A 144,179-nucleotide genomic window follows, 5' to 3' on the forward strand; every position below is an offset into this window, starting at 1 on the left:
AGTAGATCGGATAATAACAGCGTGCATGGCAGTAGATCAGATAATAACAGCGTGCATGGCAGTACATCGGATAATAACAGCGTGCATGGCAGTAGATCGGATAATGACAGCAGGCTCGGCAGTAGAACGGATAATGACATCGTGCATGGCAGTAGATGGAATCATGACAGCGTGCATGGCAGTAGATCAGATAATGACAGCGTACATGGCAGTAGATCAGATAATGACAGCATGTATGGCAGTATATCAGATAATGACAGCGTGTATGTCAGTAGATCAGATTATGACAGCATGCATGGCAGTATATCAGATAATGACAGCGTGTATGGCAGTAGATCAGATAATGACAGCGTGCATGGCAGTAAATCAGATAATGACAGCGTCCATGGCAGTAGATCGGATAATGAGAGTGAGCATGGCAGTAGATCAGATAATGACAGCGTGCTTGGCAGTAGATCAGATAATGACAGCGTGCATGGCAGTAGATCAGATAATGACAGCTTTCATGTCAGTTTATATAATAATGAGGGCGTGCATGGCAGTAGATCGGATAAGGAGAGCGCGCATGGCAGTAGATCAGATGATGACAGCGTTCATGGCAGTATATCAGATAATGAGAGCGTGCATGGCAGTAGACCGGATAATGACAGCGTACTTGGCAGTAGATCAGATAATGACAGCGTGCATGGCAGTAGATCGGATAATGAGAGCGTGTATGGCAGTAGATCGGATAAGGAGAGCGCACATGGCAGTAGATCAGTTAATACCAGCGTTCATGGCAGTATATCTGATAATGAGAGCGTGCATGGCAGTAGATCATATAATGAAAGCGTGCATAGCAGTAGATCAGATAATGAGAGCGTGCATGGCAGTAGATCAGATAATGACAGTGTGCATGGCAGTAGATCAGATAATGACAGCGTGCTTGGCAGTAGATCAGATAATGACAGCGTGCTTGGCAGTAGATCAGATAATGACAGCGTGCATGGCAGTAGATCGGATAATGACAGTATGCATGGCAGTATATCGGATAATGAGAGCGTGAATTGCAGTAGATCGGATAATGACAGCGTTCATGGCTGTAGATCGCATAATAACAGCGTGCATGGCAGTAGATCAGATAATAACAGCGTGCATGGCAGTACATCAGATAATAACAGCGTGCATGGCAGTAGATCGACTAATGACAGCAGGCTCGTCAGTAGAACGGATAATGACATCGTGCATGGCAGTAGATGGAATCACGACAGCGTGCATGGCAGTAGATCAGATAATGACAGCGTACATGGCAGTAGATCAGATAATGACAGCATGTATGGCAGTATATCAGATAATGACAGCGTGTATGTCAGTAGGTCAGATTATGACAGCATGCATGGCAGTATATCAGATAATGACAGCGTGTATGGCAGTAGATCAGATAATGACAGCGTGCATGGCAGTAGATCGGATTATGACAGCGTGCATGGCAGCAGATCAGATAATGACAGCGTGCATGGCAGTACATCAGATAATGACAGCGTGTATGGCAGTAGATCAGATAATGACTACGTACATGGCAGTAGATCTGATAATGACAGCGTGCATAGCAGTAGATCAGATAATGACAGCGTGCATGGCAGTAGATCGGATAATGAAAGCGTGCATGGCAGTAGACCGAATAATGAGAGCGTCCATGGCAGTAGATCAGATACTGACAGCGTCCATGGCAGTAGATCGGATTATGACAGCCTGCATGGCAGCAGATCAGATAATGACAGCGTGCATGGCAGTACATCAGATAATGACAGCGTGTATGGCAGTAGATCAGATAATGACTACGTACATGGCAGTAGATCTGATAATGACAGCGTGCATGGCAGTAGATCAGATAATGACAGCGTGCATGGCAGTAGATCGGATAATGAGAGCATGCATGGCAGTAGACCGGATAATGAGAGCGTACATGGCAGTAGATCAGATAATGACAGCGTGCTTGGCAGTAGATCAGATAATGACAGCGTCCATGGCAGTAGATTTGATAATGACAGTGTGCATGGCAGTAGATCAGATAATGAGAACGTGCATGGCAGTACATCGGATAATGACAGCGTGTATGGCAGTAGATTAGATTATGACAACGTACAAGGCAGTAGATCTGGTAATGACAGCGTGCATGGCAGTAGATCGGATAATGACAGCGTGCATGGCAGTAGATCAGATATTGACAGCGTGCATGGCAGTAGATCAGATAATGACAGCGTTCATGGCAGTATATCATATAATGAGAACGTGCATGGCAGTAGATCGGATAATGACAGTATGCATGGCAGTATATCGGATAATGAGAGCGTGAATGGCAGTAGATCGGATAATGACAGCGTTCATGGCAGTAGATCGGATAATAACAGCGTGCATGGCAATAGATCAGATAATAACAGCGTGCATGGCAGTACATCGGATAATAACAGCGTGCATGGCAGTAGATCGGATAATGACAGCAGGCTCGGCAGTAGAACGGATAATGACATCGTGCATGGCAGTAGATGGAATCATGACAGCGTGCATGGAAGTAGATCAGATAATGACAGCGTACATGGCAGTAGATCAGATAATGACAGCATGTATGGCAGTATATCAGATAATGACAGCGTGTATGTCAGTAGGTCAGATTATGACAGCATGCATGGCAGTATATCAGATAATGACAGCGTGTATGGCAGTAGATCAGATAATGATAGCGTGCATGGCAGTAGATCAGATAATGACAGCGTCCATGGCAGTAGATCGGATAATGAGAGCGTGCATGGCAGTAGATCAGATAATGACAGCGTGCATGGCAGTAGATCGGATAATGACAGCGTGCATGGCAGTAGATCAGATAATGACAGCGTGCATGGCAGTAGATCAGATAATGACAGCATACATGGCAGTAGATCGGATAATGAGAGCGTGCATGGCAGTAAGTAGATCAGATAATGACAGCGTGCAGGGCAGTAGATCGGATTATGACAGCGTGCTTGGCAGTACATCGGATAATGACAGCGTGTCTGGCAGTAGATCAGATAATGACTACGCACATGGCAGTAGATCTGATAATGACAGTGTGCATGGCAGTAGATCGGATAATGATAGCGTGCATGGCAGTAGATCGGATAATGACAGCGTGCATGGAATGTAGATCGGATAATGACAGCGTGCATGGCAGTGGATCGAATAATGACAGCGTGTATGGCAGTAGATCAGATAATGACAGCGTACACGGCAGTTGATCAGATAATGACAGCGTGTATGGCAATAGATCAGATAATGACAGCGTGCATGGCATTAAATCAGATAATGACAGCGTGCATTGCAGTAGATCGGATAATGAGAGCGTGCATGGCAGTAGATCAGATAATGACAGCGTACACGGCAGTAGATCAGATAATGACAGCGTGTATGGCATTAGATCAGATAATGACAGCGTGTATGTTAGTAGGTCAGATTATGACAGCGTGCATAGCAGTAGATTAGATAATGTCAGCGTGTATTGCAGTAGATCAGATAATGACAGCGTGCATGGCAGTAGATCAGATAATGACAGCGTACATGGCAGTAGATCGGATAATGAGAGCATGCATGGTAGTAAGTAGATTAGATAATGACAGCGTGCATGGCAGTAGATCGGATTATGACAGCGTGCTTGGCAGTACATCGGATAATGACAGCGTGTCTGGCAGTAGATCAGATAATGACTACGCACATGGCAGTAGATCTGATAATGACAGCCTGCATGGCAGTAGATCGGATAATGAGAGCGTGCATGGCAGTAGACCGGATAATGAGTGCGTGCTTGGCAGTAGATCAGATAATGACAGCGTGCATGGCAGTAGGTCGGATAATGAGAGCGTGCATGGCAGTAGATCTGATAAGGAGAGCGGGCATGGCAGTAGATCAGATAATGACAGCTTTCATGGCAGTATATCAGATAATGAGGGCGTGCATGGCAGTAGATCGGATAAGGAGAGCGCGCATGGCAGTAGATCAGATAATGACAGCGTTCATGGCAGTATATCAGATAATGAGAGCGTGCATGGCAGTAGACCGGATAATGAGAGCGTGCTTGGCAGTAGATCAGATAATGACAGCGTGCATGGCAGTAGATCGGATAATGAGAGCGTGTATGGCAGTAGATCGGATAAGGAGAACGCACATGGCAGTAGATAAGATAATGCCAGCGTTCATGGCAGTATATCAGATAATGAGAGCGTGCATGGCAGTAGATCATATAATGAAAGCGTGCATAGCAGTAGATCAGATAATGAGAGCGTACATGGCAGTAGATCAGATGATGACAGCGTGCATGGCAGTAGATCAGATAATAACAGCGTGCTTGGCAGTAGATCAGATAATGACAGCGTGCTTGACAGTAGATCAGATAATGACAGCGTGCATGGCAGTAGATCGGATAATAACAGCGTGCATGGCAGTAGATCAGATAATAACAGCGTGCATGGCAGTACATCGGATAATAACAGCGTGCATGGCAGTAGATCGGATAATGACAGCAGGCTCGGCAGTAGAACGGATAATGACATCGTGCATGGCAGTAGATGGAATCATGACAGCGTGCATGGCAGTAGATCAGATAATGACAGCGTACATGGCAGTAGATCAGATAATGACAGCATGTATGGCAGTAGATCAGATTATGACAGCATGCATGGCAGTATATCAGATAATGACAGCGTGTATGTCAGTAGATCAGATTATGACAGCATGCATGGCAGTATATCAGATAATGACAGCGTGTATGGCAGTAGATCAGATAATGACAGCGTGCATGGCAGTAAATCAGATAATGACAGCGTCCATGGCAGTAGATCGGATAATGAGAGTGAGCATGGCAGTAGATCAGATAATGACAGCGTGCTTGGCAGTAGATCAGATAATGACAGCGTGCATGGCAGTAGATCAGATAATGACAGCTTTCATGTCAGTTTATATAATAATGAGGGCGTGCATGGCAGTAGATCGGATAAGGAGAGCGCGCATGGCAGTAGATCAGATGATGACAGCGTTCATGGCAGTATATCAGATAATGAGAGCGTGCATGGCAGTAGACCGGATAATGACAGCGTACTTGGCAGTAGATCAGATAATGACAGCGTGCATGGCAGTAGATCGGATAATGAGAGCGTGTATGGCAGTAGATCGGATAAGGAGAGCGCACATGGCAGTAGATCAGTTAATACCAGCGTTCATGGCAGTATATCTGATAATGAGAGCGTGCATGGCAGTAGATCATATAATGAAAGCGTGCATAGCAGTAGATCAGATAATGAGAGCGTGCATGGCAGTAGATCAGATAATGACAGCGTGCATGGCAGTAGATCAGATAATGACAGCGTGCTTGGCAGTAGATCAGATAATGACAGCGTGCTTGGCAGTAGATCAGATAATGACAGCATGCATGGCAGTAGATCGCATAATGACAGTATGCATGGCAGTATATCGGATAATGAGAGCGTGAATGGCAGTAGATCGGATAATGACAGCGTTCATGGCAGTAGATCGGATAATAACAGCGTGCATGGCAATAGATCAGATAATAACAGCGTGCATGGCAGTACATCGGATAATAACAGCGTGCATGGCAGTAGATCGGATAATGACAGCAGGCTCGGCAGTAGAACGGATAATGACATCGTGCATGGCAGTAGATGGAATCATGACAGCGTGCATGGCAGTAGATCAGATAATGACAGCGTACATGGCAGTAGATCAGATAATGACAGCATGTATGGCAGTATATCAGATAATGACAGCGTGTATGTCAGTAGGTGAGATTATGACAGCATGCATGGCAGTATATCAGATAATGACAGCGTGTATGGCAGTAGATCAGATAATGACAGCGTGCATGGCAGTAGATCGGATAATGACAGCGTGCATGGCAGTAGATCAGATAATGACAGCGTGCATGGCAGTAGATCAGATAATGACAGCATACATGGCAGTAGATCGGATAATGAGAGCGTGCATGGCAGTAAGTAGATCAGATAATGACAGCGTGCAGGGCAGTAGATCGGATTATGACAGCGTGCTTGGCAGTACATCGGATAATGACAGCGTGTCTGGCAGTAGATCAGATAATGACTACGCACATGGCAGTAGATCTGATAATGACAGTGTGCATGGCAGTAGATCGGATAATGAGAGCGTGCATGGCAGTAGACCGGATAATGAGTGCGTGCTTGGCAGTACATCGGATAATAACAGCGTGCATGGCAGTAGATCGGATAATGACAGTGAGCTCGGCAGGAGAATGGATAATGACATCGTGCATGGCAGTAGATCGAATCATGACAGCGTGCATGGCAGTAGATCAGATAATGACAGCGTACATGGCAGTAGATCAGATAATGACAGCGTGTATGGCAGTATATCAGATAATGACAGCGTGTCTGGCAGTAGATCAGATAATGACTACGCACATGGCAGTAGATCTGATAATGACAGCCTGCATGGCAGTAGATCGGATAATGAGAGCGTGCATGGCAGTAGACCGGATAATGAGTGCGTGCTTGGCAGTAGATCAGATAATGACAGCGTGCATGGCAGTAGGTCGGATAATGAGAGCGTGCATGGCAGTAGATCTGATAAGGAGAGCGGGCATGGCAGTAGATCAGATAATGACAGCTTTCATGGCAGTATATCAGATAATGAGGGAGTGCATGGCAGTAGATCGGATAAGGAGAGTGCGCATGGCAGTAGATCAGATAATGACAGCGTTCATGGCAGTATATCAGATAATGAGAGTGTGCATGGCAGTAGACCGGATAATGAGAGCGTGCTTGGCAGTAGATCAGATAATGACAGCGTGCATGGCAGTAGATCGGATAATGAGAGCGTGTATGGCAGTAGATCGGATAAGGAGAACGCGCATGGCAGTAGATCAGATAATGCCAGTGTTCATGGCAGTATATCAGATAATGAGAGCGTGCATGGCAGTAGATCATATAATGAAAGCGTGCATAGCAGTAGATCAGATAATGAGAGCGTGCATGGCAGTAGATCAGATAATGACAGCGTGCATGGCAGTAGATCAGATAATGACAGCGTGCTTGGCAGTAGATCAGATAATGACAGCGTGCTTGACAGTAGATCAGATAATGACAGCGTGCATGGCAGTAGATCGGATAATAACAGCGTGCATGGCAGTAGATCAGATAATAACAGCGTGCATGGCAGTACATCGGATAATAACAGCGTGCATGGCAGTAGATCGGATAATGACAGCAGGCTCGGCAGTAGAACGGATAATGACATCGTGCATGGCAGTAGATGGAATCATGACAGCGTGCATGGCAGTAGATCAGATAATGACAGCGTACATGGCAGTAGATCAGATAATGAGATCATCTATGGCAGTATATCAGATAATGACAGCGTGTATGTCAGTAGGTCAGATTATGACAGCATGCATGGCAGTATATCAGATAATGACAGCGTGCATGGCAGTAGATCAGATAATGACAGCGTCCATGGCAGTAGATCGGATAATGAGAGCGTGCATGGCAGTAGATCAGATAATGACAGCGTGCTTGGCAGTAGATCAGATAATGACAGCGTGCATGGCAGTAGATCAGATAATGACAGCTTTCATGGCAGTTTATAAGATAATGAGGGCGTGCATGGCAGTAGATCGGATAAGGAGAGCGCGCATGGCAGTAGATCAGATAATGACAGCGTTCATGGCAGTATATCAGATAATGAGAGCGTGTATGGCAGTAGACCGGATAATGACAGCGTGCTTGGCAGTAGATCAGATAATGACAGCGTGCATGGCAGTAGATCGGATAATGAGAGCGTGTATGGCAGTAGATCGGATAAGGAGAGCGCGCATGGCAGTAGATCATATAATGCCAGCGTTCATGGCAGTATATCTGATACTGAGAGCGTGCATGGCAGTAGATCATATAATGAAAGCGTGCATTGCAGTAGATCAGATAATGAGAGCGTGCATGGCAGTAGATCAGATAATGACAGCGTGCATGGCAGTAGATCAGATAATGACAGCGTGCTTGCCAGGAGATCAGATAATGACAGCGTGCTTGGCAGTAGATCAGATAATGACAGCGTGCATGGCAGTAGATCGGATAATGACAGTATGCATGGCAGTATATCGGATAATGAGAGCGTGAATGGCAGTAGATCGGATAATGACAGCGTTCATGGCAGTAGATCGCATAATAACAGCGTGCATGGCAGTAGATCAGATAATAACAGCGTGCATGGCAGTACATCGGATAATAACAGCGTGCATGGCAGTAGATCGACTAATGACAGCAGGCTCGGCAGTAGAACGGATAATGACATCGTGCATGGCAGTAGATGGAATCACGACAGCGTGCATGGCAGTAGATCAGATAATGACAGCGTACATGGCAGTAGATCAGATAATGACAGCATGTATGGCAGTATATCAGATAATGACAGCGTGTATGTCAGTAGGTCAGATTATGACAGCATGCATGGCAGTATATCAGATAATGACAGCGTGTATGGCAGTAGATCAGATAATGACAGCGTGCATGGCAGTAGATCAGATAATGACAGCGTCCATGGCAGTAGATCGGATAATGAGAGCGTGCATGGCAGTAGATCAGATAATGACAGCGTGCATAGCAGTAGATCGGATAATGACATCGTGCATGGCAGTGGATCGAATAATGACAGCGTGCATGGCAGTAGATCAGATAATGACAGCGTACACGGCAGTAGATCAGATAATGACAGCGTGTATGGCAATAGATCAGATAATGACAGCGTGCATGGCATTAAATCAGATAATGACAGCGTGCATGGCAGTAGATCGGATAATGAGAGCGTGCACGGCAGTAGATCAGATAATGACAGCGTGCATGGCAGTAGATCGGATAATGAGAGCGAGTATGGCAGTAGATCGGATAATGACAGCGTGCATAGCAGTAGATCGAATAATGACAGCGTGCATGGCAGTAGATCAGATAATGACAGCGTGCATAGCAGTAGATCATATAATGACAGCGTACATGGCAGTAGATTAGATTATGACAGCGTGTATGGCAGTAGATCGGATTATGACAGCGTGCATGGCAGTAGATCGGATAATGAGAGCGTGCATGGCAGTTGATCAGATAATGACAGCGTGCATGGCAGTAGATCAGATAATGACAGCGTGCATGGCAGTAGATCAGATAATGACAGCGTACATGGCAGTAGATCAGATAATGAGAGCGTGCATGGCAGTAGATCAGATAATGACAGCGTGCATGGCAGTAGATCAGATAATGACAGCGTGCATGGCAGTACATTGGATAATGACAGCGTGTATGGCAGCAGATCAGATAATGACAGCGTACATGGCAGTAGATCTGATAATGACAGCGTGCATGGCAGTAGATCGGATAATGAGAGCGTGCATGGCAGTAAATCAGATAATGAGTGCGTGCATGGTAGTAGATCGGATAATGAGAGCGTGCATGGCAGTAGATCGGATAATGACATCGTGCATGGCAGTAGACCTGATAATGAGAGCGTGCATGGCAGTAGATCAGATAATGATGGCATGCATGGCAGTAGATCAGATAATGAGAGCGTGCATGGCAGTAGATCGGATAATGACAGCGTGCATGGCAGTAGATCAGATAATGACAACGTGCATGGCAGTAGATCGGATAGTGACTGCGTGCATGGCAGTAATTTAGATAATGACAGCGTGCTTGGCAGTAGATCAGATAATGACAGCGTGTATGGCAGTAGACCAGATAATGACAGCGTGCATTTCAGTAGATCGGATAATGAGAGCGTGCACGGCAGTAGATCAGATAATGACAGCGTGCGTGGCAGTAGATCGGATAATGAGAGAGTGCATGGCAGTAGATCGGATAATGTGAGCGTGTATGGCAGTAGATCAGATAATGACAGCATGCATGGCAGTAGATCGGATAATGAGAGCGTGCATGGCAGTAGATCGGATAATGAGAGCGTGTATGGCAGTAGATCAGGTAATGACAGTGTGCATGGCAGTATATCAGATAATGACTGCGTGCATGGCAGTAGATAATAATAATAATAATTATTAATTAATAATAATAATAATAATTATTATTAATAATAATAATAATAATAATAATAATAATAATAATAATAATAATAATAATAATAATAATAATAATAATAATAATAATAATAATAATAATAATTGTATAAAATCTATAATTGTTTTACGATAGACAAGATTTAGAAAAATAATGAGATGCTAATTGACAGATTTATTTCAAAGCAACACACCATGACTGATACCACGTGGTGAACGCTGACATCACAGCTGAAAACCGAGAGAAGATTCGCACATAAGAAGCCATAAATACATGCCGGTAGGCTGGTTGGCGATCCCTGGGAGGGGTACATATAACTTGCCTCATGGGGGCGGTGCCCCTGAAATGAGTCTCGTTTTGGGGATTTTAGGTATACGTATCGGTCTTATTTCTGGTCAAGATAGGTATAAATATCGGTAATATTTCTCCGAATTGGTATACTTATGGGTCCGTACATGAGCGAATATCTCCACCTCAGATCCTGGCCTCAGATCCATATATACATCAACCCGGAAATTAAACAAGGCAATCAACATTTAATTCTTGTGAATTGACTCTCTAATGGAGACGCTCTTCTAATAGAGAAAATACGGTAACTGTTTTATTTGGTACAAACAGTGATGACAGATTTTTATTCCAATCAGTGGCGGTATGAACTGCCTGTTAAGTATGAACAAAATCATCTGGCCAAAACAATCACGGAAAGGTTAAAAAGCCGTTACTCAGTGAAAAGTTACCCCAAATTTGAGGTCAAATTCTCGGTAATGAAAAAAGACATCAAAAAAACAAATAGTAACTTTGTGCCCACACTCAAGCTGAGTAGAATGAGCTATGTCCGAGTTTGTAATCCTAGAATTGTAGGGTGAGATATATTTGGCGCGAATGTATTTAGAAAATCAGTTTTTTGGCTGTTTTTGGCTGCTTGTACCTACTAACTATAGCGAAGGTGTGCCCTGCCTGCCATGTTTGAGCGGCGAAATCGGCCAAGCCAAAATAAATCACAGAAGAATTAATACGTGAAAACACTGGAAATCACACACAGACTCACACACACACACACAAGTGATTTTAAGGACAATCATAGCGGAGCGAATCGCCAATACAGTTTTCTTGATTGTAACACAAGTTGCTGGTTCACTAAGAAAGTGGTGTTACGCCCTCTACCGATGGAAAATTATCTAAAATACTTTTCATCGACGTACAAGAATGTCGTATTCATTTTGTTGTATTTCTATTTTTCAATCATATTGGTAAATGTATTTTATTTTCTGTTGATATAAGTCGCAAGTGTCATCCATTGGATTGTAATATACAATACTAAAGGTCATATTTATAAATGAATATACCTCATTCATAATTCAATCGTTATTTTTTGTTTTCGTAAACTCAAATTAACGGGGCATGAATTGTCACTTCATGTTTACTGGATTCGTAATAACTCTTATCCGGGTATCAACGTATAATCGAAATCATGTATTTTATATTTTTGTCTCAAGTTTAAATTTCTAATTCACTTTATTACCTAAAGAATTGGGATTATAGTATATGATTCTTAATGTTTGTATACAAACAAACACCAATATGATTATAAACTAAAATTATGTTTTTACATATCTTAATATAAAGAAAACTAGTATTAATATTTTAAATCGAGTAGTGTGACGTGCACAGTTCGTCGAGGGTCGGCAAGGAGTATTTTCCAATTTCCAATTTTGATTCTTAAACAGTTATCAAAAATATTATAAAAGGTAATTAGGAATTTGCTTTATCTGCAAAGTGTAAAAAACTATTTTTTTCACTGTAAATGGAATTTTTCATTTTATTTCCTGTAAACACATAGAATACCGTGTTTAGTTCCTGAAACATGTACCAGCTACCCCCACCCCTTGCCCCCCTCTTCGTTCTAAAAAAAGCTTTCAAAAACTGTGGTGATTTAGCAAAACAAGTTTCTTCTGGTTGGATTGCGGAACGCTACCACTTTCAAGTTCATGGCAACAATTAAGTTTTTAACCATCGTTGAATTATACTATCACAATGTATATACTAGTATGTATCTATCTATGAAACCAAACCAAGCATGGGTTTTATTGAAAGGGTTGCCAAGACACAAACGAATAATATCAATCCTGAGATTTGTATTAACATGGAATCATGGGGCCAGCCGTATGTACAACCACTGTCTTGGACTACAATATTCCACTCTGTGCCATGGACCGTTTTGCTTATGAATTTTCATGAAATAGCCATGGATTGAGATTATTTTATTATTACATTTCAACGATATTTCATTTAAACGTTTACAGAAGTTTTCGTGACGCGTAATTTCAAGAACACAGTTGTGAAGACAGTCTACTGTCTGGAAATCGGGCGTGAAAATAATAGTACCAACAAATTAATGTCAATAACTGTTCAGCACAATCACACGGAACTTGAAGTAAACAGGTACTACCCGACGAACATCCACAATAGCTGCCGATCACGTGACCCGGAGTTACCATAGAGCGCTGGCTTTTACAACGTCATGTGATAAACAAAATAGCACGAGCAACAACAAACCTCACCGCGGCATATTTACTGGCTATGGGCTTTCTTTTCTAGGCTACCGCTATTACATGTCACTTCTGCGACAATCTCGCATATGAGTTTCCTGGTTTCGATCCAACGTTGACGGATGATAACAGGGCGACCACACTGTGACTGACATTGCCATGACGGAACGATCGACGACGGCGCTGCCCCATATTTTACGGGAATATAAAGCGGAGTACAACCAAGCCGCTGACTGTAGGTAAGACTGCTAGTATTTTTTTCACAATGACAATGGTCTTTTCCTTTTTACACATACTCGCTGTAAACCTGCATAACCTCTCGTTGGTAAATTGGCTACTCATATTGTTTCTGTAGCCTGACTGCCCTCTGTCAGCGATGTAATTACGTTCTTGTATTCATGTTGTTGAACAATAGTATTTCTAGTTTTATTAATTGAACAACATGTAAGGGCGATTTGTTTCAAACTCAGGTCGCTATTTGTGGTGTGATACATTGTTCACTCTTCGTCGGTATTGTGCATCACTATGTGGCGGCATTTTAATACTGAAGTGTATTGTGTTAGCGTCGGTAAACCATACCTCAATGGGTAAACCAATTTAAAAATAAAATGTTACAATTTTGTTGTCATTCATTTTGCTACATTTTGACAGCTTCTATAATAACCACTTAATTTCGCCGATAATTACGTAATTATTATGCTCTGATCATCGCTTTTCAAAAGTGTGATTCTCCGCTTTCATGTAAAAAACGGAATTTTCCTACATGGAAAAAACCCTGGAGCGTTCCCGAGTAATTTTGAAAATTTCCGAATACTGTCACATACACATAGTCGATAAAGGAGATGATTCGTAACGGCTAATGTTACACTGGCAGGCAGCGAGTAACTTAACAGGTGAAACCCTATCGGTAACCCTCCCCGTGCCGACGACTTTGTCTCATCTGGATTGTCACAATTAATCTTTATGTCTTTATTGTTTTATATTATAAACAAACCAATACTAATATTTGGCGCTGTCGGTAATACTACAGCCAATCAATGACTTGTTGTTGTACGCTTTCCCCTATCCAAAATGGCCGCTGTTTATTTCCGTGAAAAAAAACGAAATAAAAACAGTACACTGAACGAAGAGTGCGGGGCAGTAGTCCCAACGAGTATATTTGGCAATCCTGCAGGCATTAATTTTATTGGTTAATCAATTTTATGTCATTATGTTTCTCACTAAATAGTTTTGTTAACAGCAATTACAGAAACTAAAAATAAAAGTAGTGTTGCTTACATACTTAATATTTACGCTGTTCCAAATACATATTGATAAGCAAACTCACAATGCAACAAATGCAATCCCTTCATCTTTATAAATATTACGAAATCGCACAATTCAAATTAAACCAAGAGTTTTTTTTTGGCCAAATGAACAGAATTGCAACATTTTGAAATGATTTTTTGCATACTGTGTTGATTGGTTGGTTGGATTCAACTGCTATTGAAATTTATAAATATTTATAAAGATGAAGGAAATACCTTTCTTGCACCAAGAGTACTTGATATAGTATGGTTCACATTGATGATAACACTACCCTATACCCTGAATTTATATAACAAACTCATCAGGAATATTTTACATTAACAATTCATTGTCATTTATAATTTGGAGGATTCAGTGTGTCATTTTCTGGTGAACATTCTACATGTAACTGAAATACAAACATCAAAGTGCTTACCACATTGTAAATTTTTATATTCACTATATACACAATGTATAAGGCTATATTCACTATATACACAATGTATAAGGCTATATTCACTATGTACACAATGTATAAGGCTATATTCACTATATACACAATGTATAAGGCTATATTCACTATATACACAATGTATAAGGCTATATTCACTATATACACAATGTATAAGGCTATATTCACTATATACACAATGTATAAGGCTATATTCACTATATACACAATGTATAAGGCTATATTCACTATATACACAATGTATAAGGCTATATTCACTATATACACAATGTATAAGGCTATATTCACTATGTACACAATGTATAAGGCTATATTCACTATATACACAATGTATAAGTCTATATTCACTATGTACACAATGTATAAGGCTATATTCACTATATACACAATGTATAAGGCTATACTCACTATATACACAATGTATAAGGCTATATTCACTATGTACACAATGTATAAGGCTATATTCACTATATACACAATGTATAAGGCTATACTCACTATATACACAATGTATAAGGCTATATTCACTATGTACACAATGTATAAGGCTATATTCACTATATACACAATGTATAAGGCTATATTCACTATGTACACAATGTATAAGGCTATATTCACTATATACACAATGTATAAGGCTATATTCACTATATACACAATGTATAAGGCTATATTCACTATATACACAATGTATATGGCTATATTCACTATATACACAATGTATAAGGCTATATTCACTATATACACAATGTATAAGGCTATATTCACTATATACACAAGGTATAAGGCTATATTCACTATATACACAATGTATAAGGCTATATTCACTATATACACAATGTATAAGGCTATACTCACTATATACACAATGTATAAGGCTATATTCACTATATACACAATGTATAAGGCTATATTCACTATATACACAATGTATATGGCTATATTCACTATATACACAATGTATAAGGCTATATTCACTATATACACAATGTATAAGGCTATATTCACTATATACACAAGGTATAAGGCTATATTCACTATATACACAATGTATAAGGCTATATTCACTTTATACACAATGTATAAGGCTATATTCACTATATACACAATGTATAAGGCTATATTCACTATGTACACAATGTATAAGGCTATATTCACTATATACACAATGTATACGGCTATATTCACTATATACACAATGTATAAGGCTATATTCACTATATACACAATGTATAAGGCTATATTCACTATATACACAATGTATATGGCTATATTCACTATATACACAATGTATAAGGCTATATTCACTATATACACAATGTATAAGGCTATATTCACTATATACACAATGTATAAGGCTATATTCACTATATACACAATGTATAAGGCTATATTCACTATGTACACAATGTATAAGGCTATATTCACTATATACACAATGTATAAGGCTATATTCACTATGTACACAATGTATAAGGCTATATTCACTATATACACAAGGTATAAGGCTATATTCACTATGTACACAATGTATAAGGCTATATTCACTATATACACAATGTATAAGGCTATATTCACTATATACACAATGTATAAGGCTATATTCACTATGTACACAATGTATAAGGCTATATTCACTATATACACAATGTATAAGGCTATATTCACTATATACACAATGTATAAGGCTATATTCACTATATACACAATGTATAAGGCTATATTCACTATATACACAATGTATAAGGCTATATTCACTATGTACACAATGTATAAGGCTATATTCACTATGTACACAATGTATAAGGCTATATTCACTATATACACAATGTATAAGGCTATATTCACTATGTACACAATGTATAAGTCTATATTCACTATGTACACAATGTATAAGGCTATATTCACTATGTACACAATGTATAAGTCTATATTCACTGTGTACACAATGTATAAGGCTATATTCACTATATACACAATGTATAAGGCTATATTCACTATATACACAATGTATAAGGCTATATTCACTATATACACAATGTATAAGGCTATATTCACTATATACACAATGTATAAGGCTATATTCACTATATACACAATGTATAAGGCTATATTCACTATGTACACAATGTATAAGGCTATATTCACTATATACACAATGTATATGGCTATATTCACTATATACACAATGTATAAGGCTATATTCACTATGTACACAATGTATAAGTCGATATTCACTATATACACAATGTATAAGGCTATATTCACTATATACACAATGTATAAGGCTATATTCACTATATACACAATGTATATGGCTATATTCACTATATACACAATGTATAAGGCTATATTCACTATGTACACAATGTATAAGTCTATATTCACTATATACACAATGTATAAGGCTATATTCACTATATACACAATGTATAAGGCTATATTCACTATATACACAATGTATAAGGCTATATTCACTATATACACAATGTATAAGGCTATATTCACTATATACACAATGTATAAGGCTATATTCACTATGTACACAATGTATAAGGCTATATTCACTATATACACAATGTATATGGCTATATTCACTATGTACACAATGTATAAGGCTATACTCATTATATACACAATGTATAAGGCTATATTCACTATATACACAATGTATATGGCTATATTCACTATATACACAATGTATAAGGCTATATTCACTATATACACAATGTGTAAGGCTATATTCACTATATACACAATGTATAAGGCTATATTCACTATATACACAATGTATAAGGCTATATTCACTATATACACAATGTATAAGGCTATATTCACTATATACACAATGTATAAGGCTATATTCACTATATACACAATGTATAAGGCTATATTCACTATGTACACAATGTATAAGGCTATATTCACTATATACACAATGTATATGGCTATATTCACTATATACACAATGTATAAGGCTATATTCACTATATACACAATGTATAAGGCTATATTCACTATGTACACAATGTATAAGGCTATACTCACTATATACACAATGTATAAGGCTATATTCACTATGTACACAATGTATAAGGCTATATTCACTATATACACAATGTATAAGTCGATATTCACTATATACACAATGTATAAGGCTATATTCACTATATACACAATGTATAAGGCTATATTCACTATGTCTTGAAAAAATGGACAGTTTGTGTTTTATTATCTAATTAACATGTATATATTGCCCATTATAGTTTCTATAATTTTGCATTGATAAATTTTACACATTGTTTTTATAATAAATTCTTTGGCTTCAGCCTAATAGGGCATAACACTTTTTACTTAATGTTAAATATTTCATTTTGTTTCTATACAAAGTAAAACTTTGTTTTACAATATAAGAATTATGTGTTTATTTATTTCATTATATGTATTATATTTCATCATATTGATTTTAAGATTTCATTTTGTTTTGAATTCCAGATTTATCCACTATTATAAAATTTATGAATTTAAGACATAATATTGTGATTTTTGTAGAAGTAGGTTAAGGTCATCTGTGATTCACTGAGAGCAGTTAGTCATCGTAAATGATGCATAGAAATAAACATTGCAGATTTCTGACAAATTAACACCTTTGATTTTTTTTAAAAGACTCTTTGATATAACGTTTAATCACATAAATTGACTGTTTTACAATACTGCCACATGTTAAAATTACCATATTTCACACATAAATGTACATACATAGATGCATTCATACACACTTACGCACATTCACAGCCAACTGAATAACACTGAAACTAAATTAATTAGTCCCCGTTCGGAGGCAGTCCGAAAACAGGGACTTATGGATTGACCTCTGTGTGTCCATGCGTCTGTATATGCCTGGACCAATTACATTCAAACTTCACACATATATCATACATGATATTATACATATGCATATAATTTGTTTCACGACCTGATTCAAGATGGCCAAATGGCAGCCATTTTTGTACTGAAAAATCATCAAAATCAAGCATTTCTCGGCTGATTACAGATGGATTTTGTTCAAACTTGATATGTACATTGGACATTATGAAACCTTGATGCACATCATATTGTTTTTTAGATAAGATTCAAAATGGCTGACTGATGGTCATTTTGTTTTAATGAATGTGGTTCTGTGCCATATCTCTGACTTGCTTTGACTGATTATATTCAAATTTTAAATATTCATTATACATCATGTCATAGATATACAGATATATTGGTTTGACGATCCTATTAAAAATGGCAGAATGATGGCCATTTTGTGCTCAAAAATCATCAAAAATCAAGCATTTTTGACATTCCGGAACTTGATCCCAGTCGTGTATGGATGGAATTGGTTCTAACTAATGTATTGTTAATTCCTCACTATCTAATGGTGTTTTCCCATCAAAGTTAAAAGAAGCTATAGTGTTACCATTGTAAAAAAAACAGGGCCTTGACTTGGCATACAGTAACTATCGACCGGTATCAAATGTTTCATTTGTCTCAAAAATAATTAAAAAAGCTGTTTCTATTCAAGTACTGTCGCATACTAGGAAGAACTCACTGGAGGAAAAATTCCAGTCAGCATTTAAAAAGTTTGACAGTACAGAGACTGCCTTACTCAAAGTACAAAATGATGAATTAATGTCCATGGACAGCCAAAATCTTTGTGTTTTAGCACTTTTAGATTTGAGTGCAGCATTTGACACTGTTGATACCCGGTAGTCAGATTTTATTAGAACGACTTGAACAATGTATTTCGGAATATGTTAAAATATGGTGTTCCTCATGGGTCGGTGCTCGGACCGCTTTTGTTTAGCATGTATACTTTTCCACTTGGTTGTATTATAAAACATCATGGTCTATCATATTACCTCTATGCTGATTATACCCAGTTATACATATCATTTTAATCAAACTCAGTATATGATTGTGACATAGCTATAGCTAATCTTAAAGGGGAACCGATACTATAAATAAGAGTCAAGATGGCCACCGTATTAGTAGTTAAGCTGAACCAAGCCGCTCACATCGTGGCGAGAGCTCCGTGAAATGTGCCATTTACGATGTTTAGAGATCAAGCTGTGATTCCAAATACATATCCATGGGGGCATGAATATGTACGCTAGCGATTACACTCATCTGCTTGGGCTTTTGATGTATAAATGTTATTTTCGGTCGAAACGTGCAGCGACCAGCGAAAATCACGAGATTAAAATGGTGGCTAATGTATGCAAAATGCCTGTCAATCACGGTTTGAGTAAACGAAAATGTAGATCCCCTAAATGTTTATTCAATCCACAAAGCTTGTTGATTTACAAACAGCATTATCGTTAAGTAGTTTGTCTATGGTCAAACCACTGGGACATGCGATGTAAAGCAGTAATGTGAATAGCATTAGGTCACGGCCTCTCGGATATCCATTGCAATATATAACTGTAGAAGTAGAAATCATTCGCGTGGTTTTAATTTTGCGATGAGTCCAAAAGCGCGAAATTGAAACCATGCAAAAATTTCCTGTTGGAATGTAAACACAATACCCAAGTCAAAATCATAGGTCCGCTGAGCCTATGGGATGGGTTTCTGTCTTGCGTCTGTCGTCTGTCTGTCGATTTTTGGTGTGTGGATGCCTTGATTATAGTTAAATAAAATAAACATGAAAAAGTGTCAGTTATTATGTAATTATTTCAAATTGTTCATTTAATGACCACCTCTGATGTACCCATGATCTGTCCCTACCTAGCACAATTTATTTTTCCATGATGCTTTGCAAGTTTTTTCTAGCAAGGAGGTCGCCATTTTTCCTTATTATCGTGTTTTGAGATTTCGACAGAAACTTTGACAAATTGGCTGATTAAGTTTCGTTACCAACACTTTCTATGCCGAGATGAGACTATGTTCTCAATACAACATTGATGTCATGGGTACAGGTCGATCACCCAGTGACGAATTGGCCTAACAATTGACGGTGAATGCGCTCAACAGCTACGGTACGATCTATGTCGGAACACAACGTGTTATGATTTACGTTAATGTATCTGAGCTTGTTGCCGGTGGTTATCACGAATGATAGGTCATAATTTATATAGTATTATAGTATTTGCAGAAGTTACTGTTGGTTTTTATTAATCACCGGTATGTCCAGCTTGCACAGCTATTCGGTAAATGTATACGTAGAATACGCTCCACTGGGAAAGAAATACAAATTGTTATAGATGATGGAGTCAGTAGGTTGTTTTTACTGTATTTTAATCGACAGATTTAGACCCTGTCCCAAAGCACGGAATAATCGCAGTTGCTGACAGCATGGACCGTATACTTCGATCGTATATATTTACGTTGCCTTCATTTCTCTTTTGTGATATTTTGTTATCAAAATGTTCATATTGACTCCCGTGTGCGAAGCACAAAAGGGAGTCTTTGCAGTTACCCTGTCTGTATGTCTGTATGTCTGTATGTCTGTATGTATGTATGTATGTCACTTTTTTTGTTCCACCGTTATCTCAAGAACCACTAATCAAATTTTGGTGAAACTTGGTACATAGATGCTCTGGGATAATGCGCAGAGTTGATTAGGTTTTGGTAAAAATCTATGAATATTAATTACCTAATTTGCATGATAATTAGCTGATTTTTAGCTCTTCCAAGACTGTTCCACTGATATCTGAAGAACCACTCATTGGATTTCAATGAAACTTGGCACATGGATGCTCTGAACTAATGCGCAGATTTGATTAGTTTTGGGTAAAAATTAATATTATTAATTACCTAATTTACATAATGATTAATCAATTTTCGCTTTTTCCACTGATATCTCAAGTACTAATCATAACATTTCAATAAAACTTGGTACATAGATGTCATATGACACAGCACAGACCTGGTAGTGTTTAGGGTAATATCAGTACATATTAATTACCTAATTTGCATAATTAATTAATTTTCAGCTTTTGATATTTCGAGTAGTAATGATCACATATCAATGAAACTTGGTACATAGTTACTTGAGGACTGTGCAGAGACCTAATTAGTTTTTGGGTAAATATTTGTGCATATTAATCACCTTATTAGCATAATTAGTTAATTTTCAGCTTTTCATTTGATATCTCAAGTACTAATCATCACATTTCAATGAGACTTGCGACATTTTCTAGGACTATGCAGAGACCTGATTAATTTTGGAATAAATAATTGTGCCTATTAATTACCTAATTTGCATAATTAGTTAATTTTTTGCTGTTCTATGGCTGTTGCACTGATGTCTACAAACCACTCATTGGATTTCAATGAAACTTTTAAAGAGTACCCATCACATTTCATGAACCTAGGACTATACACCATATTAGTTTTTGGTAAATATGTATGCTTCTTAATCACTTAATTAACATAATTAATTAATACTGATATCTCAAGTATTGATCATCACATTTGAATAAAACTTGGTACATAAATGCTCTAGGACAATAGACAGCCTGATTAATTTTGGGTTAAAATCTGTTCATATTAACTCTCTAATTAGCATAATAATTAATATTTTTTGGGTTCTAATCACATTTCAATGAAACTTGGTACATTGTGCAGACCTTATTAGTTTTACACTTAAATCTGTTCATATCAGTTACCAGATTTACATAATTAGTTTTCAGCTATTCCATCAATATCTCAAGTACAAGTAATTTTGAATTAATTTTTACTGTGTCTTCAATACTCTCAGCACACGGGAGTTCTTTCTAAGCTTTCTTTGATTTTTTTTGTGATTAAATAAATCCAAACAGAGCATTATAAAATACAAATGTTTGAGTGGTTGATACAATCGAGTCAACAGGCGTGTTACATGTACCATGCGTTATTATTGATCTTACGGCGAGGATAAAATCAGGCAACACGAGAAATCGTCAACTCGTTTGTAATGTTGCAGACACGTAATGGAGGGAATTTCGGCAGCAAGCAATATGTTGAGACCCATGCATTTATCCATAAATAGTAGTATTTCATGCATATTTATGTGTAATTTGTTGTCAATACATCATGTGGTTCATCATGGCTGTTTTACTCAATGTCGTTTGAACTCTAAGGCAGTATAGTATCTGTGAAAAATGTAAATAACCGTAACAGAAAATTGATATTTCTTTTATTGTTTATTCCACATAATACCACCAATTATAGTCATGTTCTTGAGTTGGCAACTATAACTACTCATCAGAAAAAAAAATGCAGGAAATGACAATGAGCTTTGGAAGAAGAATTCAACTTGATGTTTGAGATAACTAATCACCAAATTAAGTTAATTGTTATAATATAATATCCATACACTATACATGATATCTATAAATTAGTTATTGTAGGGAATAAAACAAATGTATTTATGTACATGTCCTTTATCTTGCTCCACTCACACTGATAAACACTTCCACTCCCAGGTTGGCTGGCCTGGTACTGCCACGCCCACTTTTACATTCTCAGACCAAGCTCCTTCCATCAATATTAGTTTGTGGAGAAACACTGCAGTCAAAACCTATACATTTATTGTACTTGAACACGCACAACAGAAACAGTATTTTTCTATTTTCTTATCTTATGCCACTGTCAAGCAAAGCTTACAGTATTGCTGACTGTCCGTTGCTATCAACTTCTGAATAAAATGATAAATGATATAGCTTTGAAACTTTCCAGAACATTAATTCGATAGTTGAAGGACCTCAGGTGCTTCATTTCTTGACGATATCTTTATTTAGATATTTTCAGCAGCCTTCAAAGTTTGATTTTTTTCCTGGTGGCCATTGGCAACCAAGTTTGAATTTCTGGTGTCCAACTGGAAAATTTAGTAGCCAAGTACAAAATTGTCATATTTGCTTATTTCATAAAGACACTTATAGCAGCTTTCTAATTTTAAATTTAAGTTACAGACTGCTTGTTATTTTACGACTGGAAATAACACCAATATTTTTTTCTTTTGATGCTGCTTTTCGTATATACCAGATATATGTCAAGAAAATTGAATCGAGTGTGTGTGTATTTATACCCGGTATTCTATTTTTGGATTCTCATTTTGGCCCTGAAAAGGGCTGTTTTGTTGCTGGTGTCAGAGACATAGACTCATTTGCATTGTAGGCTTACTCATGGCACATGAAGACTGCTCTGTATTTGTTTGAAATTCAATTGCTATGTTATATTTAAACAAGCAAATTGTAATCGTTCTTAAGATGTTTATATCAGTTGTTGTTTTGTGGGATTAGCAGTACAGGGGGAAAGATAAGCATTCATTTACTCAGGGGCAGAGTTAATTACCCATGAGCACTTGAAGCAATCCAAGAGATTGAGCACTTCCCCTTCAAGGATTGTGTCAGTGAACTGAAAGATTTGATGTACTGTAATAAGCTAAAACTAAATCCTGAGAAAACAGATTTTTTAGTTTTTGGCATGCCTCAGCAAATTAAGAAATTAAATTTGATTTTCCTCAAAGTAGATAATACTTTAATTTCTATCAGGAATAATAGTTGCGTTCACGCACAGCTCCTTAGCACGGGCTAAGAGGTCAAATTCCTTAGCCCATGCTAAGAAAACGTGCGTGAACGCTTAGCACGGGCTAAGGAATGCTAAGTACGGGTTAAATCTGATCCGAATTTAAGACGCGGTCTAGACCTTAGCACGGGCTAACGAAGTATGCGCGAACGCTTAGCCCAGGGCTAAGCGCCCTCTGCGGCGACCTTTGGGTGTGAAAATTGTCCCATGTTCAAATAACGATACTATTCCACCAGTCATTACTCCGCGCTCACTTCCACACTAATCGGGTCACTGTAGTAGAGCGTACAGCAGCTCCAATCGTAGACAAAATAAATTTGGTTCGCTGTCTACGACATGCATTAATAAAACGCTGTATTCTGTTACGCCCATTGTATACTGTTTATGTGCATCCAAATAAGTGGTCCGTCTTCTCTCGCGTTCCTGTGCACGTCGCTTCAAAATTAGAACGAATCATGCCAGCAGCAGAAATAGAACCTCGCGCATGTCATCCATTTTTCGTTTGTAAATAGCGGCTTACCAAAGGTCACCAACTAATGGCAGCCCTTAGCCCATGCTAACGACTGGCCCTCCCTGTGCGTGGACGCAATTGGGTCTAGCCGAAATGCAAATATGCTAGATAAGCCTAAATCAGCTTAAATCTTAGCCCGTACTTCGTGTAACGTGAACACAACTAATGTAGGTAATCTGGGTGTGATGTTTGATAAACATTTGAATATGGCAAGTCATGAATAGTCAGGTAACAAAATCATCATTTTATCATCTGTATAGGATTTCCCAGATCAGAAAATATCTTTCAACAAAAACTACCAAGATTATTGTTCATGCTCTTGTGGAATCAAGACTTGATTACTGCAATAGTTTATTATAGGGTATAACAAATATCCAATTGTCTAAATTGCAGAGAATACAGAATGCAGCAGCTAGAATTGTTTTTTTTTGAAGAAAAGAAAATATGACCATATTACACCTGCTTTCATTTCTCTTCACTGGCTTCCAGTAAGGGATCGTATTGTATATAAATTAATGCTATTAGTATACAAAGCAATCAAAAACCAGTCCCCAAATATTTTACCAAAATGTTTCATCCACACGTGACACTTTTGTACACACTCAGTCATCTTCAAATTTATTTACTGTACCATTTACACGTTAGTAACATGTGGTGATACGGCATTTGCTGTATGCGGACCACGTTTGTGGAATGCTCTACCAAAACATGTAAAAAAAATGGAACAATATTATTAATTTTAAGGTACATTTGAAAACTTATTTGTTCAAGAAAGCATATAATTTGTAATTATTTTTTCTTTGGAATAGTTTGTAGTTTTATGTCATGCGCTGTTGATCAGTTATTACTGTAAATAGCGCAATATAAGTAAATAAATTATTATTATTATTAACTTGGTACTTACAACAGACATTATGGTTCCTGATGGATGTCATTTTGTTTGTCAGATTGGATTAAAATGACCAACTGCGTGGCAGCCATTTTGTTTTAATGAATGTGGTTCTAGTGCCATATCTTTGACATGCTTTGACTAATATTATAGTATCATGTTATAGATATACAGATGTATAATTAGTATGACAGTATGACAATCTGATTAAAAATGGCTGACCGGTGACCATTTTGTTTTAATTAATGCTGTTCCAGAGCAATGTTTCTCATTATGAACAAGTACATGTACGTGTACTATATTACTCAATAAGGGTACAAAATCAATAAAGTTATTTACTTACTTACTTACTTACTCCCGATGGCTATATTGAAGACGATTTCAGAATAAGAAATAGTAAGGACATAAATTCAAAATGCAGTGTTAATAAACTTGGTCATTACTTAATTAAATTATGTTTTGACTGTAACCTAGTAATTCTAAATGGACGAACCATTGGCAATTCCATGGGAAAACTAACCTGTCATACCCTGCAAGGTAGCAGCACTGTCGATTACGCAATAACATCAAAACATTTGTACAAAGACATTCAGTATTTTAGAATACAAAACATAACACACATTTCAGACCACAGCTCGATCTCTCTTTCACTAAAAGTAAATAATATGGCTGAACAACCTACAATAGATATTTAATAATAGATATTAATATTTGAGAAATGTAAGAAACAAATTAATAATTTTGATAATTTTACAATTAATGAACAATTTGCACTGACATAATTTTACCTCATTTCATATCACACTCGGACAATTCATTAAAACTGCCCTCGACTTAAAACGGCAACACCTCCAAAATTTTTAACCCTTAATGCATTAACGCATTATTATTGTTATTACTTTTTAACAATGGTTTCTTCCACCTTTATTATTGCTGTTAGTGGGATTTATTACTATTCATGTTTTTTTTTAAGTTTTTTTTTTTTTTTTTTTTTTTTATTTTGATTATTATTATTATTATTTTTTAAACATCACTTTGGTCTTAATGTTTTGTATTATTAGTCTAGTTTTGTTTAGTGTAAATGTAACCATTTTAATTCCTCCTGGGGAATTTTACGTGTTCAATAAAGTATAAGTATAGATAATAGATTGTAACTACAATCTACAGCCAATGCCAACAAAATATATTTGGGATAATCAGGGAAAAGATAAATTCTTGTCAACTTTACAAATGGCAAAGGATGGTGAAATTAATACATTTATCAACACAAATTACAGCTATGAAGACCCAACCAAGCCTGTCTCTGATTTTATTTTATTAGTCTCATCCATAGCTGACAAAAGCCTGAAAAAAGTAACACCAAAAAAGAAAAAAAAAATACCAAAAAGAAAAAGCAATTATGGTTTGACCAAGACTGTTGTGTTGGTCACTTAAAAAAGAGTTTAGAAATATTTCATCTCTTCTTTAGAAATATCCAAGAGATCCATATATTAGAGGCAGATTTTTCTGTATTAAAAAGGAATATAAAAAAAGAGAAATGAATTTAAAGTTTCGTAACTAAATGAACTTGAGAGTTTAAAGGGAGATTCCTTTAAATTCTGGAAATTATTACGAGATTTAGATGATGATAGAAACAGTAATGAAATACATAATTCAATAACACCAAATGAGTGGTTAAATTACTTTAATAAATTGCTAAATCCACCAACGGAAGACAATACTACTCTAAACAATAACATTAATTCTGAACTAAACGCCTTGGAGAGAGACATGGATGATAATCCAGATATTAATGGACCAATCCTGCAAAGTGAAATCATAAAAGCAATAAAGTTATTAAAATATAACAAAGCAACTGTCGAAAATAAGATTTCAAATGAATTTCTAAAATACGGCCAATCACACCTCATCAATGCCCTGCAAAAACTTTTTAATATCATTTATAATAGCAATAAATTCCCCAAATCATGGAGCTCGGGTTTGATAGTACCAATTTTTAAATCAGGAAAAAAATCAAATCCTTCAAACTATAGAGGCATAGCCCTATCAAGCTGTCTGAGGAAATTATTTACAAGTATAATTAACCAAAGAATAACATCATACCTAAAAAAAAATAATATTATTTCTAAAAAGCAATTTGGATTTAGGAGAGATTGTCGCACATCAGACAATCTCTTCATTTTAAAAACAATAATTAATAAGTACCTACATCATAACAAAAATCTAAAAGATCTTACAGGAAATGAGAACAAACAAAACCCTAAAAGACTATATGCTTGTTTGGTAGACCTTAAGAAGGCATTTGACAGTGTGTGGCATGAAGGAATGTTTTTAAAATTATTAAAATCTGGCATAACAGGCAATATTTATAACATTATAAAAGACATGTACAGTAAAGTAAACTATAAAGTCAAGGTTAATGATGGATTAACAACTGAATTCACATCACATACTGGGGTTAAACAAACTCTTTTCAATTTGTTTATTAATGACCTACCAGGAATTTTTGATGCTGCAACATGTAATCCGGGCCACCAACACTGGGAAACAGTAAAGTTGGGTGCCTCCTCTTTGCGGACGACATTGTCATCCTTTCAGAAACAAAACATGGATTACAAAAGAGCTTAGATAATCTCTCCACTTACACAAAACACTGGAAGCTGACTGTTAATACAGAGAAAACAAAAATAATGGTTTTCAATAAAAATAATCGTCTATTAGACAACAATATCTTCTTCTATGAAATTAAAGAAATTAATGTGGTTAGACACGACAACTATTTAGGGGTTGTATTAAGTTCGAATGGAAAATTTAAGGAGGCAATGAAAACATTAAAACTAAAAGGCCAAAAAGCTTTATTTAGTTTAAAAGCAAAACTTGGACATAAGGCAAATTTAAATCCACTTACAATGCAGTCCCTTTTCGATAAACTAATTAGACCCATACTAGTTTACGGAAGTGACATCTGGGGTCACGAAAGCACATACAAATCAAGTGTGGAATAAATTCACCTAAACTTTTGTCACTTTGTTTTAGGAGTCAGGAAGAACACATCAATCTTGGGTATTTATGGGGAACTGGGAAAATACCCACTTGACATATTCATCAAAAAACAATTAATTAAATACTTCAACAGAGTAATGAATACATCAAATGAATTGGTAAGGGAGGCAGCAATTATGAACAAACAATTAAACACCAAATGGTAAAGTGCCATAACTACACTGTTAACTCAAATAAACCAACCACAAATTATCGAAACAACAACTATACTGAACGACAGAGAAACCAAGAAATTAGGTTTGGAAGTTGAAAAAATATATAAACTATACTGGAAAAAGGAAATTAACATAGGGGTTGATGTTAACCAAAATAACAATAACAGAAGGAATAAACTCAGAACATACAAAAATTTCAAAAATGAATTTACTAAAAATGGAAACAGAGAGGTACACCAAACCAAAAACCGAAATAGGAAAAAGAAAATGCGAACTGTGTTCAAATAACAAAGTAGAAGATGAGTACCATTTCATGATTGAATGCCCCTTTTACGAAAAATCGCGGAAAGCACTATTTGAAGAGACTACTAAGCACATTATAAACTTAACAAATATATGAGTGACTACAACAAATTTTTAAAATTAATATATCAATAGGTTTTTTGTAATTGTAGTTTGTTGATTTTTTAAAACCATTGTCGTGCTTTAGTCAATAATTCTTGTGAAATTTGTATGTTTTAAAACCATTGTTGTCCTTTAGACAGTAATTTGTATGTTTTATATATGTGTTTTAGCAGTTAGTGTAACCATTTTAATTTCTTCTGAGGAATTTTAAGTGTTTCAATAAACCTATATTCCCACCTATAAACAAAATTATATAACTTAGATTTGATAACTAACAAGGATATTTGTCATTATTCTACAAGTAAAGTGTTTTATCTTTATGTAAGGCTTCTCGTTGTCTCTGGTCCAACATTGGCTGCACCTATCACATAGACAATCACACAATTCGTATTATAAAACCAGTTTTCCTCTATACTATTACAATAACCATACTTCCTACTTTCCTCATACTTCTATTAAATTGTAGTTATTTATAAGACTTATTTTACATTCACTTCAAAATCTCTGTGCATGAACTATTACATTTTCAAGCTGTTAATTACAATGTTGAACAAATATAATTTTGTGTCAGAATATCATTTATTACATTCTTATTACTGGTAAAAGTACTAATTTCCATAATTAACGATTTTCTCTGGCAACCATTTATCAGAGTATGAACTGATTGAGGAGCAATAATGAAATAGTGGAGAGAATGTGCAGGAAGTGAAATATTACTATGGCAACAATATAAACATTACGTAGACTCATTCTTCTTCATAGTGAATGTAAAAATATCATGGATGTATTTCAACACTAACTGTCAACAAATCATCTTAATTGAAAAAGTCTCATTGCAAGAATTTATTAGTGTATATTAATTTAATTTTAATAAAATGCAAAAAGTTAGATCTATTATGTAATTATTTCTTACTTTTAATATTTTGTTCTACCATATTTTCTCTGTTTCAAAGATTGCCATTTTTGCTAAACCCTGGTTACAATGTGTCACTACCGGTACTATGATATAGTTCATATTCAAATACAAAAGGCACCCTCGTTACCATGGTGATTTTGTAGTGGATTCTGCCTGCTATACTGTAGTATATTATTACATCTAAAATTACTCATAATAATAACAGAATTGCAATTGCTTTTAAGACTGAAAGGTGAACAGCAGTCAATATAATCTAAATTTCTCCTGTTTGATTTTGTTTATTGGATTTTATTTCAAATACTATTTGAAATATTTTCAAATTAATTATTAAAACAGAAATATTAGTATTTAACAAAAATATCGATTTAATGTGAATGAACTAGAAACGGGAAAAATCACCTGAAAGAATAATTGAGTTTATTTTGATCTGAATATATAATAGTGTTACTAGCATTGACATATTGAAATAGCACTTCTACATGTTGAATTGAACTTATTCGATATAAATGGTATTTTATACCGTTTAGGTTAGGTATGTTTTTAATCCACAGAGAAAGGTAAGTTAGTAAAGATGTGTGATATACTTTAGAAACATTGAGGGAAAATTATTTAATAAACAGTGAATAATAACCATAGCATTGTCAAATGCAAAAGCTAAATACTTAGGAACAGTTGGGTAGTTGTCATGGCAGCTGTGAAAAGTAGTGACGCCATCCATCCCCATGACAACCATGTTGATGAATTGGAAATTAACTTATTTAAATTCATCTAAATAAGGAACGCCATCTCACCTATAATACATAATGGTTTCAGCCACATTATATATATAAAATAGATTATTTTACTGCTATTGAAAAGACTGCTATCTCCACAAAGGAAAAATAAATGCTTCCTTCATTATAATGAATTCACCCAAATGGCTGAAAGCTATTGGATGATAAAAGTCATACCACTATTGACTAGGTAATGTAGGCTAGAAAGAAAGATCAATAGGTTAATAAGAAAGTAGCATTTGATGCAGAAACAATACAATAATCATCATGTATATGTAGGTCATCTTACTATGTGCTTGTAATATGAATCAGACAAAGTAATGTGTATAACATTCTATTACAATCTATGACAGATAGTAAAACATAATCTTCCCACAGAGAAACATATAATCTGCAATCTCATGATTAACGTTACTCTATTTATTTATGTGTTGCTGTATTTCTATTCTATTCTATTCTATTCTATTCTATTCTATTCTATTCTATTCTATTCTATTCTATTCTATTCTATTCCATTCTATTCTATTCTATATTCCAATCCTTAGCGCAAAAAAAACTTTAGGATCAAGACTGATAAACTAAAAATTTTCTTACACCATATTAATTCGTGAAGGGATACATACACACAAAATCAGAGTTATGCATTCACCTAAAATTGAGTAGTGGTCAGAAGAACCTATTTTTTTCTTTTATTTGCTGCATTTGATTCCCACTTGACAAGATAAAAATAAATAGACATCAGGGATTGTATTTTTTGTTTAACAAGTCCTGATGAGAAGATGAACTGAAACTTTCAATATATTCTATGTACAAATGAGACTATTCATATTTAAGTAGAGGGAATCTATAATATTGTGAGTCTGAAAATATGGCGTTAATGATAAAGATAGATATATTTGGTTACACCTATCGAAATAAGTGCATGTATATCATAATAAGTTGACCTAATATTTTAAGTTTAAATTTGACATGTTATGTTTCCACAAATCAAGTTACTCATTGGTGACTGGCTTTAAAGTGTTTAGCCTCTGACTGTGAATTACATTACTACTTTTCTGTTAAAAACCTACAATGTTAAATTCATTCACATGAGCTATTAAAGAAAAACGAACAAATTTTCATATTTTATAAGTTACATAGAGTAGTTGTTGATTTAGATACCAGTCATTCACTCAGTAAGAAATTTTTTTCAGAAAAAATATTTGATAACATGCAGAATCTATCTTGGGGGAGTGAACTGATTCATGTTAATAAAAATAATAGCATTTGTCCGAACTTTGAGATAACCATAAGTACCCATCTTCTAACTAATGATTTTTCACTACATGTACATGTACCTAAATATTGTAGTATAACTTTTTTTTACCATACTTGTAAAAAGCAATGACTTCGTTGAGCAGATAGAGTTATAGTTATATTATAGATTGTTCAAAGTCTACTTCCATTTTTTCAACTTCTAGAAAAGCATAAGTTTGATTGCTTCGACTTGGTATATGTACAAGTGTATATCTGGTGGTGGACGTCTTCCAAATTTGTTCATTTGGCAGACAAAGCCACAAGAGCTTTATATGCAATGATGACTTCTGTGCCAAAAGAAACTGACTGCAAAACAATGTTACACCTATTCAAAACATGTATAAGACCAATACTATTATATGGATCAGATGTATGGGGCTTCGAAATTCAAGAAAATAATAAATGGGACATTACACCAATCGAGAAAACCCATCTGAAATTTAGTAAAAGAATGCTTGGATTGAATAAATTTTCATCAAATCTAGCTTGTAGAGCAGAAATAGGTGAACTACCATTACTAGTAGACATCAAAATAAATCTTATAAAGTATTTGGCACGGATCAAAGAACTTCCAGAATGTAATTTAACAAAACAGGCATACCATGAACAGATAAACTGCAAACTCCCATGGATTATGTCAATTTACAAAGAGTTAAATAAGGAAGATAACACATTAGATATAAAGAATATCAATGACAAATTGAATGCAACAAAACAAAATATAAAGAGAATAGGAAACAATATTAAACAAAAATATATTGAATTCTGGAAGGAGACAATTATGGATAAACCTAAGTTGAGAACATATACTCAATTCAAAACAAACTACAACTTTGAAAGTTACTTAATTATACTGAATCTAAAACATAGAATTTCTGTCTCTAGATTCCGAACAAGTAATCACAGCCTAGCAATAGAAAAGGGTAGACATACCCAACCTAAAATTTCTTTGGAAAACAGGATTTGTAAACAATGTACTTTAGCAGACATAGAAGATGAAATGCATCTCCTCATCAAATGCCCAAAATATCACACACTGCGAATGGATATATTCTCAAATATACAGTTTCCTGATGAAACAAAAACTGACCAACAGAAATTTACATACTTAATGAAAAATTCTAACACAAATGTAATCAAACTTGTTGGAGAATTTATACACAGCTCGTTCTTAATGAGAAACGAGAAAGATACTTAACAAAAACACTAAAATCTATCATTTATTATTTGCTATAGTTATTTTGTTATTTTGTTTTTTAATATCTTACTTTTGTTGCTATAAACTGATGGAAACACTGTATTTCTAAGGATGCAATAAATTATCTTTATTATTATTATTTAAAAAGTGATAATTTCAAAAACTTTTTGAAAACAATCAGTCTGCTTTTATATTGCATATATAGAGGTATATACCTCAGATAAACTCCTCTCAGATTTGTTTGTCCCTGTTTGGATGCCGTTCAAAAATGAAGACTTATGGATTGACCTCTGTGTGTTGGTCTGTGAATGCATGTGTTCATGCATCTGTGTGTGTGTGTGTCTTTCTTAGATTATACAATCAAATTTCACACATACATCATACATAATATTATACATATTATGAAACATTATGGGACCTTGATGCATGTCATTTTGCTTTTTCAGATCAGATTCAAAATGAATGCAGTTCTAGTGCCATGTCTCTGACATGCTTGACTGATTATGTTCAAATTTGATATATTCATTATACATCATGTCACAGATATACTGAATTATTTTAAACTGATCTTGCTCATTTATGGATGGATTTCGTTCAAACTTGGTACATACGTTGAACATTGTGAGACATTGTTTTTCAGATCGGATCCAAAATGGGTGATTTGCGGCCATTTTGTTTTTATGAATTTTGTTCCAGAGCAATATCTGACATGTTTTGACTGATCATACTTTATTTATACATCATGTCGCACATATATGCACAGGTATAAGATCAGATTCAAGATGGTCAAATTGTGGCTGTTTTAATTTTTAAAAAATCATCAAAATCAAACATTTCTTCCTTTCCATTTCATTACATTTCATAATGAATGCAGTTCTTTTGCCATGTCTCTGATTGCAATTATGTTTTATAGCAACATTTTACTTCATGTGACACTAGTTAATTACTATGCATTTGTTTCAAGTTCTAATTCAAAATGGCTGACCGGTGGCCAATTTTGTTTTGCTGTTCCAGGGCAATATCTCTGAATATGGACAAGTACTCATTTGACGATCAGATACAAGATGACTGAATGACAAACATTTTAATGGTAAAAAAAATCATCATAATCAAGCATCAGCTTCCGGATCCATATCTCTGACATGTTTATGTTCAAATTGTATTACTATAAACAAATCTGTATATCTTTAATTTAATAACTAACAGGGACTATGGCATGCATGGCTTTTTTTTCACTTTAATGATTATTCTTGTTATCTTGAAAATAGCAAGTCTGATTGATTTGATATTCTGTTCTCATTATGCATCTAAAACAATGTAGCTATATCAGTTTATAGACTGTGTGTTCATGTAAAATGTAGTTTGGTAACCATGCCTTTTTATCTGAATTTTGTGAACAACAACATTAATTATGATTGTAAGGTAAAAGTAAAGGAAATGTGGTTTGAATGGTAGTAAACTACCTTAATTTTAAAATAGTACATTTACTGACCAGATCCATTTTGAGAATTGTTTATTTTTCTTAGCAACAGGTGAACACTTCAAGCCATATATAAATCAAGGCTGTATTAGAAGCAACATCAGTCAGAAATTACATTTTATTGTGCCCTGATCTACAACATTTTATTCTCTGTTGCAGCAAAAAGTCACCCAGGGAAAAAACAGTTGATAGTAAAAGTGAGTCGGTGAAACAAAGCAACTGTCATGAGAATGAAACAAAAGTGACAGCAAGAGATGAGGGCAGTAACAAAAACAAAACAAAACGTCAAAACTCGCCTTCACAAAGCATGAAATCCAGAGAAAGCTCCACTCTGAGTGATTATCAATACCATCAACAACAGGTGAGTTATTATACAATAAATAAAAACTATTTTAACAGAACCAAAATTAGCTAGCTTGGCTTGATTTTACATTTTCTAAGAGACAGTCATTGTACTATATCAGAATCATTAAAGCTAGTCATTGCATCATATCAACAATTAAAGCTAGTCATTGCACTATATCAGAACAATTAAAGCTAGTCATTGTACTACATCAGAATCATTAAAGCTAGTTATTGCACAACATCAGAATCATTAAAGCTAGTCATTGCACTATATCAGAATCATTAAAGCTAGTCATTGCACTATATCAGAATCATTAAAGCTAGTCATTGCACTATATCAGAATCATTAAAGCTAGTCATTGTACAACATCAGAATCATTAAAGCTAGTTATTGCACTATATCAGAATCATTAAAGCTAGTCATTGCACTATATCAGAATCATTAAAGCTAGTCATTGCATTATATCAACAATTAAAGCTAGTTATTGCACTATATCAGAACAATTAAAGCTAGTCATTGCACTATATCAGAATCATTAAAGCTAGTCATTGTACAACATCAGAATCATTAAAGCTAGTCATTGCACTATATCAGAATCATTAAAGCTAGTCATTGCACTATATCAGAATCATTAAGCTAGTCATTGCACTATATCAGAATCATTAAAGCTAGTCATTGCACTATATCAGAATCATTACAGCTAGTCATTGTACAACATCAGAATCATTAAAGCTAGTCATTGCACTATATCAGAATCATTAAAGCTAGTCATTGCACTATATCAGAATCATTAAAGCTAGTTTGCACTATATCAGAACAATTAAAGCTAGTCATTGTACAACATCAGAATCATTAAACCTAGTCATTGTACAACATCAGAATCATTAAAGCTAGTCATTGCACAACATCAGAATCATTAAAGCTAGTCATTGCACTATATCCAATCCATTAAAGCTAGTCATTGCACTATATTAGAATCCTTAAAGCTAGTTATTGTACAACATCAGAATCATTAAAGCTAGTCATTGTACAACATCAGAATCATTAAAGCTAGTCATTGTACAACATCAGAATCATTACAGCCAGTCATTGTACAACATCAGAATCATTAAAGCTAGTCATTGTGCAACATCAGAATCATTAAAGCTAGTCATTGCACTATATCAGAATCATTAAAGCTAGTTATTGCACTATATCAGAATCATTAATGCTAGTCATTGCACTATATCAGAATCATTAAAGCTATTTATTGCACTATATCAGAATCATTAAAGCTAGTCATTGCACTATATCAGAATCATTAAAGCTAGTTATTGCACTATATCAGAATCATTAAAGCTAGTCATTGTACAACATCAGAATCATTAAAACTAGTCATTGTACAACATCAGAATCATTAAAGCTAGTCATTGCACAACATCAGAATCATTAAAGCTAGTCATTGCACAACATCAGAATCATTAAATCTAGTCATTGCACTATATCCAATCCATTAAAGCTAGTCATTGCACTATATTAGAATCATTAAAGCTAGTTATTGTACAACATCAGAATCATTAAAGCTAGTCATTGTACAACATCAGAATCATTAAAGCTAGTCATTGTACAACATCAGAATCATTAAAGCTAGTCATTGTACAACATCAGAATCATTAAAGCTAGTCATTGCACTATATCAGAATCATTAAAGCTAGTCATTGCACTATATCAGAATTGCTAAAGCTAGTCATTGCATTATATCAGAACAATTAAAGCTAGTCATTGCACTATATCAAAACAATTAAAGCTAGTCATTGCACTATATCAGAACAATTAAAGCTAGTCATTGCACTATATCAGAATCATTAAAGCTAGTCATTGCACTATATCAGAATTGCTAAAGCTAGTCATTGCACTATATCAGACCAATTAAAGCTAGTCATTGCACTATATCAGAATCATTAAAGCTAGTCATTGTACAACATCAGAATCATTAAAGCTAGTTATTGCACAACATCAGAATCATTAAAGCTAGTCATTGCACTATATCAGAACAATTAAAGCTAGTCATTGCACTATATCAGAACAATTAAAGCTAGTCATTGTACTACATCAGAACAATTAAAGCTAGTCATTGTACTACATCAGAATCATTAAAGCTAGTTATTGCACAACATCAGAATCATTAAAGCTAGTCATTGCACTATATCAGAATCATTAAAGCTAGTCATTGCACTATATCAGAATCATTAAAGCTAGTCATTGTACAACATCAGAATCATTAAAGCTAGTTATTGCACAACATCAGAATCATTAAAGCTAGTCATTGCACTATATCAGAATCATTAAAGCTAGTCATTGCACTATATCAGAATCATTAAAGCTAGTCATTGTACAACATCAGAATCATTAAAGCTAGTTATTGCACTATATCAGAATCATTAAAGCTAGTCATTGCACTATATCAGAATCATTAAAGCTAGTCATTGCATTATATCAACAATTAAAGCTAGTTATTGCACTATATCAGAACAATTAAAGCTAGTCATTGCACTATATCAGAATCATTAAAGCTAGTCATTGTACAACATCAGAATCATTAAAGCTAGTCATTGCACTATATCAGAATCATTAAAGCTAGTCATTGCACTATATCAGAATCATTAAGCTAGTCATTGCACTATATCAGAATCATTAAAGCTAGTCATTCCACTATATCAGAATCATTAAAGCTAGTCATTGCACTATATCAGAATCACTAAAGCTAGTTATTGCATTATATCAGAACAATTAAAGATAATCATTGTACAACATCAGAATCATTAAAGCTAGTCATTGTACAACATCAGAATCATTACAGCTAGTCATTGTACAACATCAGAATCATTAAAGCTAGTCATTGCACTATATCAGAATCATTAAAGCTAGTCATTGCACTATATCAGAATCATTAAAGCTAGTTTACACTATATCAGAACAATTAAAGCTAGTCATTGTACAACATCAGAATCATTAAAGCTAGTCATTGTACAACATCAGAATCATTAAAGCTAGTCATTGCACAACATCAGAATCATTAAAGCTAGTCATTGCACTATATCCAATCCATTAAAGCTAGTCATTGCACTATATTAGAATCCTTAAAGCTAGTTATTGTACAACATCAGAATCATTAAAGCTAGTCATTGTACAACATCAGAATCATTAAAGCTAGTCATTGTACAACATCAGAATCATTACAGCCAGTCATTGTACAACATCAGAATCATTAAAGCTAGTCATTGTACAACATCAGAATCATTAAAGCTAGTCATTGCACTATATCAGAATCATTAAAGCTAGTTATTGCACTATATCAGAATCATTAATGCTAGTCATTGCACTATATCAGAATCATTAAAGCTATTTATTGCACTATATCAGAATCATTAAAGCTAGTCATTGCACTATATCAGAATCATTAAAGCTAGTTATTGCACTATATCAGAATCATTAAAGCTAGTCATTGTACAACATCAGAATCATTAAAGCTAGTCATTGTACAACATCAGAATCATTAAAGCTAGTCATTGCACAACATCAGAATCATTAAAGCTAGTCATTGCACAACATCAGAATCATTAAATCTAGTCATTGCACTATATCCAATCCATTGAAGCTAGTCATTGCACTATATTAGAATCATTAAAGCTAGTTATTGTACAACATCAGAATCATTAAAGCTAGTCATTGTACAACATCAGAATCATTAAAGCTAGTCATTGTACAACATCAGAATCATTAAAGCTAGTCATTGTACAACATCAGAATCATTAAAGCTAGTCATTGCACTATATCAGAATCATTAAAGCTAGTCATTGCACTATATCAGAATTGCTAAAGCTAGTCATTGCATTATATCAGAACAATTAAAGCTAGTCATTGCACTATATCAAAACAATTAAAGCTAGTCATTGCACTATATCAGAACAATTAAAGCTAGTCATTGCACTATATCAGAATCATTAAAGCTAGTCATTGCACTATATCAGACCAATTAAAGCTAGTCATTGCACTATATCAGACCAATTAAAGCTAGTCATTGCACTATATCAGAATCATTAAAGCTAGTCATTGTACAACATCAGAATCATTAAAGCTAGTCATTGTACAACATCAGAATCATTAAAGCTAGTCATTGCACTATATCAGAATCATTAAAGCTAGTCATTGCACTATATCAGAATCATTAAAGCTAGTTTGCACTATATCAGAACAATTAAAGCTAGTCATTGTACAACATCAGAATCATTAAAGCTAGTCATTGCACTATATCAGAATCATTAAAGCTAGTCATTGCACTATATCAGAATCATTAAAGCTAGTTTGCACTATATCAGAACAATTAAAGCTAGTCATTGTACAACATCAGAATCATTAAAGCTAGTCATTGCACATCAGAATCATTAAAGCTAGTCATTGCACTATATCTAATCCATTAAAGCTAGTCATTGCACTATATTAGAATCATTAAAGCTAGTTATTGTACAACATCAGAATCATTAAAGCTAGTCATTGTACAACATCAGAATCATTAAAGCTAGTCATTGTACCACATCAGAATCATTAAAGCTAGTCATTGTACAACATCAGAATCATTACAGCTAGTCATTGTGCAACATCAGAATCATTACAGCTAGTCATTGTACAACATTAGAATCATTAAAGCTAGTTATTGCACTATATCAGAATCATTAAAGCTAGTCATTGCACTATATCAGAATCATTAAAGCTAGTTATTGCACTATATCAGAATCATTACATCTAGTCATTGCACTATATCAGAATCATTAAAGCTGTAGTCACTGAGTGTTGAGTGGAAGGAATTGCTAGGGTTCAGTGAGAGGAAGAGGTAACTGATGGGGCTCAGTGGGAGGAAGGATAACTGATGGTGTTCAGTGGGAGGAAGAGATAAATGATGGGGCTCAGTTGGAGGAAGAGGTAACTGATGGGGTTCAGTTGGAGGAAGAGGTAACTGATGGGTTCAGTGGGGGAAAAGAGGTAACTGATGGGGTTCAGTGGAAGGAAGAGATAAATGATGGGGTTCAATGGGAGGAAGAGATAAATGATGGGGCTCAGTTGGAGGAAGAGGTAACTGATGGGGTTCAGTTGGAGGAAGAGGTAACTGATGGGTTCAGTGGGGGAAAAGAGGTAACTGATGGGGTTCAGTGGAAGGAAGAGATAAATGATGGGGTTCAATGGGAGGAAGAGATAACTGATGGGTTCAGTTGGAGGAAGAGATAACTGATGGGGTTCAGTGGGAAGAAGAGGTAACTGATAGGGTTCAGTGGGAGGAAGAGGTAGCTGGTGGGGTTCAATGGGAGGAAGAGATAATTGATGGGTTCAGTTGGAGGAAGAGATAACTGATGGGGTTCAGTGGGAGGAAGAGGTAACTGATAGGGTTCAGTGGGAGGAAGAGGTAGCTGGTGGGGTTCAGTGGGAAGAAGAGATAACTGATGGGTTCAGTGGGAAGAAGAGGTAACTGATGGGTTCAATGGGAAGAAGAGATAACTAATGGGTTCAGTGGGAAGAAGAGATAACTGATGGGTTCAGTGGGAAGAAGAGATAACTGATGGGTTCAGTGGGAAGAAGAGATAACTGATGGGTTTAGTGGGAAGAAGAGATAACTGATGGGTTCAGTGGGAAGAAGAGATAACTGATGGGTTCAGTGGGAAGAAGAGATAACTGATGGGTTCAGTGGGAAGAAGAGATAACTGATGGGGTTGATTGAATGAAAGTAACTGATTGGGTTGAGTGGAAGAACAAATCAGTTTCAGGTTCTTTACATACATCAGAAGAACTGGGTTTGATTGTGACATGTAACAGTTACCATGACTTGCTCTGTCTGACGTGAATAGCTAAATTGACCAATCAGTAACCAGCTTTCAAACAGAGTTTACACCATTGATCAATAGCTCATTCATTGTTAATTAACTGTTATTTGTCATTCACCATTCACAGTTCTTAAATGAGGAATGTGCATATGAATAGCTGTAAAACCACTCTCACTGTGAATACACTATGCCTGGCACACATAAAACTAGTTGTGTTCAATTCACATTAAACTCTGTTCCCGTTTGCTGTCAATTTAGCAACTGACACTATACATAACGGAATGCTGTCCATTTGTTTTCCTTGTGATAAAGTGTATTTCAAAAGATCACAACAGTGGCAATGAGTATACAATTATTATATGTGTACATTCCTTTGTGTAGTGCGGCGATTTTTTTTATCCCCCTCCCTCTTTCTCTTTCTTCCTCTTGTCATTTTTGTGGATGGTTGTTACTGAGTTATGCAAACACTGTCAAGTCTTTTATTCATACTGTTGAATGGTTTGCAGTGCACTGCACAAGTAATTGTGCATATATTTGCTGGATGCAACAAAATTACTTTCATTTTGAAAAACATAATTTTTGCTTCTAAAAGTTTTAACGGTTTGATGATTATCTGTCATTCATGAAGACAACACTTTTTACAAAAGTCATTGATATTTTGTGTATTACAAAAAAGCAGTGAAATTTCCACTGCAACAAATTTTTGCAGTTTTTACTGATTTGTCTCTTATTAAAATATTATGGTTTATTAAAATATAATTTGTTTAAATATTTATTTATATTGGCATTGATGATTGGTGTTTTGTTGACACTTGTTAATTAATCTCCCACAATAAAAATGAATATCAATACCTTCCTGCTTTAGATATTTCATGCAATCTAATAAACAGTACATAATGTATTTTAGGGGGTGAAGTTTCAGTGAGGGGCAGTTTGAGGGATCAATGTGTCATAAAACTGTAATAATCTTGGTTTGGACTGTGTTATTTAACCCATCCATCTAATTTGTACTGCTGTTTTCACCCCCTTTTTCAAAATGGACTCTGCCTTTCTAATTTCTTTACTGTCTTGGCCTCATTATTAAAACTGGGAGTGAATAATAGTGTATACTCATGAATATCCAACAAAAGAGTCTTTGGAAGGGACTCATTCATGATCAACCCTTATGACAGCTGCTGAGTCACAACCTAGCAACCGTTCTACATTTTTAGCTTCCTGCTTAAATAGTTATAATTTTCAACCTGGTTGTATCACATCAAGGGTCCCCCCTCTATAAGGTAGGATTGGTAGATCTATCTTGTTATTCATTCTCTGTGCTTTTCATTAAGTATTGTCACTTCATATGACCAGTGACAGTTAAGTGTTTCAAAATTTGAATATGGTACATGTGATGGCCTAAAGAATTGGTAGGTGTATGTCGACTGCACGCTATGGTATTTCACTTCAGTTGATACAGTAAAACTATACAATAATTTGTTTTGTTTGACACAGTATAATTGTGGACATAATATTAGACTGTAGTTCATTGTACATGGCGTTGTACTATTTTGTGTACACGCTTGCCTATCCACTCTCCTTCTTATTATGTGCAATACCTTGGGGTAGATTTCACCCATAGTCAACCACTTCATCCATGTTAGCTTTTGTTCAAAGGAATTCAACACTCATGACGTACATAGTACTAAGGTGTGCTGCTTTCTACTGTGAACTCCATTTTATTTTAATTTGTCACTACCAGCTGAGTCATAGCTCCACTATTTTAAGTGAAATCAGATCAGCCTTTATTACTTACTCACTACTACATTGGTTAGTTTATAAAGCAAGGCAAATTATAAATGCTTTTATTTTCCAGGAAATTTTTCATCAATATTATTTTATTATTGTGGGTTTGTGAGAGAAGAGAGCCTTGGCCTTTGGTCAGTGTGCTATAAATAGTAGTGGTTATTTCCTGGATTTTATCGTAGTTCCTTACTGTACTACTCAGCTGCTTATATTTTCATGGTCATACCATATCACTCATTCTTAGCACAGTTCTATTGGTTTCTATTGGTTTCTTTCGTTTATTAACTCTTTTGACAACAAATTAATCTTTTTTTGAATGTTTTAGTTTCTGTTTTATTTATGTCATTCATGCAAGGTTATAACTTCCTCATCCCCCCCTCTCTTCTCAATTGTATAAGTGAAATAATCCAGTGATATGTGATAGGATCATACCACTAGGTGAGAAGAGTGAGTGGGTGGAGTAGAGCATTATTGGAATGTGTGTATATTTCCCACCCATGGCCTGCGTAGTCTACCCACTCTTACATTACTAAAACTCATACGTAATCCCACTTCATTTTTGAAAGAAAGTTTTTAGAACACTCTATACAACAGTCTCATAAACAACTTGTAATTATTATTAGTTGCAGCCATTTTGACTATATCGGAAAACTTGCAGCTGATGTTAAATTATTGTTCGTAAATATGAAAAAACTCAACAATACAGTTTTCTGAAAAACAGCATTTTATAAGAAAACCAGTGACCTATTCTCTATCTTCCTTCCTTGGTTAGAATGGATTATTTTATTATTACAGGCAAAAATTAATATGAATATATGCCAAAGTATATTTCTGTATAGTGAGGTGATGATGAGGAACACTATGTTAAATCATACAGGTGTTCATAGACACACAGTACAGTTTGAAGTACACTGTTTAATTATTCATCAGAATATATTGGTTACTTATTTGAAGTTCCATTCTCACTTTGCAACTCTCTGTTAATATATATAATCAAATGTTGGGACTGTGGATGAGAATTTAGAAATTAACTGCACAATATGAATTTAAGCAACTTGATTTGTGAACAATTGACACTGAGTTAGGTGGCTTTGTTTGTCCTTGAAGGTCAATTACATTGTAGGTATGTTTGTATGAGGATTAAGACCCTCCAGTACTGTCAAACTGAAATGAGCAGGGAAGTTAGAACTGGGTTTTTTCTGTTCATACATCATTGTAACATACAAAACTGCATCTTTTTACACATTTTAGGATTTCAAATTTTCCTGGGAGTTATATTTCACATATTTGCAAAGTAAAAATGCAACATTAATAAAATTGGACATTATAAGTAACAATTTGCATTTATACATGGCTACTATAAAAACAGAAAGTAACAAATGTACCCCCTGAGAGAGATAATATTGTTCAGTTAGAGTACACACAAGTGAGCTCACTTTGCATGCATTATCACTCTACTCTATATCTATTTACATGGATATCCACTGACCTTATGATAAAACAGTGTATGGATTGTTTACATACTAATATTGACATATTTATTATTTTATGTATGTATGTCTATCTGTCTGTTAATTACATACATTTGTAATTACTGTATAATTGACTATTTGAAGCCACCTGTGGGAAGTTTGTATCAGGATGTTCTTCTTTTGTAACAAAACTTTCCATCACCATTATATTGATAAAACAGTCCTTGAGTCACATATTTTCTTCACTTTTTAAAATTCACAATTTAAGTATATATATAAGATAAGATAATTCTTTATTACAACCATGTTGAACATATATATCAAACATAATAAATTTATTATTTTGAAAAAAAAAAAATTTCATAATTGAGACTCAGTTAATATTAAAAGATACTTTTTTTAGACAAAAATTTTCCATATTTTAAAGTGTTATTTATAGTCAATAATTTAATAGTTGCTTGGCGTTGTTGTCTATACATCTTATCACAAGATAGACAAGAAGATGACTTAAATAGTTTAGGGTTGATCTGAAAATTCTTCCTTGCCAACATTCAATGATGTTTTAAACTTCAAATTTAGATTTTTCAAAAACAAATGTTTTGTAGGGCAGGGTGTTCTTATCGTTATTGTATGATGTCTTTGTAAATAGTGAACTAACTGTGTGTGTGTGTATGGCCTTGATATTTGTTAACATGTCCATTCAGAAGGTCATTTCATTCTTCTACAATTCATTTTAATGCCCTTCCTTTTTAGTGCATTTTCTACCAGTTTTTCTCTCTCAAATGAAAACGAAAGCTATTAATTCTCAGGTTACATAAGGTGACATTTTTTGGTCGTAAAGTATTTTAATTGTTGACTGCAGAGGGAATTATATCTCCTGTATCAGGCTGAATTCAAATTTGTATTGTTATGCAAAACCCTTGCCATGTTCTTTGTCTGTGTTAACAACAAAAAAGGCCGGCAATTGTCCCTTTTGGCTGCATCAAAAATGGTTGTGTTAGCCAGCGCTGGAGGGGATGATACGTTAATAGCATTTAGTGCTTTTCAATGTCTTGCTGGTGGAGCATATCGCAACATGATGGACCTGTGATCTCGGCAATTGAGGAGTTAGGAAATCCCTTCTTACGTAGAGAGATGTATTGAGGTATGTTTTAAGCTAATTATGACTGGGTAACCTGACCTTGCGGTTTGTCACATTACCCCTGGCTATGATTGACTGATATGATTGCTTTCGGTTTGTAGTGAAACATCAATTCCGTACAATAGTTCAATATTTTACTTCAAAAATATATTAAAAACCACTGGAATTAATTAGAAAATATTCAAAATTCTACCATCATTTCTGTCATTTAAATTTTTTATTTATGTCAAAATTGAACAAGTATGTGTGTCATTTATTCAGTAGAAGTTCATATTCTTATATTCTCAACAAATCATACAATATCGTTTGTTAATGGCATTGCTATAGAAAATCTTCTTGTTGAAAAACGCATTTGTGATTAGAAAACCCTGAGCAATCTACATTTCCCATCATGCACCTCACTGTACACAGTTACATGATGCCCATAAACATTGGTTGTCATGGTTACTAATTGTTGAAATAATTGACATAAAATACAGGTGCCTCCTTTGTTGGTGGTTCTGTGACTGTTACCACACACTATATATTTCATATTCCATGCAAACATACACATGTTAAATGCAAAACTGAATGCCAGACACATGTAGTCGTTTTTCCTCATGATAAATACTGATAATACATTTTATATTTGTGTATTAAAAACATTAAATTTACAATAAATAATTTTATCCTATTTACTAAGTTTAATACTATATAGTGAATGTGATGTATTTTTTTTATGGTCTTCTCTATTGGTCATCCCTTTCATCCCCTAGTTTTAATAAAAACGTCATGGCAACATGGAGTAATGAATGTTGTTTTATGGTGACCTATGACTATAAATTAAATTATTACTGATTCTTGTTCTTGCATTTTAATTTGTCAACAGCATTTTCCTAAAATAATTTTTTTGTATCTATGGATGACAAGGTAATAATTCCATTTTTGAATAGAACATACCTAAGTAAGAACCAATCTGTTAAGTGTATTGTATGAATAAATATTAAGTGGTAATTTATATTCAATGAAAATATGTTTTATTATGCTGTTTATTGTTATTTTTGTGTATCATGTTTGGATCATATATAACCTTAGCTAACCTTGTTGTTAGTGTGCAAATTGTTGCTTGTAATGACGAGGACAGACTATCAGGGAAATCCTCAACTTTCTCATCAGATTCTTGTCACTAATTACCAGTTTAATTACATTACAGTTTCTGCCAATCAAATAGGCTGATACATAACAGTACAATGACATCATCAAATACTAATAACATCACATCTTGTTAAAAGTTACTTTATTGATTGAAGAGACATTTATCAATGTCAACAATGACAGTGTTTTACACAAAACCATAATGCATTATTTTAATTTAAGCAGTGTCACAATTGTGTTTCATGATTGTAGTAATATTGTTGTCGTATCATTAGAAGTTTATTCTATTATGAAACATATATTTATTCTTATAAATCCTGTAGTGGTGTATAAAATATGTGTGTGTGCTTTGCTGATGGAGATAGTAATGAGGAATATACTTACTTTCTTACCATGTTCCAACATTTCTATTACTGACTGGCAGTGTAGTGGTTGTTGCATCAGACTTGTGACCGGTACACCCAAGTTCAAATTCTATCTGGGGTGGTATATGTTTGGTTGTCATGGTTTTATAAACTGCATATTATGTGTGGTATATGTTTGGTTGCCATTATGGTTTTAAAAACAGTTTGTATTATGTGTGGTATATGTTTGGTTGTCATGGTTTTATAAACTGCATATTATGTGTGGTATATGTTTGGTTGTCATTATGGTTTTAAAAACAGTGCATATTATGTGTGGTATATGTTTGGTTGCCATTATGGTTTTAAAAACAGTTTGTATTATGTGTGGTATATGTTTGGTTGTCATGGTTTTAAAAACAGTGCATATTATGTGTGGTATATATTTGGTTGCCATTATGGTTTTAAAAACAGTTTGTATTATGTGTGGTATATGTTTGGTTGCCATTATGGTTTTAAAAACAGTGCATATTATGTGTGATATATGTTTGGTTGTCATTATGGTTTTAAAAACAGTGCATATTATGTGTGGTATATGTTTGGTTGTCATTTTGGTTTTAAAAACAGTGCATATTATGTGTGGTATATGTTTGGTTGTCATGGTTTTAAAAACAGTGCATATTATGTGTGGTATATGTTTGGTTGTCATTATGGTTTTAAAAACAGTGCATATTATGTGTGGTATATGTTTGGTTGTCATTATGGTTTTAAAAACAGTGCATATTATGTGTGGTATATGTTTGGTTGTCATTTTGGTTTTAAAAACAGTGCATATTATGTGTGGTATATGTTTGGTTGTCATGGTTTTAAAAACAGTGCATATTATGTGTGGTATATGTTTGGTTGCCATTATGGTTTTAAAAACAGTTTGTATTATGTGTGGTATATGTTTGGTTGCCATTATGGTTTTAAAAACAGTGCATATTATGTGTGGTATATGTTTGGTTGTCATTATGGTTTTAAAAACAGTGCATATTATGTGTGGTATATGTTTGGTTGTCATTATGGTTTTAAAAACAGTGCATATTATATGTGGTATATGTTTGGTTGCCATTATGGTTTTAAAAACAGTACATATTATGTGTGGTATATGTTTGGTTGTCATTATGGTTTTAAAAACAGTGCATATTATGTGTGGTATATGTTTGGTTGCCATTACGGTTTTAAAAACAGTGCATATTATGTGTGGTATATGTTTGGTTGCCATTATGGTTTTAAAAACAGTACATATTATGTGTGGTATATGTTTGGTTGTCATTATCGTTTTAAAAACAGTGCATGTTATGTGTGGTATATGTTTGGTTGTCATTATGGTTTTAAAAACAGTACATATTATGTGTGGTATATGTTTGGTTGTCATTATCGTTTTAAAAACAGTGCATATTATGTGTGATATATGTTTGGTGTATTATGGTTTTAAAAACAGTACATATTATGTGTGGTATATGTTTAGTTGTCATTATGGTTTTAAAAACAGTGCATATTATGTGTGGTATATGTTTGGTTGCCATTACGGTTTTAAAAACAGTGCATATTATGTGTGGTATATGTTTGGTTGCCATTATGGTTTTAAAAACAGTGCATATTATGTGTGGTATATGTTTGGTTGCCATTATGGTTTGGTATATGTTTGGTTTTAAAAACAGTGCATATTATATGTGGTATATGTTTGATTGTCATTATGGTTTTAAACACAGTACATATTATGTGTGGTATATGTTTGGTTGTCATTATGGTTTTAAAAACAGTGCATATTATGTGTGGTATATGTTTGGTTGTCATGCTTTTATAAACTGCATATTATGTGTGGTATATGTTTGGTTGCCATTATGGTTTTAAAAACAGTGCATATTATGTGTGGTATATGTTTGCTTGCCATTATGGTTTTAAAAACAGTGCATATTATGTGTGGTATATGTTTGGTTGTCATTATGGTTTTAAAAACAGTGCATATTATGTGTGGTATATGTTTGGTTGTCATGGTTTTATAAACTGCATATTATGTGTGATATATGTTTGGTTGTCATTATGGTTTTAAAAACAGTGCATGTTATGTGTGGTATATGTTTGGTTGCCATTATGGTTTTAAAAACAGTTCGTATTATGTGTGGTATATGTTTGGTTGTCATTACGGTTTTAAAAACAGTACATATTACATGTATGTGTGGTATATGTTTGGTTGTCATTATGGTTTTAAAAACAGTACATATTATGTTTGGTATATGTTTGGTTGTCATTATGGTTTTAAAAACAGTGCATGTTATGTGTGGTATATGTTTGGTTGTCATGGTTTTATAAACAGTACATATTATGTTTGGTATATGTTTGGTTGCCATTATGGTTTTAAAAACAGTTCGTATTATGTGTGGTATATGTTTGGTTGTCATTACGGTTTTAAAAACAGTACATATTACATGTATGTGTGGTATATGTTTGGTTGTCATTATGGTTTTAAAAACAGTACATATTATGTTTGGTATATGTTTGGTTGCCATTATGGTTTTAAAAACAGTTCGTATTATGTGTGGTATATGTTTGGTTGTCATTACGGTTTTAAAAACAGTACATATTACATGTATGTGTGGTATATGTTTGGTTGTCATTATGGTTTTAAAAACAGTACATATTATGTGTGGTATATGTTTGGTTGTCATTATGGTTTTAAAAACAGTGCATATTATGTGTGGTATATGTTTGATTGTCATTATGGTTTTAAAAACAGTGCATATTATATGTGGTATATGTTTGATTGTCATTATGGTTTTAAAAACAGTACATATTATGTGTGGTATATGTTTGATTGTCATTATGGTTTTAAAAACAGTACATATTATGTGTGGTATATGTTTGGTTGTCATTATGGTTTTAAAAACAGTGCGTATTATGTGTGGTATATGTTTGATTGTCATTATGGTTTTAAAAACAGTACATATTATGTGTGGTATATGTTTGGTTGTCATTATGGTTTTAAAAACAGTGCATATTATGTGTGGTATATGTTTGGTTGTCATTATGGTTTTAAAAACAGTGCATATTATGTGTGGTATATGTTTGATTGTCATTATGGTTTTAAAAACAGTACATATTATGTGTGGTATATGTTTGGTTGTCATTATGGTTTTAAAAACAGTACATATTATGTGTGGTATATGTTTGGTTGTCATTATGGTTTTAAAAACAGTGCATATTATGTGTGGTATATGTTTGATTGTCATTATGGTTTTAAAAACAGTACATATTATGTTTGGTATATGTTTGGTTGTCATTATGGTTTTAAAACCAGTGCATGTTATGTGTGGTATATGTTTGGTTGTCATTATGGTTTTAAAAACAGTACATATTATGTTTGGTATATGTTTGGTTGTCATTATGGTTTTAAAACCAGTGCATGTTATGTGTGGTTTATGTTTGATTGTCATTATGGTTTTAAAAACAAGTGCATATTATGTGTGGTATATGTTTGGTTGCCATTATGGTTTTAAAAACAGTTTGTATTATGTGTGGTATATGTTTGGTTGCCATTATGGTTTTAAAAACAGTACATATTATGTGTGCTATATGTTTGGTTGCCATTATGGTTTTAAAACAGTACATATTATGTGTGGTATATGTTTGGTTGTCATTATGGTTTTAAAAACAGTGCATATTATGTGTGATATATGTTTGGTTGTCATGGTTTTATAAACTGCATATTATGTGTGGTATATGTTTGATTGTCATTATGGTTTTAAAAACAGTACATATTATGTGTGGTATATGTTTGGTTGTCATTATGGTTTTAAAAACAGTGCATATTATGTGTGGTATTTGTTTGGTTGTCATTATGGTTTTAAAAACAGTACATATTATGTTTGGTTGTCATTATGGTTTTAAAAACAGTGCATGTTATGTGTGGTATATGTTTGATTGTCATTATGGTTTTAAAAACAGTGCATATTATGTTTGGTTGTCATTATGGTTTTAAAAACAGTGCATGTTATGTGTGGTATATGTTTGGTTGTCATGGTTTTATAAACTGCATATTATGTGTGGTATATGTTTGGTTGTCATTATGGTTTTAAAAACAGTACATATTATGTGTGGTATATGTTTGGTTGTCATTATGGTTTTAAAAACAGTGCATATTATGTGTGGTATATGTTTGGTTGTCATTATGGTTTTAAAAACAGTACATATTATGTGTGGTATATGTTTGGTTGTCATGGTTTTATAAACTGCATATTATGTGTGGTATATGTTTGGTTGTCATTATGGTTTTAAAAACAGTACATATTATGTGTGGTATATGTTTGGTTGTCATTATGGTTTTAAAAACAGTGCATATTATGTGTGGTATATGTTTGGTTGTCATTATGGTTTTAAAAACAGTACATATTATGTGTGGTATATGTTTGGTTGTCATGGTTTTATAAACAGTGCATATTATGTGTGGTATATGTTTGATTGTCATTATGGTTTTAAAAACAGTGCGTATTATGTGTGGTATATGTTTGGTTGTCATTATGGTTTTAAAAACAGTGCATATTATGTGTGGTATATGTTTGGTTGTCATTATGGTTTTAAAAACAGTACATATTATGTGTGGTATATGTTTGGTTGTCATGGTTTTATAAACAGTGCATATTATGTGTGATATATGTTTGGTTGTCATTATGGTTTTAAAAACAGTACATATTATGTGTGGTATATGTTTGATTGTCATTATGGTTTTAAAAACAGTGCATATTATGTGTGATATATGTTTGGTTGTCATTATGGTTTTAAAAACAGTACATATTATGTGTGGTATATGTTTGGTTGTCATTCTGGTTTTAAAAACAGTACATATTATGTGTGGTATATGTTTGGTTGTCATTCTGGTTTTAAAAACAGTGCGTATTATGTGTGGTATATGTTTGGTTGTCATTATGGTTTTAAAAACAGTGCATATTATGTTTGGTTGTCATTATGGTTTTAAAAACAGTGCATATTATGTGTGGTATATGTTTGGTTGTCATTATGGTTTTAAAAACAGTGCATATTATGTGTGGTATATGTTTGGTTGTCATTATGGTTTTAAAAACAGTGCATATTATGTTTGGTATATGTTTGGTTGTCATTATGGTTTTAAAAACAGTGCATATTATGTGTGGTATATGTTTGGTTGTCATTATGGTTTTAAAAACAGTACATATTATGTGTGGTATATGTTTGGTTGTCATTCTGGTTTTAAAAACAGTACATATTATGTGTGGTATATGTTTGGTTGTCATTATGGTTTTAAAAACAGTGCATATTATGTGTGGTATATGTTTGGTTGTCATTATGGTTTTAAAAACAGTGCGTATTATGTGTGGTATATGTTTGGTTGTCATTATGGTTTTAAAAACAGTACATATTATGTGTGGTATATGTTTGGTTGTCATTATGGTTTTAAAAACAGTGCATATTATGTGTGATATATGTTTGGTTGTCATTCTGGTTTTAAAAACAGTGCATATTATGTGTGGTATATGTTTGGTTGTCATTCTGGTTTTAAAAACAGTGCATATTATGTGTGATATATGTTTGGTTGTCATTCTGGTTTTAAAAACAGTGCATATTATGTGTGGTATATGTTTGGTTGTCATTATGGTTTTAAAAACAGTGCATATTATGTGTGATATATGTTTGGTTGTCATTCTGGTTTTAAAAACAGTGCATATTATGTGTGGTATATGTTTGGTTGTCATTATGGTTTTAAAAACAGTACATATTATGTGTGGTATATGTTTGGTTGTCATTCTGGTTTTAAAAACAGTGCGTATTATGTGTGGTATATGTTTGATTGTCATTATGGTTTTAAAAACAGTACATATTATGTTTGGTATATGTTTGGTTGTCATTATGGTTTTAAAAACAGTGCGTATTATGTGTGGTATATGTTTGGTTGTCATTATGGTTTTAAAAACAGTGCATATTATGTGTGATATATGTTTGGTTGTCATTCTGGTTTTAAAAACAGTGCATATTATGTGTGGTATATGTTTGGTTGTCATGGTTTTAAAAACAGTACATATTATGTGTGGTATATGTTTGGTTGTCATTACGGTTTTAAAAACAGTTTGTATTATGTGTGGTATATGTTTGGTTGTCATTATGGTTTTAAAAACAGTGCATATTATGTGTGGTATATGTTTGGTTGTCATTATGGTTTTAAAAACAGTGCATATTATGTGTGGTATATGTTTGGTTGTCATTATGGTTTTAAAAACAGTGCATGTTATGTGTGGTATATGTTTGGTTGTCATGGTTTTAAAAACAGTGCATATTATGTGTGGTATATGTTTGGTTGTCATTTTGGTTTTAAAAACAGTGCATATTATGTGTGGTATATGTTTGGTTGTCATGGTTTTAAAAACAGTACATATTATGTGTGGTATATGTTTGGTTGTCATTATGGTTTTAAAAACAGTACATATTATGTGTGGTATATGTTTGGTTGTCATTATGGTTTTAAAAACAGTACATATTATGTGTGGTATATGTTTGGTTGTCATTATGGTTTTAAAAACAGTACATATTATGTGTGGTATATGTTTGGTTGTCATTATGGTTTTAAAAACAGTACATATTATGTGTGGTATATGTTTGGTTGTCATTATGGTTTTAAAAACAGTACATATTATGTGTGGTATATGTTTGGTTGTCATTATGGTTTTAAAAACAGTACATATTATGTGTGGTATATGTTTGGTTGTCATTATGGTTTTAAAAACAGTGCATATTATGTGTGGTATATGTTTGGTTGTCATTATTTGTTTTAAAAACAGTGCATGTTATGTGTGGTATATGTTTGGTTGTCATGGTTTTAAAAACAGTGCATATTATGTGTGGTATATGTTTGGTTGTCATTATGGTTTTAAAAACAGTGCATGTTATGTGTGGTATATGTTTGGTTGTCATTATGGTTTTAAAAACAGTGCGTATTATGTGTGGTATATGTTTGGTTGTCATTATGGTTTTAAAAACAGTACATATTATGTGTGGTATATGTTTGGTTGTCATTATGGTTTTAAAAACAGTACATATTATGTGTGGTATATGTTTGGTTGTCATTATGGTTTTAAAAACAGTGCATATTATGTGTGGTATATGTTTGGTTGTCATTATGGTTTTAAAAACAGTGCATATTATGTGTGGTATATGTTTGGTTGTCATTATGGTTTTAAAAACAGTACATATTATGTGTGGTATATGTTTGGTTGTCATTATGGTTTTAAAAACAGTGCATATTATGTTTGGTTGTCATTATGGTTTTAAAAACAGTGCGTATTATGTGTGGTATATGTTTGATTGTCATTATGGTTTTAAAAACAGTGCATATTATGTGTGGTATATGTTTGGTTGTCATTATGGTTTTAAAAACTGCATATTATGTGTGGTATATGTTTGGTTGTCATTATGGTTTTAAAAACAGTGCATATTATGTGTGGTATATGTTTGGTTGTCATTATGGTTTTAAAAACAGTGCATATTATGTGTGGTATATGTTTGGTTGTCATTATGGTTTTAAAAACAGTGCATATTATGTTTGGTTGTCATTATGGTTTTAAAAACAGTGCGTATTATGTGTGGTATATGTTTGATTGTCATTATGGTTTTAAAAACAGTGCATATTATGTGTGGTATATGTTTGGTTGTCATTATGGTTTTAAAAACAGTGCATATTATGTGTGATATATGTTTGGTTGTCATTATGGTTTTAAAAACAGTGCATATTATGTTTGGTTGTCATTATGGTTTTAAAAACAGTGCATATTATGTGTGGTATATGTTTGGTTGTCATTATGGTTTTAAAAACAGTGCATATTATGTGTGATATATGTTTGGTTGTCATTATGGTTTTAAAAACAGTGCATATTATGTTTGGTTGTCATTATGGTTTTAAAAACAGTGCATATTATGTGTGGTATATGTTTGATTGTCATTATGGTTTTAAAAACAGTGCATATTATGTGTGGTATATGTTTGGTTGTCATTATGGTTTTAAAAACAGTGCGTATTATGTGTGGTATATGTTTGGTTGTCATTATGGTTTTAAAAACAGTGCATATTATGTTTGGTTGTCATTATGGTTTTAAAAACAGTGCATATTATGTTTGGTTGTCATTCTGGTTTTAAAAACAGTGCATATTATGTGTGGTATATGTTTGGTTGTCATTCTGGTTTTAAAAACAGTGCATATTATGTGTGGTATATGTTTGGTTGTCATTATGGTTTTAAAAACAGTGCATATTATGTTTGGTATATGTTTGATTGTCATTATGGTTTTAAAAACAGTACATATTATGTGTGGTATATGTTTGGTTGTCATTCTGGTTTTAAAAACAGTGCATATTATGTGTGGTATATGTTTGGTTGTCATTATGGTTTTAAAAACAGTGCATATTATGTGTGGTATATGTTTGGTTGTCATTATGGTTTTAAAAACAGTGCATATTATGTGTGGTATATGTTTGGTTGTCATTATGGTTTTAAAAACAGTGCATATTATGTTTGGTATATGTTTGATTGTCATTATGGTTTTAAAAACAGTACATATTATGTGTGGTATATGTTTGGTTGTCATTCTGGTTTTAAAAACAGTGCATATTATGTGTGGTATATGTTTGGTTGTCATTATGGTTTTAAAAACAGTGCATATTATGTGTGGTATATGTTTGGTTGTCATTATGGTTTTAAAAACAGTGCATATTATGTGTGGTATATGTTTGGTTGTCATTATGGTTTTAAAAACAGTACATATTATGTGTGGTATATGTTTGGTTGTCATTATGGTTTTAAAAACAGTGCATATTATGTGTGGTATATGTTTGGTTGTCATTATGGTTTTAAAAACAGTGCATGTTATGTGTGGTATATGTTTGGTTGCCATTATGGTTTTAAAAACAGTGCGTATTATGTGTGGTATATGTTTGGTTGTCATTATGGTTTTAAAAACAGTGCATATTATGTGTGGTATATGTTTGGTTGCCATTATGGTTTTAAAAACAGTGCATATTATGTGTGGTATATGTTTGGTTGTCATTATGGTTTTATATATTGAAGGAACAAATAACTGTTGAGTGAGTATTGATTTGCTGAGATCTGTTGTGTTCTGAGTAATTCAAACAAAACTGACCTCTTAGGTATATTGCAGTTCAATCTATTATTGTAGTAGGGGTATAATATGTAGAAGAGATTGGACAGATGTATAGTGACTGGTTTACTATCATAAAATCCGCTACAACATTTCGCTGAAAATCTATGTATGAAAATATATGGTATTTTAAATGATTGGCTGATGGACTTATTATGCACTCACCCTGTAGTTGACATCTAACCCTTCTTCTTCATTAATGGTTTGTTCCATTATACACCTTTTGAATACTATGGTATTGATGCATATGTCAACATGGCCAACCTTTATATTCATGCAACACCAAGTGCAAATTATTTTATTTTTATAATTAAAAAATACTCATTCCAAATATCGTAAATTAATTTCGTGAAGCTAATGTTGTTGCCTGCTTAAATTAATACAGTTATGCAGTAATTAATTTATATATTTTTTCACAGTTTTGATAAAATATATGCTACTACATGTACCAATTTTAAATTAAATAACATTTAACAAAAATAATTGAAATTATTTTCCCCTGTGTTTTTATGATATAAAACCTCAGTCAATTGTTGTTGATTTCACACAATTTCTGTTAATTAACTTTTAAATTTTGGATCATAAATAATACAAATACATATACTGTTGTAAAACCTTTGTCATGACCTTACCTTATTTGCATATTGATTATTCCATTCTGTTTATGGGGTTGGTCTTAACCAAATGAGGGGAGCTGTTTCCAAGAGTATAATTTTTATTCTTCAGTGGACTTTCAAAATTTACATCTTAAAGTAAAAATATAAACTCTGAATTGAGTTTAGCTGTCTATATAGTTTATGCATAGAGAACATCCCACTATAAAACACATGATCTACCCATGAATAAATGTTTTTCTGCTCAGAAAGGATGTTGTATAAATGGAACACTTAAACTGGAGAGTAAAAATACATTCCAAATATTGAATAAGAAAAAACAGCTCAATTTCTGTTTCAGCAGAGAAATGAAATAATAGAGGTGATCACTACAATGCTCTGTACATAACATGACCTATTTCTAGCAATTTTGTTATTATTACATTATTTGGTACTCTGTCACTGCATGTATTTTAATTTAAGTGTTGCATAAATAATAACATTATGACAATGGCGACATTCATTTTTTTTAATTCAATAACATTTCATTTTTAATTTGGAAATAGATACAGAGTAAAATATTTCACATAATACCATAACATAAACCAATTTAAAATCTGTAACCTTTGCTCCCTAATTTATTAAAAAAATGTGATATTAATTTTGAACATTGAATATTTTTGAGTTGCAAAATACTGAAAAGGTCAAGCCCAGTATCAATGCAGTATCTGTCCAGTATCAATGCAGTATCTGTCCAGTATCAATGCAGTATCTGTCCAGTATCAATGCAGTATCTGTCCAGTATCAATGCAGTAAATGTCCAGTATCAATGCAGTATCTGTCCAGTATCAATGCAGTATCTGTCCAGTAAACAATTCAACTAGAAAATTAGGAAATTATTTGCAAGGTCAAATTTTTTATCTCAGCAATGGAAAACCTGATCAATTATTCAAATAAACACCTATTTTTATAATAAAATTGTCAAAAATAGACATAGATTATGGCAACAGAAGGTTTCCATGGTAATGCATAAATAAAGATTCTCATCTGTCATAACCAGTTAATATTTATTATACATATTTCCAGGTCAAACCGGCTAATAGGCAAAATTCTATTAAAATACAAAATATAGAAAATTAGTAAATATGCTATTTTAAATTATATAAAATTTGATGTGAATAAATATTGCATTTGTGGTTTTATTATTGACATTATTCACATGAAAATAATGTTATCCACAAATGTTAACAACTATATAATATATAAACTGTCAATATTACAAATGTTAACAACTATATAATATATAAACTGTCAATATTACAAATCACTGAAATCATGCTGTATATAGGTGTTCATTTTATGTCTTGTAATGGGATACTGCTGTCAATCATAACCAAAATAATGCTAGAATGACTAAAGTGGTTTCCAAGGTTACAATACATTTATCTATACAGCAATCAGATCTGAATATTGATCATCAAAAATAAATTACAAATTTAATATAAATTAGAAGTTGCAGGCAGTTAATAATGGAAGACGAGTTAGAATATTAAAATCAGGTAACTCTGAATTATGCAAATTAGCTACTCACAAACCAAAATGAGTTAATTACCATATACTATTGTGTTTTTTCCACAAATTGATATCATATTTGGAGATACAGTCAATGATGTATATTCTTACAGACTATATTAAGTACATTGTAGACCATTTTACAAAACATTTTGTTTCTAATTTCTTTCAGAAAAAAGAAGAACACTTTCAAAAATGGCAGGAATTCAAGACTGTGAATCGAGACAAAGAATACAGCAGACTACGAAAAAAAGTGGCCCTCCAACATGAACTTATACATGCTAGAGATGAACTTTTCCAACAGAAAATACAAGAACAAGAGCTGAAACAAGCAGAGGTAAATAAAACTAAATAAATTTAATAATTTTTAGTTATTTAATGTTTGGAAATTAATATGTTCAGCTGTTTTTCAGAAGTTTGGTTTAATATTGATGAACTGCATGATACCATACATTATGTAAATAGACTATTAACTATATTCTTTGAAGTATGTCAGGTGACATTTGCCCTTTGAACTCTCTGACCTTAGGAACCTGATTTCAAACGGTGGATAGATTCCATAGCAACAGTCTAGCACCATTTGAAATCAGTGTTCCTAGTTCAAGAAAAATCGTCATGGCAATCGCTACTCCAAACATGACTGAATGCATGCAGTTTTCAGCAATATCAAAAGTGATCAACTAAATTGTACTTTACATACAGCTATGTATCACAACCTACATACATTGGAATTCATTTTGAAATACAAGCACTTTTACAATAAATAAGTCCTTTTGGCATTTTGTGGTTGCTGTTTAGGTTTAACTTAAGATAGCGTCTGATGTTTTACAGTTTACACTTGTTACTTGAATGTAGACTGGGATAAATGGACTTAAAACATTGTTCCTTTGTTTTTAAAAGGCATCATAAGATTTGACAAAGAGCTTGATTGAGAGTGTGATTATGAAATGTATCGTGAATCTCCTTCTTGAATGTAAACTAAAAACAGCATGTGGTAGATGAGACAATGAAGTGGTAGAATTCAGTATATGGTACATGACAATGTTTGTCAAACCACATAACCAATTATTGTTTTGAGATGGCTGCCAAACCACATAACCAATTATTGTTTTGAGATGGCTGCCAAACCACATAACCAATTATTGTTTAAAGATGGCTGTCAAACCACATAACCAATTATTGTTTAAAGATGGCTGCCAAACCATATAACCAATTATTGTTTAAAGATGGCTGCCAAACCACATAACCAATTATTGTTTAAAGATGGCTGCCAAACCACATAACCAATTATTGTTTAAAGATGGCTGCCAAACCACATAACCAATTATTGTTTAAAGATGGCTGTCAAACCACATAACCAATTATTGTTTAAAGATGGCTGCCAAACCACATAACCAATTATTGTTTAAAGATGGCTGCCAAACCACATAACCAATTATTGTTTAAAGATGGCTGTCAAACCACATAACCAATTATTGTTTAAAGATGGCTGTCAAACCACATAGCCAATTATTGTTTAAAGATGGCTGCCAAACCACATAACCAATTATTGTTTAAAGATGGCTGCCAAACCACATAACCAATTATTGTTTAAAGATGGCTGTCAAACCACATAACCAATTATTGTTTAAAGATGGCTGCCAAACCACATAACCAATTATTGTTTAAAGATGGCTGCCAAACCACATAACCAATTATTGTTTAAAGATGGCTGTCAAACCACATAACCAATTATTGTTTAAAGATGGCTGCCAAACCACATAACCAATTATTGTTTAAAGATGGCTGCCAAACCACATAACCAATTATTGTTTAAAGATGGCTGCCAAACCACATAACCAATTATTGTTTTGAGATGTCTGTCAAACCACATAACCAATTATTGTTTAAAGATGGCTGTCAAACCACATAACCAATTATTGTTTAAAGATGGCTACTAAACCACATAACCAATTATTGTTTAAAGATGGCTGTCAAACCACATAACCAATTATTGTTTTGAGATGGCTGCCAAACCACATAACCAATTATTGTTTTGAGATGGCTATAAAACCACATAACCAATTATTGTTTAAAGATGGCTGCCAAACCACATAACCAATTATTGTTTAAAGATGGCTGTCAAACCACATAACCAATTATTGTTTTGAGATGGCTGCCAAACCACATAACCAATTATTGTTTAAAGATGGCTGCCAAACCACATAACCAATTATTGTTTAAAGATGGCTACTAAACCACATAACCAATTATTGTTTTGAGATGGCTGCCAAACCACATAACCAATTATTGTTTTGAGATGGCTGCCAAACCACATAACCAATTATTGTTTAAAGATGGCTGTCAAACCACATAACCAATTATTGTTTTGAGATGGCTGTCAAACCACATAACCAATTATTGTTTAAAGATGGCTGCCAAACCACATAACCAATTATTGTTTTGAGATGGCTGTCAAACCACATAACCAATTATTGTTTAAAGATGGCTGTCAAACCACATAACCAATTATTGTTTTGAGATGGCTGTCAAACCACATAACCAATTTTTGTTTAAAGATGGCTGTCAAACCACATAACCAATTATTGTTTTGAGATGGCTGTCAAACCACATAACCAATTATTGTTTAAAGATGGCTGCCAAACCACATAACCAATTATTGTTTAAAGATGGCTGTCAAACCACATAACCAATTATTGTTTTGAGATGGCTGCCAAACCACATAACCAATTATTGTTTTGAGATGGCTGCCAAACCACATAACCAATTATTGTTTTGAGATGGCTGTCAAACCACATAACCAATTATTGTTTAAAGATGACTGCCAAACCACATAACCAATTATTGTTTTGAGATGGCTGTCAAACCACATAACCAATTATTGTTTTGAGATGGCTGTCAAACCACATAACCAATTATTGTTTTGAGATGGCTGTCAAACCACATAACCAATTATTGTTTTGAGATGGCTGCCAAACCACATAACCAATTATTGTTTTGAGATGGCTGCCAAACCACATAACCAATTATTGTTTTGAGATGGCTGTCAAACCACATAACCAATTATTGTTTAAAGATGGCTGCCAAACCACATAACCAATTATTGTTTAAAGATGGCTGTCAAACCACATAACCAATTATTGTTTTGAGATGACTGTCAAACCAGATAACCAATTATTGTTTTGAGATGGCTGCCAAACCACATAACCAATTATTGTTTTGAGATGGCTGTCAAACCACATAACCAATTATTGTTTAAAGATGGCTGTCAAACCACATAACCAATTATTGTTTTGAGATGGCTGCCAAACCACATAACCAATTATTGTTTTGAGATGGCTGCCAAACCACATAACCAATTATTGTTTTGAGATGGCTGCCAAACCACATAACCAATTATTGTTTTGAGATGGCTGCCATACCACATAACCAATTATTGTTTTGAGATGGCTGTCAAACCACATAACCAATTATTGTTTAAAGATGGCTGCCAAACCACATAACCAATTATTGTTTAAAGATGGCTGTCAAACCACATAACCAATTATTGTTTTGAGATGACTGTCAAACCAGATAACCAATTATTGTTTAAAGATGGCTGCCAAACCACATAACCAATTATTGTTTAAAGATGGCTGTCAAACCTCATAACCAATTATTGTTTTGAGATGACTGTCAAACCAGATAACCAATTATTGTTTAAAGATGGCTGCCAAACCACATAACCAATTATTGTTTAAAGATGGCTGTCAAACCACATAACCAATTATTGTTTTGAGATGACTGTCAAACCAGATAACCAATTATTGTTTAAAGATGGCTGCCAAACCACATAACCAATTATTGTTTTGAGATGGCTGTCAAACCACATAACCAATTATTGTTTAAAGATGGCTGCCAAACCACATAACCAATTATTGTTTAAAGATGGCTGTCAAACCACATAACCAATTATTGTTTTGAGATGACTGTCAAACCAGATAACCAATTATTGTTTAAAGATGGCTGCCAAACCACATAACCAATTATTGTTTAAAGATGGCTGCCAAACCACATAACCAATTATTGTTTAAAGATGGCTGTCAAACCACATAACCAATTATTGTTTTGAGATGGCTGCCAAACCACATAACCAATTATTGTTTTGAGATGGCTGCCAAACCACATAACCAATTATTGTTTTGAGATGGCTGCCAAACCACATAACCAATTATTGTTTAAAGATGGCTGTCAAACCACATAACCAATTATTGTTTAAAGATGGCTGCCAAACCACATAACCGATTATTGTTTTGAGATGGCTGCCAAACCACATAACCGATTATTGTTTTGAGATGGCTGTCAAACCACATAACCAATTATTGTTTAAAGATGGCTGCCAAACCACATAACCAATTATTGTTTAAAGATGGCTGTCAAACCACATAACCAATTATTGTTTAAAGATGGCTGCCAAACCACATAACCAATTATTGTTTTGAGATGGCTGCCAAACCACATAACCAATTATTGTTTTGAGATGGCTGCCAAACCACATAACCAATTATTGTTTTGAGATGGCTGTCAAACCACATAACCAATTATTGTTTAAAGATGGCTGCCAAACCACATAACCAATTATTGTTTAAAGATGGCTGTCAAACCACATAACCAATTATTGTTTAAAGATGGCTGCCAAACCACATAACCAATTATTGTTTAAAGATGGCTGTCAAACCACATAACCAATTATTGTTTTGAGATGGCTGTCAAACCACATAACCAATTATTGTTTAAAGATGGCTGCCAAACCACATAACCAATTATTGTTTTGAGATGGCTGTCAAACCACATAACCAATTATTGTTTAAAGATGGCTGCCAAACCACATAACCAATTATTGTTTAAAGATGGCTGCCAAACCACATAACCAATTATTGTTTTGAGATGGCTGTCAAACCACATAACCAATTATTGTTTAAAGATGGCTGCCAAACCACATAACCAATTATTGTTTAAAGATGGCTGTCAAACCACATAACCAATTATTGTTTTGAGATGGCTGCCAAACCACATAACCAATTATTGTTTAAAGATGGCTGTCAAACCACATAGGGTAACCAATTATTGTTTAAAGATGGCTGCCAAACCACATAACCAATTATTGTTTTGAGATGGCTGTCAAACCACATAACCAATTATTGTTTAAAGATGGCTGCCAAACCACATAACCAATTATTGTTTTGAGATGGCTGCCAAACCACATAACCAATTATTGTTTTGAGATGGCTGCCAAACCACATAACCAATTATTGTTTTGAGATGGCTGCCAAACCACATAACCAATTATTGTTTTGAGATGGCTGCCAAACCACATAACCAATTATTGTTTTGAGATGGCTGCCAAACCACATAACCAATTATTGTTTTGAGATGGCTGTCAAACCACATAACCAATTATTGTTTAAAGATGGCTGCCAAACCACATAACCAATTATTGTTTAAAGATGGCTGTCAAACCACATAACCAATTATTGTTTTGAGATGGCTGCCAAACCACATAACCAATTATTGTTTTGAGATGGCTGCCAAACCACATAACCAATTATTGTTTTGAGATGGCTGCCAAACCACATAACCAATTATTGTTTTGAGATGGCTGCCAAACCACATAACCAATTATTGTTTTGAGATGGCTGTCAAACCACATAACCAATTATTGTTTTGAGATGGCTGCCATACCACATAACCAATTATTGTTTAAAGATGGCTGTCAAACCACATAACCAATTATTGTTTAAAGATGGCTGCTGAACCAAACTGCTTCAGTTTTGTGCAAACATAGTGATTCAGGTACTGTAGGCATTCCATTTTACGTCTTGAAATATTCATACAATTATCAATTCCTGTCAAAATTACAACATTCCAATATATAAAAGTTGTAGCAAGTAGAATCATTGTATACCAACTTGGAAACCATTTCTCTCCCTAATGCTTTATAGCAACATATTGTATACCAATTTGGAAACCATTTCTCTCCCTAATGCTATATAGCAACATATTGTATACCAACTTGGAAACCATTTCTCTCCCTAATGCTATATAGCAACATATTGTATACCAACTTGGAAACCATTTCTCTCCCTAATGCTATATAGCAACATATTGTATACCAACTTGGAAACCATTTCTCTCCCTAATGCTATATAGCAACATATTGTAGTTGATTGGAGTACATTGAGAAAGATTTGCTGGAAATCATCAACATCTTTAAAGTGCCTGTGCAATGTCCATCCCCACGTTTCCCATTTTAGATCTGTGTCCCACTGAAATGGGCAGTTATTGATTTTTTGCCGAAAATGATTACTCGTATCCAAATAAATTTGGAATATTTCTCGTGTTGTAGCCACACCCACCTATCCTGAAACGGACGACTGTTTCCAGATTTCCGACTCTCGCCGAAAGTGCGCCACTAAATGCCAAAATGTGAGAGGAAGTCATATCCCTGAGCCGTAATAACACTGGTCATTCAGTATACTTTTAAACGATATACATTTTTCGGTCGGCGTTTTTTTTCTTTTTTTTGTCTATTTTATTTAGTTGAGAGAGAGTTTTTAGATGTTGTGTTGTGGGCAGTTGCAGCAAAACCTATAGTCATAGTGTAAGTATTCACACGTTTCTAATCGATCCGAAGGTGCGACATCAGTGGACGAAAGCCACTTAACCTCAGATTCTTTTTTTTTTTGGAGAAACTGTCCTCGTACATGAAAAAAACAACTAGGTTTAAAGAGAAACGCCGACAACATAAACCTGGCGCAACACTTTTGAAAGAAATAGATTCCGGACCATGATCACCGAGGCGGATTTCAGAAGAGAGAGAGACGTCCGGCGATCCTGATTATCGTTTTATAGAGACCATTTAGTCCCTGTTAAGTAAAAGGTAGCAATAATTTTTACAGTGACACGAAAACGAAGCGTCGGACAAACAGGAAATTACACAGCCCTTACACACTGATAATTGTTTTCATTTTCGAAGGCTAAAAGTTTCTGAATTGTTTGGTGATTGGTGTTGAATGTCGAATTCACACCTCTGTTCTTTTTTTACCTCCATGATTGCAGCTTGATCTGCGTAATAATTTATGAAATAAGAATCCGGGCTTGGTCAATGTGTTTCCACCAAATAAAGTTTTAATATGATGTTATAATTATGACAATCACGCCATGGATCACGCTAATTCGAATCCACTCTGAATTTATCTGTATGTGTGTCGATCTCGATTATTTTTGTTATCCAATTAAACGCCACTTTTAACGCACTTGCCCTCGTCGTGACCAGACGCGTTCACCTATTTCAACAAAATTTCAATTTATTTCCACGCGGCTGTCATTTATTTAGTAACTGTGATTTGTCGTTTTTTTAATTATTTTATAGTGATAACTATAGTCTAATGTTTAGAATGACAAAATATGTTCTCTTTTATTAGCTCCGCTGTCGACTTTGTCGAGCGGAGCTTATCGTATGAGTGATTGTCCGTCGTCGTCCGTCGTCGTCGTCCGTGTCAATGTTTTACTTTTTCGACTTCTTCTTGAAAACCACAAACCTGAATGCTTTGATACTTGGTGTATATATGTACCTTGGGTAGACCTCTCTTAGGTTTGTTCATTTCATTTTGATATCTTCAATTCTCTAATTTTGGTGAATATTTTTGTCATTTTTGGTAAAAAGTGATATTTTCGACTTCTTGTTAAAAACCGCAAGTGCAATTGCTTTGATATTACATATATAGGTACTACATGTGGACCTCTCTCAGATTTGTTCATTTTGTAATGATATCTTTAATTCTCTAATTTTGGTGAATATTTTTGTCATTTTTGGTAAAAAGTGATATTTTCGACTTCTTGTTAAAAACCGCAAGTCCAATTGCTTTGATACTACATATATAGGTACTACATGTGGACCTCTCTCAGATTTGTTCATTTCGTGATGATATCTTCAATTCTCTAATTTTGGTGAATATTTTTGTAATTTTTGGTAAAAAGTGATATTTTCGACTTCTTGTTAAAAACCAAAAGTTCAATTGCTTTGATATTACATATATAGATACTACATGTAGACCTTTCTCAGATTTGTTCATTTTCTGATGATATCTTCAGTTCTCTAATTTTGGTGAATATTTTTGTCATTTTTGGTAAAAAGTGATATTTTCGACTTCTTGTTGAAAACTGTAAGTCCGGTTGCTTTGATATTACATATATAGGTACTACATGTGGACCTCTCTCAGATTTGTTTGTTTTGTGATGATATCTTCAATTCTCTATTTATTTTGGTGAATATTTTTGTAATTTTTGGTAAAAAGTGATATTTTCGACTTCTTGTTAAAAACTGTAAGTCCGATTGCTTTGATACTATTCATATTGTTCATTTTCTAATGATGTCTTCAGTTCTTTAATTGAAATGTGCATTGCTAACAGCGGAGCTATCTCAGCCGATAGGCTGCTTGTTTTAATTTTGAAAGTTTTACTCAGACAATCGATGAAATACAACAGTGTAGTGACGTGCTTAGTAACCTGCTAAATAACGAGATAATTCCAACGTCAAATTCTATTTTGTCCAGCGACAGTGTACAAACGTGCGGCGGTGACGATCATAGTGACCAGCTACACCAGAACGGACATATTTCGTATCTAACTCACCCCCGTGCAACAAAAAATGATACTATGTGTTCATTATGGTCCATTCCTCCTCGACGAACAAGTACATGAGTGAAAATTTAGTCAAAGACGAGAAAACTGCACAAGAAATTTGCCTTATTTACACATATCGGCAATGCAAGCTGCCATGCGACTTCCCCTTCTGACGTCACAAGGGGAATTTCTGTATGCAAATAAGAAGCTAATGAGGAGCCTCGTTTTAAAATACACAAAAATAAAGTTGCCGTAGATTGAGTTTAAAACACATTTTTTCACTTAAAAAAAATAATTCATGTATAGAAACATAAAAATTAATAATATTCATTTATCAATTGATATTTTTAGGCGTGAAAATAGCAGCCATTTCACAGGCACTTTAAGGTAGTGGAAAGAGTGTTATGACATTTTTTGAATATAACATTCTCTGTCTGTGATCTAATTTAAAACCTACCTTGTTTAAAGCCTAGATATATATAGGAACATATTTGAATGTATAAAGTAATTTTTTGACATAAGCGTATGTGACAGACTAATTGCCAAACTTCACTACTTGTTAGCACCTTTGATGTGCCATTATTTTGTGACAGAGCATATTGTATTTCAAAACCCATCTCTCATTGTTTTCTGAATTGTCAGTGTAAATTTGAAACATGTGGCACTAACTAACATAGTAAATTTGATGGGGGGGGGTCCCAGTGATATTTCAGTATTAATTATTATGAAAATTTACCAATCATTGGAGAAATGCATTGTCAAACATTACAGCTTTCTATTTACAAATAATCTATAATTCAAGTGCTCCTGATTAGACACAATAAACAATCAAATATACATTTCATCTAAGCCTCTTGAAAAACATAGCAGTGCTAGTTTGTTTAATAGTTCAAACACCAATTTGAGTAACATCCCAATAAACTTAGATATATAGTGATTCACAGTCCCTCTATAGAGGGACTGTGAGTGATTCATCTATGTTAGCAGAAACATTTTTAGTCCCTGTTCAGGTGTTATCTGAAAACGTGGACTTGAAATGCATTATGAATGAACTGACTCCACTTTATATCTCTTTATGTCTGTCACACAAGTCTAAATAATTATTTGGCACTAATGTTGAAACTGGACAAGTACTTGTTATTGACAGTGACTTGTACGTTTATAAAAATATATTAAAAAAAATTGTTTTTTTCCCTCTTTGAATAGAATGTTGTTATAATGGGAGACTGGCTTTATTTGGTGCATGGAGTACACTTTCATCCTCTAGCACCATATGAAATCAGTTTTCCATAGTGACATTATCAGCTTTATTGGTGTCGCCATGGCAATATCCATCCATATGGTACGGATGTAAGTGACTAAAGTCTCAATCATGGTGGCAGTACCAAACATATTCAAAATTTGATGAACATTTTTCCTAAGTATATTTATCTTAAAGAAGAAATGATAAAAGTGATAGGTAAGGTAGAGTAACAGGAGAGTTGTCATGGTTACCAGTATCCTAACAATATGTTGGAATACCATTGGTGTATTTCATACTGGATGTAGTGCTCAATTGAATTTCCTGTTCTATCTGCTTGACTGACAAGACCAAACTATCGTTTTTTCCTGTTCATATTATTATATTCACTTTATTTTCCATTACGACATTAAAGTAGCTTTATTGCAGAATTATCAAGTCACTCAGTAATATTCTCTTTTTTTCCAAATCACCTGATATTTATCTTAATTGTCATAGCAATTCTGTAAGCAAATGATGGTGTGCAAATATCTCTTTATTACATCTGGCATTTGTGGTGGTTGCTATGGTGACTAGTGATCCTAATATCCGCTTTTTACATACACATACCTAATCTCACATTGTCTTTTTTAGCATATAAAGAAGCTAACATCTAACGTAAGTTGTTATCGATGGAAAATGTTAAATGTTGTATGTATAGGCATTTCAGACAATAGCTTATCTCTGTCTCTTTAAATCCATCTTCAACAGCTGGTGTGTTATAAGAATTTCTTGCTAGCATTATTTAGCTTTTTTTTGCATAAATTAGATGCGTGTTCTGTGCATCTGTTGTTTACATTTCTATATTAATTCATATTTTTCATCTCATTTTTACAACTTTGTCCTGAAATTTAATATCTGTGATTGTCATGTTCCATTTTTGTGTTAGATAATACATTCAAGTGTTCTCTGTCAGCTTGTGTCCTCTATTGCTGAATACTGCCCTTGTTAGTCATTTAATGGTTAATGCTTTTTTTACAGGCCAAAGAAGCACAGAGAAGAAAGAAGCACACCAAGGAAGCTGAGCTTGTTGCCAAATGTCGACAGTCCTTAGGTATGTTAAATTCAATATAAATCTATATACTTAATGTGACTCCCTGCCAGTGACTTCTATATGTGACTGTATGTCATAGAGCGAAAAACAGGATAACAGTATCTATGTGTATTCTACAGAGTTGGATAAGGAGAAGATCACTAACCGCAGAGCACATTTACATGCATTACATCATAAAAAAGAAGAAAAGAAAGAAGTTGCTGATAACAGTGAAATAAAAGGAAGGATCTCTAACCGTCCTCTAAGTGTAATTCAAAGTCGTGGAGGGGATTCTAATCGCACATCTGTTACAAGCAGTGGACTCATTGATTATTCACGAGAAGACACATTTGCTAGTTACATATCAGAGGTAGATGGCATGGAGGGTCAACCTGAGGAACTTCCACAACATAAATCAGAACTCTATAGACTTTTTGGTACAAAACAAGCCAACTATTTTCTATACCCAAGGATTGAACCCATCAAGAAGAAGAAAATTCGAGTGAATCCAGCTTTGAGGAGGCAAGGGGGTAAGTGCATATTGACAACAACTGTCAGAAATTGAAAAACATGGTTTGATAATTTTAACTTAGTGGGCATCTATATACATCCTACAATGTGTTTACACCTGTGTCTGCTCTGACCCATCATGTTAATTAAAACAAAATCATTTCTGCCATTACAGAATTTAAGGTCTGCATATATATTAGACAAATTTAAAAAAAAAATAGTACTTGGTACATGTATATCATAGTAGTGGAGTATACTTGATGCGGTTGCTAAAAATATTGACAGTTATGGATAGATCATCATTCATGTGTCATATCTTTGTTTTAATGCTTTATCTTCAGTCCAAGGATGTACACTTGTTTCTCAGTCAAGGTATAATACAGCGTGATTACTACAATATTTTCATGCATGGTCTTCATTCTTGCATGCAGCCATTTAAATCCAGCATTTCAGATTTTTTCTAATTTAATCTTATGTTTGTTGATTGATGTGAAATACCCATTTTCTTACATGTTCAGTTAAAAAAGGTAACCAACTTTAGATGGTATTAATGTATGTGCCTGCAGAGATTAGTCACAAAGCAACATTATGTTCACACAATAGAATCATGAAAAAAAACGAAAACAAACTGTATCTTAGTATTGTATTGTAAGGTATCGGTATTCCAAGCAATGAAATTGGCACCATGTGTTGCCAGTCTCAAATGTGTGTAACTGATTGTGTGTTGTGTTATTTGTAGGGAGGGCTGGTGCTAGCACTCTGTGGTCCATACTAAGGGGCCAGTCTAGAGTGAAACTAGTTCAAGCTGATCAACGCATACCAAGTGAGTTAAAAGATGCATATGGTGCATTTGTGCGGGAATGTTTAACCCGGCATAAAACAGTAGCAAAGAGAAGTTTTTACAGTGAAACTGAGGTAAATAATTGTTCCATTCTTAACCATGAGTGTGCATATTTTCTGTTGTCTATATGTTTTACAAAATAAAAATAGTTGAAATGTTGTATCATGGTTGTTGTCACGCTCACTGCAGTCTGTTTATCCAAGTGGCGTATACAACAGATTGTTTATTTACATCAAAACACGTGTTCCGTGTAGTAGTAATATAGCCAAATATAAAAACAGCCGTTATTCGGCCATCTTTGATCTGATTAGGAAACACAATGACATGTATGATGTATGTGCCAAATACGAATGAAAATGGTACATAAATTGTGGAAGTAGTAAGGCCAAAAAGTCAGATGGCTGTCAATCAGCCATCCTTGACCAGATTTTGAAACAAATTGTCATGGACATGCATTCTAACATGTATAAAGTACATGTATGTGCCAAATTTGAATGAAAACAGACAGAGCATGTCCAAGATACCGCATCAAAAAACAAAACAAGATGCCAACCAGTCGACCATCTTTAATCCAATTGTGAAATAAATCGTCATGGACATGTATCCCAACATGTATAATCTATGTACCAAGTTTGAATGACAACTGACAAAGCATGTCCAAAATACAACATTTTCAAAAAACAAGATGGCTGTCAGTGGTCCATTTTGAATCAAATTGCTAAACCACTGCATGTGCATATGTACCACATAAAGTACAAGGCACATGCAAAGAATGAACGGAATCGGTCCAAGGGATTCTGAGATATGACTGGACGGACGCACCGACGGAGACCGAATTATAAGTCCCCGTTTTCGGACTTCGTCCGAACAGGGACTAATTAGTATATAAACTAGATAATAAATTTTATTTTCCCCCGTTAGAAACTTTTTGATTTGATACAAGTTATAAGTTGGTATTTTCTATAATCCCATAAGTACAGAAATATAGGTGCTATTTGTTGTAATCCTGTATGTATTATTCATAGGTGCTATTTGTTGTAATCCTGTATGTATTAACCATGGGTGCTATTTGTTGTAATCCTGTATGTATTATTCATAGGTGCTATTTGTTGTAATCCTGTATGTATTACCCATAGGTGCTATTTGTTGTAATCCTGTATGTATTATTCATAGGTGCTATTTGTTGTAATCCTGTATGTATTAACCATGGGTGCTATTTGTTGTAATCCTGTATGTATTACCCATAGGTGCTATTTGTTGTAATCCTGTATGTATTACCCTTAGGTGCTATTTGTTGTAATCCTGTATGTATTATCCATACATGTAGGTGCTATTTGTTGTAATCCTGTATGTATTACCCATGGGTGCTATTTGTTGTAATCCTGTATGTATTAACAATGGGTGCTATTTGTTGTAATCCTGTAAGTATTACCCATAGGTGCTATTTGTTGTAATCCTGTATGTATTACCCATGGGTGCTATTTGTTGTAATCCTGTATGTATTAACAATGGGTGCTATTTGTTGTAATCCTGTAAGTATTACCCATAGGTGCTATTTGTTGTAATCCTGTATGTATTAACAATGGGTGCTATTTGTTGTAATCCTGCATGTATTACCCATGGGTGCTATTTGTTGTAATCCTGTATGTATTAATCATGGGTGCTATTTTTTGTAATCCTGTATGTATTGCCCATGGGTGCTATTTGTTGTAATCCTGTATGTATTTCCCATAGGTGCTCTTTGTTGTAATCCTGTATGTATTTCCCATAGGTGCTATTTGTTGTAATCCTGTATGTATTACCCATAGGTGCTATTTGTTGTAATCCTGTATGTATTACCCATAGGTGCTATTTGTTGTAATCCTGTATGTATTACCCATAGGTGCTATTTGTTGTAATCCTGTATGTATTACCCATAGGTGCTATTTGTTGTAATCCTGTATGTATTACCCATACATGTAGGTGCTATTTGTTGTAATCCTGTATGTATTGTATTACTCATAGGTGCCAGAATCAGAAAAGATACAAGACAGCAGTTATCATGAACGAGTGCGTGAAATGAAAAACAAGATGGAACTGATGTTCCGAGCAGCTCAACTAAATGAGGACAAAACATCTATTCTGTTGTTTAATAATCCCCCTCCCGATTTCAACGACCTTGAAGGACAAGAAGGATTAATGAGATATCACCCATCATGGGTGCCTGACGAGGTAAGAATGGCATCTTTGTATGTTTGTTTGGTAAGAACATGTATATTTGTGTATTTGTTTGGTAACTATATACTCCTATCTTTTCACTACTAGGATGAAATATTAGAGGAAGACTACAAAAGGTGGTTGAAAAGAAAACCAATTGATTGGCCTACAATGGAGGGAGAGAAAGATCCACAAAGATTGGAAGTGATAACACCCAATGATTCATGTCCAACTACAGCGAAGTGTGAAGTGACAGATGACGAGTCTGAAGACTCTGATGATTGGTTAATCAATATGATTGTCAATAAACCAGAAGAAGAAGTAAAGGAAGAGAAGCCGAAGATTAAACCACCACCTAAACTCGTCTTCCTCACAGAAGATATGTGCAAAGAGGAAGGAAAATTCTGGAAAAAGGGTAAAAAGAATGAAATACCGGAGCCACTACGACATGAAGAAAGTAAACCACCACCTACACAGATCAAATCTATGTCAGCAATGGCTAAGAGAAAAGCAAATAAGACTGGACTATTAGAAGGTTGGTACCAGTCATGGATAATGTTGTAGCATACAAACTATTGTAACACATACCCTGGCTCTACTAAATGTTTTTGTCTAAAATATGAGAAAACCAACTCTAAGCTGCATATAGTGTACATATTCATGCTTGACATCATCCATGTATCCATCACCTATTTTACAAATAAATGCAAGAAATCACAACAAAAATGTATTTTCCTCAAAAACTGGTAGGGGTGTACTGCCAGAAAAATGAAACCCTTTTCAGACACTTTGTATGCCTTCTCAGTGTATGGTTCTTTTTTGACATGCAGGTTATGAAAAACATTAGCTTGAATTAAGCTTTATATTTCTAATTTTAGTACTGAATGTTGAAATTGTTCCTTTTGCTCAAAACAAAGTAACTGTATATCAATTAAATTACATCCCAATCAATTCAATGGTTCTTTATATAAATGTGAAAATAAGATTTAATACATATGTGCCCATCCAGCCATCAACCTACACACCCATCCATCAATCAACCTACACACCCACCCATCCATCCACCAATCTATTCATCAACCCACTTACCAATCCAAGACCCACCAACCAATCCAACACCCATCCATCCATCAACCCACCCACCAATCCAACACCCATCCATCCATCAACCCACTTACCAATCCAACACCCATTCATCTATCTATCCACCCACCAATCCAACACCCATTCATCTATCCACCCACCCACCAATCCAACACCCTTCCATCCATCAACATACACATCCATCCATGAATCAACCCACCTGTTGTATCTTTGACTTTGCTATGGTTTCCTGTACTTTTATTCATTGAGTTAGGTTTACATAATCACATGTAATGACCATGACCTTATTAGCTAATCACATTACGCCATGTATGTTGTCATGAGCTGATCACCTGTTACGCAATATAAAAAGGGCACTTCACCGCTAACCTACAACCCGTAAAGTTGTGTGTGTGTTATTTTCTTTATTCTGATACGTGAATTTTCACGTAATTAAGTTTACTTAGTAGCAACGAGCTACAAAACCACCCACCAATCTAACACCCATCCATCCATCTAGACACGATATCGTATTATCTTCTGTTCTGTTTATGTGAGGAAACAATGTATCAATTTTTGACCACCATCATGAATACATAAAGTTCAATGAAGTCTGTTTAAGCCCTGAAATTTGACTAAACAATTTAACACTAACACTGGTAATTTTACATCCAATCTCAGATTGATGTGCAAATCATAATGCAGTTTTAGGCTCTAAGAATTGTAACTGTTTGTATCAGGTGATTTTAAAAATCTATGTACCTATATGTAGGTAGTTAACATTTTAGGAAAGTCATTAAAAATTAGTAATAAAAAAAAAACACTTAGCAATTAAAACTATTATTTCGTGTTATATTCGTAGATTAAATTTCATTTTCTAAGCTTTCTTGATAGCATGAAAACAGTGTATACTAATTAGAGGCGTTTTATTCACCAGGTAATTCATCAACTATCAGAAGATCCAATACAGCTCCTCCTAAAGCTGACTTTGCTGGCTCTAGTGATGAAAAGAAGACATCATGGCAGCCACTTACATTGAATGCTCTCACAGAATATAAACCATCCTTTGAGACATCTGGTCAAGGATCATTCAGACATGGACAGGATGTATTATGGAAACCAATATTGTCAACAAAGTCTTAGGTGGAAAAAATGTACCATACTTGTCTGACTTAACGCCCAGGGTACTCAGCTCCAAAAATCATGTGTTTTAGGGGATGGGTGCTTAGCTAAGCACGCCTCTCAAAAAGTATGCAAATAACAATTTTAGTGCACCATGTGCCAGACTGAGGGTAAATATTATGTCTCGTTGGGGAAAATACAATTGCGAAATTAGTTGATTTCTATAACACTTTTACAATGAAGAAACAGAAGTGGTCATAAAAAATATGCACATTTCATTACAATAATTACTTACCACTAGAATGTATAATGTTAAAATTATTAGGGTCTGTGGGAACACCGTCAAAGTCAAAATTTGTATCATTATCTTGACTGTTGAATGTGAAATGTCCCAGAAGTGAGGGTGGGCACTTCGTCGAACATGGGTGCCAAGTTGGACGAGTGTGGTATGATGTAAACCAATATTGTCAACAAAATATTTAATGTAGTACTATGAACTGTTTAATTTTCACTTCTAGTAATTATCGTGATTAGGTGATTTAATGGCATGCATGAAAACTAAAATTTTACAAAAATTGATGACATTCTATGTCATAGAACCCCAAGAAAGTTGTGCCACTATAAAACTTCACAATGTTCACTGACTTGTGAAAATTTGTGTATAGTGAAATTGAAGCAATTTACAGTCCAAAAACAAATTATCTTCAATTAATTGGCTTTACATGAAACAAGCCTTGACTTACACAAATGTTTATTGGCACAAACAGTACATGTTACCTCTATTCTCACTGAAGAACTAGAAACTGGACAATCTATAAAAAACTTTTTAATTTTTGTGCATTTTGTATTTACATATTTTATTTTTTTTGAAATTAAGTCACTTCGCAATGCCAAATTTGGTGAAATACTAAATGAACAAACTAGTTCACATAAATATCCTTTTATTTTCCTCCTGTGAAATTTGAAATAAATTGTTGCATGTGTTTTTGTTACAAAGTTCTGACACATTAAGATTGTTATCCACACAATGCATGCTGAATTACCATATCACAAATATTAACTCTATTTTATTGTAATTAAGTTTGTCAAATAATATTTTTACATACTTTTTTTTAAATTTGTGAATGTATATATAAAGATAACACTTGGTGCTATATATGTAACTCTGTGATTGAATTTTTTCCTTTTTTAAAATATTGATAGATGACATGGTGAAATTGATGTCAGTCTTAATAAACCCATCTTATCAACCAATCACAGCTTCTCATTTTGTTATGTGACATGTGATTCGATCACTGTACATTTCATATTATTTAGTGGGGTTTACCAGTTACAACAGCACATAATGAAAGATGGTTCCAAATAGAAAACATCAGTTTGATTGTGAATACATACACAAATAGAAATGTAATTTAGAACTACCATTGAGAAGATGCATGTACATTTGATCCAAGCCTGCATTTATTTGTTGATCAGTTCATTAACCTGTAATTCAATCCAATACAGATTGGACATTAACTATATTGTCTCCATGTTCACTACAAATTAAATAGAAATATTTTTCTAATCAGTGATATTTATTTACATTGATTTATTATCATGAGCTGTGCATCCATCCAGTATAATTTATGACACATATTGTCTATGGAATGTGCTTACAACATTGAATGAAGTAAAGGAAATAAAAGTGCCATGACAGCATTACTTTTCATGCATATTTTCTCATATTGAATTTTATCAAAATATCAAGCACTGATTTACAGTGATTGTGAAGCTTTGAGATAACATTTAACATGCATATTGCAAGCTGTCAACATTGATTGCCTTGTCAAGTATCTTATTAATTCCCACACTGAGGGGGTGGCCTTTGTGCTTACTCCATACTAGAATTGCTTGATTAAAATGCAAATAACCATGGCAAAAAAAGGAAGAAAAACATTCCATCAATGGTTGCCATGACAACAGTCATGTAATGGATATGCTTTTTAATATGAAAATAAAAAAAATAGTGTCCTTTGCAATATGGGTGACGTGATTATAGTTGATGCGTGTGTGAAGTGTTCTATTAAACAGTCGCATATAGGTCACTCAATATTAATTTAGCATTTTTTTTTGCTCATCTTTTAATTTTTTTTTTGGCCATTGAGAATATTGACAATTGTTGCACTTTATTTATCTTTTAAAACTGCAGACTCGTTTGGTTGTAGCTGAACTAAAAATAATTAAAATATTTCATAAGATTTCTTGGACTTTTACAGCGAATCTTTTTTGAAAAATTGTGATTTTTGAGCAATTCATCATTTAGGTTTGGAAGTGTATGGTGAAACAAATAGGTAGGTATGAATTGGCACTTATAATTTATTTTTTTTGAAATATTTTAATATGGAAATAGTTTCAAACATTTTTACTAGGTCAAAAAAATAACACTTATTCTAATAAATGCGTTTGCCCGGTTTAACCTGATTGACAATAGTAAACAGTGCAGATTGTTTGTTTTTTTGGATAACTCTATTTACATTGGGTTAGCATCCAACTATAAAATATGCGATAATTTACATAATCTTTAAATTAAAACTTGTTCTATCTGTGCATTACAAATACATGCAAGCCAACAATTGCATTCAAAGTAAACTGGATTGAGACTTATTTTGACCATACACTCAACATTGGTATGGGTAGTTTATTCACTGCCATCGGTAAATCTGTTGTATAGATTTCACTTTTCGAACTATAGTTGGCGCTGTTAACTTTGTACTCCATCACATGGAAGTGGGCAATGCACGAAAAGGTATGTACCAAGATTACTAGGACTTTTTTTAGTCAAAATTATGTATTGTAAATAGTTTCTATCAATTTCTTTACGTTAGCATAGATGACAGGACTATTCATATTCAATAGACATTCATACTTAACCCAAATTGGGTATCCAGATATAACCCCCGCAAATACAAGAGAAAAAAAACATGCTAAAAAAATTCCTGGCAAAAAAGTAATGACGAAACAAATATTGATAATATCAAAGCCACGTTTATTTGATTTCTCCACACATATTAACAAGTGGTTCAATTAGTGTTGAATAATCTAAACTTTTTTCACATAAAGACGACAACCTCAGAATTGAAAGTCGTTTAATTTCATGCATTTGACTGATCCAACAAAATATTCACTTTCATGGTAATTCGTACTTCTGTAGTTTGAGAAACTTGCCAGCGAGGGCGCTACTACACTGAGAGAATAGTGTGCAACATTGAGCATCCGTGAACATGGCATAATATATTCCTTGGCACCAATTAAAATATCCTCAGATAGGGAAGAGATGCTAATGTATTCAAAGCAAGAGTGAAACCACCTTACACGAGTCACTGCAAAGCTTTGAAAACCAAAAAGTCCTAAGAAATATAAAGTCGACTGAAACATTCAAATTTAAAAAAAAAAATCATGCAATATCTATCCACTTGGAAACCATTTGATCCATACAAATTTTTCAGAAAAACTGTTCTACACAAATGCAGCACAAAGACATTGCTTCTCAACAACAAAAGCATCTTGCATAAATGCTTCCTCTTTGTAATGAGTTCTTGATACGTCAATGTAGAACTTTTTGCTGGTACATAGTTTACATTTTACAAAAGTAGTATTGGCTAAAATGGCATTAAGATCTAACAAGCTAAGAGAGATTGTAACACGCATGACTGGCAGAATTGCCAGATCTTGTGACACCAACTCGCAAGGTGAATCACTCAGTAACGAGATTCAGAGATCAGTAGAAGGCAGAGAGTAGACTTCTCTACTGCCCCTCCCATGTGAAACAATGGCAGTATTGTCAGTAACAAGACAAAGTATAAACTAAATTCACACAAATAATGATTGCAAATTATGACAGTAAAGCAGATCAAAAATTGCAAAATTTGAGAAGAAGGTTTATGTACATTTTCAAGAAAAGAAAATTCAATATCTCAGCAAAGAGACTGGCATAGTCTATCCACGCTCTGTGCCTCCCACTAATCACTTTGCAGATCTCCTTTCTTTTTTTTTTTTCAGTGTTTTACAGTAATAAATAAATGTATAGCAGAGTATGGTGTTTTACTGTGAAAGTTCATTGGAAAGCCAGTCCAATCCTTCGTACAGACCTTGACCTTGTGTTGCACAAGCACTCTGTATATACCACTGAAAAGAAAATCAAACTTAATTAAACCCAACTTAAAAAAGACAATTACACTAACATTACTACTTGATAAAATTTCTTGCATTGCATTAGTTGAACCATATAAAACTAGGTTATTGTATTATCAAATAACTAATCAACTGTAATAATTCAAACACTCAAACAAATATAAATTTCATTTCATTTTTTCTGATAATGTATCACGAAAACTAATTATTATTTATTCATGGTGCAATGAATGAAAGGATTGTATTATTCAATGCAAGTGTAAAACTAATATGGCCTTGGATACTAGTTTGTGACATGCTTCAAGACCCCATAATGTCCAATGTATGTACCAAGTTTTAACAAAATCTGTCCACACATGACAGATCCAGTTCCGGAAAGACAGAAATGCTTCATTTTTAGTACAAAAATGACCGCCATTCAACAATCTTGAAATGAATCATGAAATGAATTAGCTTGCACATGTCTCCCAAGATATGTAATGTATTTATGAAGTTTAAATGTGATTGGACCAGGAATGCCCAAGATGCAGCGGCTCAGATGCAGACACATGGAGGTCAAAACAACTTGTTTTTGAACTGCGTCCAAACTGCGATTATAAATATGGCTAGTTATGGCTAATTTTTTCTATTCAAGCGTTTTCAGATTGAATGATGTTTAGACCTCAATTATAACATAATAGTACATGTAAATATATCAATCTACTATTTTTACACCTCAGAATGATTGACAGACAAAAGCTGATGTGGTGGAAAAGTGGTGGAATCACAATAGATCAATGGTGGGGAAGTGCAATTGTTCCTGGTTGTTACAAATTGTGATCAGAGGACCATATCAACTCTTTGAACACCAAACATTTGGTGCAACATTTTTTAAATTGCGCATGTTTTGATAATTTTAAACCAAGTGAAAACAATTGGCTACAGGTCACTATGGCTGCATGTTTTGATAATTTTAAACCAAGTGAAAACAATTGGCTACAGGTCACTATGGCTGCGCGTTTTGATCAAAAATCGCAAAAAAGGTGACAAAAGTGGTGTTGAAAGAATTAACATACTTTTCAGTTAATAAGATGTATTGATTCACTGCTTTACCTTTTTGTTCCTAAGTTCATTGAGACCCAATTTTTCTGTAACTTCTGATACTGGCATTGCATTAGGTAAATCCTGTTTGTTGGCAAATACTAGTAAGACTGAATCTCGAAGTTCGTCCTCTTGAAGCTGAGAAATAAATACAAATTGTAGACAAGTATTTTAAAAACAAGACGTTTAAGGATGAGAGGCATGTTTGTTTTAAACCTATATTTCTCATTACATTGTAACTCCTACCATTATAGCCCAACTATAATAGACATGACAGGGGATGCAAAATATCAAGAATAGTGCATTTAGTATTTTAATTCAGCCATCAGACGAGAGTGAAAACATTTTTTTATTTTGTTGGTAAATAAAAGTATAGAACAAGTTTCAAATAAAAATAAACAAGATCACATTGGTTTACGGAGCAAACATTTACAGTAGTGTAAATTGGTCACAGGCAAATGACATACTTGATTTTGAGCTGTTAAAAATGATTACGACATTTATTAAAATATGCATGTAAAAAGTGTATTTCATTGCATAAAAATCAAGATTGGTACAGTAGTTTGGTTCCTGCTTTTATGAGAAAACTCGCATTAATTTCAGAGTGCATGGTGGGTGAACGTATGAAACATGGCTCGTATTTTTTCTATTCTGTTATTCACTCAGAATGAACCCCAATGCTTCAATATTGAAGTAATCCATATTTCTTTTGAGGAGTAGTTTTCAAAACGCCAAAAATTTGATCGTCAAGTCGTGAAACCTAGGCATAGAACATAGTTTTACTTTTCCGAATAATCGTGTTCATTGAGACTAGCGTGAATGGAGTGTGAACAAGCAAAATATTGTTCAACAAGACTTGTTTGCGAATACTTCCTCCACTCTCAGTTTACCTTTCGAAAATTCTAAATCCGCAGCTTTTTTTGTCAAAGTCAGTGTTAACAGATCACATTTTAACATCACAGTAATTCACTTCCACATTGCGTTGAAAAAATTACTTCGTACTTCGTCTGTACGACACAGCATTTTGATTGGTTAACGAAAGACTTTTTAGGTCAAAGAAAGTTTGATAATCTTGCCTTCAACTGTTTTTCCACAGACCCTAACCCATTTTTGCACCGTAAAATCGGACGGTATTTAAACTGTATTGTAATAAAATGTGTGTATTTTTATGAACATGTTAACTTTGTTTCTTCATTGTAAAAAGTGTCATGGTAATCAATGACGACCGATCATTTCTCCTTTTCCCCCTCAAAAAAAGTAATAGATCACCAAGACCGGTGCTGTGAATTAACAAGCAGCCTATCGGCTGAGATAGCTCCGCTGTTAGCAATGCACATTTCAATTAAAGAACTGAAGACATCATTAGAAAATGAACAATATGAATAGTATCAAAGCAATCGGACTTACAGTTTTTAACAAGAAGTCGAAAATATCACTTTTTACCAAAAATTACAAAAATATTCACCAAAATAAATTAATTAGAGAATTGAAGACATCATCACAAAACGAACAAATCTGAGAGAGGTCCACATGTAGTATCTATATATGTAATATCAAAGCAATCGGACTTACAGTTTTCAACAAGAAGTCGAAAATATCACTTTTTACCAAAAATGACAAAAATATTCACCAAAATTAGAGAATTGAAGATATCATCACAAAATGAACAAATCTGAGAGAGGTCCACATGTAGTACCTATATATGTAATATCAAAGCAATCGGACTTGCGGTTTTTAACAAGAAGTCAAAAATATCACTTTTTACCAAAAATGACAAAAATATTCACCAAAATTAGAGAATTGAAGATATCATCACGAAATAAACAAATCTGAGAAAGGTCCACATGTAGTACCTACATGTATATATGTAGTATCAAAGCAATTGGACTTGCGGTTTTTAACAAGAAGTCGAAAATATCACTTTTCACCAAAAAATGACAAAAATATTCACCAAAAATAGAGAATTAAAGATATCATTACAAAATGAACAAATCTGAGAGAGGTCCACATGTAGTACCTATAATGTAATATCAAAGCATTTGCACTTGCGGTTTTTTACAAGAAGTCAAAAATATCAGTTTTTACCAAAAATGACAAAAATATTCACCAAAATTAGAGAATTAAAGATATCATTACAAAATGAACAAATCTGAGAGAGGTCCACATGTAGTACCTATATATGTAATATCAAAGCAATTGCACTTGTGGTTTTTAACAAGAAGTCGAAAATATCAGTTTTTACCAAAAATGACAAAAATATTCACCAAAATTAGAGAATTGAAGATATCATCACGAAATGAACAAATCTGAGAGAGGTCCACATGTAGTACCTATATATGTAATATCAAAGCAATTGCACTTGCGGTTTTTAACAAGTCGAAAATATCAGTTTTTACCAAAAATGACAAAAATATTCACCAAAATTAGAGAATTAAAGATATCAACATGAAATGAACAAACCTAAGAGAGGTCTACCCAAGGTACATATACACCAAGTATCAAAGCATTTAGGCTTGTAGTTTTCAAGAAGAAGTCGAAAAAGTAAAACATTGACACGGACGACGGACAATCACTCATATGATAAGCTCCGCTCGACAAAGTCGACAGCGGAGCTAAAAAGTAATTTGGATAATTCTTCGTGGATAGGAAGATGGTTACAATTTTAAACCCCCCAAAAATTATCTTTTCTGAGGCGGTCCTCGAGTATAAGCCTACCCCCTAATTTTCCCAATTATACATGTTCAGGCCCCTAGGCTTAAGATCGGGGAAGTACGGTAATATATTGCTAAAAGCAATGTAAAGTCTGCCTGACACTCAATTTACAGTAAATAGTTATTAAAAGGATATCTAATGCTGAATTGATAGCAATATGTCAGTCCATCTATGCTCACCATTTTATTAAGTTCATCCTGGGCTTCTGAGGCACGTTCCCTATCATTGCTGTCTACAACAAAAATCAGACCCTGAAATAAACAAGTCATTGTAAATAACATTAGTTACTTAATATTCTCTATGTCTGAGAAGGAAAGCAATATTGATACTAAATTTAGGCAAACATTGGCAAGCATATTACTATTCAACTATTACTGGTGTCTGTGTGTTGGTCTGCAATAAAAGATTAATGGAAACAAATTCATGGTAAAGAAGTTATAGGAAATAATAGTGAGTTATAGTGTTATTAGGTTCAATTGTCTGCCATGTTTTAGAATGCATAGGTATCATTTTAGTCATTGTCAAGAGTTTCGCTGAATATGACTGGCTGTTTCTAGGAACCTGTGCATGATTGTATTAGGAAAAGCGCTAAGAATTCATTAAGGCCCCCTTAACCAATTTTGTAACCAATTAGAAAAACATTAAGTAAGCTACTCAATTAGACCCTACCGTTAAAATCCTATTATAAACCGCACACCTAATAGTAACCGCACCCCCGATTTCGGCTTCAGTGTTAAAGAGTTCTCAACAAAAATTGAAAACATGAAAAGTACCAATTACTAACCGCACCCCTAATTCAACAAGACCGTGACCGACTTTGTTTCAACCAGCTGGTACATTGTTCCTAATTATATTCATTTGTTTCGACAACGTGCCTAAAAATATTAACACCTTTTTATTGTTCAGTAGTGTTAGGAAGTCAAACACTCAGTGAAACTGCTTTTGTTCTTGAACAACTTTTGTCAATACTGCTTATGAATACGTCAATGTGTCGCAAGTTTTCGACAATGAGCTCACCAAAAAACTGTTAAATTATTTTTCAATGCTCAGTTTATCTCTCGAAAACAATTAATTTCTTGATTTAAAAAAAAAGTCATGTCGTTTTCCCATGGAAATCAAAGCCAAAAGATCGAACTACATTATCGGTAAATCGCTTCCGGGTTTCGTTTACCATGAAGTCGGTGACCTGTCATATTTAAATGAACTAAGGTAATTTGAACACGTGGGCACCATCCAGCATTTTGATTGGTTAATTAGCGACTTGACCTACCCGGTCAAGTAATGTCTCGTGTGCATTCAAACTACATAGCGGAAGTTGTGTCGCATCGATCGTTTACATGTGATCGAAATAATTCGCTTACGGTGAAACTAAGTTGAATTTTACTTGCATTTGATAACAATTCAACGAATTTATTTTTCGTGCGTTATTATAATCACTACTGAGTAATAATCAACAATTTCAACAGTTCGAAAACAAGTAAGTTATTCACTTGTGAGCCGAAGCATGGCCGGATTGCGTTACCGTACCCACGGTACTGTACTTTTTTAGTGCCGTACCATGATCATTTTCTACTAAGCAAGGCATTAATGTTTGTTTTTATTTGAAACTCCTGTCAAAATATACTTTCCGTTACGAAGAAAATAAACAAGCAGCCTATCGGCTGAGATAGCTCCGCTGTTAGCAATGCACATTTCAATTAAAGAACTGAAGACATCATTAGAAAATGAACAATATGAATAGTATCAAAGCAATCGGACTTACAGTTTTCAACAAGAAGTCGAAAATATCACTTTTTACCAAAAATGACAAAAATATTCACCAAAATTAGAGAATTGAAGATATCATCACAAAATGAACAAATCTGAGAGAGGTCCACATGTAGTACCTATATATGTAATATCAAAGCAATCGGACTTGCGGTTTTTAACAAGAAGTCAAAAATATCACTTTTTACCAAAAATGACAAAAATATTCACCAAAATTAGAGAATTGAAGATATCATCACGAAATAAACAAATCTGAGAGAGGTCCACATGTAGTACCTATATATGTAGTATCAAAGCAATTGGACTTGCGGTTTTTAACAAGAAGTCGAAAATATCACTTTTCACCAAAAATTGACAAAAATATTCACCAAAAATAGAGAATTAAAGATATCATTACAAAATGAACAAATCTGAGAGGTCCACATGTAGTACCTATATATGTAATATCAAAGCATTTGCACTTGCGGTTTTTTACAAGAAGTCGAAAATATCAGTTTTTACCAAAAATGACAAAAATATTCACCAAAATTAGAGAATTAAAGATATCATTACAAAATGAACAAATCTGAGAGAGGTCCACATGTAGTACCTATATATGTAATATCAAAGCAATTGCACTTGTGGTTTTTAACAAGAAGTCGAAAATATCAGTTTTTACCAAAAATGACAAAAATATTCACCAAAATTAGAGAATTAAAGATATCATTACAAAATGAACAAATCTGAGAGAGGTCCACATGTAGTACCTATATATGTAATGTCAAAGCAATTGCACTTGCGGTTTTTAACAAGAAGTCGAAAATATCAGTTTTTACCAAAAATGACAAAAATATTCACCAAAATTAGAGAATTGAAGATATCATCACGAAATGAACAAATCTGTGAGAGGTCCACATGTAGTACCTATATATGTAATATCAAAGCAATTGCACTTGTGGTTTTTAACAAGAAGTCGAAAATATCAGTTTTTACCAAAAATGACAAAAATATTCACCAAAATTAGAGAATTAAAGATATCATTACAAAATGAACAAATCTGAGAGAGGTCCACATGTAGTACCTATATATGTAATGTCAAAGCAATTGCACTTGCGGTTTTTAACAAGAAGTCGAAAATATCAGTTTTTACCAAAAATGACAAAAATATTCACCAAAATTAGAGAATTGAAGATATCATCACAAAATGAACAAATCTGTGAGAGGTCCCAGGGTTCTCCACGAGGGGTTTTTACAGGGCGCCGCGCCCTGTTATCTGAAATTGGCGCCCTGTTTAAATTGTCAGCGCCCTGTTATATTTCCTGTGCGCCCTGCATGGTCCCATACAAAGATTTGTTTACAAAACAGGCCAACACTCATTGTCTTCCGATGATGATTCATCGTGCTCAGGGTAACTGGTTCATTGTTTTAAGGTGCAACTGTGAAAATTCCGGTTTGTTATCGTAGCAGGTCACCGTGATGTGATAACACCACCAAACAAAAAGTTACAAGTTTTTTCAACACGATTAAAAATGAACATGTGGCCCAGAAAAGTGCATTACCGTACCCATATTTTTACTGCCAGGGTGACGTCAAATATATAAAATCGTTATCGGTAAAACCATTCGTTAAACATAAGGTCTATGGTTAAAACCAAGTTCACGCCGTGACGAGGTAGCGGCAACATCGTCATCGCCGAGTGGAACAAAGGCAGCAACCGGGCAGCTATGCACTTGCATGATCGGTAAACGACCAGCGCAGCCGACGTACCATCACAGACATTGCTGATCACCAAGAAGTCCACACGAATGCTTGCTTGAACATGTAAATGTTTACATTTAAATGTCACTATTTAAAGTTGAATTTTCTTTAAATCACGATTTAAAAACCCCGGTGAAACGGCCATGCTTTCAACTCGCATCATAAGTGGAAGAAATAAATTTACTTGTGTTCTTTTGGAACAAATATTTTGATTGGTTGTTTTTCGCGTCAATGCGTGGCTTTGGCCAATCAAAAGCATCGTTACATAGTATCAGGGTGCACACAGTAAAATAAACTGTTTCCGGGTCATAGCTGTTTTCAACGAAGCAGACATCAACAAACTTTCGATTCGAATGAAAATTATTCTTTTAAATATGTATTTTGTTTTTTTATACCTAATACTATTATTTTTGATAGTAACTGTTAACTGCAGATCGAAAATCTTCTATTGTGTACATTTTATTTCGTTTGATCACGTTGGTTTTTGGTGCCATTCATGCAAGTTTTTTAATGAACCAATTACGAACGTTTGTGCGACATATATTTTATTTTGCTTCGTCTAAATAAATATAAATCATAAATATAAATTTTTGCTAATAATTAAATAAAGCATGTATGTATCTATTTGGGAAAATAAATTAACAAACTTGTTACGTTTTTTTCTGGACGCGATCATTACTTGTAAACAACTGATGTCGCCGCTTGAGGAATCGTGCAGCTAAAATCAGCTGATTGTACGTGCTGACGTTTACTTAATAATAGCTCTTCAAAATTCCTATTCATTTTGTAATAATAAATATATATTATGCATATGTAATACTATGTAGATTAATAGATTTTTTGGTTTCCATTTTTCAACATCCTTGCCAATGATGCACGTTACAAATGTGCCACGCCCACTTCACATTGGCGCGCCCTGTTTAATTTTCAAACCGTGGAGAACCCTGGGTCCACATGTAGTACCTATATATGTAATATCAAAGCAATTGCACTTGCGGTTTTTAACAAGAAGTCGAAAATATCAGTTTTTACCAAAAATGACAAAAATATTCACCAAAATTAGAGAATTACAGATATCATTACAAAATGAACAAATCTGAGAGAGGTCCACATGTAGTACCTATATATGTAATATCAAAGCAATTGCACTTGTGGTTTTTAACAAGAAGTCGAAAATATCAGTTTTTACCAAAAATGACAAAAATATTCACCAAAATTAGAGAATTAAAGATATCATTACAAAATGAACAAATCTGAGAGAGGTCCACATGTAGTACCTATATATGTAATGTCAAAGCAATTGCACTTGCGGTTTTTAACAAGAAGTCGAAAATATCAGTTTTTACCAAAAATGACAAAAATATTCACCAAAATTAGAGAATTGAAGATATCATCACGAAATGAACAAATCTGTGAGAGGTCCACATGTAGTACCTATATATGTAATATCAAAGCAATTGCACTTGTGGTTTTTAACAAGAAGTCGAAAATATCAGTTTTTACCAAAAATGACAAAAATATTCACCAAAATTAGAGAATTAAAGATATCATTACAAAATGAACAAATCTGAGAGAGGTCCACATGTAGTACCTATATATGTAATGTCAAAGCAATTGCACTTGCGGTTTTTAACAAGAAGTCGAAAATATCAGTTTTTACCAAAAATGACAAAAATATTCACCAAAATTAGAGAATTGAAGATATCATCACGAAATGAACAAATCTGTGAGAGGTCCACATGTAGTACCTATATATGTAATATCAAAGCAATTGCACTTGCGGTTTTTAACAAGAAGTCGAAAATATCAGTTTTTACCAAAAATGACAAAAATATTCACCAAAATTAGAGAATTAAAGATATCAACATGAAATGAACAAACCTAAGAGAGGTCTACCCAAGGTACATATACACCAAGTATCAAAGCATTTAGGCTTGTAGTTTTCAAGAAGAAGTCGAAAAAGTAAAACATTGACACGGACGACGACGACGGACGACGACGACGGACAATCACTCATATGATAAGCTCCGCTCGACAAAGTCGACAGCGGAGCTAAAAAATAAAGCATATTACATTAAATATACCGAGTATTTTTTGAACAGTTTTTTTGTGATGTGACGCTTATCACTCTTCCCTGACATCTAAATTGGAGTTAGCTTATACAGTAAAACCTGTCAAAACCGACCATGACTGGGACTGGGATCTATGGTCGGTTTTCAGAGGGAGTCGGTTTATTCAGGGTGGGCATAACTTCGATTGAAACAACAATTACATGTGCTGTAAACACGGGACAAATGAAAGACACCGGAGTTTGCCTCCGGTGATTATACATGTATTTACATTTATTGTATTGTTTCAATAAAATAATTTACCAAACAAGACAAGAATATTATGATATGTACATGAAATCAATAAACATTAAAATAACTGTTGGAACAGACCGGGTAAGTATCGCGTATCGTAACTGAAGGCGTCCATTTTGAATGACATCACAACGTAAGTTCACGTGAGCTACATGTAATTATTATAATTTATGCAGACAGTTGATTTTGCTGTTAAGTCAATGAATCAAATTACGATGTAAATAAATCATCAAGTTTTCACCGCTTTAAAGAACATCTTTTTTCAACGATTTTGTTCGTTCGAATTATGAAATTTTGGATATCTGTCAAGTAGCTGGAGTCTTTGTTTATTGCGAAGTTTTGTAATCTTGTTAACATGTCTAGCACATCGCCATGCGTCAAGTCACGGTCATCGTGGGGGTCAATAATTTGACTATCGTTGTCTGTAGATTCATGGTTTTCTTTGTCTGCAATAAAATTCTCAACAATCTGTTGCTCCCACTCGCCGTCATACATTGCTTCAGTAGGTATACGTTCATCAAAGTGGAGGTATTCTACAACGCTACACTGTGTTTGCGGCTCTGCAACATGCTAAATAAGGTTTCCGAATTCTTTGTCATCGTCTGCTTCTTCGTCATCATAAATTTTAATCTTGAAACCCCCTTTACGGAAACATTCGAAAGCACAAAATTGTCGATCAGAATCGTTATGGAAAGAAGAAAACTCAATGTTTTGATCGTTGAAGAAGTGATAATGCAGTGTGCTTCACCGCAATTGAAGTTGATGACCCCGATCATTTGTTTATATCCGGGGTCATTACACTGTCCAGACATCACGCGATGCGATGGCGTGTGGTGTGAAAAACTTAATCAGTTGCTATTGTTTTACACGGGACGTTACTTGTAGTGTGAGATTTGATATTGTTTCTGTGACGTTCACGGTAAATTCAACACAATGCACACTTTTTAGGTCGGGCAGACCGGATTACTAGACAGCGGACGTGGTGCAACTGGTCGGATGGTCGATGTATTCAGTGTGAATATTGGACTTGGGGCCGATCAATGCGGTCGGTGTTCGGAGTAGACAGTGGTCGGATTTCACAGGTTGTTTTAACATAGGCGTCTATGGAGAAATTTCGGGACTACATAAATCGGTCGGTTCTGACAGTAGGTCGGTTTATCCAGGGGTCGGTTTTGACAGGTTTTACTGTATTCAAAAGATTGTACGGTGTATTGTTTGTTTTGTGCAAGTGATGTGGGGGAAAAATGACCATGGCCATTTAGTGATTGCAATATGTACCTAATAAAAACCGCACCCCGAACTTGAGCTGTTGATCCCAATTTTTTATTTGATACATTGTAATATAAACCGCCGTTTATAATAGGATTTTAACGGTACATAAAACTATAATAACTAGTTACTTTCATGTTTGGTTGATCAGAATTTGATTGATTTTCGTCAGTTCTCGTTTCTGACGGTAATTCCTATCAAGTACACATTCATCATATCAACATAATCCTTTTACAGCAATCACCATAAAAACTCAACACAAAACATTCTCCGAGGTCATTAACATGCAATGCAATTAGATGAAAAATGACTATGTAATCAATATATAGCATACATGTTACTGAATCTAATAATGAAGATTTACAAGTAGATAACATTATACTTTACCTGAGTGTTCTGGAAGTAATGTCTCCACAGAGGTCTGATTTTGTCTTGACCGCCTACGTCCCACACTGTAAAGCTTATATTTTTGTACTCCACAGTTTCAACATTAAAACCTATAGGAAAGAACATACATGTAGAGGGACATAAGAGTACTGTAAGCTAGACAATGAGGTCCTGTATGTGGCTGTAATCATGAATTATATGGAGAGGGACAACAACAATTAACGCAAGGAATAACTAAATCACAGCCTGTATATAAAAGAAATGAGGTCATCATTAAAATCCTTCTATTTCAAGATACTGGTATATTTAGTGAAAGTGTATATATGAATGGTACAATTATATGTACAATTCTACAGAGAAGACAATGTTAACAAGCCATGCATGGCACAGTCCCTGTTATCAAATTTAAGATATAGTTTTGTTTATAGTAATACATGTATAGCTGGAATATAACCATGTCAGGAATATGATTTTGTTAACATTAAAATGATTGACATTTGTATTTGATCATCAAACAAGTACTTGTCCATATTGAGAGATATTGCTCTGGAACAGCATTCAAAATCAGCCATTTTGAATACATGTATATATATAACATGATGTATAACGAACATATAAAATTTGAATATAATCAGTCAAAGCATTCAAGAAATATGGCTCTAGAAGCCCATTCATTAAAACAAAATGGCCACCAGACAGCCATTTTGAATCCGATCTGAAAAATAAATGATGTGCATCAGGAACCTGTAATGTCTAATATATGTACCAAGTTCGAACAAAATCCATCCAGTAATGCTCGATATTTTATGATTTTTTGGCACAAAAATGACCACCATTCGGCCATTTTGAATAGGATCGTCAAACCAATATATCTGTTTATCTATGACATGATGTATAATGAATATTTAAAATTTGAACATAATCAGTGAAAGCAAGTCAGAGATATGGTACGAGAACCACATTCATTAAAACAAAATGGCCACCAGTCGGCCATTTTGAATCTTATCTGAAAAACAAAATTATTTGCATCAAGGTCCCATAATGTCTAATGTATATACCAAGTTTGAACAAAATCCATCTGTAAACAGCCGAGAAATGCTTGATTTTTAGGATTTTTTAGCACAAAAATGGCCGCCATTCGGCCATCTTGAATCAGATGGTAAAACAAAATGAAGTGCATCAAGGTCCTATAATGTCTAATGTATATACCAAGTTTTAACACAATTCATCAGTAAACAGCCAAGAAATGCATCTGAACAGGGACTAATAATCAGTCAGCAACTTAGCTGGCAATGTTGCTGTTTTGGTGTTTGGAACAATATGGCGATGACAGTAAACAGAGCACCAATTTCAGATAACAGGGCGCAGCGCCCTGCTAAAACCCGTCATGGAGAACCCTGTACACATCCAAGTATCCAAGTAACACTGTTTCCAACAAGTCACATAAATACATGCTGATTTAGACCTAGCCATACGCAGATCTTTAAAATATGGGTAAAGGTCTCATACCTTGGTATACACAGATGTCTACAATATGGGTGAAGGTCTCGTACCTTAGGATACACAGATGTCTACAATATGGGTAAAGGTTTCCTACCTTAGTATATAAAGATCTTTACAATATGGTAAAGTTCTCATACCTTGGTATACACAGATGTCTACAATATGGGTAAAGTTCTCATACCTTGGTATACACAGATGTCTACAATATGGGTGAAGGTCTCATACCTTGGTATACACAGATGTCTACAATATGGTAAAGGTCTCATACCTTGGTATACACAGATGTCTACAATATGGTAAAGGTCTCATACCTCGGTATACACAGATGTCTACAATATGGGGAAAGTTCTCATACCTTGGTATACACAGATGTCTACAATATGGTAAAGGTCTCATACCTCGGTATACACAGATGTCTACAATATGGGGAAAGTTCTCATACCTTGGTATACACAGATGTCTACAATATGGAAAAGTTCTCATACCTTGGTATACACAGATGTCTACAATATGGGTAAAGTTCTCATACCTTGGTATACACAGATGTCTACAATATGGGGAAAGTTCTCATACCTTGGTATACACAGATGTCTACAATATGGAAAAGTTCTCATACCTTGGTATACACAGATGTCTACAATATGGAAAAGTTCTCATACCTTGGGATACACAGATGTCTACAATATGGAAAAGTTCTCATACCTTGGTATACACAGATGTCTACAATATGGGTAAAGTTCTCATACCTTGGTATACACAGATGTCTACAATATGGGTAAAGTTCTCATACCTTGGTATACACAGATGTCTACAATATGGGGAAAGTTCTCATACCTTGGTATACAAAGATTATTTTACAAAAATAATTTGTTTGGTCATTAAACGAGCTATGTTTTGGAATTTTATAAGGTAACTAAATGGTGATGTAACAATTTTAAATTGCATGCATGGACCAATCAGATTTGCTGCTCAGGGGATGTAATAAGGCAAAATATAACATCATATAAGGGGAACCGAACCGCTCAATCCCATTGATTGCACCAAAGAATCATGGGACACTATTGTTTATGTTGTTTACAATGTTAATCTATCTTTTGTTATCCATTGTTATTTTAATCCAGAAAGTAAATTTGTTGTGAGATTAGGCTCAACTGGAAGGTGCTGCTACTGCATGTAATAAATGTAAACAGGCAAGTTTGAAATTGTTTTCTCTAACAAACATGTACATGATATCTTCATTTCAAAGACCAACATAATATAAAATGCCAAATATACTTACCAATTGTTGGTATAGTTGTGACAATTTCACCTAATTTTAGTTTGTATAAAATTGTAGTTTTACCAGCTGCATCAAGACCAACTACAAATAAAAGATAAACAAAATTAAATTAATGATTATTAACACAGTTTTGGGGTCACTAAAATGTTGTATTGTAATTTAGAGGTTCAAAGAGTAAGGTGTGAAGCACTGCATCTGTTGAATTATTGCTAACTTCTTGAACAATGAATGCTAAAGGAACATTATAGTATACAATTGTTGTCATTTTATTTAGCTTTGAACGGAAAAACCTTCATACAAACATGTGAACATTTAACATTAATTTGTTAATACATGCAAGCATAGATTTGTTGATTTCACAGGTGTCGCATCAATTAGCATATCTTGCACCACCTGGTTAGCTATCCAATCAATGATTAATGGTGTCCATGTTGGATATTTTCAGTAGTTTTAGTATATACATGTATTCAAATTTTTTTATCTTGACAGTTTAATTTATTGTATGTAATGTACCAATATTTGTACTTCTACCAGGAATTACAAATTGTGTCAGCATGCAATGTTCACATTTCAAGGAATACGCCTCACTAAAATCTGCACGTTTCTCCCTGGCTTATGATTGTGTCACTACTACAATACTTCACTATTAACCACAACCAAAGCCATGAAATTAATTATAATTAGGGTGTATTAGGTATTATTTTTTCCAGTGTGTTTTGGCTTTCTTGTACATAGCTAAGAACGAAATCAAAGGCCAACAAGATGGGTATTTTTACAATCCTTGAGCTAAAGAGATCCATATACAAAATCAATTTATTTGAGAATGTTCTATTACTGTGGAATACTTTATTTTCGCTGGAATTTATTTTCGCTGAAAAGGCTTTTTGGGCGTTTTGCTTGGAATTTATTTTCACTGATTTTTGATGAGATTAATGTAAAATATAGGAAAAAATGTATATTTACCGGATTTTATTTTCACGGAATCAACCCTTCAGCGAAAATAGCGAAAATAAATTCCAAGCGAAAATAAAGTATTCTACAGTAATTCAATATGACTTTTGCACACATTTGAGTATTTTGAACATGCACATCAAGAATTTTCTTTAAAATTCCACATTATACAAATAAATATTAATAATGACAAGAGGCTTTTCAGGGTTACTTTTAGTCATGATTACTAAAAGTAACAGTGTTGTAGTCCAAGAACGAAGAGCGTCAATCTTGTTGGTCAATACAATCGATGACCACTTCCTGGTTGTACACGTTTCCTAAATATCAATCAATGAACTACAAATTGAGAAGTTGGTAACACAAAATGAATTTACGTAACAAAATAAACGGTACACTTCAACTTATGGAATATAATGCATTCTAAATGAAAATTTTTAGTATAAAATTTATTCCCATTGAGAACGACCGACTTACTGAGTCAGTCGCCGGTAATTGGTCAAAATACACTCACAATATAAGCGATACAAACGCGTTTTCCCCGAACGATTTTAACTCTTCATACAACCTGGGAGCATTTAAGCTTGTTTTATGTGGCCTGTAAATAAATGGTTATCAGAATTGTCGATGTCATCAATATACTAGAAATCATATAAATGCACTCACCCATCAGAATTCTCATCTGTTTCTTTCCGAAGAGACGATTGAATAGATTCGATATTGTGAGACCCATATTTGCGCACTAAAAGGACAATAACAATTAAAACACGGAATCTACGTTGTCGCTGAAATATCACAATATGTGTATGTACAGTAACAGATCGGATGCGGCGACAAAATAGTTGCTTTAGTGAGCGTTTTAGCAGCCGATCTCTGGATACGTTGTTCCTGCCACGTCAGTTTGATGCACGCAGTACAAGATGACGTCACAACATGGCGCCGCTGGTTACCCATGATTCCCAACGTGACAAACCCATTACAGGCACGCTGGGTTAACAAAGTATAACATATAATAACATTTAAAGTCAATGATATGACCAACAAATTAATAATTATATCAAGTTTGTTGATATTATTTGTAACCCTGAGGAGACGCTGAATTGTTCGAGTTACGAACATCGAGTTACCAAGCCCATATTTTCAAGCAGGTTGCTAGTGTTTTTGTTACAATTTTGTAATCTGCATTGAGCAGCGAGATTAGTTGCTAAAAAATCTCCGAAGGCAGTTTGTTAGAAAGGAACTTATTTCCGTCCAAAATATAAATGAAACCTGGTTGTAAAACCGTCATCGTTACATCCGGGTGAGGTAATACTAGTGTATTTTTTGTTACGTAATGCTTCGGATTGTGATATTTTGCCTTCACACGTTTTTTTGTATAATTTCGTGGCTTGTGGTTTCTTATAGTACAGACCTTCGTAATACCTGCACTTCTCTGCAGGATATCAGTAGTTTGAGTGGAAAAAACTATTTGATTTAATTTCGTTTTTCTAAAGTATTGAGTGCTTCTCCCTTCCCTTTTAACCCAATATGTTCTTGACCGAGCTTGAGCTCAATCTGCTACATCACGATATATTTTAGATGAAGTGAAAAAAGCAAGTCTTTCTGTTTCAATGGAAGTAGTAAAAGCACAGGGAGCCCAGGAACTATAATCAACTGTAATACGCAGTCTCTATGAGCGGGGGGGGGGGTATCGGCTGGTATCTAGTGTAAGAAATAGACAAGGGATGAAGGCTCCAGCCAGCTCACATTTTTTAAACTCGAAAAAACAGACGAAAAAAATAAAAAATAAAATCTAAAAAAAATACCAGGTTGAAGAATATTAGTTGCTTCTTCAAATTTCGCCAAAGCCTTACTCACATTTTACCGATATCTGCAGAATAAATCAAGAAAACTATACAAATTTACTCCATTTAGGAATTCCTAACGGTTTGCCCGAACGCACGGCACAGTTGGAGGCGTGGCCTGTTCAGCATTTGTCAACAACCAATCACAAGACTGGTTACGAACCACATCGAGGTCACGACTCGGTTAGCCTTTCGAGTTTAAAAAATGTGAGCTGGCTGGAGCCTTCATCCCTTGTCTATTTCTTACACTAGTTACCAGCCGATACCCCCCCCCCCGCTCATAGAGACTGCGTATCACAGTTGATTATAGTTCCTGGGCTCCCTGTGCTGTCACCATGCAAGGAGTAGTGGTATGAGCTGTCACCATGCTAGGAGTAGTGGTATGAGCTGTCACTATGCTAGGAGTAGTGGTATGAGCTGTCACTATGCAAGGAGTAGTGGTATGAGCTGTCACCATGCTAGGAGTAGTGGTATGAGCTGTCACTATGCTAGGAGTAGTGGTATGAGCTGTCACTATGCTAGGAGTAGTGGTATGAGCTGTCACTATGCAAGGAGTAGTGGTATGAGCTGTCACTATGCTAGGAGTAGTGGTCTGAGCTGTCACTATGCTAAGAGTAGTGGTATGAGCTGTCACTATGCAAGGAGTAGTGGTATGAGCTGTCACTATGCTAGGAGTAGCGGTATGAGCTGTCACCATGCTAGGAGTAGTGGTATGAGCTGTCACTATGCAAGGAGTAGTGGTATGAGCTGTCACTATGCTAGGAGTAGTGGTCTGAGCTGTCACTATGCTAGGAGTAGTGGTATGAGCTGTCACCATGCTAGGAGTAGTGGTATGAGCTGTCACTATGCTAGGAGTAGTGGTATGAGCTGTCACTATGCTAGGAGTAGTGGTATGAGCTGTCACTATGCTAGGAGTAGTGGTATGAGATGTCACCATGCTAGGAGTAGTGGTATGAGCTGTCACTATGCTAGGAGTAGTGGTATGAGCTGTCACTATGCAAGGAGTAGTGGTATGAGCGGTCACCATGCTAGGAACAGTGGTATGAGCTGTCACTATGCTAGGAGTAGTGGTCTGAGCTGTCACCATGCTAGGAGTAGTGGTATGAGCTGTCACCATGCTAGGAGTAGTGGTATGAGCTGTCACTATGCTAGGAGTAGTGGTCTGAGCTGTCACTATACTAGAAGTAGTGGTATGAGCTGTCACTATGCTAGGAGTAGTGGTATGAGCTGTCACTATGCTAGAAGTAGTGGTATGAGCTGTCACCATGCTAGGAGTAGAGGTATGAGCTGTCACTATGCAAGGAGTAGTGGTATGAGCTGTCACCATGCTAGGAGTAGTGGTATGAGCTGTCACTATGCTAGGAGTAGTGGTATGAGCTGTCACTATGCAAGGAGTAGTGGTATGAGCTGTCACCATGCTAGGAGTAGTTGTATGAGCTGTCACTATGCTAGGAGTAGTGGTATGAGCTGTCACTATGCTAGGAGTAGTGGTATGAGCTGTCACTATGCAAGGAGTAGTGGTATGAGCTGTCACTATGCTAGGAGTAGTGGTCTGAGCTGTCACTATGCTAGGAGTAGTGGTATGAGCTGTCACTATGCAAGGAGTAGTGGTATGAGTGGTCACCATGCTAGGAGTAGTGGTATGAGCTGTCACTATGCTAGGAGTAGTGGTCTGAGCTGTCACTATGCAAGGAGTAGTGGTATGAGCGGTCACCATGCTAGGAGTAGTGGTATGAGCTGTCACTATGCTAGGAGTAGTGGTCTGAGCTGTCACCATGCTAGTAGTGGTATGAGCTGTCACTATGCTAGGAGTAGTGGTCTGAGCTGTCACTATGCTAGAAGTAGTGGTATGAGCTGTCACCATGCTAAGAGTAGTATTAGGAGCTGTCACCATGCTAGGAGTAGTGGTATGAGCTGTCACTATGCTAGATGTAGTGGTATGAGCTGTCACCATGCTAAGAGTAGTAGTAGGAGCTGTCACCGTGCTAGGAGTAGTGGTATGAGCTGTCACTATGCTAGAAGTAGTGGTATGAGCTGTCACCAAGCTAGAAGTAGTGGTATGAGCTGTCACTATGCTAGGAGTAGTGGTCTGAGCTGTCACTATGCTAGAAGTAGTGGTATGAGCTGTCACTATGCTAGAAGTAGTCGTCTGAGCTGTCACTATGCTAGGAGTAGTGGTATGAGCTGTCAATATGCTAGGAGTAGTGGTATGAGCTGTCACTATGCTAGGAGTAGTGGTCTGAGCTGTCACTATGCTAGGAGTAGTGGTATGAGCTGTCACTATGCTAGGAGTAGTGGTCTGAGCTGTCACTATTCTAGGAGTAGTGGTATGAGCTGTCACTATGCTAGAAGTAGTGGTATGAGCTGTCACTATGCTAGGAGTAGTGGTCTGAGCTGTCACTATGCTAGGAGTAGTGGTATGAGCTGTCACTATGCTAGGAGTAGTGGTATGAGCTGTCACTATGCTAGGAGTAGTGGTCTGAGCTGTCACTATGCTAGGAGTAGTGGTATGAGCTGTAACTATGCTAGGAGTAGTGGTATGAGCTGTCACTATGCTAGGAGTAGTGGTCTGAGCTGTCACTATGCTAGGAGTAGTGGTATGAGCTGTCACTATGCTAGGAGTAGTGGTCTGAGCTGTCACTATGCTAGGAGTAATGGTATGAGCTGTCACTATGCTAGGAGTAGTGGTCTGAGCTGTCACCATGCTAGGAGTAGTGGTATGAGCTGTCACTATGCTAGGAGTTGTGGTCTGAGCTGTCACTATGCTAGAAGTAGTGGTATGAGCTGTCACCGTGCTAAGAGTAGTAGTAGGACCTGTCACCATGCTAGGATTAGTGGTATGAGCTGTCACTATGCTAGAAGTAGTGATATGAGCTGTCACCAAGCAAGAAGTAGTGGTATGAGCTGTCACTATGCTAGGAGTAGTGGTCTGAGCTGTCACTATGCGAGAAGTAGTGGTATGAGCTATCACTATGCTAGAAGTAGTGGTCTGAGCTGTCACTATGCTAGGAGTAGTGGTATGAGCTGTCAATATGCTAGGAGTAGTGGTATGAGCTGTCACTATGCTAGGAGTAGTGGTCTGAGCTGTCACTATGCTAGGAGTAGTGGTATGAGATGTCACTATGCTAGGAGTAGTGGTATGAGCTGTCACTATGCTAGGAGTAGTGGTCTGAGCTGTCACTATGCTAGGAGTAGTGGTATGAGCTGTCACTATGCAAGGAGTAGTGGTATGAGCGGTCACCATGCTAGGAGTAGTGGTATGAGCTGTCACTATGCTAGGAGTAGTGGTCTGAGCTGTCACCATGCTAGGAGTAGTGGTATGAGCTGTCACTATGCGAGGAGTAGTGGTCTGAGCTGTCACTATGCTAGAAGTAGTGGTATGAGCTGTCACCATGCTAAGAGTAGTATTAGGAGCTGTCACCATGCTAGGAGTAGTGGTATGAGCTGTCACTATGCTAGAAGTAGTGGTATGAGCTGTCACCATGCTAAGAGTAGTAGTAGGAGCTGTCACCATGCTAGGAGTAGTGGTATGAGCTGTCACTATGCTAGAAGTAGTGGTATGAGCTGTCACCAAGCCAGAAGTAGTGGTATGAGCTGTCACTATGCTAGGAGTAGTGGCCTGAGCTGTCACTATGCTAGAAGTAGTGGTATGAGCTGTCACTATGCTAGAAGTAGTGGTCTGAGCTGTCACTATGCTAGGAGTAGTGGTATGAGCTGTCACTATGCTAGGAGTAGTGGTATGAGCTGTCACTATGCTAGGAGTAGTGGTCTGAGCTGTCACTATGCTAGGAGTAGTGGTATGAGCTGTCACTATGCTAGAAGTAGTGGTATGAGCTGTCACCAAGCTAGAAGTAGTGGTATGAGCTGTCACTATGCTAGGAGTAGTGGTCTGAGCTGTCACCATGCTTGGAGTAGTGGTATGAGCTGTCACTATGCTAGGAGTAGTGGTATGAGCTGTCACTATGCAAGGAGTAGTGGTATGAGCGGTCACCATGCTAGGAGTAGTGGTATGAGCTGTTACTATGCTAGGAGTAGTGGTCTGAGCTGTCACCATGCTAGGAGTAGTGGTATGAGCTGTCACTATGCAAGGAGTAGTGGTATGAGCGGTCACCATGCTAGGAGTATTGGTATGAGCTGTCACTATGCTAGGAGTAGTGGTCTGAACTGTCACTATGCAAGGAGTAGTGGTATGAGCGGTCACCATGCTAGGAGTAGTGGTATGAGCTGTCACTATGCTAGGAGTAGTGGTCTGAGCTGTCACTATGCTAGGAGTAGTGGTCTGAGCTGTCACTATGCGAGGAGTAGTGGTCTGAGCTGTCACTATGCTAGAAGTAGTGGTATGAGCTGTCACCATGCTAAGAGTAGTATTAGGAGCTGTCACCATGCTAGGAGTAGTGGTATGAGCTGTCACTATGCTAGATGTAGTGGTATGAGCTGTCACCATGCTAAGAGTAGTAGTAGGAGCTGTCACCGTGCTAGGAGTAGTGGTATGAGCTGTCACCAAGCTAGAAGTAGTGGTATGAGCTGTCACTATGCTAGGAGTAGTGGTCTGAGCTGTCACTATGATAGAAGTAGTGGTATGAGCTGTCACTATGCTAGAAGTAGTGGTCTGAGCTGTCACTATGCTAGGAGTAGTGGTATGAGCTGTCAATATGCTAGGAGTAGTGGTATGAGCTGTCACTATGCTAGGAGTAGTGGTCTGAGCTGTCACTATGCTAGGAGTAGTGGTATGAGCTGTCACTATGCTAGGAGTAGTGGTCTGAGCTGTCACTATTCTAGGAGTAGTGGTATGAGCTGTCACTATGCTAGGAGTAGTGGTCTGAGCTGTCACTATGCTAGGAGTAGTGGTCTGAGCTGTCACTATGCTAGGAGTAGTGGTATGAGCTGTCACTATGCTAGGAGTAGTGGTATGAGCTGTCACTATGCTAGGAGTAGTGGTCTGAGCTGTCACTATGCTAGGAGTAGTGGTATAAGCTGTAACTATGCTAGGAGTAGTGGTATGAGCTGTCACTATGCTAGGAGTAGTGGTCTGAGCTGTCACTATGCTAGGAGTAGTGGTATGAGCTGTCACTATGCTAGGAGTAGTGGTCTGAGCTGTCACTATGCTATGAGTAGTGGTATGAGCTGTCACTATGCTAGGAGTAGTGGTCTGAGCTGTCACCATGCTAGGAGTAGTGGTATGAGCTGTCACTATGCTAGGAGTTGTGGTCTGAGCTGTCACTATGCTAGAAGTAGTGGTATGAGCTGTCACCGTGCTAAGAGTAGTAGTAGGACCTGTCACCATGCTAGGATTAGTGGTATGAGCTGTCACTATGCTAGAAGTAGTGATATGAGCTGTCACCAAGCAGGAAGTAGTGGTATGAGCTGTCACTATGCTAGGAGTAGTGGTCTGAGCTGTCACTATGCTAGAAGTAGTGGTATGAGCTATCACTATGCTAGAAGTAGTGGTCTGAGCTGTCACTATGCTAGGAGTAGTGGTATGAGCTGTCAATATGCTAGGAGTAGTGGTATGAGCTGTCACTATGCTAGGAGTAGTGGTCTGAGCTGTCACTATGCTAGGAGTAGTGGTATGAGATGTCACTATGCTAGGAGTAGTGGTATGAGCTGTCACTATGCTAGGAGTAGTGGTCTGAGCTGTCACTATGCTAGGAGTAGTGGTATGAGCTGTCACTATGCAAGGAGTAGTGGTATGAGCGGTCACCATGCTAGGAGTAGTGGTATGAGCTGTCACTATGCTAGGAGTAGTGGTCTGAGCTGTCACCATGCTAGGAGTAGTGGTATGAGCTGTCACTATGCGAGGAGTAGTGGTCTGAGCTGTCACTATGCTAGAAGTAGTGGTATGAGCTGTCACCATGCTAAGAGTAGTATTAGGAGCTGTCACCATGCTAGGAGTAGTGGTATGAGCTGTCACTATGCTAGAAGTAGTGGTATGAGCTGTCACCATGCTAAGAGTAGTAGTAGGAGCTGTCACCATGCTAGGAGTAGTGGTATGAGCTGTCACTATGCTAGAAGTAGTGGTATGAGCTGTCACTATGCTAGAAGTAGTGGTCTGAGCTGTCACTATGCTAGGAGTAGTGGTATGAGCTGTCACTATGCTAGGAGTAGTGGTATGAGCTGTCACTATGCTAGGAGTAGTGGTCTGAGCTGTCACTATGCTAGGAGTAGTGGTATGAGCTGTCACTATGCTAGGAGTAGTGGTATGAGCTGTCACTATGCTAGGAGTAGTGGTCTGAGCTGTCACTATGCTAGGAGTAGTGGTCTGAGCTGTCACCATGCTAGGAGTAGTGGTATGAGCTGTCACTATGCGAGGAGTAGTGGTCTGAGCTGTCACTATGCTAGAAGTAGTGGTATGAGCTGTCACCATGCTAAGAGTAGTATTAGGAGCTGTCACCATGCTAGGAGTAGTGGTATGAGCTGTCACTATGCTAGAAGTAGTGGTATGAGCTGTCACCATGCTAAGAGTAGTAGTAGGAGCTGTCACCATGCTAGGAGTAGTGGTATGAGCTGTCACTATGCTAGAAGTAGTGGTATGAGCTGTCACCAAGCCAGAAGTAGTGGTATGAGCTGTCACTATGCTAGGAGTAGTGGTCTGAGCTGTCACTATGCTAGAAGTAGTGGTATGAGCTGTCACTATGCTAGAAGTAGTGGTCTGAGCTGTCACTATGCTAGGAGTAGTGGTATGAGCTGTCACTATGCTAGGAGTAGTGGTATGAGCTGTCACTATGCTAGGAGTAGTGGTCTGAGCTGTCACTATGCTAGGAGTAGTGGTATGAGCTGTCACTATGCTAGAAGTAGTGGTATGAGCTGTCACCATGCTAAGAGTAGTATTAGGAGCTGTCACCATGCTAGGAGTAGTGGTATGAGCTGTCACTATGCTAGATGTAGTGGTATGAGCTGTCACCATGCTAAGAGTAGTAGTAGGAGCTGTCACCGTGCTAGGAGTAGTGGTATGAGCTGTCACTATGCTAGAAGTAGTGGTATGAGCTGTCACCAAGCTAGAAGTAGTGGTATGAGCTGTCACTATGCTAGGAGTAGTGGTCTGAGCTGTCACTATGCTAGAAGTAGTGGTATGAGCTGTCACTATGCTAGAAGTAGTGGTCTGAGCTGTCACTATGCTAGGAGTAGTGGTATGAGCTGTCAATATGCTAGGAGTAGTGGTATGAGCTGTCACTATGCTAGGAGTAGTGGTCTGAGCTGTCACTATGCTAGGAGTAGTGGTATGAGCTGTCACTATGCTAGGAGTAGTGGTCTGAGCTGTCACTATTCTAGGAGTAGTGGTATGAGCTGTCACTATGCTAGAAGTAGTGGTATGAGCTGTCACTATGCTAGGAGTAGTGGTCTGAGCTGTCACTATGCTAGGAGTAGTGGTATGAGCTGTCACTATGCTAGGAGTAGTGGTATGAGCTGTCACTATGCTAGGAGTAGTGGTCTGAGCTGTCACTATGCTAGGAGTAGTGGTATAAGCTGTAACTATGCTAGGAGTAGTGGTATGAGCTGTCACTATGCTAGGAGTAGTGGTCTGAGCTGTCACTATGCTAGGAGTAGTGGTATGAGCTGTCACTATGCTAGGAGTAGTGGTCTGAGCTGTCACTATGCTATGAGTAGTGGTATGAGCTGTCACTATGCTAGGAGTAGTGGTCTGAGCTGTCACCATGCTAGGAGTAGTGGTATGAGCTGTCACTATGCTAGGAGTTGTGGTCTGAGCTGTCACTATGCTAGAAGTAGTGGTATGAGCTGTCACCGTGCTAAGAGTAGTAGTAGGACCTGTCACCATGCTAGGATTAGTGGTATGAGCTGTCACTATGCTAGAAGTAGTGATATGAGCTGTCACCAAGCAGGAAGTAGTGGTATGAGCTGTCACTATGCTAGGAGTAGTGGTCTGAGCTGTCACTATGCTAGAAGTAGTGGTATGAGCTATCACTATGCTAGAAGTAGTGGTCTGAGCTGTCACTATGCTAGGAGTAGTGGTATGAGCTGTCAATATGCTAGGAGTAGTGGTATGAGCTGTCACTATGCTAGGAGTAGTGGTCTGAGCTGTCACTATGCTAGGAGTAGTGGTATGAGATGTCACTATGCTAGGAGTAGTGGTATGAGCTGTCACTATGCTAGGAGTAGTGGTCTGAGCTGTCACTATGCTAGGAGTAGTGGTATGAGCTGTCACTATGCAAGGAGTAGTGGTATGAGCGGTCACCATGCTAGGAGTAGTGGTATGAGCTGTCACTATGCTTGGAGTAGTGGTCTGAGCTGTCACCATGCTGGGAGTAGTGGTATGAGCTGTCACTATGCGAGGAGTAGTGGTCTGAGCTGTCACTATGCTAGAAGTAGTGGTATGAGCTGTCACCATGCTAAGAGTAGTATTAGGAGCTGTCACCATGCTAGGAGTAGTGGTATGAGCTGTCACTATGCTAGAAGTAGTGGTATGAGCTGTCACCATGCTAAGAGTAGTAGTAGGAGCTGTCACCATGCTAGGAGTAGTGGTATGAGCTGTCACTATGCTAGAAGTAGTGGTATGAGCTGTCACTATGCTAGAAGTAGTGGTCTGAGCTGTCACTATGCTAGGAGTAGTGGTATGAGCTGTCACTATGCTAGGAGTAGTGGTATGAGCTGTCACTATGCTAGGAGTAGTGGTCTGAGCTGTCACTATGCTAGGAGTAGTGGTATGAGCTGTCACTATGCTAGGAGTAGTGGTATGAGCTGTCACTATGCTAGGAGTAGTGGTCTGAGCTGTCACTATGCTAGGAGTAGTGGTATGAGCTGTAACTATGCTAGGAGTAGTGGTATGAGCTGTCACTATGCTAGGAGTAGTGGTCTGAGCTGTCACTATGCTAGGAGTAGTGGTATGAGCTGTCACTATGCTAGGCGTAGTGGTCTGAGCTGTCACTATGCTAGGAGTAGTGGTATGAGCTGTCACTATGCTAGGAGTAGTGGTCTGAGCTGTCACCATGCTAGGAGTAGTGGTATGAGCTGTCACTATGCTAGGAGTTGTGGTCTGAGCTGTCACTATGCTAGAAGTAGTGGTATGAGCTGTCACCGTGCTAAGAGTAGTAGTAGGACCTGTCACCATGCTAGGATTAGTGGTATGAGCTGTCACTATGCAAGAAGTAGTGGTATGAGCTGTCACCATGCTAGGAGTAGTAGTAGGAGCTGTCACCATGCTAGGAGTAGTGGTATGAGCTGTCACTATGCTAGGAGTAGTGGTATGAGCTGTCACTATGCTAGGAGTAGTGGTATGAGCTGTCACTATGCTAGGAGTAGTGGTCTGAGCTGTCACCATGCTAGGAGTAGTGGTATGAGCTGTCACTATGCTAGGAGTAGTGGTCTGAGCTGTCACTATGCTAGAAGTAGTGGTATGAGCTGTCACCATGCTAAGAGTAGTAGTATGAGCTGTCACCATGCTAGGAGTAGTGGTATGAGCTGTCACTATGCTAGAAGTAGTGGTATGAGCTGTCACCATGCTAAGAGTAGTAGTAGGAGCTGTCACCATGCTAGGAGTAGTGGTATGAGCTGTCACTATGCTAGAAGTAGTGGTATGAGCTGTCACCAAGCTAGAAGTAGTGGTATGAACTGTCACTATGCTAGAAGTAGTGGTCTGAGCTGTCACTATGCTAGAAGTAGTGGTATGAGCTGTCACTATGCTAGGAGTAGTGGTATAAGCTGTCACTATGCAAGGAGTAGTGGTATGAGCGGTCACCATGCTAGGAGTAGTGGTATGAGCTGTCACTATGCTAGGAGTAGTGGTCTGAGCTGTCACCATGCAAGGAGTAGTGGTATGAGCTGTCACTATGCAAGGAGTTGTGGTATGAGCGGTCACCATGCTAGGAGTAGTGGTATGAGCTGTCACCATGCTAAGAGTAGTAGTAGGAGCTGTCACCATCCTAGGAGTAGTGGTATGAGCTGTCACTATGCTAGAAGTAGTGGTATGAGCTGTCACCATGCTAAGAGTAGTAGTAGGAGCTGTCACCATGCTAGGAGTAGTGGTATGAGCTGTCACTATGCTAGAAGTAGTGGTATGAGCTGTCACCATGCTAGGAGTAGTGGTATGAGCTGTCACTATGCTAGGAGTAGTGGTATGAGCTGTCACTATGCTAAGAGTAGTGGTATGAGCTGTCACTCTGCTAGGAGTAGTGGTATGAGCTGTTACCATGCTAGGAGTAGTGGTATGAGCTGTCACTATGCTAGGAGTAGTGGTATGAGCTGTCACTATGCAAGGAGTAGTGGTATGAGCGGTCACCATGCTAGGAGTAGTGGTATGAGCTGTCACCATGCTAGAAGTAGTGGTATGAGCTGTCACCATGCTAAGAGTAGTAGTAGGAGCTGTCACCATGCTAGGAGTAGTGGTATGAGCTGTCACCATGCTAGGAGTAGTGGTATGAGCTGTCACTATGCTAGGAGTAGTGGTCTGAGCTGTCACCATGCTAGGAGTAGTGGTATGAGCTGTCACTATGCGAGGAGTAGTGGTCTGAGCTGTCACTATGCTAGAAGTAGTGGTATGAGCTGTCACCATGCTAAGAGTAGTATTAGGAGCTGTCACCATGCTAGGAGTAGTGGTATGAGCTGTCACTATGCTAGATGTAGTGGTATGAGCTGTCACCATGCTAAGAGTAGTAGTAGGAGCTGTCACCGTGCTAGGAGTAGTGGTATGAGCTGTCACTATGCTAGAAGTAGTGGTATGAGCTGTCACCAAGCTAGAAGTAGTGGTATGAGCTGTCACTATGCTAGGAGTAGTGGTCTGAGCTGTCACTATGCTAGAAGTAGTGGTCTGAGCTGTCACTATGCTAGGAGTAGTGGTATGAGCTGTCAATATGCTAGGAGTAGTGGTATGAGCTGTCACTATGCTAGGAGTAGTGGTCTGAGCTGTCACTATGCTAGGAGTTGTGGTCTGAGCTGTCACTATGCTAGAAGTAGTGGTATGAGCTGTCACCGTGCTAAAAGTAGTAGTAGGACCTGTCACCATGCTAGGATTAGTGGTATGAGCTGTCACTATGCTAGAAGTAGTGATATGAGCTGTCACCAAGCAAGAAGTAGTGGTATGAGCTGTCACTATGCTAGGAGTAGTGGTCTGAGCTGTCACTATGCTAGAAGTAGTGGTATGAGCTATCACTATGCTAGAAGTAGTGGTCTGAGCTGAATGAGCTGTCAATATGCTAGGAGTAGTGGTATGAGCTGTCACTATGCTAGGAGTAGTGGTCTGAGCTGTCACTATGCTAGGAGTAGTGGTATGAGATGTCACTATGCTAGGAGTAGTGGTATGAGCTGTCACTATGCAAGGAGTAGTGGTATGAGCGGTCACCATGCTAGGAGTAGTGGTATGAGCTGTCACTATGCTAGGAGTAGTGGTCTGAGCTGTCACCATGCTAGGAATAGTGGTATGAGCTGTCACTATGCGAGGAGTAGTGGTCTGAGCTGTCACCATGCTAGGAGTAGTGGTCTGAGCTGTCACCATGCTAGGAGTAGTGGTATGAGCTGTCACTATGCTAGGAGTAGTGGTCTGAGCTGTCACCATGCTAGGAGTAGTGGTATGAGCTGTCACTATGCGAGGAGTAGTGGTCTGAGCTGTCACTATGCTAGAAGTAGTGGTATGAGCTGTCACCATGCTAAGAGTAGTATGAGGAGCTGTCACCATGCTAGGAGTAGTGGTATGAGCTGTCACTATGCTAGAAGTAGTGGTATGAGCTGTCACCATGCTAAGAGTAGTAGTAGGAGCTGTCACCATGCTAGGAGTAGTGGTATGAGCTGTCACTATGCTAGAAGTAGTGGAATGAGCTGTCACCAAGCTAGAAGTAGTGGTATGCGCTGTCACTATGCTAGGAGTAGTGGTCTGAGCTGTCACTATGCTAGAAGTAGTGGTATGAGCTGTCACTATGCTAGAAGTAGTGGTCTGAGCTGTCACTATGCTAGGAGTAGTGGTATGAGCTGTCACTATGCTAGGAGTAGTGGTATGAGCTGTCACTATGCTAGGAGTAGTGGTCTGAGCTGTCACTATGCTAGGAGTAGTGGTATGAGCTGTCACTATGCTAGGAGTAGTGGTCTGAGCTGTCACTATGCTAGGAGTAGTAGTATGAGCTGTCACTATGCTAGGAGTAGTGGTCTGAGCTGTCACCATGCTAGGAGTAGTGGTATGAGCTGTCACTATGCTAGGAGTTGTGGTCTGAGCTGTCACTATGCTAGAAGTAGTGGTATGAGCTGTCACCGTGCTAAGAGTAGTAGTAGGACCTGTCACCATGCTAGGATTAGTGGTATGAGCTGTCACTATGCTAGAAGTAGTGGTATGAGCTGTCACCATGCTAGGAGTAGTAGTAGGAGCTGTCACCATGCTAGGAGTAGTGGTATGAGCTGTCACTATGCTAGGAGTAGTGGTATGAGCTGTCACTATGCTAGGAGTAGTGGTATGAGCTGTCACTATGCTAGGAGTAGTGGTATGAGCTGTCACCATGCTAGGAGTAGTGGTATGAGCTGTCACTATGCTGGGAGTAGTGGTATGAGCTGTCACTATGCTAGGATTTGTGGTCTGAGCTGTCACTATGCAAGGAGTAGTGGTATGAGCGGTCACCATGCTAGGAGTAGTGGTATGAGCTGTCACTATGCTAGGAGTAGTGGTCTGAGCTGTCACCATGCTAGGAGTAGTGGTATGAGCTGTCACTATGCTAGGAGTAGTGGTCTGAGCTGTCACTATGCTAGAAGTAGTGGTATGAGCTGTCACCATGCTAAGAGTAGTAGTAGGAGCTGTCACCATGCTAGGAGTAGTGGTATGAGCTGTCACTATGCTAGAAGTAGTGGTATGAGCTGTCACCGTGCTAAGAGTAGTAGTAGGAGCTGTCACCATGCTAGGAGTAGTGGTATGAGCTGTCACTATGCTAGAAGTAGTGGTATGAGCTGTCACCAAGCTAGAAGTAGTGGTATGAACTGTCACTATGCTAGAAGTAGTGGTCTGAGCTGTCACTATGCTAGAAGTAGTGGTATTAGCTGTCACTATGCTAGGAGTAGTGGTATAAGCTGTCACAATGCAAGGAGTAGTGGTATGAGCGGTCACCATGCTAGGGGTAGTGGTATGAGCTGGCACTATGCTAGGAGTAGTGGTCTGAGCTGTCACCATGCAAGGATTAGTGGTATGAGCTGTCACTATGCAAGGAGTTGTGGTAAGAGCGGTCACCATGCTAGGAGTAGTGGTATGAGCTGTCACCATGCTAAGAGTAGTAGTAGGAGCTGTCACCATCCTAGGAGTAGTGGTATGAGCTGTCACTATGCTAGAAGTAGTGGTATGAGCTGTCACCATGCTAAGAGTAGTAGTAGGAGCTGTCACCATGCTAGGAGTAGTCTTATGAGCTGTCACTATGCTAGAAGTAGTGGTATGAGCTGTCACCATGCTAGGAGTAGTGGTATGAGCTGTCACTATGCTAGGAGTAGTGGTATGAGCTGTCACTATGCTAAGAGTAGTGGTATGAGCTGTCACTCTGCTAGGAGTAGTGGTATGAGCTGTTACCATGCTAGGAGTAGTGGTATGAGCTGTCACTATGCTAGGGGTAGTGGTATGAGCTGTCACTATGCAAGGAGTAGTGGTATGAGCGGTCACCATGCGAGGAGTAGTGGTATGAGCTGTCACCATGCTAGAAGTAGTGGTATGAGCTGTCACCATGCTAAGAGTAGTAGTAGGAGCTGTCACCATGCTAGGAGTAGTGGTATGAGCTGTCACTATGCTAGATGTAGTGGTATGAGCTGTCACCATGCTAAGAGTAGTAGTAGGAGCTGTCACCGTGCTAGGAGTAGTGGTATGAGCTGTCAATATGCTAGGAGTAGTGGTATGAGCTGTCACTATGCTAGGAGTAGTGGTTTGAGCTGTCACTATGCTAGGAGTAGTGGTCTGAGCTGTCACTATGCTAGGAGTAGTGGTCTGAGCTGTCACTATTCTAGGAGTAGTGATATGAGCTGTCACTATGCTAGAAGTAGTGGTCTGAGCTGTCACTGCTAGGAGTAGTGGTCTGAGCTGTCACTATGCTAGGAGTAGTGGTATGAGCTGTCACTATGCTAGGAGTAGTGGTATGAGCTGTCACTATGCTAGGAGTAGTGGTCTGAGCTGTCACTATGCTAGGAGTTGTGGTATGAGCTGTAACTATGCTAGGAGTAGTGGTATGAGCTGTCACTATGCTAGGAGTAGTGGTCTGAGCTGTCACTATGCTAGGAGTAGTGGTATGAGCTGTCACTATGCTAGGAATAGTGGTCTGAGCTGTCACTATGCTAGGAGTAGTGGTATGAGCTGTCACTATGCTAGGAGTAGTGGTCTGAGCTGTCACCATGCTAGGAGTAGTGGTATGAGCTGTCACTATGCTAGGAGTTGTGGTCTGAGCTGTCACTATGCTAGAAGTAGTGGTATGAGCTGTCACCATGCTAAGAGTAGTAGTAGGACCTGTCACCATGCTAGGATTAGTGGTATGAGCTGTCACTATGCTAGAAGTAGTGATATGAGCTGTCACCAAGCAAGAAGTAGTGGTATGAGCTGTCACTATGCTAGGAGTAGTGGTCTGAGCTGTCACTATGCTAGAAGTAGTGGTATGAGCTATCACTATGCTAGAAGTAGTGGTCTGAGCTGAATGAGCTGTCAATATGCTAGGAGTAGTGGTATGAGCTGTCACTATGCTAGAAGTAGTGGTATGAGCTGTCACCAAGCTAGAAGTAGTGGTATGAGCTGTCACTATGCGAGGAGTAGTGGTCTGAGCTGTCACTATGCTAGAAGTAGTGGTCTGAGCTGTCACTATGCTAGGAGTAGTGGTATGAGCTGTCAATATGCTAGGAGTAGTGGTATGAGCTGTCACTATGCTAGGAGTAGTGGTCTGAGCTGTCACTATGCTAGGAGTAGTGGTATGAGCTGTCACTATGCTAGGAGTAGTGGTCTGAGCTGTCACTATTCTAGGAGTAGTGGTATGAGCTGTCACTATGCTAGAAGTAGTGGTATGAGCTGTCACTATGCTAGGAGTAGTGGTCTGAGCTGTCACTATGCTAGGAGTAGTGGTATGAGCTGTCACTATGCTAGGAGTAGTGGTATGAGCTGTCACTATGCTAGGAGTAGTGGTCTGAGCTGTCACTATGCTAGGAGTAGTGGTATGAGCTGTAACTATGCTAGGAGTAGTGGTAAGAGCTGTCACTATGCTAGGAGTAGTGGTCTGAGCTGTCACTATGCTAGGAGTAGTGGTATGAGCTGTCACTATGCTAGGAGTAGTGGTCTGAGCTGTCACTATGCTAGGAGTAGTGGTATGAGCTGTCACTATGCAAGGAGTAGTTGTCTGAGCTGTCACCATGCTAGGAGTAGTGGTATGAGCTGTCACTATGCTAGGAGTTGTGGTCTGAGCTGTCACTATGCTAGAAGTAGTGGTATGAGCTGTCACCATGCTAAGAGTAGTAGTAGGACCTGTCACCATGCTAGGATTAGTGGTATGAGCTGTCACTATGCTAGAAGTAGTGATATGAGCTGTCACCAAGCAAGAAGTAGTGGTATGAGCTGTCACTATGCTAGAAGTAGTGGTATGAGCTGTCACCATGCTAAGAGTAGTAGTAGGACCTGTCACCATGCTAGGATTAGTGGTATGAGCTGTCACTATGCTAGAAGTAGTGATATGAGCTGTCACCAAGCAAGAAGTAGTGGTATGAGCTGTCACTATGCTAGGAGTAGTGGTCTGAGCTGTCACTATGCTAGAAGTAGTGGTATGAGCTATCACTATGCTAGAAGTAGTGGTCTGAGCTGAATGAGCTGTCAATATGCTAGGAGTAGTGGTCTGAGCTGTCACTATTCTAGGAGTAGTGGTATGAGCTGTCACTATGCTAGAAGTAGTGGTATGAGCTGTCACTATGCTAGGAGTAGTGGTCTGAGCTGTCACTATGCTAGGAGTAGTGGTATGAGCTGTCACTATGCTAGGAGTAGTGGTATGAGCTGTCACTATGCTAGGAGTAGTGGTCTGAGCTGTCACTATGCTAGGAGTAGTGGTATGAGCTGTAACTATGCTAGGAGTAGTGGTATGAGCTGTCACTATGCTAGGAGTAGTGGTCTGAGCTGTCACTATGCTAGGAGTAGTGGTATGAGCTGTCACTATGCTAGGAGTAGTGGTCTGAGCTGTCACTATGCTAGGAGTAGTGGTATGAGCTGTCACTATGCTAGGAGTAGTGGTCTGAGCTGTCACCATGCTAGGAGTAGTGGTATGAGCTGTCACTGTGCTAGAAGTAGTGGTATGAGCTGTCACCGTGCTAAGAGTAGTGGTCTGAGCTGAATGAGCTGTCAATATGCTAGGAGTAGTGGTATGAGCTGTCACTATGCTAGGAGTAGTGGTCTGAGCTGTCACTATGCTAGGAGTAGTGGTATGAGATGTCACTATGCTAGGAGTAGTGGTATGAGCTGTCACTATGCAAGGAGTAGTGGTATGAGCGGTCACCATGCTAGGAGTAGTGGTATGAGCTGTCACTATGCTAGGAGTAGTGGTCTGAGCTGTCACCATGCTAGGAGTAGTGGTATGAGCTGTCACTATGCGAGGAGTAGTGGTCTGAGCTGTCACTATGCTAGAAGTAGTGGTATGAGCTGTCACTATGCTAGGAGTAGTGGTATGAGCTGTCACCATGCTAAGAGTAGTAGTAGGAGCTGTCACCATGCTAGGAGTAGTGGTATGAGCTGTCACTATGCTAGAAGTAGTGGTATGAGCTGTCACCAAGCTAGAAGTAGTGGTATGAGCTGTCACTATGCTAGGAGTAGTGGTCTGAGCTGTCACTATGCTAGAAGTAGTGGTCTGAGCTGTCACTATGCTAGGAGTAGTGGTATGAGCTGTCACTATGCTAGGAGTAGTGGTATGAGCTGTCACTATGCTAGGAGTAGTGGTATGAGCTGTCACTATGCTAGGAGTAGTGGTATGAGCTGTCACTATGCTAGGAGTAGTGGTATGAGCTATCACTATGCTAGAAGTAGTGGTCTGAGCTGAATGAGCTGTCAATATGCTAGGAGTAGTGGTCTGAGCTGTCACTATTCTAGGAGTAGTGGTATGAGCTGTCACTATGCTAGAAGTAGTGGTATGAGCTGTCACTATGCTAGGAGTAGTGGTCTGAGCTGTCACTATGCTAGGAGTAGTGGTATGAGCTGTCACTATGCTAGGAGTAGTGGTATGAGCTGTCACTATGCTAGGAGTAGTGGTCTGAGCTGTCACTATGCTAGGAGTAGTGGTATGAGCTGTAACTATGCTAGGAGTAGTGGTATGAGCTGTCACTATGCTAGGAGTAGTGGTCTGAGCTGTCACTATGCTAGGAGTAGTGGTATGAGCTGTCACTATGCTAGGAGTAGTGGTCTGAGCTGTCACTATGCTAGGAGTAGTGGTATGAGCTGTCACTATGCTAGGAGTAGTGGTCTGAGCTGTCACCATGCTAGGAGTAGTGGTATGAGCTGTCACTGTGCTAGAAGTAGTGGTATGAGCTGTCACCGTGCTAAGAGTAGTGGTCTGAGCTGAATGAGCTGTCAATATGCTAGGAGTAGTGGTATAAGCTGTCACTATGCTAGGAGTAGTGGTCTGAGCTGTCACTATGCTAGGAGTAGTGGTATGAGATGTCACTATGCTAGGAGTAGTGGTATGAGCTGTCACTATGCAAGGAGTAGTGGTATGAGCGGTCACCATGCTAGGAGTAGTGGTATGAGCTGTCACTATGCTAGGAGTAGTGGTCTGAGCTGTCACCATGCTAGGAGTAGTGGTATGAGCTGTCACTATGCGAGGAGTAGTGGTCTGAGCTGTCACTATGCTAGAAGTAGTGGTATGAGCTGTCACTATGCTAGGAGTAGTGGTATGAGCTGTCACCATGCTAAGAGTAGTAGTAGGAGCTGTCACCATGCTAGGAGTAGTGGTATGAGCTGTCACTATGCTAGAAGTAGTGGTATGAGCTGTCACCAAGCTAGAAGTAGTGGTATGAGCTGTCACTATGCTAGGAGTAGTGGTCTGAGCTGTCACTATGCTAGAAGTAGTGGTATGAGCTGTCACTATGCTAGAAGTAGTGGTCTGAGCTGTCACTATGCTAGGAGTAGTGGTATGAGCTGTCACTATGCTAGGAGTAGTGGTATGAGCTGTCACTATGCTAGGAGTAGTGGTCTGAGCTGTCACTATGCTAGGAGTAGTGGTATGAGCTGTCACTATGCTAGGAGTAGTGGTCTGAGCTGTCACTATGCTAGGAGTAGTGGTATGAGCTGTCACTATGCGAGGAGTAGTGGTCTGAGCTGTCACCATGCTAGGAGTAGTGGTATGAGCTGTCACTATGCTAGGAGTTGTGGTCTGAGCTGTCACTATGCTAGAAGTAGTGGTCTGAGCTGTCACTATGCTAGGAGTAGTGGTATGAGCTGTCACTATGCTAGGAGTAGTGGTATGAGCTGTCACTATGCTAGGAGTAGTGGTATGAGCTGTCACTATGCTAGGAGTAGTGGTATGAGCTATCACTATGCTAGAAGTAGTGGTCTGAGCTGAATGAGCTGTCAATATGCTAGGAGTAGTGGTCTGAGCTGTCACTATTCTAGGAGTAGTGGTATGAGCTGTCACTATGCTAGAAGTAGTGGTATGAGCTGTCACTATGCTAGGAGTAGTGGTCTGAGCTGTCACTATGCTAGGAGTAGTGGTATGAGCTGTCACTATGCTAGGAGTAGTGGTATGAGCTGTCACTATGCTAGGAGTAGTGGTCTGAGCTGTCGCTATGCTAGGAGTAGTGGTATGAGCTGTAACTATGCTAGGAGTAGTGGTATGAGCTGTCACTATGCTAGGAGTAGTGGTCTGAGCTGTCACTATGCTAGGAGTAGTGGTATGAGCTGTCACTATGCTAGGAGTAGTGGTCTGAGCTGTCACTATGCTAGGAGTAGTGGTATGAGCTGTCACTATGCTAGGAGTAGTGGTCTGAGCTGTCACCATGCTAGGAGTAGTGGTATGAGCTGTCACTGTGCTAGAAGTAGTGGTATGAGCTGTCACCGTGCTAAGAGTAGTGGTCTGAGCTGAATGAGCTGTCAATATGCTAGGAGTAGTGGTATAAGCTGTCACTATGCTAGGAGTAGTGGTCTGAGCTGTCACTATGCTAGGAGTAGTGGTATGAGATGTCACTATGCTAGGAGTAGTGGTATGAGCTGTCACTATGCAAGGAGTAGTGGTATGAGCGGTCACCATGCTAGGAGTAGTGGTATGAGCTGTCACTATGCTAGGAGTAGTGGTCTGAGCTGTCACCATGCTAGGAGTAGTGGTATGAGCTGTCACTATGCGAGGAGTAGTGGTCTGAGCTGTCACTATGCTAGAAGTAGTGGTATGAGCTGTCACTATGCTAGGAGTAGTGGTATGAGCTGTCACCATGCTAAGAGTAGTAGTAGGAGCTGTCACCATGCTAGGAGTAGTGGTATGAGCTGTCACTATGCTAGAAGTAGTGGTATGAGCTGTCACCAAGCTAGAAGTAGTGGTATGAGCTGTCACTATGCTAGGAGTAGTGGTCTGAGCTGTCACTATGCTAGAAGTAGTGGTATGAGCTGTCACTATGCTAGAAGTAGTGGTCTGAGCTGTCACTATGCTAGGAGTAGTGGTATGAGCTGTCACTATGCTAGGAGTAGTGGTATGAGCTGTCACTATGCTAGGAGTAGTGGTCTGAGCTGTCACTATGCTAGGAGTAGTGGTATGAGCTGTCACTATGCTAGGAGTAGTGGTCTGAGCTGTCACTATGCTAGGAGTAGTGGTATGAGCTGTCACTATGCGAGGAGTAGTGGTCTGAGCTGTCACCATGCTAGGAGTAGTGGTATGAGCTGTCACTATGCTAGGAGTTGTGGTCTGAGCTGTCACTATGCTAGAAGTAGTGGTATGAGCTGTCACCGTGCTAAGAGTAGTAGTAGGACCTGTCACCATGCTAGGATTAGTTGTATGAGCTGTCACTATGCTAGAAGTAGTGGTATGAGCTGTCACCATGCTAGGAGTAGTAGTAGGAGCTGTCACCATGCTAGGAGTAGTTGTATGAGCTGTCACTATGCTAGGAGTAGTGGTATGAGCTGTCACTATGCTAGGAGTAGTGGTATGAGCTGTCACTATGCTAGGAGTAGTGGTATGAGCTGTCACCATGCTAGGAGTAGTGGTATGAGCTGTCACTATGCTGGGAGTAGTGGTATGAGCTGTCACTATGCTAGGAGTTGTGGTCTGAGCTGTCACTATGCAAGGAGTAGTGGTATGAGCGGTCACCATGCTAGGAGTAGTGGTATGAGCTGTCACTATGCTAGGAGTAGTGGTCTGAGCTGTCACCATGCTAGGAGTAGTGGTATGAGCTGTCACTATGCTAGGAGTAGTGGTCTGAGCTGTCACTATGCTAGAAGTAGTGGTATGAGCTGTCACCATGCTAAGAGTAGTAGTAGGAGCTGTCACCATGCTAGGAGTAGTGGTATGAGCTGTCACTATGCTAGAAGTAGTGGTATGAGCTGTCACCATGCTAAGAGTAGTAGTAGGAGCTGTCACCATGCTAGGAGTAGTGGTATGAGCTGTCACTATGCTAGAAGTAGTGGTATGAGCTGTCACCAAGCTAGAAGTAGTGGTATGAACTGTCACTATGCTAGAAGTAGTGGTCTGAGCTGTCACTATGCTAGAAGTAGTGGTATGAGCTGTCACTATGCTAGGAGTAGTGGTATAAGCTGTCACTATGCAAGGAGTAGTGGTATGAGCGGTCACCATGCTAGGGGTAGTGGTATGAGCTGTCACTATGCTAGGAGTAGTGGTCTGAGCTGTCACCATGCAAGGATTAATGGTATGAGCTGTCACTATGCAAGGAGTTGTGGTATGAGCGGTCACCATGCTAGGAGTAGTGGTATGAGCTGTCACCATGCTAAGAGTAGTAGTAGGAGCTGTCACCATCCTAGGAGTAGTGGTATGAGCTGTCACTATGCTAGAAGTAGTGGTACGAGCTGTCACCATACTAAGAGTAGTAGTAGGAGCTGTCACCATGCTAGGAGTAGTGGGATGAGCTGTCACTATGCTAGAAGTAGTGGTATGAGCTGTCACCATGCTAGGAGTAGTGGTATGAGCTGTCACTATGCTAGGAGTAGTGGTATGAGCTGTCACTATGCTAAGAGTAGTAGTATGAGCTGTCACTCTGCTAGGAGTAGTGGTATGAGCTGTTACCATGCTAGGAGTAGTGGTATGAGCTGTCACTATGCTAGGAGTAGTGGTATGAGCTGTCACTATGCAAGGAGTAGTGGTATGAGCGGTCACCATGCGAGGAGTAGTGGTATGAGCTGTCACCATGCTAGAAGTAGTGGTATGAGCTGTCACCATGCTAAGAGTAGTAGTAGGAGCTGTCACCATGCTAGGAGTAGTGGTATGAGCTGTCACTATGCTAGAAGTAGTGGTATGAGCTGTCACCATGCTATGAGTAGTGGTATGAGCTGTCACTATGCTAGGAGTAGTGGTATGAGCTGTCACTATGCTAGGAGTAGTGGTATGAGCTGTCACTATGCTAGGAGTAGTGGTATGAGCTGTCACCATGCTAGGAGTAGTGGTATGAGCTGTCACTATGCTAGGAGTAGTGGTATGAGCTGTCACTATGCAAGGAGTAGTGGTATGAGCGGTCACCATGCTAGGAGTAGTGGTAGGAGCTGTCACTATGCTAGGAGTAGTGGTCTGAGCTGTCACCATGCTAGGAGTAGTGGTATGAGCTGTCACTATGCTAGGAGTAGTGGTATGAGCTGTCACTATGCAAGGAGTAGTGGTATGAGCGGTCACCATGCTAGGAGTAGTGGTATGAACTGTCACTATGCTAGGAGTAGTGGTCTGAGCTGTCACCATGCTAGGAGTAGTGGTATGAGCTGTCACTATGCAAGGAGTAGTGGTATGAGTGGTCACCATGCTAGGAGTAGTGGTCTGAGCTGTCACTATGCTAGGAGTAGTGGTATGAGCCGTAACTATGCTAGGAGTAGTGGTATGAGCTGTCACTATGCTAGGAGTAGTGGTCTGAGCTGTCACTATGCTAGGAGTAGTGGTATGAGCTGTCACTATGCTAGGAGTAGTGGTCTGAGCTGTCACTATGCTAGGAGTAGTGGTATGAGCTGTCACTATGCTAGGAGTAGTGGTCTGAGCTGTCACCATGCTAGGAGTAGTGGTATGAGCTGTCACTATGCTAGGAGTTGTGGTCTGAGCTGTCACTATGCTAGAAGTAGTGGTATGAGCTGTCACCGTGCTAAGAGTAGTAGTAGGACCTGTCACCATGCTAGGAGCAGTGGTATGAGCTGTCACTATGCTAGGAGTAGTGGTATGAGCTGTCACTATGCTAGGAGTAGTGGTATGAGCTGTCACTATGCTAGGAGTAGTGGTATGAGCTGTCACCATGCTAGGAGTAGTGGTATGAGCTGTCACTATGCTAGGAGTAGTGGTATGAGCTGTCACTATGCTAGGAGTTGTGGTCTGAGCTGTCACTATGCAAGGAGTAGTGGTATGAGCGGTCACCATGCTAGGAGTAGTGGTATGAGCTGTCACTATGCTAGGAGTAGTGGTCTGAGCTGTCACCATGCTAGGAGTAGTGGTATGAGCTGTCACTATGCTAGGAGTAGTGGTCTGAGCTGTCACTATGCTAGAAGTAGTGGTATGAGCTGTCACCATGCTAAGAGTAGTAGTAGGAGCTGTCACCATGTAGGAGTAGTGGTATGAGCTGTCACTATGCTAGAAGTAGTGGTATGAGCTGTCACCATGCTAAGAGTAGTAGTAGGAGCTGTCACCATGCTAGGAGTAGTGGTATGAGCTGTCACTATGCTAGAAGTAGTGCTATGAGCTGTCACCATGCTAAGAGTAGTAGTAGGAGCTGTCACCATGCTAGGAGTAGTGGTATGAGCTGTCACTATGCTAGAAGTAGTGGTATGAGCTGTCACCAAGCTAGAAGTAGTGGTATGAACTGTCACTAGTCTAGAAGTAGTGGTCTGAGCTGTCACTATGCTATAAGTAGTGGTATGAGCTGTCACTATGCTAGGAGTAGTGGTATGAGCTGTCACTATGCAAGGAGTAGTGGTATGAGCGGTCACCATGCTAGGAGTAGTGGTATGAGCTGTCACTATGCTAGGAGTAGTGGTCTGAGCTGTCACCATGCAAGGAGTAGTGGTATGAGCTGTCACTATGCAAGGAGTTGTGGTATGAGCGGTCACCATGCTAGGAGTAGTGGTATGAGCTGTCACCATGCTAAGAGTAGTAGTAGGAGCTGTCACCATCCTAGGAGTAGTGGTATGAGCTGTCACTATGCTAGAAGTAGTGGTATGAGCTGTCACCATGCTAGGAGTAGTGGTATGAGCTGTCACTATGCTAGGAGTAGTGGTATGAGCTGTCACTATGCTAGGAGTAGTGGTATGAGCTGTCACTATGCTAGGAGTAGTGGTATGAGCTGTCACCATGCTAGGAGTAGTGGTATGAGCTGTCACTATGCTAGGAGTAGTGGTATGAGCTGTCACTATGCAAGGAGTAGTGGTATGAGCGGTCACCATGCTAGGAGTAGTGGTATGAGCTGTCACTATGCTAGGAGTAGTGGTCTGAGCTGTCACCATGCTAGGAGTAGTGGTATGAGCTGTCACTATGCTAGGAGTAGTGGTATGAGCTGCCACTATGCAAGGAGTAGTGGTATGAGCGGTCACCATGCTAGGAGTAGTGGTATGAACTGTCACTATGCTAGGAGTAGTGGTCTGAGCTGTCACCATGCTAGGAGTAGTGGTATGAGCTGTCACTATGCAAGGAGTAGCGGTATGAGTGGTCACCATGCTAGGAGTAGTGGTCTGAGCTGTCGCTATGCTAGGAGTAGTGGTATGAGCTGTAACTATGCTAGGAGTAGTGGTATGAGCTGTCACTATGCTAGGAGTAGTGGTCTGAGCTGTCACTATGCTAGGAGTAGTGGTATGAGCTGTCACTATGCTAGGAGTAGTGGTCTGAGCTGTCACTATGCTAGAAGTAGTGGTATGAGCTGTCACCATGCTAAGAGTAGTAGTAGGAGCTGTCACCATGCTAGGAGTAGTGGTATGAGCTGTCACTATGCTAGAAGTAGTGGTATGAGCTGTCACCATGCTAAGAGTAGTAGTAGGAGCTGTCACCATGCTAGGAGTAGTGGTATGAGCTGTCACTATGCTAGAAGTAGTGGTATGAGCTGTCACCAAGCTAGAAGTAGTGGTATGAACTGTCACTATGCTAGAAGTAGTGGTCTGAGCTGTCACTATGCTAGAAGTAGTGGTATGAGCTGTCACTATGCTAGGAGTAGTGGTATAAGCTGTCACTATGCAAGGAGTAGTGGTATGAGCGGTCACCATGCTAGGGGTAGTGGTATGAGCTGTCACTATGCTAGGAGTAGTGGTCTGAGCTGTCACCATGCAAGGATTAGTGGTATGAGCTGTCACTATGCAAGGAGTTGTGGTATGAGCGGTCACCATGCTAGGAGTAGTGGTATGAGCTGTCACCATGCTAAGAGTAGTAGTAGGAGCTGTCACCATCCTAGGAGTAGTGGTATGAGCTGTCACTATGCTAGAAGTAGTGGTATGAGCTGTCACTCTGCTAGGAGTAGTGGTATGAGCTGTTACCATGCTAGGAGTAGTGGTATGAGCTGTCACTATGCTAGGAGTAGTGGTATGAGCTGTCACTATGCAAGGAGTAGTGGTATGAGCGGTCACCATGCGAGGAGTAGTGGTATGAGCTGTCACCATGCTAGAAGTAGTGGTATGAGCTGTCACCATGCTAAGAGTAGTAGTAGGAGCTGTCACCATGCTAGGAGTAGTGGTATGAGCTGTCACTATGCTAGAAGTAGTGGTATGAGCTGTCACCATGCTAGGAGTAGTGGTATGAGCTGTCACTATGCTAGGAGTAGTGGTATGAGCTGTCACTATGCTAGGAGTAGTGGTATGAGCTGTCACTATGCTAGGAGTAGTGGTATGAGCTGTCACCATGCTAGGAGTAGTGGTATGAGCTGTCACTATGCTAGGAGTAGTGGTATGAGCTGTCACTATGCAAGGAGTAGTGGTATGAGCGGTCACCATGCTAGGAGTAGTGGTAGGAGCTGTCACTATGCTAGGAGTAGTGGTCTGAGCTGTCACCATGCTAGGAGTAGTGGTATGAGCTGTCACTATGCTAGGAGTAGTGGTATGAGCTGTCACTATGCAAGGAGTAGTGGTATGAGCGGTCACCATGCTAGGAGTAGTGGTATGAACTGTCACTATGCTAGGAGTAGTGGTCTGAGCTGTCACCATGCTAGGAGTAGTGGTATGAGCTGTCACTATGCAAGGAGTAGTGGTATGAGTGGTCACCATGCTAGGAGTAGTGGTCTGAGCTGTCACTATGCTAGGAGTAGTGGTATGAGCCGTAACTATGCTAGGAGTAGTGGTATGAGCTGTCACTATGCTAGGAGTAGTGGTCTGAGCTGTCACTATGCTAGGAGTAGTGGTATGAGCTGTCACTATGCTAGGAGTAGTGGTCTGAGCTGTCACTATGCTAGAAGTAGTGGTATGAGCTGTCACCATGCTAAGAGTAGTAGTAGGAGCTGTCACCATGCTAGGAGTAGTGGTATGAGCTGTCACTATGCTAGAAGTAGTGCTATGAGCTGTCACCATGCTAAGAGTAGTAGTAGGAGCTGTCACCATGCTAGGAGTAGTGGTATGAGCTGTCACTATGCTAGAAGTAGTGGTATGAGCTGTCACCAAGCTAGAAGTAGTGGTATGAACTGTCACTAGTCTAGAAGTAGTGGTCTGAGCTGTCACTATGCTAGAAGTAGTGGTATGAGCTGTCACTATGCTAGGAGTAGTGGTATGAGCTGTCACTATGCAAGGAGTAGTGGTATGAGCGGTCACCATGCTAGGAGTAGTGGTATGAGCTGTCACTATGCTAGGAGTAGTGGTCTGAGCTGTCACCATGCAAGGAGTAGTGGTATGAGCTGTCACTATGCAAGGAGTTGTGGTATGAGCGGTCACCATGCTAGGAGTAGTGGTATGAGCTGTCACCATGCTAAGAGTAGTAGTAGGAGCTGTCACCATCCTAGGAGTAGTGGTATGAGCTGTCACTATGCTAGAAGTAGTGGTATGAGCTGTCACCATGCTAGGAGTAGTGGTATGAGCTGTCACTATGCTAGGAGTAGTGGTATGAGCTGTCACTATGCTAGGAGTAGTGGTATGAGCTGTCACTATGCTTGGAGTAGTGGTATGAGCTGTCACCATGCTAGGAGTAGTGGTATGAGCTGTCACTATGCTAGGAGTAGTGGTATGAGCTGTCACTATGCAAGGAGTAGTGGTATGAGCGGTCACCATGCTAGGAGTAGTGGTATGAGCTGTCACTATGCTAGGAGTAGTGGTCTGAGCTGTCACCATGCTAGGAGTAGTGGTATGAGCTGTCACTATGCTAGGAGTAGTGGTATGAGCTGCCACTATGCAAGGAGTAGTGGTATGAGCGGTCACCATGCTAGGAGTAGTGGTATGAACTGTCACTATGCTAGGAGTAGTGGTCTGAGCTGTCACCATGCTAGGAGTAGTGGTATGAGCTGTCACTATGCAAGGAGTAGCGGTATGAGTGGTCACCATGCTAGGAGTAGTGGTCTGAGTTGTCGCTATGCTAGGAGTAGTGGTATGAGCTGTAACTATGCTAGGAGTAGTGGTATGAGCTGTCACTATGCTAGGAGTAGTGGTCTGAGCTGTCACTATGCTAGGAGTAGTGGTATGAGATGTCACTATGCTAGGAGTAGTGGTCTGAGCTGTCACTATGCTAGGAGTAGTGGTATGAGCTGTCACTATGCTAGGAGTAGTGGTCTGAGCTGTCACCATGCTAGGAGTAGTGGTACGAGCTGTCACTATGCTAGGAGTTGTGGTCTGAGCTGTCACTATGCTAGAAGTAGTGGTATGAGCTGTCACTATGCTAAGAGTAGTAGTAGGACCTGTCACCATGCTAGGATTAGTGGTATGAGCTGTCACTATGCTAGAAGTAGTGGTATGAGCTGTCACCATGCTAGGAGTAGTAGTAGGAGCTGTCACCATGCTAGGAGTAGTGGTATGAGCTGTCACTATGGTAGGAGTAGTGGTATGAGCTGTCACTATGCTAGAAGTAGTGGTATGAGCTGTCACTATGCTAGGAGTAGTGGTATGAGCTGTCACCATGCTAGGAGTAGTGGTATGAGCTGTCACTATGCTAGGAGTAGTGGTATGAGCTGTCACTATACTAGGAGTTGTGGTATGAGCTGTCACTATGCAAGGAGTAGTGGTATGAGCGGTCACCATGCTAGGAGTAGTGGTATGAGCTGTCACTATGCTAGGAGTAGTGGTCTGAGCTGTCACCATGCAAGGAGTAGTGGTATGAGCTGTCACTATGCAAGGAGTTGTGGTATGAGCGGTCACCATGCTAGGAGTAGTGGTATGAGCTGTCACCATGCTAAGAGTAGTAGTAGGAGCTGTCACCATCCTAGGAGTAGTGGTATGAGCTGTCACTATGCTAGAAGTAGTGGTATGAGCTGTCACCATGCTAGGAGTAGTGGTATGAGCTGTCACTATGCTAGGAGTAGTGGTATGAGCTGTCACTATGCTAGGAGTAGTGGTATGAGCTGTCACTATGCTTGGAGTAGTGGTATGAGCTGTCACCATGCTAGGAGTAGTGGTATGAGCTGTCACTATGCTAGGAGTAGTGGTATGAGCTGTCACTATGCAAGGAGTAGTGGTATGAGCGGTCACCATGCTAGGAGTAGTGGTATGAGCTGTCACTATGCTAGGAGTAGTGGTCTGAGCTGTCACCATGCTAGGAGTAGTGGTATGAGCTGTCACCATGCTAGGAGTAGTGGTATGAGCTGCCACTATGCAAGGAGTAGTGGTATGAGCGGTCACCATGCTAGGAGTAGTGGTATGAACTGTCACTCTGCTAGGAGTAGTGGTCTGAGCTGTCACCATGCTAGGAGTAGTGGTATGAGCTGTCACTATGCAAGGAGTAGCGGTATGAGTGGTCACCATGCTAGGAGTAGTGGTCTGAGTTGTCGCTATGCTAGGAGTAGTGGTATGAGCTGTAACTATGCTAGGAGTAGTGGTATGAGCTGTCACTATGCTAGGAGTAGTGGTCTGAGCTGTCACTATGCTAGGAGTAGTGGTATGAGATGTCACTATGCTAGGAGTAGTGGTCTGAGCTGTCACTATGCTAGGAGTAGTGGTATGAGCTGTCACTATGCTAGGAGTAGTGGTCTGAGCTGTCACCATGCTAGGAGTAGTGGTACGAGCTGTCACTATGCTAGGAGTTGTGGTCTGAGCTGTCACTATGCTAGAAGTAGTGGTATGAGCTGTCACTATGCTAAGAGTAGTAGTAGGACCTGTCACCATGCTAGGATTAGTGGTATGAGCTGTCACTATGCTAGAAGTAGTGGTATGAGCTGTCACCATGCTAGGAGTAGTAGTAGGAGCTGTCACCATGCTAGGAGTAGTGGTATGAGCTGTCACTATGGTAGGAGTAGTGGTATGAGCTGTCACTATGCTAGAAGTAGTGGTATGAGCTGTCACTATGCTAGGAGTAGTGGTATGAGCTGTCACCATGCTAGGAGTAGTGGTATGAGCTGTCACTATGCTAGGAGTAGTGGTATGAGCTGTCACTATACTAGGAGTTGTGGTCTGAGCTGTCACTATGCAAGGAGTAGTGGTATGAGCGGTCACCATGCTAGGAGTAGTGGTATGAGCTGTCACTATGCTAGGAGTAGTGGTCTGAGCTGTCACCATGCTAGGAGTAGTGGTATGAGCTGTCACTATGCTAGGAGTAGTGGTCTGAGCTGTCACTATGCTAGAAGTAGTGGTATGAGCTGTCACCATGCTAAGAGTAGTAGTAGGAGCTGTCACCATACTAGGAGTAGTGGTATGAGCTGTCACTATGCTAGAAGTAGTGGTATGAGCTGTCACCATGCTAAGAGTAGTAGTAGGAGCTGTCACCATGCTAGGAGTAGTGGTATGAGCTGTCACTATGCTAGAAGTAGTGGTATGAGCTGTCACCAAGCTAGAAGTAGTGGTATGAACTGTCACTATGCTAGAAGTAGTGGTCTGAGCTGTCACTATGCTAGAAGTAGTGGTATGAGCTGTCACTATGCTAGGAGTAGTGGTATGAGCTGTCACAAATGCAAGGAGTAGTGGTATGAGCGGTCACCATGCTAGGAGAAGTGGTATGAGCTGTCACTATGCTAGGAGTAGTGGTCTGAGCTGTCACCATGCAAGGAGTAGTGGTATGAGCTGTCACTATGCAAGGAGTTGTGGTATGAGCGGTCACCATGCTAGGAGTAGTGGTATGAGCTGTCACCATGCTAAGAGTAGTAGTAGGAGCTGTCACCATCCTAGGAGTAGTGGTATGAGCTGTCACTATGCTAGAAGTAGTGGTATGAGCTGTCACCATGCTAAGAGTAGTAGTAGGAGCTGTCACCATGCTAGGATTAGTGGTATGAGCTGTCACTATGCTAGAAGTAGTGGTATGAGCTGTCACCATGCTAGGAGTAGTAGTAGGAGCTGTCACCATGCTAGGAGTAGTGGTATGAGCTGTCACTATGCTAGGAGTAGTGGTATGAGCTGTCACTATGCTAGAAGTAGTGGTATGAGCTGTCACTATGCTAGGAGTAGTGGTATGAGCTGTCACCATGCTAGGAGTAGTGGTATGAGCTGTCACTATGCTAGGAGTAGTGGTATGAGCTGTCACTATGCTAAGAGTTGTGGTCTGAGCTGTCACTATGCAAGGAGTAGTGGTATGAGCGGTCACCATGCTAGGAGTAGTGGTATGAGCTGTCACTATGCTAGGAGTAGTGGTCTGAGCTGTCACCATGCTAGGAGTAGTAGTAGGACCTGTCACCATGCTAGGATTAGTGGTATGAGCTGTCACTATGCTAGAAGTAGTGGTATGAGCTGTCACCATGCTAGGAGTAGTAGTAGGAGCTGTCACCATGCTAGGAGTAGTGGTATGAGCTGTCACTATGCTAGGAGTAGTGGTATGAGCTGTCACTATGCTAGAAGTAGTGGTATGAGCTGTCACTATGCTAGGAGTAGTGGTATGAGCTGTCACCATGCTAGGAGTAGTGGTATGAGCTGTCACTATGCTAGGAGTAGTGGTATGAGCTGTCACTATGCTAAGAGTTGTGGTCTGAGCTGTCACTATGCAAGGAGTAGTGGTATGAGCGGTCACCATGCTAGGAGTAGTGGTATGAGCTGTCACTATGCTAGGAGTAGTGGTCTGAGCTGTCACCATGCTAGGAGTAGTGGTATGAGCTGTCACTATGCTAGGAGTAGTGGTCTGAGCTGTCACTATGCTAGAAGTAGTGGTATGAGCTGTCACCATGCTAGGAGTAGTGGTATGAGCTGTCACTATGCTAGAAGTAGTGGTATGAGCTGTCACCATGCTAAGAGTAGTAGTAGGAGCTGTCACCATACTAGGAGTAGTGGTATGAGCTGTCACTATGCTAGAAGTAGTGGTATGAGCTGTCACCATGCTAAGAGTAGTAGTAGGAGCTGTCACCATGCTAGGAGTAGTGGTATGAGCTGTCACTATGCTAGAAGTAGTGGTATGAGCTGTCACCAAGCTAGAAGTAGTGGTATGAACTGTCACTATGCTAGAAGTAGTGGTCTGAGCTGTCACTATGCTAGAAGTAGTGGTATGAGCTGTCACTATGCTAGGAGTAGTGGTATGAGCTGTCACAAATGCAAGGAGTAGTGGTATGAGCGGTCACCATGCTAGGAGTAGTGGTATGAGCTGTCACTATGCTAGGAGTAGTGGTCTGAGCTGTCACCATGCAAGGAGTAGTGGTATGAGCTGTCACTATGCAAGGAGTTGTGGTATGAGCGGTCACCATGCTAGGAGTAGTGGTATGAGCTGTCACCATGCTAAGAGTAGTAGTAGGAGCTGTCACCATCCTAGGAGTAGTGGTATGAGCTGTCACTATGCTAGAAGTAGTGGTATGAGCTGTCACCATGCTAAGAGTAGTAGTAGGAGCTGTCACCATGCTAGGATTAGTGGTATGAGCTGTCACTATGCTAGAAGTAGTGGTATGAGCTGTCACCATGCTAGGAGTAGTAGTAGGAGCTGTCACCATGCTAGGAGTAGTGGTATGAGCTGTCACTATGCTAGGAGTAGTGGTATGAGCTGTCACTATGCTAGAAGTAGTGGTATGAGCTGTCACTATGCTAGGAGTAGTGGTATGAGCTGTCACCATGCTAGGAGTAGTGGTATGAGCTGTCACTATGCTAGGAGTAGTGGTATGAGCTGTCACTATGCTAAGAGTTGTGGTCTGAGCTGTCACTATGCAAGGAGTAGTGGTATGAGCGGTCACCATGCTAGGAGTAGTGGTATGAGCTGTCACTATGCTAGGAGTAGTGGTCTGAGCTGTCACCATGCTAGGAGTAGTAGTTGGACCTGTCACCATGCTAGGATTAGTGGTATGAGCTGTCACTATGCTAGAAGTAGTGGTATGAGCTGTCACCATGCTAGGAGTAGTAGTAGGAGCTGTCACCATGCTAGGAGTAGTGGTATGAGCTGTCACTATGCTAGGAGTAGTGGTATGAGCTGTCACTATGCTAGAAGTAGTGGTATGAGCTGTCACTATGCTAGGAGTAGTGGTATGAGCTGTCACCATGCTAGGAGTAGTGGTATGAGCTGTCACTATGCTAGGAGTAGTGGTATGAGCTGTCACTATGCTAAGAGTTGTGGTCTGAGCTGTCACTATGCAAGGAGTAGTGGTATGAGCGGTCACCATGCTAGGAGTAGTGGTATGAGCTGTCACTATGCTAGGAGTAGTGGTCTGAGCTGTCACCATGCTAGGAGTAGTGGTATGAGCTGTCACTATGCTAGGAGTAGTGGTCTGAGCTGTCACTATGCTAGAAGTAGTGGTATGAGCTGTCACCATGCTAGGAGTAGTGGTATGAGCTGTCACTATGCTAGAAGTAGTGGTATGAGCTGTCACCATGCTAAGAGTAGTAGTAGGAGCTGTCACCATGCTAGGAGTAGTGGTATGAGCTGTCACTATGCTAGAAGTAGTGGTATGAGCTGTCACCAAGCTAGAAGTAGTGGTATGAACTGTCACTATGCTAGAAGTAGTGGTCTGAGCTGTCACTATGCTAGAAGTAGTGGTATGAGCTGTCACTATGCTAGGAGTAGTGGTATGAGCTGTCACTATGCAAGGAGTAGTGGTATGAGCGGTCACCATGCTAGGAGTAGTGGTATGAGCTGTCACTATGCTAGGAGTAGTGGTCTGAGCTGTCACCATGCAGGGAGTAGTGGTATGAGCTGTCACTATGCAAGGAGTTGTGGTATGAGCGGTCACCATGCTAGGAGTAGTGGTATGAGCTGTCACCATGCTAAGAGTAGTAGTAGGAGCTGTCACCATCCTAGGAGTAGTGGTATGAGCTGTCACTATGCTAGAAGTAGTGGTATGAGCTGTCACCATGCTAAGAGTAGTAGTAGGAGCTGTCACCATGCTAGGAGTAGTGGTATGAGCTGTCACTATGCTAGAAGTAGTGGTATGAGCTGTCACCATGCTAGGAGTAGTGGTATGAGCTGTCACTATGCTAGGAGTAGTGGTATGAGCTGTCACTATGCTAAGAGTAGTGGTATGAGCTGTCACTATGCTAGGAGTAGTGGTATGAGCTGTTACCATGCTAGGAGTAGTGGTATGAGCTGTCACTCTGCTAGGAGTAGTGGTATGAGCTGTCACTATGCAAGGAGTAGTGGTATGAGCGGTCACCATGCTAGGAGTAGTGGTATGAGCTGTCACCATGCTAGAAGTAGTGGTATGAGCTGTCACCATGCTAAGAGTAGTAGTAGGAGCTGTCACCATGCTAGGAGTAGTGGTATGAGCTGTCACTATGCTAGAAGTAGTGGTATGAGTTGTCACCATGCTAGGAGTAGTGGTATGAGCTGTCACTATGCTAGGAGTAGTGGTATGAGCTGTCACTATGCTAGGAGTAGTGGTATGAGCTGTCACTATGCTAGGAGTAGTGGTATGAGCTGTCACCATGCTAGGAGTAGTGGTATGAGCTGTCACTATGCTAGGAGTAGTGGTATGAGCTGTCACTATGCAAGGAGTAGTGGTATGAGCGGTCACCATGCTAGGAGTAGTGGTATGAGCTGTCACTATGCTAGGAGTAGTGGTCTGAGCTGTCACCATGCTAGGAGTAGTGGTATGAGCTGTCACTATGCTAGGAGTAGTGGTATGAGCTGTCACTTTGCAAGGAGTAGTGGTATGAGCGGTCACCATGCTAGGAGTAGTGGTATGAACTGTCACTATGCTAGGAGTAGTGGTCTGAGCTGTCACCATGCTAGGAGTAGTGGTATGAGCTGTCACTATGCAAGGAGTAGTGGTATGAGTGGTCACCATGCTAGGAGTAGTGGTATGAGCTGTCACTATGCTAGGAGGAGAGGTCTGAGCTGTCACTATGCAAGGAGTAGTGGTATGAGCGGTCACCATGCTAGGAGTAGTGGTATGAGCTGTCACTATGCTAGGAGTAGTGGTCTGAGCTGTCACCATGCTAGGAGTAGTGGTATGAGCTGTCACTATGCTAGGAGTGGTGGTCTGAGCTGTCACTATGCTAGAAGTAGTGGTATGAGCTGCCACCATGCTAAGAGTAGTAGTAGGAGCTGTCACCATGCTAAGAGTAGTGGTATGAGCTGTCACTATGCTAGAAGTAGTGGTATGAGCTGTCACCATGCTAAGAGTAGTAGTAGGAGCTGTCACCATGCTAGGAGTAGTGGTATGAGCTGTCACTATGCTAGAAGTAGTGGTATGAGCTGTCACTATGCTAGGAGTAGTGGTCTGAGCTGTCACCATGCTAGGAGTAGTGGTATGAGCTGTCACTATGCGAGGAGTAGTGGTCTGAGCTGTCACTATGCTAGAAGTAGTGGTATGAGCTGTCACCATGCTAAGAGTAGTATTAGGAGCTGTCACTATGCAAGGAGTAGTGGTATGAGCGGTCACCATGCTAAGAGTAGTGGTATGAACTGTCACTATGCTAGGAGTAGTGGTATGAGCTGTCACCATGCTAGGAGTAGTGGTATGAGCTGTCACCATGCTAGGAGTAGTGGTATGAGCTGTCACTATGCTAGGAGTAGTGGTATGAGCTGTCACTATACTAGGAGTTGTGGTCTGAGCTGTCACTATGCAAGGAGTAGTGGTATGAGCGGTCACCATGCTAGGAGTAGTGGTATGAGCTGTCACTATGCTAGGAGTAGTGGTCTGAGCTGTCACCATGCTAGGAGTAGTGGTATGAGCTGTCACTATGCTAGGAGTAGTGGTCTGAGCTGTCACTATGCTAGAAGTAGTGGTATGAGCTGTCACCATGCTAAGAGTAGTAGTAGGAGCTGTCACCATACTAGGAGTAGTGGTATGAGCTGTCACTATGCTAGAAGTAGTGGTATGAGCTGTCACCATGCTAAGAGTAGTAGTAGGAGCTGTCACCATGCTAGGAGTAGTGGTATGAGCTGTCACTATGCTAGAAGTAGTGGTATGAGCTGTCACCAAGCTAGAAGTAGTGGTATGAACTGTCACTATGCTAGAAGTAGTGGTCTGAGCTGTCACTATGCTAGAAGTAGTGGTATGAGCTGTCACTATGCTAGGAGTAGTGGTATGAGCTGTCACTATGCAAGGAGTAGTGGTATGAGCGGTCACCATGCTAGGAGTAGTGGTATGAGCTGTCACTATGCTAGGAGTAGTGGTCTGAGCTGTCACCATGCAAGGAGTAGTGGTATGAGCTGTCACTATGCAAGGAGTTGTGGTATGAGCGGTCACCATGCTAGGAGTAGTGGTATGAGCTGTCACCATGCTAAGAGTAGTAGTAGGAGCTGTCACCATCCTAGGAGTAGTGGTATGAGCTGTCACTATGCTAGAAGTAGTGGTATGAGCTGTCACCATGCTAAGAGTAGTAGTAGGAGCTGTCACCATGCTAGGATTAGTGGTATGAGCTGTCACTATGCTAGAAGTAGTGGTATGAGCTGTCACCATGCTAGGAGTAGTAGTAGGAGCTGTCACCATGCTAGGAGTAGTGGTATGAGCTGTCACTATGCTAGGAGTAGTGGTATGAGCTGTCACTATGCTAGAAGTAGTGGTATGAGCTGTCACTATGCTAGGAGTAGTGGTATGAGCTGTCACCATGCTAGGAGTAGTGGTATGAGCTGTCACTATGCTAGTAGTGGTATGAGCTGTCACTATGCTAAGAGTTGTGGTCTGAGCTGTCACTATGCAAGGAGTAGTGGTATGAGCGGTCACCATGCTAGGAGTAGTGGTATGAGCTGTCACTATGCTAGGAGTAGTGGTCTGAGCTGTCACCATGCTAGGAGTAGTAGTAGGACCTGTCACCATGCTAGGATTAGTGGTATGAGCTGTCACTATGCTAGAAGTAGTGGTATGAGCTGTCACCATGCTAGGAGTAGTAGTAGGAGCTGTCACCATGCTAGGAGTAGTGGTATGAGCTGTCACTATGCTAGGAGTAGTGGTATGAGCTGTCACTATGCTAGAAGTAGTGGTATGAGCTGTCACTATGCTAGGAGTAGTGGTATGAGCTGTCACCATGCTAGGAGTAGTGGTATGAGCTGTCACTATGCTAGGAGTAGTGGTATGAGCTGTCACTATGCTAAGAGTTGTGGTCTGAGCTGTCACTATGCAAGGAGTAGTGGTATGAGCGGTCACCATGCTAGGAGTAGTGGTATGAGCTGTCACTATGCTAGGAGTAGTGGTCTGAGCTGTCACCATGCTAGGAGTAGTGGTATGAGCTGTCACTATGCTAGGAGTAGTGGTCTGAGCTGTCACTATGCTAGAAGTAGTGGTATGAGCTGTCACCATGCTAGGAGTAGTGGTATGAGCTGTCACTATGCTAGAAGTAGTGGTATGAGCTGTCACCATGCTAAGAGTAGTAGTAGGAGCTGTCACCATGCTAGGAGTAGTGGTATGAGCTGTCACTATGCTAGAAGTAGTGGTATGAGCTGTCACCAAGCTAGAAGTAGTGGTATGAACTGTCACTATGCTAGAAGTAGTGGTCTGAGCTGTCACTATGCTAGAAGTAGTGGTATGAGCTGTCACTATGCTAGGAGTAGTGGTATGAGCTGTCACTATGCAAGGAGTAGTGGTATGAGCGGTCACCATGCTAGGAGTAGTGGTATGAGCTGTCACTATGCTAGAAGTAGTGGTCTGAGCTGTCACCATGCAAGGAGTAGTGGTATGAGCTGTCACTATGCAAGGAGTTGTGGTATGAGCGGTCACCATGCTAGGAGTAGTGGTATGAGCTGTCACCATGCTAAGAGTAGTAGTAGGAGCTGTCACCATCCTAGGAGTAGTGGTATGAGCTGTCACTATGCTAGAAGTAGTGGTATGAGCTGTCACCATGCTAAGAGTAGTAGTAGGAGCTGTCACCATGCTAGGAGTAGTGGTATGAGCTGTCACTATGCTAGAAGTAGTGGTATGAGCTGTCACCATGCTAGGAGTAGTGGTATGAGCTGTCACTATGCTAGGAGTAGTGGTATGAGCTGTCACTATGCTAAGAGTAGTGGTATGAGCTGTCACTATGCTAGGAGTAGTGGTATGAGCTGTTACCATGCTAGGAGTAGTGGTATGAGCTGTCACTCTGCTAGGAGTAGTGGTATGAGCTGTCACTATGCAAGGAGTAGTGGTATGAGCGGTCACCATGCTAGGAGTAGTGGTATGAGCTGTCACCATGCTAGAAGTAGTGGTATGAGCTGTCACCATGCTAAGAGTAGTAGTAGGAGCTGTCACCATGCTAGGAGTAGTGGTATGAGCTGTCACTATGCTAGAAGTAGTGGTATGAGTTGTCACCATGCTAGGAGTAGTGGTATGAGCTGTCACTATGCTAGGAGTAGTGGTATGAGCTGTCACTATGCTAGGAGTAGTGGTATGAGCTGTCACTATGCTAGGAGTAGTGGTATGAGCTGTCACCATGCTAGGAGTAGTGGTATGAGCTGTCACTATGCTAGGAGTAGTGGTATGAGCTGTCACTATGCAAGGAGTAGTGGTATGAGCGGTCACCATGCTAGGAGTAGTGGTATGAGCTGTCACTATGCTAGGAGTAGTGGTCTCAGCTGTCACCATGCTAGGAGTAGTGGTATGAGCTGTCACTATGCTAGGAGTAGTGGTATGAGCTGTCACTTTGCAAGGAGTAGTGGTATGAGCGGTCACCATGCTAGGAGTAGTGGTATGAACTGTCACTATGCTAGGAGTAGTGGTCTGAGCTGTCACCATGCTAGGAGTAGTGGTATGAGCTGTCACTATGCAAGGAGTAGTGGTATGAGTGGTCACCATGCTAGGAGTAGTGGTATGAGCTGTCACTATGCTAGGAGGAGTGGTCTGAGCTGTCACTATGCAAGGAGTAGTGGTATGAGCGGTCACCATGCTAGGAGTAGTGGTATGAGCTGTCACTATGCTAGGAGTAGTGGTCTGAGCTGTCACCATGCTAGGAGTAGTGGTATGAGCTGTCACTATGCTAGGAGTGGTGGTCTGAGCTGTCACTATGCTAGAAGTAGTGGTATGAGCTGCCACCATGCTAAGAGTAGTAGTAGGAGCTGTCACCATGCTAAGAGTAGTGGTATGAGCTGTCACTATGCTAGAAGTAGTGGTATGAGCTGTCACCATGCTAAGAGTAGTAGTAGGAGCTGTCACCATGCTAGGAGTAGTGGTATGAGCTGTCACTATGCTAGAAGTAGTGGTATGAGCTGTCACTATGCTAGGAGTAGTGGTCTGAGCTGTCACCATGCTAGGAGTAGTGGTATGAGCTGTCACTATGCGAGGAGTAGTGGTCTGAGCTGTCACTATGCTAGAAGTAGTGGTATGAGCTGTCACCATGCTAAGAGTAGTATTAGGAGCTGTCACTATGCAAGGAGTAGTGGTATGAGCGGTCACCATGCTAGGAGTAGTGGTATGAACTGTCACTATGCTAGGAGTAGTGGTATGAGCTGTCACCATGCTAGGAGTAGTGGTATGAGCTGTCATTATGCAAGGAGTAGTGGTATGAGTGGTCACCATGCTAGGAGTAGTGGTCTGAGCTGTCACTATGCTAGGAGTAGTGGTATGAGCCATAACTATGCTAGGAGTAGTGGTATGAGCTGTCACTATGCTAGGAGTAGTGGTCTGAGCTGTCACTATGCTAGGAGAAGTGGTATGAGCTGTCACTATGCTAGGAGTAGTGGTATGAGCTGTCACTATGCTAGGAGTAGTGGTATGAGCTGTCACTATGCTAGGAGTTGTGGTATGAGCTGTCACCATGCTAGGAGTAGTGGTATGAGCTGTCACTATGCTAGGAGTAGTGGTATGAGCTGTCACTATGCTAGGAGTTGTGGTCTGAGCTGTCACTATGCAAGGAGTAGTGGTATGAGCGGTCACCATGCTAGGAGTAGTGGTATGAGCTGTCACTATGCTAGGAGTAGTGGTCTGAGCTGTCACCATGCTAGGAGTAGTGGTATGAGCTGTCACTATGCTAGGAGTAGTGGTCTGAGCTGTCACTATGCTAGAAGTAGTGGTATGAGCTGTCACCATGCTAAGAGTAGTAGTAGGAGCTGTCACCATGCTAGGAGTAGTGGTATGAGCTGTCACTATGCTAGAAGTAGTGGTATGAGCTGTCACCATGCTAAGAGTAGTAGTAGGAGCTGTCACCATGCTAAGAGTAGTGGTATGAGCTGTCACTATGCTAGAAGTAGTGGTATGAGCTGTCACCAAGCTAGAAGTAGTGGTATGAACTGTCACTAGTCTAGAAGTAGTGGTCTGAGCTGTCACTATGCTAGAAGTAGTGGTATGAGCTGTCACTATGCAAGGAGTAGTGGTATGAGCTGTCACTATGCAAGGAGTAGTGTTATGAGCGGTCACCATGCTAGGAGTAGTGGTATGAACTGTCACTATGCTAGGAGTAGTGGTATGAGCTGTCACCATGCTAGGAGTAGTGGTATGAGCTGTCATTATGCAAGGAGTAGTGGTATGAGTGGTCACCATGCTAGGAGTAGTGGTCTGAGCTGTCACTATGCTAGGAGTAGTGGTATGAGCCGTAACTATGCTAGGAGTAGTGGTATGAGCTGTCACTATGCTAGGAGTAGTGGTCTGAGCTGTCACTATGCTAGGAGTAGTGGTATGAGCTGTCACTATGCTAGGAGTAGTGGTATGAGCTGTCACTATGCTAGGAGTAGTGGTATGAGCTGTCACTATGCTAGGAGTAGTGGTATGAGCTGTCACCATGCTAGGAGTAGTGGTATGAGCTGTCACTATGCTAGGAGTAGTGGTATGAGCTGTCACTATGCTAGGAGTTGTGGTCTGAGCTGTCACTATGCAAGGAGTAGTGGTATGAGCGGTCACCATGCTAGGAGTAGTGGTATGAGCTGTCACTATGCTAGGAGTAGTGGTCTGAGCTGTCACCATGCTAGGAGTAGTGGTATGAGCTGTCACTATGCTAGGAGTAGTGGTCTGAGCTGTCACTATGCTAGAAGTAGTGGTATGAGCTGTCACCATGCTAAGAGTAGTAGTAGGAGCTGTCACCATGCTAGGAGTAGTGGTATGAGCTGTCACTATGCTAGAAGTAGTGGTATGAGCTGTCACCATGCTAAGAGTAGTAGTAGGAGCTGTCACCATGCTAGGAGTAGTGGTATGAGCTGTCACTATGCTAGAAGTAGTGGTATGAGCTGTCACCAAGCTAGAAGTAGTGGTATGAACTGTCACTAGTCTAGAAGTAGTGGTCTGAGCTGTCACTATGCTAGAAGTAGTGGTATGAGCTGTCACTATGCAAGGAGTAGTGGTATGAGCTGTCACTATGCAAGGAGTAGTGGTATGAGCGGTCACCATGCTAGGAGTAGTGGTATGAGCTGTCACTATGCTAGGAGTAGTGGTCTGAGCTGTCACCATGCAAGGAGTAGTGGTATGAGCTGTCACTATGCAAGGAGTTGTGGTATGAGCGGTCGCCATGCTAGGAGTAGTGGTATGAGCTGTCACCATGCTAAGAGTAGTAGTAGGAGCTGTCACCATCCTAGGAGTAGTGGTATGAGCTGTCACTATGCTAGAAGTAGTGGTATGAGCTGTCACCATGCTAGGAGTAGTGGTATGAGCTGTCACTATGCTAGGAGTAGTGGTATGAGCTGTCACTATGCTAGGAGTAGTGGTATGAGCTGTCACTATGCTAGGAGTAGTGGTATGAGCTGTCACCATGCTAGGAGTAGTGGTATGAGCTGTCACTATGCTAGGAGTAGTGGTATGAGCTGTCACTATGCAAGGAGTAGTGGTATGAGCGGTCACCATGCTAGGAGTAGTGGTATGAGCTGTCACTATGCTAGGAGTAGTGGTCTGAGCTGTCACCATGCTAGGAGTAGTGGTATGAGCTGTCACTATGCTAGGAGTAGTGGTATGAGCTGTCACTATGCAAGGAGTAGTGGTATGAGCGGTCACCATGCTAGGAGTAGTGGTATGAACTGTCACTATGCTAGGAGTAGTGGTCTGAGCTGTCACCATGCTAGGAGTAGTGGTATGAGCTGTCACTATGCAAGGAGTAGCGGTATGAGTGGTCACCATGCTAGGAGTAGTGGTCTGAGCTGTCACTATGCTAGGAGTAGTGGTATGAGCTGTAACTATGCTAGGAGTAGTGGTATGAGCTGTCGCTATGCTAGGAGTTGTGGTCTGAGCTGTCACTATGCTAGGAGTAGTGGTATGAGCTGTCACTATGCTAGGAGTAGTGGTCTGAGCTGTCACTATGCTAGGAGTAGTGGTATGAGCTGTCACTATGCTAGGAGTAGTGGTCTGAGCTGTCACCATGCTAGGAGTAGTGGTATGAGCTGTCACTATGCTAGGAGTTGTGGTCTGAGCTGTCACTATGCTAGAAGTAGTGGTATGAGCTGTCACTATGCTAAGAGTAGTAGTAGGACCTGTCACCATGCTAGGATTAGTGGTATGAGCTGTCACTATGCTAGAAGTAGTGGTATGAGCTGTCACCATGCTAGGAGTAGTAGTAGGAGCTGTCACCATGCTAGGAGTAGTGGTATGAGCTGTCACTATGCTAGGAGTAGTGGTATGAGCTGTCACTATGCTAGAAGTAGTGGTCTGAGCTGTCACTATGCTAGGAGTAGTGGTATGAGCTGTCACCATGCTAGAAGTAGTGGTATGAGCTGTCACTATGCTAGGAGTAGTGGTCTGAGCTGTCACCATGCTAGGAGTAGTGGTATGAGCTGTCACTATGCTAGGAGTAGTGGTCTGAGCTGTCACTATGCTAGAAGTAGTGGTATGAGCTGTCACCATGCTAAGAGTAGTAGTAGGAGCTGTCACCATGCTAGGAGTAGTGGTATGAGCTGTCACTATGCTAGAAGTAGTGGTATGAGCTGTCACCATGCTAAGAGTAGTAGTAGGAGCTGTCACCATGCTAGGAGTAGTGGTATGAGCTGTCACTATGCTAGAAGTAGTGGTATGAGCTGTCACCAAGCTAGAAGTAGTGGTATGAACTGTCACTATGCTAGAAGTAGTGGTCTGAGCTGTTACTATGCTAGAAGTAGTGGTATGAGCTGTCACTATGCTAGGAGTAGTGGTATGAGCTGTCACTATGCAAGGAGTAGTGGTATGAGCGGTCACCATGCTAGGAGTAGTGGTATGAGCTGTCACTATGCTAGGAGTAGTGGTCTGAGCTGTCACCATGCAAGGAGTAGTGGTATGAGCTGTCACTATGCAAGGAGTTGTGGTATGAGCGGTCACCATGCTAGGAGTAGTGGTATGAGCTGTCACCATGCTAAGAGTAGTAGTAGGAGCTGTCACCATCCTAGGAGTAGTGGTATGAGCTGTCACTATGCTAGAAGTAGTGGTATGAGCTGTCACCATGCTAAGAGTAGTAGTAGGAGCTGTCACCATGCTAGGAGTAGTGGTATGAGCTGTCACTATGCTAGAAGTAGTGGTATGAGCTGTCACCATGCTAGGAGTAGTGGTATGAGCTGTCACTATGCTAGGAGTTGTGGTATGAGCTGTCACTATGCTAGAAGTAGTGGTATGAGCTGTCACCATGCTAGGAGTAGTGGTATGAGCTGTCACTATGCTAGGAGTAGTGGTCTGAGCTGTCACCATGCAAGGAGTAGTGGTATGAGCTGTCACTATGCAAGGAGTTGTGGTATGAGCGGTCACCATGCTAGGAGTAGTGGTATGAGCTGTCACCATGCTAAGAGTAGTAGTAGGAGCTGTCACCATCCTAGGAGTAGTGGTATGAGCTGTCACTATGCTAGAAGTAGTGGTATGAGCTGTCACCATGCTAAGAGTAGTAGTAGGAGCTGTCACCATGCTAGGAGTAGTGGTATGAGCTGTCACTATGCTAGAAGTAGTGGTATGAGCTGTCACCATGCTAAGAGTAGTAGTAGGAGCTGTCACCATGCTAGGAGTAGTGGTATGAGCTGTCACTATGCTAGAAGTAGTGGTATGAGCTGTCACCAAGCTAGAAGTAGTGGTATGAACTGTCACTAGTCTAGAAGTAGTGGTCTGAGCTGTCACTATGCTAGAAGTAGTGGTATGAGCTGTCACTATGCAAGGAGTAGTGGTATGAGCTGTCACTATGCAAGGAGTAGTGGTATGAGCGGTCACCATGCTAGGAGTAGTGGTATGAGCTGTCACTATGCTAGGAGTAGTGGTCTGAGCTGTCACCATGCAAGGAGTAGTGGTATGAGCTGTCACTATGCAAGGAGTTGTGGTATGAGCGGTCGCCATGCTAGGAGTAGTGGTATGAGCTGTCACCATGCTAAGAGTAGTAGTAGGAGCTGTCACCATCCTAGGAGTAGTGGTATGAGCTGTCACTATGCTAGAAGTAGTGGTATGAGCTGTCACCATGCTAGGAGTAGTGGTATGAGCTGTCACTATGCTAGGAGTAGTGGTATGAGCTGTCACTATGCTAGGAGTAGTGGTATGAGCTGTCACTATGCTAGGAGTAGTGGTATGAGCTGTCACCATGCTAGGAGTAGTGGTATGAGCTGTCACTATGCTAGGAGTAGTGGTATGAGCTGTCACTATGCAAGGAGTAGTGGTATGAGCGGTCACCATGCTAGGAGTAGTGGTATGAGCTGTCACTATGCTAGGAGTAGTGGTCTGAGCTGTCACCATGCTAGGAGTAGTGGTATGAGCTGTCACTATGCTAGGAGTAGTGGTATGAGCTGTCACTATGCAAGGAGTAGTGGTATGAGCGGTCACCATGCTAGGAGTAGTGGTATGAACTGTCACTATGCTAGGAGTAGTGGTCTGAGCTGTCACCATGCTAGGAGTAGTGGTATGAGCTGTCACTATGCAAGGAGTAGCGGTATGAGTGGTCACCATGCTAGGAGTAGTGGTCTGAGCTGTCACTATGCTAGGAGTAGTGGTATGAGCTGTAACTATGCTAGGAGTAGTGGTATGAGCTGTCGCTATGCTAGGAGTTGTGGTCTGAGCTGTCACTATGCTAGGAGTAGTGGTATGAGCTGTCACTATGCTAGGAGTAGTGGTCTGAGCTGTCACTATGCTAGGAGTAGTGGTATGAGCTGTCACTATGCTAGGAGTAGTGGTCTGAGCTGTCACCATGCTAGGAGTAGTGGTATGAGCTGTCACTATGCTAGGAGTTGTGGTCTGAGCTGTCACTATGCTAGAAGTAGTGGTATGAGCTGTCACTATGCTAAGAGTAGTAGTAGGACCTGTCACCATGCTAGGATTAGTGGTATGAGCTGTCACTATGCTAGAAGTAGTGGTATGAGCTGTCACCATGCTAGGAGTAGTAGTAGGAGCTGTCACCATGCTAGGAGTAGTGGTATGAGCTGTCACTATGCTAGGAGTAGTGGTATGAGCTGTCACTATGCTAGAAGTAGTGGTCTGAGCTGTCACTATGCTAGGAGTAGTGGTATGAGCTGTCACCATGCTAGAAGTAGTGGTATGAGCTGTCACTATGCTAGGAGTAGTGGTCTGAGCTGTCACCATGCTAGGAGTAGTGGTATGAGCTGTCACTATGCTAGGAGTAGTGGTCTGAGCTGTCACTATGCTAGAAGTAGTGGTATGAGCTGTCACCATGCTAAGAGTAGTAGTAGGAGCTGTCACCATGCTAGGAGTAGTGGTATGAGCTGTCACTATGCTAGAAGTAGTGGTATGAGCTGTCACCATGCTAAGAGTAGTAGTAGGAGCTGTCACCATGCTAGGAGTAGTGGTATGAGCTGTCACTATGCTAGAAGTAGTGGTATGAGCTGTCACCAAGCTAGAAGTAGTGGTATGAACTGTCACTATGCTAGAAGTAGTGGTCTGAGCTGTTACTATGCTAGAAGTAGTGGTATGAGCTGTCACTATGCTAGGAGTAGTGGTATGAGCTGTCACTATGCAAGGAGTAGTGGTATGAGCGGTCACCATGCTAGGAGTAGTGGTATGAGCTGTCACTATGCTAGGAGTAGTGGTCTGAGCTGTCACCATGCAAGGAGTAGTGGTATGAGCTGTCACTATGCAAGGAGTTGTGGTATGAGCGGTCACCATGCTAGGAGTAGTGGTATGAGCTGTCACCATGCTAAGAGTAGTAGTAGGAGCTGTCACCATCCTAGGAGTAGTGGTATGAGCTGTCACTATGCTAGAAGTAGTGGTATGAGCTGTCACCATGCTAAGAGTAGTAGTAGGAGCTGTCACCATGCTAGGAGTAGTGGTATGAGCTGTCACTATGCTAGAAGTAGTGGTATGAGCTGTCACCATGCTAGGAGTAGTGGTATGAGCTGTCACTATGCTAGGAGTTGTGGTATGAGCTGTCACTATGCTAGAAGTAGTGGTATGAGCTGTCACCATGCTAGGAGTAGTGGTATGAGCTGTCACTATGCTAGGAGTAGTGGTCTGAGCTGTCACCATGCAAGGAGTAGTGGTATGAGCTGTCACTATGCAAGGAGTTGTGGTATGAGCGGTCACCATGCTAGGAGTAGTGGTATGAGCTGTCACCATGCTAAGAGTAGTAGTAGGAGCTGTCACCATCCTAGGAGTAGTGGTATGAGCTGTCACTATGCTAGAAGTAGTGGTATGAGCTGTCACCATGCTAAGAGTAGTAGTAGGAGCTGTCACCATGCTAGGAGTAGTGGTATGAGCTGTCACTATGCTAGGAGTAGTGGTCTGAGCTGTCACCATGCTAGTAGTAGTGGTATGAGCTGTCACTATGCTAGGAGTAGTGGTCTGAGCTGTCACTATGCTAGAAGTAGTGGTATGAGCTGTCACCATGCTAAGAGTAGTAGTAGGAGCTGTCACCATGCTAGGAGTAGTGGTATGAGCTGTCACTATGCTAGAAGTAGTGGTATGAGCTGTCACCATGCTAAGAGTAGTAGTAGGAGCTGTCACCATGCTAGGAGTAGTGGTATGAGCTGTCACTATGCTAGAAGTAGTGGTATGAGCTGTCACCAAGCTAGAAGTAGTGGTATGAACTGTCACTAGTCTAGAAGTAGTGGTCTGAGCTGTCACTATGCTAGAAGTAGTGGTATGAGCTGTCACTATGCAAGGAGTAGTGGTATGAGCTGTCACTATGCAAGGAGTAGTGGTATGAGCGGTCACCATGCTAGGAGTAGTGGTATGAGCTGTCACTATGCTAGGAGTAGTGGTCTGAGCTGTCACCATGCAAGGAGTAGTGGTATGAGCTGTCACTATGCAAGGAGTTGTGGTATGAGCGGTCGCCATGCTAGGAGTAGTGGTATGAGCTGTCACCATGCTAAGAGTAGTAGTAGGAGCTGTCACCATCCTAGGAGTAGTGGTATGAGCTGTCACTATGCTAGAAGTAGTGGTATGAGCTGTCACCATGCTAGGAGTAGTGGTATGAGCTGTCACTATGCTAGGAGTAGTGGTATGAGCTGTCACTATGCTAGGAGTAGTGGTATGAGCTGTCACTATGCTAGGAGTAGTGGTATGAGCTGTCACCATGCTAGGAGTAGTGGTATGAGCTGTCACTATGCTAGGAGTAGTGGTATGAGCTGTCACTATGCAAGGAGTAGTGGTATGAGCGGTCACCATGCTAGGAATAGTGGTATGAGCTGTCACTATGCTAGGAGTAGTGGTCTGAGCTGTCACCATGCTAGGAGTAGTGGTATGAGCTGTCACTATGCTAGGAGTAGTGGTATGAGCTGTCACTATGCAAGGAGTAGTGGTATGAGCGGTCACCATGCTAGGAGTAGTGGTATGAACTGTCACTATGCTAGGAGTAGTGGTCTGAGCTGTCACCATGCTAGGAGTAGTGGTATGAGCTGTCACTATGCTAGGAGTAGTGGTATGAGCTGTAACTATGCTAGGAGTAGTGGTATGAGCTGTCGCTATGCTAGGAGTTGTGGTCTGAGCTGTCACTATGCTAGGAGTAGTGGTATGAGCTGTCACTATGCTAGGAGTAGTGGTCTGAGCTGTCACTATGCTAGGAGTAGTGGTATGAGCTGTCACTATGCTAGGAGTAGTGGTATGAGCTGTCACTATGCTAGGAGTAGTGGTATGAGCTGTCACTATGCTAAGAGTAGTGGTATGAGCTGTCACTATGCTAGGAGTAGTGGTCTGAGCTGTCACCATGCTAGGAGTAGTGGTATGAGCTGTCACTATGCTAGGAGTGGTGGTCTGAGCTGTCACTATGCTAGAAGTAGTGGTATGAGCTGTCACCATGCTAAGAGTAGTAGTAGGAGCTGTCACCATGCTAAGAGTAGTGGTATGAGCTGTCACTATGCTAGAAGTAGTGGTATGAGCTGTCACCATGCTAAGAGTAGTAGTAGGAGCTGTCACCATGCTAGGAGTAGTGGTATGAGCTGTCACTATGCTAGAAGTAGTGGTATGAGCTGTCACTATGCTAGGAGTAGTGGTCTGAGCTGTCACCATGCTAGGAGTAGTGGTATGAGCTGTCACTATGCGAGGAGTAGTGGTCTGAGCTGTCACTATGCTAGAAGTAGTGGTATGAGCTGTCACCATGCTAAGAGTAGTAGTAGGAGCTGTCACCATGCTAGGAGTAGTGGTATGAGCTGTCACTATGCTAGAAGTAGTGGTATGAGCTGTCACCATGCTAGGAGTAGTGGTATGAGCTGTCACTATGCTAGGAGTAGTGGTATGAGCTGTCACTATGCTAGGAGTAGTGGTATGAGCTGTCACTATGCTAGGAGTAGTGGTATGAGCTGTCACCATGCTAGGAGTAGTGGTATGAGCTGTCACTATGCTAGGAGTAGTGGTATGAGCTGTCACTATGCAAGGAGTAGTGGTATGAGCGGTCACCATGCTAGGAGTAGTGGTATGAGCTGTCACTATGCTAGGAGTAGTGGTCTGAGCTGTCACCATGCTAGGAGTAGTGGTATGAGCTGTCACTATTCTAGGAGTAGTGGTATGAGCTGTCACTATGCAAGGAGTAGTGGTATGAGCGGTCACCATGCTAGGAGTAGTGGTATGAACTGTCACTATGCTAGGAGTAGTGGTCTGAGCTGTCACCATGCTAGGAGTAGTGGTATGAGCTGTCACTATGCAAGGAGTAGTGGTATGAGTGGTCAACATGCTAGGAGTAGTGGTATGAGCTGTCACTATGCTAGGAGGAGTGGTCTGAGCTGTCACTATGCAAGGAGTAGTGGTATGAGCGGTCACCATGCTAGGAGTAGTGGTATGAGCTGTCACTATGCTAGGAGTAGTGGTCTGAGCTGTCACCATGCTAGGAGTAGTGGTATGAGCTGTCACTATGCTAGGAGTGGTGGTCTGAGCTGTCACTATGCTAGAAGTAGTGGTATGAGCTGTCACCATGCTAAGAGTAGTAGTAGGAGCTGTCACCATGCTAAGAGTAGTGGTATGAGCTGTCACTATGCTAGAAGTAGTGGTATGAGCTGTCACCATGCTAAGAGTAGTAGTAGGAGCTGTCACCATGCTAGGAGTAGTGGTATGAGCTGTCACTATGCTAGAAGTAGTGGTATGAGCTGTCACTATGCTAGGAGTAGTGGTCTGAGCTGTCACCATGCTAGGAGTAGTGGTATGAGCTGTCACTATGCGAGGAGTAGTGGTCTGAGCTGTCACTATGCTAGAAGTAGTGGTATGAGCTGTCACCATGCTAAGAGTAGTATTAGGAGCTGTCACCATGCTAGGAGTAGTGGTATGAGCTGTCACTATACAAGGAGTAGTGGTATGAGTGGTCACCATGCTAGGAGTAGTGTTATGAGCTGTCACTATGCTAGGAGGAGTGGTCTGAGCTGTCACTATGCAAGGAGTAGTGGTATGAGCGGTCACCATGCTAGGAGTAGTGGTATGAGCTGTCACTATGCTAGGAGTAGTGGTCTGAGCTGTCACCATGCTAGGAGTAGTGGTATGAGCTGTCACTATGCTAGGAGTGGTGGTCTGAGCTGTCACTATGCTAGAAGTAGTGGTATGAGCTGTCACCATGC

The 144,179-nt window shown here is 38.6% G+C and overlaps 2 protein-coding genes, 1 long non-coding RNA gene and 3 other non-coding genes across 7 annotated transcripts; 4 read left to right on the forward strand and 2 right to left on the reverse strand.

Moving 5' to 3' along the window:
* Positions 1-12,585: 12,585 nt before the first annotated feature.
* Positions 12,586-76,534, forward strand: LOC146747448 (uncharacterized). Of its 2 annotated transcripts, XM_085496700.1 has the most exons (10): positions 12,586-12,894; positions 34,812-35,013; positions 58,278-58,442; positions 68,643-68,666; positions 69,030-69,102; positions 69,222-69,611; positions 70,331-70,506; positions 72,437-72,643; positions 72,737-73,163; positions 74,649-76,534. In XM_085496700.1, exons 1-10 carry the CDS (start codon positions 12,815-12,817, stop codon positions 74,852-74,854), a joined length of 1,950 nt encoding a protein of 649 aa, XP_085352826.1. In that variant the 5' UTR covers positions 12,586-12,814; the 3' UTR covers positions 74,855-76,534. The 2 variants fall into 2 exon arrangements, with proteins under 2 accessions (XP_085352826.1, XP_085352827.1); XM_085496701.1 differs by lacking the exon at positions 68,643-68,666 and having other exon boundaries at positions 12,587-12,894.
* On the forward strand, positions 39,804-40,585 carry LOC146747449 (uncharacterized). Its single transcript, XR_014929023.1, has 2 exons — positions 39,804-39,868; positions 40,018-40,585. It is a non-coding gene; the product is annotated as an uncharacterized LOC146747449 (long non-coding RNA).
* Mir29b (microRNA mir-29b) lies at positions 58,617-58,712 on the forward strand. Its single transcript, NR_037529.1, has one exon. It is a non-coding gene; the product is annotated as a microRNA mir-29b (primary transcript).
* Mir29a (microRNA mir-29a) lies at positions 67,974-68,069 on the forward strand. Its single transcript, NR_037528.1, has one exon. It is a non-coding gene; the product is annotated as a microRNA mir-29a (primary transcript).
* A 1,306-nt stretch (positions 76,535-77,840) lies between the features above and the next one.
* On the reverse strand, positions 77,841-94,979 carry LOC100367561 (ADP-ribosylation factor 4). Its single transcript, XM_085496702.1, has 6 exons — positions 94,718-94,979; positions 93,104-93,184; positions 90,322-90,431; positions 82,978-83,049; positions 80,099-80,224; positions 77,841-79,000 (listed from the first exon to the last, which is right to left on the reverse strand). Exons 1-6 carry the CDS (start codon positions 94,782-94,784, stop codon positions 78,917-78,919), a joined length of 540 nt encoding a protein of 179 aa, XP_085352828.1. The 5' UTR covers positions 94,785-94,979; the 3' UTR covers positions 77,841-78,916.
* LOC144350912 (small nucleolar RNA SNORD49) lies at positions 90,080-90,154 on the reverse strand. Its single transcript, XR_013420386.1, has one exon. It is a non-coding gene; the product is annotated as a small nucleolar RNA SNORD49 (small nucleolar RNA).
* Positions 94,980-144,179: the final 49,200 nt, after the last annotated feature.

This window comes from Saccoglossus kowalevskii, chromosome 3 (assembly GCF_978046115.1).
Source record: "Saccoglossus kowalevskii chromosome 3, keSacKowa6.1, whole genome shotgun sequence".
NCBI classification, from domain to species: domain Eukaryota; kingdom Metazoa; phylum Hemichordata; class Enteropneusta; family Harrimaniidae; genus Saccoglossus; species Saccoglossus kowalevskii.

Excerpts from the sequence above, each read along its gene's own strand:
- LOC146747448 (XM_085496700.1), top strand. The coding sequence starts at position 12,815 with ATGACGGAACGATCGACGACGGCGCTGCCCCATATTTTACGGGAATAT. Across the intron at positions 70,507-72,436 it reads GTTTTTACAGTGAAACTGAG|GTGCCAGAATCAGAAAAGAT; the intron begins GTAAATAATTGT and ends TATTACTCATAG. Across the intron at positions 73,164-74,648 it reads TAAGACTGGACTATTAGAAG|GTAATTCATCAACTATCAGA; the intron begins GTTGGTACCAGT and ends TTTATTCACCAG.
- LOC100367561 (XM_085496702.1), bottom strand. The coding sequence starts at position 94,784 with ATGGGTCTCACAATATCGAATCTATTCAATCGTCTCTTCGGAAAGAAA. Across the intron at positions 83,050-90,321 it reads ATTACTTCCAGAACACTCAG|GGTCTGATTTTTGTTGTAGA; the intron begins GTAAAGTATAAT and ends TGTTTATTTCAG. Across the intron at positions 79,001-80,098 it reads ATGAACTTAGGAACAAAAAG|TGGTATATACAGAGTGCTTG; the intron begins GTAAAGCAGTGA and ends TTTTCTTTTCAG.